This window comes from Physcomitrium patens, chromosome 12 (assembly GCF_059467195.1).
Source record: "Physcomitrium patens ecotype Gransden chromosome 12, ASM5946719v1, whole genome shotgun sequence".
Classification (NCBI taxonomy): Eukaryota; Viridiplantae; Streptophyta; class Bryopsida; order Funariales; family Funariaceae; genus Physcomitrium; species Physcomitrium patens.
The window spans coordinates 7,575,894-7,703,975 of NC_143421.1; the positions used below are offsets into that span (position 1 = coordinate 7,575,894).

The 128,082-nt window shown below is 36.4% G+C and overlaps 10 protein-coding genes and 1 pseudogene across 28 annotated transcripts in view; 4 read left to right on the plus strand and 7 right to left on the minus strand.

Annotated features, from left to right (window-relative positions):
* The window catches only part of LOC112290001 (vesicle-associated membrane protein 722), a 3,926-nt gene extending 3,807 nt beyond the window's left edge, over positions 1-119 (plus strand). For all 5 annotated transcript variants that reach the window (XM_073537682.2, XM_024535838.3, XM_024535840.3 and 2 more), the window contains exon 7: positions 1-119. This exon is cut by the window's left edge. The gene's annotated coding sequence lies outside the window, so the exon portion shown is untranslated.
* Positions 120-23,999: 23,880 nt separating this feature from the next.
* LOC112289587 (uncharacterized) lies at positions 24,000-29,450 on the plus strand. 3 transcript variants are annotated; one of them, XM_024534895.3, is made up of 8 exons: positions 24,001-26,021; positions 26,143-26,859; positions 27,094-27,246; positions 27,454-27,547; positions 27,738-27,884; positions 28,028-28,196; positions 28,331-28,400; positions 28,545-29,450. In XM_024534895.3, exons 2-8 carry the CDS (start codon positions 26,152-26,154, stop codon positions 29,091-29,093), a joined length of 1,890 nt encoding a protein of 629 aa, XP_024390663.1. In that variant the 5' UTR covers positions 24,001-26,021; positions 26,143-26,151; the 3' UTR covers positions 29,094-29,450. The 3 variants fall into 3 exon arrangements, with proteins under 3 accessions (XP_024390665.1, XP_024390663.1, XP_024390666.1); XM_024534898.3 differs by having other exon boundaries at positions 24,003-26,021; positions 28,548-29,450; XM_024534897.3 differs by having other exon boundaries at positions 24,000-26,859.
* Positions 29,451-29,688: 238 nt separating this feature from the next.
* On the minus strand, positions 29,689-31,664 carry LOC112289589 (uncharacterized). 3 transcript variants are annotated; one of them, XM_024534903.3, is made up of 4 exons: positions 31,100-31,664; positions 30,807-30,923; positions 30,378-30,486; positions 29,689-30,141 (listed from the first exon to the last, which is right to left on the minus strand). In XM_024534903.3, the coding sequence occupies exons 1-3, from the start codon at positions 31,520-31,522 to the stop codon at positions 30,478-30,480; spliced, it is 549 nt and encodes a 182-aa protein (XP_024390671.1). In that variant the 5' UTR covers positions 31,523-31,664; the 3' UTR covers positions 29,689-30,141; positions 30,378-30,477. The 3 variants fall into 3 exon arrangements, with proteins under 3 accessions (XP_024390671.1, XP_073393793.1, XP_073393794.1); XM_073537692.1 differs by having other exon boundaries at positions 30,378-30,595; XM_073537693.2 differs by having other exon boundaries at positions 30,736-30,923.
* A 1,931-nt stretch (positions 31,665-33,595) lies between these two features.
* On the minus strand, positions 33,596-38,055 carry LOC112289586 (ABC transporter G family member 10). Its single transcript, XM_024534894.3, has one exon. The coding sequence runs from the start codon at positions 35,903-35,905 to the stop codon at positions 33,851-33,853; it is 2,055 nt and encodes a 684-aa protein (XP_024390662.1). The 5' UTR covers positions 35,906-38,055; the 3' UTR covers positions 33,596-33,850.
* A 2,227-nt stretch (positions 38,056-40,282) lies between these two features.
* LOC112289588 (shaggy-related protein kinase epsilon) lies at positions 40,283-44,574 on the plus strand. Of its 6 annotated transcripts, none has more exons than XM_073537690.2 (11): positions 40,598-41,150; positions 41,289-41,409; positions 41,779-41,871; positions 42,086-42,145; positions 42,338-42,688; positions 42,841-42,897; positions 43,027-43,167; positions 43,341-43,391; positions 43,538-43,717; positions 43,918-44,020; positions 44,166-44,574. In XM_073537690.2, the coding sequence occupies exons 2-11, from the start codon at positions 41,296-41,298 to the stop codon at positions 44,246-44,248; spliced, it is 1,233 nt and encodes a 410-aa protein (XP_073393791.1). In that variant the 5' UTR covers positions 40,598-41,150; positions 41,289-41,295; the 3' UTR covers positions 44,249-44,574. The 6 variants fall into 6 exon arrangements, 5 of the variants coding, with proteins under 5 accessions (XP_024390668.1, XP_073393791.1, XP_024390669.1 ...); XM_024534901.3 differs by having other exon boundaries at positions 40,599-41,107; XM_073537691.2 differs by having other exon boundaries at positions 40,612-41,107; positions 41,793-41,871.
* Positions 44,575-57,813: 13,239 nt separating this feature from the next.
* Positions 57,814-64,955, minus strand: LOC112289584 (ABC transporter B family member 11). 4 transcript variants are annotated; one of them, XM_024534892.3, is made up of 12 exons: positions 64,744-64,955; positions 63,913-64,563; positions 63,508-63,562; positions 63,178-63,353; positions 62,689-62,910; positions 62,310-62,548; positions 61,805-62,068; positions 61,130-61,665; positions 60,354-60,993; positions 60,000-60,228; positions 59,331-59,861; positions 57,814-59,130 (listed from the first exon to the last, which is right to left on the minus strand). In XM_024534892.3, exons 2-12 carry the CDS (start codon positions 64,228-64,230, stop codon positions 58,486-58,488), a joined length of 3,855 nt encoding a protein of 1,284 aa, XP_024390660.1. In that variant the 5' UTR covers positions 64,231-64,563; positions 64,744-64,955; the 3' UTR covers positions 57,814-58,485. The 4 variants fall into 4 exon arrangements, with proteins under 4 accessions (XP_024390660.1, XP_090110881.1, XP_090110882.1 ...); XM_090254755.1 differs by having other exon boundaries at positions 63,913-64,614; positions 64,744-64,930; XM_090254756.1 differs by having other exon boundaries at positions 57,896-59,179; positions 63,913-64,614; positions 64,744-64,907.
* Positions 64,956-69,552: 4,597 nt separating this feature from the next.
* Positions 69,553-74,771, minus strand: LOC112289677 (spliceosome-associated protein 130 A). Its single transcript, XM_024535097.3, has 4 exons — positions 71,996-74,771; positions 71,048-71,604; positions 70,355-70,846; positions 69,553-70,173 (listed from the first exon to the last, which is right to left on the minus strand). Exons 1-4 carry the CDS (start codon positions 74,451-74,453, stop codon positions 70,036-70,038), a joined length of 3,645 nt encoding a protein of 1,214 aa, XP_024390865.1. The 5' UTR covers positions 74,454-74,771; the 3' UTR covers positions 69,553-70,035.
* Positions 74,772-77,615: 2,844 nt separating this feature from the next.
* Positions 77,616-81,815, minus strand: LOC112289563 (SEC1 family transport protein SLY1-like; annotated as a pseudogene). Its single transcript, XR_016505767.1, has 4 exons — positions 81,133-81,815; positions 79,634-80,204; positions 78,834-79,192; positions 77,616-78,659 (listed from the first exon to the last, which is right to left on the minus strand). The product of XR_016505767.1 is annotated as an SEC1 family transport protein SLY1-like (transcript).
* Positions 81,816-83,190: 1,375 nt separating this feature from the next.
* Positions 83,191-92,152, minus strand: LOC112289561 (uncharacterized). 2 transcript variants are annotated; one of them, XM_024534825.3, is made up of 21 exons: positions 91,245-92,152; positions 90,074-90,177; positions 89,641-89,727; positions 89,370-89,445; positions 89,031-89,105; positions 88,657-88,710; positions 88,429-88,488; positions 88,178-88,294; positions 87,847-87,941; positions 87,321-87,526; positions 86,867-86,964; positions 86,622-86,725; positions 86,296-86,461; positions 85,830-85,952; positions 85,665-85,747; positions 85,297-85,441; positions 85,105-85,134; positions 84,877-84,947; positions 84,301-84,707; positions 83,908-84,039; positions 83,191-83,693 (listed from the first exon to the last, which is right to left on the minus strand). In XM_024534825.3, the coding sequence occupies exons 1-21, from the start codon at positions 91,281-91,283 to the stop codon at positions 83,473-83,475; spliced, it is 2,493 nt and encodes an 830-aa protein (XP_024390593.1). In that variant the 5' UTR covers positions 91,284-92,152; the 3' UTR covers positions 83,191-83,472. The 2 variants fall into 2 exon arrangements, with proteins under 2 accessions (XP_024390593.1, XP_024390594.1); XM_024534826.3 differs by having other exon boundaries at positions 85,830-85,949; positions 91,245-92,122.
* A 3,153-nt stretch (positions 92,153-95,305) lies between these two features.
* On the plus strand, positions 95,306-98,179 carry LOC112289924 (protein ABCI7, chloroplastic). The gene is made up of 5 exons (XM_024535670.3): positions 95,306-95,650; positions 95,892-96,261; positions 96,344-96,897; positions 97,232-97,491; positions 97,629-98,179. Exons 1-5 carry the CDS (start codon positions 95,504-95,506, stop codon positions 97,963-97,965), a joined length of 1,668 nt encoding a protein of 555 aa, XP_024391438.1. The 5' UTR covers positions 95,306-95,503; the 3' UTR covers positions 97,966-98,179.
* Positions 98,180-106,918: 8,739 nt separating this feature from the next.
* Positions 106,919-108,254, minus strand: LOC112289370 (uncharacterized). Its single transcript, XM_024534527.3, has one exon. It carries the CDS (start codon positions 108,017-108,019, stop codon positions 107,084-107,086), a length of 936 nt encoding a protein of 311 aa, XP_024390295.1. The 5' UTR covers positions 108,020-108,254; the 3' UTR covers positions 106,919-107,083.
* Between the last annotated feature and the right edge of the window lie 19,828 nt (positions 108,255-128,082).

A 128,082-nucleotide genomic window follows, 5' to 3' on the forward strand; every position in this document is an offset into this window, starting at 1 on the left:
GTTGGGGTGATCTTACCACAAACTACTTTGCAGGTGATGCTTCTGGTGGTATCTCGCCACTCCCGTATTGTACCCAATGATTAGGAGCCTCTTTAATACCAAATTATGTTTAAAATTCAGTTAACTGTCCTGCACAGTGAGCCGCTGTACTGTGATATCTGGAAGCCACCGTTGGTACGGCTGCATCGTAACTTTTTGCTGTGTCCTCTTTGGTGATAAAGTTTTCGAACTTAAGATTTCCCTGAGAAGATTGTGTCGTTTTATCACTCTGGCAGGGTTGTTGCGGAATAGGTACCCAGCTGTTACCTGGTACTGGATGAACAGAAAATCAAAGTTGTTCCTCGCACAAAAACATTTTAATACACCGTTAACATTGTGTAACATGATTGATCCTGTGTTTGTAAAAACAATCCTTAACCCTGCACCCCTCCCAATATTTTAGGCATTTATGACCATTGGATGTCTGTCAGTGAGCTGCCCTAAAAAATTTGATGCAGCTACCAAACATTTATGTCTATAAACAACTATGTCCAATGTAACAACTATGTCCAACATCCATGGATGATGGACGGAGACGAAGTGAAAAGGTCAGAGTGCGCGACCTGGGCATCTGTTCTCCGAAATCGCTCTGGCACCTGAATGCCGATAGCACTGTACTTTTGATGGTCGTGCTGATAATCGTATATTGCAGACCCCTGGATGTCTTGCCTCTCTTCGTACACACGAGGTTTCATGAGCTAATATTGTTTATAAAATAGGAGTTGCATATTATGTTGCAATCGGCAAGTGTCTGGATGAGAGCGCAATTTCAACCATGAACCGAAGAAAGCTCACATCTGCGAGCGGCACTTCATTGACTTGGAGCTCAGTTACAGGTTGAAGTTGATGGTGCTTAGCTCATCCTTATACTGAGCTCGAATCTGCGTTTCTCAAGGAGGATATTACATTTGTGAAGATTTGTATCTAACGTGTACCGAGGTGGGAGAATGTCGCTGTGGCCTTTGAACCATTCGGTTCTGTCTCTCTCGGCCTACTATTCGTTTCTCCCCGTATCCACTGAGACTGTTAGTGCTCTCTCTTCCTTTCTACTATTCTTCTTGCATTCTAACTTGCAGCATCCTTGATTGCCAGAGCCCCGTTCTCTCACCCCGTGTAGTAGAATGTAACCTGGGTCAAGCTACCAATAAATCCACTATCTCGGCAGCATTGCTCACAGAAGACTGTCCATTTGGTTCGAACTTTTTCTTCCGAAGGGGATTCAAATTGGAGTTGTGCACATCGAAGCTTGATATTTGACTGCCAGTAAGTGTATTCACATTGCTTAAGGGTGAATCAACTTGTTATGGAATTATGGTACTCCTGCTGCAAGTACCCATATTGTGGAAGCTCTCACTCTTGCTGTATGAGCTTTTCTCTTCGGAGCTTATATTTGTGGCGGTAGTGGAAAATCGTGAATATTATGCTGCTTTTTGACGTGGTTAAACATTGATTAGAAAAAGCTTGGGAATGCCTTCTCACTCTTGCTCAATTTGGCTGAATTCCAAGGAGCGACCTCAGCTTTTCTGGAAGAAATCAAAAGAAGAGGTGTGCCATGGTTTTTAGTTTCTTTTCATGGTTTACAAGATTGATACTTTATTATTACGGAAAATCTTGAATGCTCTCATAATAAATCCCCAAGAAGCATTAAATTTTTATGCATTAGTACTACAAATCCAAGTTTAAAAAGAAAAAGAAAAATTTATCCAAAATATTAGACTATTTTACAAGCAAATAATACAAGACAGGATTATAAAATAGTATTTTAATAGAATTTTATGAAAACATATATTTTTTAAAATAAAAATAAAATTCTATTTTAAAAATAAATATTATTTTTTGGTATCTTGATTTCATATTTATTTGTACATAAAATATGCCGATATTTTAAATAAAATTATATTTTAATTATTTAATTTTTTTACTAAAAGTTCTATCTACTTTGCTAATAAAACAATAAAAAAAATACAAATAATTTTCTTTTATAGAATTTTTTGTAAATATAACATGCTATAATAAAGAGGAGATGCTTAGGAATGCATAGAAGATTAAACAGGAAGACCCAAAGACTAAATTAAAGATAGAATTGGAAGTCCAAAATCTTCTCTCTTTAAAGCTTTATTGATTGAACATTCATATAGAAACACTGTCAAGAACAACATGACCGATGTAAATCTTCAACTACGAAAAAATGACTAATTAAAATAATAAAAAATACATATTATTTATTCATATTATGGGATAGGGTCATTAAAAAAAATTTAAATTGAAAGCTCTGTAGAATAAGAAAATATAGTTTGAAAAAATCAACACAAAATACATCTATGTGCTGAATTTTTTTTTACAAATAAAGAAAATTAAAGCATTAAACAAATACTATGCTGTACTAAAAAGCAACAAGTTAAACCATATAATTTTGCAGTGTTTAGAAAAATGAAATTTTAAATTGGTTGTTGGCAAATACATATTTATTATTACTAATAACCAAAACTTTATTAGTTTCAATACTTGTGCCTTCAAAATTACCTTCAAAATTAATTTCAAAATTTTATAATTATTCGTATTAATATTTTTGGTATATTCTTTTAATTTTTTTGTAAAGATATTAATTCATAACTCATAGTAATAAATCTTGAAATTCTATTAGTTTTTTATATTTTATTTATTAATAATATTTTCTATTTTAAAAAAAACTTTTATTATTTATTCATGTTGTTAAATTATATATATATATATATATACATATAATTTTTATTTTTTTTTCATATAGGCTTATATAATATAAATAAATGATTATTTTAAAATATCTTTAATAGATAACAAAAAAATAGTTTGTGATATTTTTTTTACTAAATATATTTTAGAATTAATTTATCTATTTAGAAATTTTATAATTTGACTAATATATATATTTACATATATAAATAGATATAAATATAAAATAGATTTATTAAGTAAATTCATTAAAAATGGAATAGCAAGAAAACATAATATTTTAAAGGTCATTTCTTTATTTTCGAATATATTGCTCAAAATTTAAGTTACTAGAGGCTAAAAGTGCTTGAAACACCTTAAAAAAATTCAAAGAAAGAACTGTTTATGAGTAATAATAAGCTAGTTGAATCAAAGCAAAGAACAATAACATGGATGAAACAAACATCTAGCAAAACATGAATTTTGTGCATATTAAGAATGTTTGCAAAAAAATATTATAATTTTTTTAATTATAAAATATATTTAGCTTGCAAGAAGATAAGTAGAGATTTGAAGAGCTAGAAATTAATATATATATATATATATATATATATTATAAATATAATCTTAATAATTAAAAAAAATTACATTAGAATTAAAAAAAAGAAGAATTAAAATTAGACTTTTTAGAATTTCATTTTTTTAGCATTTAAAAATTAATCATAATTCTAAAAAAAATTACTTTCATATTAATTATATTTAATCACATATATTTTTTTATTATTATATTTTAAAAAATAAAAATAAAAAATAATATATATAATATTATAAATATATATATTTATCTAAATAAGAAGTATTGCTTAAATAAAAATTATTATATACAATACATTGAGTGCTATAAATCAATTACACAGTACAAAATTTAAACCAAATACAAATACACACCTAACACACTTTTAAGTAACTTTCCTAGTTGATTAGGAGCTCTTCCAAAAAATTGGGACCACAAAACATATATGGTTGAAGATGAATGCGACAATGATGTTATTACCAAAGTATACTTCTCCAACTATTATTGTAATAGCTAGACCACCAAAGTTTGTAATAAAGATAATAGAAGAAATCTTTAATCCTTATTAAAAGATAAGACTTGGCTAGAAGACTTCTTATAATGGAAAAAATTCAATCTCTTGAAAAGATAGTTAAAAGTAGTGATATTAAACATGCCATAATCCACCCATGTTGGCATTGATTATTTAAAAGCATGGTAGTAGCATCTTTCTTCTCACTAGATACAAAACAAAGAAAATTAATTGACACAATTATCAATTGAGGATGTACAAAGTCATCAATAAGAAGATGACAAGGAATACAATTCTTTGAATGTTCTCGACACTCTTGTCCATTCTTGCCTTCCAACAATAAAATATCATTAAGAAATTTATCCTTTACACATAGAATTGTACATCCTATCTTAACATCAAGTGTTGTAGGTACTTCATGTTGCAAATATACATAGTTTTATTTGAAGAATCTTTGTAATTGAGGTTAATAAGCTCCACTACAAATGCAATTATATTCTAAAGTGTTGCAATGTTGAGCAATAGATAAGTTCTCCATAGCCATGAATCTCGCTTTCTTAAAGAACTCTATTTGGTCATATAGACATTGAATCCAAATATTAAGATCATGTAGGTTTATAACTAAAAATGGCTTCTCACTTACTCAGCTAGGTAGAATTGGCTCCCATCCATACAACAACTAATAAAGACTATAAGATGCCAAAGATGTTTGTCTATTAAAAGGATAATCTATTGCAATCCATGGCAACATCAAGTTCCAATCACAATGGTTGCTATAAAGTAATCATTACTTCTATCAATTACGTTGTTGTATTACGTGTCGTCTTGTTTGGAAATGCACCAGGTATCTAGTTATCGAAGGTGGGATTGTGTTTTACAAGTATCTAAGAATCCTAATATGTTTCACCTTTATAAGAAAAATAAATTTTAATTTTAATTCAAATTACTAAAATCCAATACAAAGTGCTTAAAAATACTCTTAGTAATTTCAACTGTATAGAAACTCCGATTGCTTTATTACTTTCATAATTAGGTAATTTTGAATTTTCTTTACAAACCTTAATTCTAATCAATAAACTTTAGTAAGCTATAGCTTCTAATCTAACCATCTATTTGGAGCAAAATTTTGCATATAAAGGCCACTATAAGTTTTCTATATATTAAAGAAGAATTCATCCCAATCTAACTTACAAATTGTAAAAAAATACCCAAAAACCACACTAATGTTACTTGGCTACCAACTTGAAAGTTGATGCAAATGTTCCAATAGTGATTTCTCCTTCTCCAACTATTAACTTCAATTCAAAATTGGTGTGTAGCTTGATATTTAAGTCTTCTAATACCATGCCAAATTTAATCTTGATTCAATTAGTAGATCTTTAGATAACATAGAAATCCTATCCAACCTCAAACTGCCAACTTCTGATATCTTCTTCTATCAAAATCCAAATATCTCTCAACTGCATCGTTAGATTATTACAAATTTTCATATACACTTAGTACACCCAATTAAACAAATACTGTCAAATTTTGAACTATAGATGTAATACCAATTTTACAAACTAGCTAAGATTACTAGTCCTAATTGTATTGCATAAATCCCAAGTTACCAATACAAACCTTGATTTTGAACAACAATTGTAAAGTCTAACCAAATCCTACAAAAACAAGCCTTATGTTTCTAGAACAAGCTCCAAGCTAGTTCTCTAATTGTTATTGTTGATCTTCAAATGCCTCCCTATTTTATCCGAGGTTATTGTTTTAGTAGCTAGAGGTTTGATTTCAACCCTGTCTTACAAACGGTCGACCCTTGGGTATCAATATAACCTATTCTAGGAATTTTTTAGTCCAATCCTATCCTCAACTTAATCTTAGTATCAACCATTTTAATTAATTAGCTCTTCTAATCTGATTTTTATCAATTTTTGGTCTTTTTAAGGTAGTGAAAGAATCTCTATAGCTTAGAAGGTAAATTACTAATCAACTTGTAACCTACTAACTATTAAGATAAGAAAATAAACTAAGAGGCTTTTATAAAATCCATATTTAAATAACTTGAATTATTATTGAACCAAGAGAATTAAATGTTAATTAGAAATTTATTTTTGATTATATTTTCAGCATATAGTCATGTTACAATATGACAACATTTAACAATCGAAATGACCTTCTTAGCTAAACTATCTACCTCACGATGATTTCTAAATATAATACAATGATCTATCAAAGCTTTAGTATATAAAGCTTCAAAACTCCTAATAATTTTTTTTCTTTGTTTCGTTAAGACTTCAACATGTACTCCAAAATATGCCAATATTCAATCAAAAAAAGCCGTAGCTACCAATTCTAAAGAATTTTGTAGTAAAGCCACAAGTTCAATTTACTTGCTAAAATGCTCTATTATCATCAATACATATTTAGCTCCATGTGAGTTAACAATAAATAGTCTTACAAAGTCCAAAGATCAATGATAATACAAATCTATGATAGATAATAACTTCTACTAAGGTAATAAGGTGTTAAAGCTTGATTTAACTCAATGACACATTTTACACCAAGAAACATATGTAACTACTTGTTGATATATATCATTCCACCAATATTAATTATGCAAATAGGATGTATCCTGCACACTCCAAAATGTCTAAGTCTTTTATGCATTTGTCGTATTAAGGAGGCTCTTTGATTTGGCCTTAAAACTATGTGCATAGTTCATCAAGTCACATACAAAATAATAAGATGTTCTCTCAACAAAATCTTATTATTCAATCAGTAATCTTATTACTTTCTATATTAGAGATAGTTGAAGGAAATGTTCCTCATTGAAGCTTATGAAAGACTGCAAGATCTTCTCACATATTGCTAATTACTTGATTCTTATCCAATTCTTCATCTGAATTTTGGTCAAGAACCACGATTATAGAACTTGATATTAAATTCAAGTACGTGGTTGCATGCGATCTAATGAATCCCTCTTGATTACAATTTCTATACCATCAAGTTTTAATTAAGTCTTTTTTTGAAGGACATGGATTATAAGAAAGTCTATTGGTACCCAAATTGATAATGCTTGTTGAATGTATAATCTTAAAGTCATATTCTTAAAGCAACGAGTCTATCTTGTAACCTTCCTAGTAAGCTTGTTTGACTCCATAAGCCACTTCAAAGATTGGTGGTCAATTACCAATGTAAAGGATTGACTATATAAGTAAAGTTAGAAGTGAACAATGGTCCAAATTGCTGCCAAAGCTTCTTCTTCATAAAATGAGTTATTTAACTCCACATTGTTATTTCTTCTAGAAGAAAATGTACGAATATATTCTTGTCTTACATCATCTTTCTGTATTATAAATGCTTCTAATCCTACTATTGTAATTTATGTACATTTGAAAAGCTCTATTAGCATCCGGATGTGGAAGCATTAGAATTGAATCCAATTTTTGCTTCAATGCATCAAATGCATGTTGTTGCTCATAATCCCAAGCCCATGGTTGAACTTTACTCATGAGAATAGTTAAAGGATTAGCAATGACACTAAACTTTTTAACAAACCTTCAATAGTAATTTATCAACTATAGAAAAGTCCAAAATTGTGAAACATCACTTGGTATTGAGATTTTTTATAAAGCATCTATCTTTACTTGTTGTATACCAAGACCTCCTAGGATAATCATGTAATCTAAGTATGATAAACTTTCATAGAAAAATTTATACTTTCCATAATACAAATACAATCTCTATTGCTCTAATTATTCAAATATTGCTTATAAATGCCTCACATGATCTTGTATGGTACTACTAAAAATGATAACATCATTAATGTAGAATCTAAAAAATGACAAGACAAATAAAACTTGATCCATTACTTCTTAAAACTTAGCTGGTGCATTTTTAAGACCAAATGAAAGGAACTTTTAATGATAGAGTTGATTTTTGTCATCTTGATTAAATCTTCAAAATATTTTCTTTACTTGAACTTAAAAAAGTAATGGTAATTAGTAATAATTAGATCTTCAATTCAAAGTCCTAAATACTCAACATAATCTTACTACATCAAATAATTCTTTTGGCATTGGCATTGGATATTGATTAAACTTAATCTTATAATTAATTGGATGATAGTCTCTACACATCCGCTTCTTTGTCTAATTGTTAAAAATATCTTTCTTTAATGGCATGATTGTGGCAAAATAATATTTACTATTAGAAAATTTAATCAAGCCTACAACTAATAATTTTTGATAATGAGTTTAAACACCAATTTTCTTTAAGGCACTAAATTTATATAATTATTGGAAGATTGGGTGATTTTCTTTCTATTAGATGTGAATAAGTTTGCCTTTATAACCTTTAAGATATTTAAAACTAAAGGCAAAACAATTGCAATATAAGCAAATAAAAGCTTGTATCTTTCATGCTTTGGTTTGAATAAGATGTGGCCTTAACTCCAATGGCCAATTATCAAAATCTATAGTCTCTTTCTTCACCAATGGAGTATCACTATATGTTAGCATGGAATTTAATTACTAATTTGTTAAAAAAACAATTCTTATGCTTTCAACATCCTCACTTCCAATCAAATGAAGGGCTTCATTGCCACAATATTTGTATGAATTAGAATTATTAATAGAATATAGGATGTCTTTCAAAAACAAATCTTGTGAGAAAATTTCTTAAGCATTTTTTTTAAGTCTTTAGCTAAAATTATAAGGACATACTGAGCTTATAGCTCATTAGTTACATGCCTTTGTAAGCAAAAAAATGACTCAGATTCCTCAACCTTAGTAAATTCAAAATCTACTATCCCTTGATTATTATTTTTTAATCTTAAAGTATTAACTTGGTCATGAAAATACTTTTGAATGATAAGGAATATGCTAAAAATCCATATTCAAGTATTGAGGTCTATAACTTAGCCCAGGAAAAAACATCATTATTCTTTAGTGAGATCATAAGCAGTTGTGGTACCAATTAAAAGCCCATGGCATGCTCTTTTTCATTTGTATTAGTTTTTTTTTATAGGTTTATGAATTGACATCCCAAATTATGCTAAGTCCACATACTCAATATGCAAATGATATTAAAAATATTACAAATATAAGAAATATACCATGAGGTACTTCCATCTTATTAATTAAGGTAAGAGGAGGTTGATTAGCTTTATTAACAATCAAAGTTTTTTGATTATTATCCAAATGTTATCAATATGGCATCTAAGAGGTTTTTTAATTCTAGAAAGTACTTTTGTAAGTATGTGAGATAATGCCAGGTTGATTCAAATCAAACAAAGTCAATGGACATAGGAGTCTAAAGTTGCAGCATCTACAAATGTTAGAGGACCAAGAAGTTGGTTGATATATTGATAAGATTCAAACATTTGTATTTGAATGTCATCCAATGGTGGTATATTTTTAAAAATGTGTTTGGATGATGTAGTTTGATGTATAAACTACCACTATGTGAACTGCATCAAATTTGTAAATAAACTAGATTGAAGATTATTTAATCCTTAACTTGCTCTAATATATAAATGACTTTAATAAGGCCATCCAAAAATCAATAAGTCTATGTTGCTTAATCTCCTCAAATCTTTACTACTAATGAGGATGATATCATAAGAAAATCACCTAAAATAACTAAAAATAGTAAGAAGTTGTAATTATTTAGGATACATGACCAACAATCTTTGGAGATGATATTGAGCTTCTTAATTAGATGAAATTCTAATATCCATATAAATGTACTATCAAACAATAAGCCTAGTTTCTAATACTACTATTAAATCTATACTAATGCTTACAAAGAGTTTCACAAGGATAATATCTTGATTTAGTAGATGCCAATGAATAGTTTGAGTAAAAGTAGGTAAGAAAGAAGATTTTAATATCTTCAAATTATCTAATGAAGATACAATCTCTTTACATTGGCAAAAAAATTTTATACATGTTTTTCAAGGATGAGATGGTTTCTTCTGGTGTTTTACATAAACTTCTAAAGATAGTAGATTAAGTAGTCTTATAAAATGGATCATAAATACTAATATTTCTTTTAATAGAATTTCTCTATAAGGCAAGTTAAATGCAAATGTACTATAATTAAATAAGATTTTTATTGATATAATCATAGTAGTTGCTACAAATGTGACTAAAATGAATTCCATCACCAATAGACCATTCTTGTACAATCCATGCTTCTTCAATCCAATTATCTATGCCAAAATCAAATGAATAAAAGACCTATTGATCTACTAAAATATCATAATTGATGGCACTAGTTACTATACATTTTAGAGATAAGTGTAAATAAAGTAGTATAGATATAAAGCAAAATATTAATTACAAATATTGTTAAGTATATCAAATAACTTGCTCTTTTTAATTTAAGAATAATCAAGTCAAAGATTAGAAATCTATATCAAATTAGGTCAAGCTATCTTCTATACCACAAAGAAAGAATCCAAAAATATAAGTATAAAAATAAGAAAAATCCTAAAACTTTAGTAAAATGGCTAAATTAGTATAGCCAAGCAAAATCTTACAACGAATTCTTGTACTTTTAAAATCACTTACAAGACTTGACTTGATAAGAATATCAAGTAAAGGATTTTTTTCCACTTAAGTATTTAAATCTTAGTTGATATGAAAAAAATCAACAAGCAAAAAAACTATCAATGGATAAAAAACCACTAATCAAACTAAATTACATACATTTGACATGATTTGGCACCTGATGCCATATCATGTGACAGAAGAGTTAGATAGAAGTAAGTAGAAGTAAATAAATTTGTTAATATTTTATAGAAAAGCTTTTTAAAAGCTCTATATATGTGAGCTTGATTTTATACATGTTTCTAGGTGATTGATAGGTTGATAACTTGACCAACAAGCTGACCATGTATCACATATATTTGCTACATATGATATAAGTGGATCATGAGGTACACATATAATTTTTTTTTTAAAATTAATCACATATTAGAAGTCTTATAGAATGTTGCCACTTATCTTCTAATTAAATAGTATATATAAAGACAAGAATTAAGTCTTTTTCATTCTTATAAATTTTATTTTTGCTTTTAATCTAGTTTTAAGAGCTTTTAGTTTTTTAATCTTTGAAAATAGTCATTCCAATTTTTTTTGTATATATATATATATATATATATATATATATATATATATATATATATACACATATATATATAATTTTTTTTTTTTTAATCTTTCTTTGAAAAATATCATGTATTTATTTATATTATTGAAATTCTTATTATTGACAAATTAACAAGAGTACACTTACAATATTTAAGCTTTGTCTTTTCTTAATTAAGAGTAGATTATACCTTTTTTAAGATAAAATATAAACATATTAAAAGTTATAAAATTTATCTATTAATATATTAAAAATTTATAATTAATATAATTTCCAAAACTTTCTATATTCTAAAATCTTGTATACTACTTGTCTTGAGTAGTATTAGATCTCTTCTCTTCTATTATATTATCATGGCAAAGCTTGTTGAGATAAAGAGTGCAATGGTATAAATGCAATTAATGACCAAATGAAGGAATTAATGCTTGCATTGTATCAACTCAATTTATCTTTACAAAAAATAATAAAATTGGTAAAAAGTGAAGATATAGTAATAATTGGAGTTCCTTCAATATCTATACTAGATCATATTACTTTTTTTATGGTAGAATCCCATTCAAGTATTAGAAAACCAAGAGTTGTCTTATTTGAGAAGATTCATATGACAAGATCAAAAATTTGAAATTTCACCAATGAAGTACAATTAGTGATTAAACTTCAATCTCAAAGCTATTTAAGTCTAAGACTTTAGTTAAATTTATTAAAATATTATTTTTTGGTTTTATTTTATCATAGTTTTTTTTTTGAATAATATAATCCAATATTGGATAATTTGGAGGTTTTTTTAGTAGAATTTTGATCTATGTATTGATAATATGATATAATTTATGTTGCAACTATTAAGATATGTATTTTACATCAAAGCAATTGATCAATAATGCTATATGATTTACAATTCTAACAACTTGGGACTAGTATCAAACAAAATAATGCTACATTTATTAACAAATTTCTCTACAAATTTCAATATGAAGTAAGAAAATTAATGTTGAATTTACATGATTCTCACACATTGAGTCAAACAAATAACTTTCCTATGAAGTATAATAATTAACTTTTTAAATTTCAATTTGAAAAATACATATGTGGGCTTTAATATTTTTACAATTCAATGGAAATACTAATGTCTTTTCAACAAATCCTAAAACATCTAGTCATTTTAGGATTTCGATAGATTTGAAGAATGACTAGATGTGTTGGACAAGAATCTCATTTTTTTTAGATAAATATCTTATTAAAAGATACAAAATATCTTGAATCAAAAAATCTAAATTTGTATATATAAAAATCATAAATGATTGTTTATTTTCTTTTGGAGATATTATTCATGAAATCATTTTATAGATGCATCAATAAATTATTATAATAATTCAATGATATTCAATAATATTCTTCTAATCTAATTGTTTTAGGTTTATTGTGGATAGAAAAATATAATGCTAAGATAGATTAGATTTCATGTAGTCTTAATATTTCTTAGAACATAACCATGATTTTTGCTAAGTAAAAAGTCATAAGTGTAGTACAACAAGATTCTTATTTTTAGATATAAGAAATTTTATAAATATTGCAAAAAAATAGTTGTATTTTTTTTTATTATTTATACCACATCAATTTTTAATGGTAGAAAGACTTTAAATAGAATTCTAAGCTTATATTAAGATTATTAAGGTATTTATTTTTTAAAAAAATAAAAATATTCTTTTAAAATATTATTCTTATAACTACTCAATTAACTTATAAAAGAGAGCTCAACTATCATTTGAAGAATTCTATAATTTATTAAAAAATAAATTTGTTGAATCCATAAATACATTAGTGAAAACCTAGCCAAAAACTTCATATACCATTCAGTAATTTTAATAAGAGATCTTATCCTACTTGTGAAGAAAAAAAAATCATTGTAGATATGTATAGATTATTGAAGACTCAACAAAATCACCATTAAAAATAAGTATCCACTACTTTTGATATTAGAATTTTTGAATTAAATTAATTAAACTAATATATATATATATAAGAAGCATACAATTTGGTATGCATTAAAAAATAAATAAATAATGTTTATATTTCAAACTAAGTATTAATATTTTGAATATAATGTTATGCCGTTTTGACTAGTGGATGTACTAATTGCATATAAGATATTTTTAGAATATATCTTTTCAATGATGGCCTTTTGATGGATCCTAAGAAAAATTAAACTATCATGAATTAGAATGTTTTAAGAAGAATAAGAAACATCCAATGTTTTTTGATATTTGAAAATTATTATTAGATTTTTGTCAAGTTTATTTTTAAATTTGTAGCTATACTTACATATTTGACTTGTAAGAAAATTGATTAAAATAAAAAAATTAAAGTAGCATTTGTAGCTCTAAGTATTTTTTACTTTTGTATCAATCTTGTATTATCTCAAGGATTTTTTTATGGAAAAAAATACATTGAACTTTGCCTTCAATGTGATATTATTACAAATGGAAGTATATGAAAAACTTCACTAAATATCTTTTCATTTAAAAAAGTTCTCAATAACTAAGATCAACTCTAAGATTTACAACAAAAAACTTCTTATAATTAAAGATTCATTTCAAGAATAGCATCAAAATCTAGAAGGTACTTTTAGTTTAGTATTTATTTATGAAAATTACAAAAAATTTAAATATTTTATGTTAACATGTATTTTTAATCATTGGCAAGCTTAGTGGAATATGCCTTTTTCAAGATTTATATTCAATATCACATATTGGCTAAAAAAACAACAATATTTGTCGAATGCCCATTCTAGACAATTTTATCTTGTACCAAAAGAAAAAGATGCAATGTATGATTAACAAAAAAGATTCTTTTAAAATTAGAGTTTTTTCATCTTTAAGCAATGAAATCAATATTGACAATTGATTCAATCCTTTTTGATGAAGTCCAATCAAGTATATCTTCAAATCTTCTTATTTATGATATTAAAAATAATTCTTTTAAATCTCATGATACTTCCAAAATTGGATTAAAATATAATCTATTCTAATTTAATGGATGCTTATATATTCTAGAAGATGAAGCATAATTATAAGTTCTTCAAATTTGTCATGAATTTTTAGATGCAAGATAATCTGTACATAATAAGATCTTAGATTTAATCTTAAATTATTTTTGGTGATATCAAATGTGGAAAGTATTTTAAAATTTTGTAAAATCATGTAATATTTTTTTAAGATAAAAAATTCCTTATTATCAATATTACGTACTTTTTTAACTACTACCTATACCAAAACAACCATGGTATTCCATTTTTATGGATTTTATTAAAGATCTTTTAATTTCAAGTTTTTATAACTGTATATTAGTAATTGTAGATTGTTTCAATAAGATGGTATATTTTATACTATGTAAATAATCTATTATATGTATTATATATATAAAAAAAATCTTTAATAATATTTATTGCTATCATAGATTACCAAAGAATTAACTATCTATGGCTTTTCATCTTCAAATTGATGGACAAATAAATCATATTAATTAAATATTGAAGCAATTTTTGAGATGCGTCATCAATTACTATCAAGATGATTAGACAATTCTTTTGTTATTTGCAAAGTTTTTTTATAATAATTCAATACATTCATCTATTTAATAATCATCATTCTATACTAATTATGATTGTTATCCATAATTCAATACTTTTAACTTTACAAAAATTAATAATCTTAAATAAAAAGATTTATTAAATCTTTTGTAAGAATTATATGCAACAATAAAGATAAAATTAAAAGAAGTTCAATAACAATTAAAGTCAATAAAGATATCTATGGCAAAAAACAACCTCAATTCTACATTTGCAATAAGATATGATTACTTTGTTATGATATTAAGACTATTTTTCTTCGTAATAAGTTTGATTACTATTGAATTTTACTATTTCTTATTTTTAGCAAATCAATCTAATTGCATATTATTTATAACTATTAAAATTTATAAAGTTCTATCTTATATTTTATATATTTATTCTTGAGTCATATAAAATAATGGACATTCAAAAAAAGAAAAACAAAAAATAAAAAAAATAAGTGCAATCTCTTTGTATAAAGATAGATAATAATAAAAAATTAAAGTGGAAGAAGTCTTAAATTTAAAGTGGTACCAAACTAGGTTAGAATATTTTTTATATTAGTGCTAATATGATATTAGTAAACATATGTAGAAGCCAATCAAAAATCAACAATATCCATCAAAATCAAGATGAAGAGTGAAGTAATTTTTTGCTTAAAAATAAAAATAAAAATAAAAATAAATTGTAAAGATTGCATTCTATCATCTATCTTTGTTTGTGGCTTTTGTATATTTGTAGACCTAAGTAGAAGGAAAATTAACAATCAATAGATTTAGCTCAAAAGCTATTATTTGCTAAGTAATCAAAGAAGACATTGTAATTATCACATCTTTTAAGACAATGTAGTAGAAATGAAGATCTTTAAGAACAATATGTTTCTCTTTGAAAAAATATCAAGATAGAATGTATTTAACATTTCAACTTTGAAAGAGTTTCTTAATGTTTGGTGATATTATTCAAAGTAGGAACCACTTTAGGTAGTATTTCAAATATTTTATTTAAAAGAAATATTAAATGCTTCAATAATGATCAAATTATAAGATTTTTTTTTTTTCTAATATGAAACACTATTGATGGATGAAAAAACCTATCGACTACTTTTGAAGAGAGCAAAGATGAAATTTTGTAGCAAACAATTTGTTGTATCTTAAACTTTTTCAATATGTGAATTTGTACTTAGAAAAAAAAGTAATATCACAAACATATATATTTTTCTAAATTAAAAGAGCTATGTAGAAATAATTAGAAGTAATTAAATTTAATAAAAATTTCTGATTTTTTTAGAAGCTTCATAGATGCAAATTTGACTTTATGTGTGTTTGTAGGTGATTGATTAGTTTAAAACTTGGCCAAAAACTTGATTGCTTGTAGTACAAGTTAGCCATGTGAGTTACATACAAAAAACTTGTTTTATAAGTTAGACATGTGTACTACAAATTGGACACATGTTGGAGGTCCTATAAAATGCCACTACCTAGCTTCTAGTTAAATAATATATATAGAATCAAAAGTGAGGTCTTTCTCATTCTTGTCAATTCTTTTCTTGCTTCTAGTCTAGTTTCAACAACCTCTAGTTTTTTCAACTTTTGCAATAGCCATATCAATTTTTTCTTGAATATATATATATATATATATATATATATATATATAATTTTATTTTTTTATCATTTCTCTTTCAAAATCTTTTTCTTGACAGTATGATAGTATTTGCACATTTAATAAACAAAGAAATATTAAACATCATATAGATAGTTTATTACTAAAAATAAATAAATTTTATATATTTAAATATATATTTTTATGATTCTACTTTTGAAATTCAACAAAAAATTTATTGAGTTTATTATATATATATATATATATATATATATAAATTTTTATATAATAATTTACACATGTATGTGGTTGAACCTTTAATAAAATTTCTTTTGCAATTGGGTTTTAAAAGAAAATCCATAAAATATTACATTAAAAAATATAATGTCTCAATTACAAATGAAAATAATTTTAACTTTTTGATATAATTTTTTTCTTTAAATATTTAAATACTATAATGTGTTTTTTATACATCAATTATACCTTAATGATTTGTTTCAATATGTTATGTTATGTTATGTTATATAATTCAACATAACTTAAGATGATCCTAATTAATGGGTCATCATAGACAAGAACATTGTGTGATTGTCTGTCCTAAACAAGGCAAAATATGGATGGAATTATGTGGAATGTAATTATTGCTCCCAAAGATGACTTGAGGATACATCCTAGATCCTAAAACGGTATAATTTTTTTTTTAATTACTTCTATTAGCTAAGTGTATGAAGAATATATAAACCATACTAGATAGATACATGGATATATATATATATATATATATATATATAAACAAGGTGATGAAAATGCAATGCTCTCCAAAACAATTCTAAGATGCATATGATTAAAAGCTTTAGAATAAATAGTTGTATTGATAAGAGAAGAAAAGATGAAAAGATGAGATTAAAATTACCAATTTAAAAATAAAAATAAATTATATATAAAAAAAATCTTATTAGCCTTGTGTGTTTCTATAAAAAATTCATAAACTAAAATTTATTAGATATTTTCTTTCAAATTCCTTATTCTTTAATATTTTTAATTTTTGATAAAGCTATAAAAGTAATAAGTATATAAAAAATAAATAAAAATAAATAATATTCATGTATTAATATTAAACTAAATTGCACATTACTCTCATCTTTATTATTGAACATTGCAGACTTTGACAGAAAGATATCCTATATCCATCTTTTTATTGTCAAAAGAACTATAAAAAGAAAGAAAAAATTATACAAAGCTGATTAGCATTGTGAAACGAATTACTTATTAAGAAAATTTTGTATTCTTATGATAATATGGATAAGTTATGCATTTCTTCAATCTTATTTCTATAAATTCCAAACATTTACATCAGCAATTGCTTCATTTTATATGATAAATTTATTTTGATTTCGATTTTATTTTTGATTCACAAAAAGTGTTTTTTTGAATTGTTTCAAGAATTGTCTAATTCATGATAGTTTGAATATTTTCAAAATCCATGACTTCAAATATTATGTAAAACTTCATATGCACAACGTAATATAATAATTTTCATGTGTAATTTTTAGAAATTTAAAATCATACAATGAATCCTTAAAGTTTTAAAATTGTAACACACACAAGCAGCATTCCCAACATACAATATTCTGTGTTTGTTTGTTTCTGCTTCATTTTCCTTCTTTTTTTTTTTTTTTTTTTTTTTTTTTGTTAAAGATATTTCAAATTGTTAATTTGTAAAAATGTAACACATTTTCAAGCCCCGCTTTAATAGCAGAGGTAGGACAATAACAAAAGGGAGAGTTAAAGAATGGGACCCAAAATGCTCTTCCAACATTGCTTTGTATCTCATTTATATGCATTGTAAATGGGTCCCTTATAAAGCTCCACTCACTCTTTCCAAGAATATATATATATATATATATATATATATATATTTCATGTTTGTTTGTGGATTGTTTTATGTTTAGAATTCTGTGCATGGAAGCACGCCTGGTGCTCTCCATTGGGGCCCAGCTTCAAATCCTTGGTTTTATTTGTTATTACCATTATTGTTGAAAAAAAATGACTCTGGGTGCTCTCAATCTTTTGTGATTTTTCAATTGGTACCATTTGTCATACCTGAGTTGCAAAGAAAGAATATATTTAGAATAACATTTCAAACATGAAAAAATATAATAAATAATAATGAAAATGTAAAGGAACCTAATTGAAAGACATAACCATGAATATTCTATTTTCTGAGTTGAAGTTCTTTATATATTGTTTCACCTTCTTTTACATTTGAAACTCGGAACTTCTTTTGTATTTATAAGTAGGGCATAGTAGTAGCATAATAGCTCTGGCTTTCCAGTTCATTGTTGGCACTCACTTTTTTCACATCAACACCAATAATGTTCTGTGTTACTTCTTCAAAACAGAGAAGAAAGAAATGAAAAGAATAAGAAACAACAAGATGAACAAACTAACAACCGAATGATCCAACAAAAAACACCAGAAAAGAAACAAAATAAATGTTTTATTGTTTCCTTCTAAAGTTTACTAAGATTGTAAAATAAAAACTCATAAGTGGTCAAACTCATGAAGCAACCTTCTCATTTTAATCATCAAGTTCAAAAGCTTTTGGAATTTGAAGTCAACTTGAATATTGTCTAAGCATTAGAAAGACTTTGGAAACTTTTACAATTGAAGCCATAAAATGTGTTCTAATGTAGGACACAAAAGGTAGAGATACTTCTTACAAAATGTAGCAAATATGAATATGGAATCTTTGATTCAACCACACGGTTGATAGATTCTCCACATGGATGGAATTATGTCTTACTTTCAATCACAAATTGTATACAAAAAACTATATATATATATATATATATATATATATTATAATAATAATAATAATAAATATATTAAAGCTTGTTGACCATACAAGCTAGTTTCCTATTTGCAAATAAAAGCCTATGATCCAAGTAGACAAGTTGAATGTGCAAAGTAAGAAAGTACATAAATAAACCAATGGAAAAGAAAAATAAATAAATCTCAACCAATTTTGGAGATTCAATAGTTGGTTTTGCAACTCACTTGCTCTTCCAATTAGCTTGGTGAAGATTTTGTGATCTTTCTAAAAACTAGTAAAAATTGCCGAGAAGTACTATTAACCCAACACTTTGTTGTTCCCAAAAAGAGAGAAATATTGAGATTATTATCAAAAAAATTAAACAACAATAATAAAAAAGATCTTGTCCAAATAGGACCTGAGAGGTGGTGGAGGACAAGCAATGGTGTAAACCATGAATTGGGGAAAAAATTGATCAACTTCACCCAATGAACAACCTCGGCTATTGCCCAAAACATGGACATTAATAAAAAGACAAAAAAATAAAATAAAATAAAAAAATAAAAACCTAAAATTGGAGGTCTTACCACGATTCTCTCCTTTTTGTTCATTCTTGTCCATTAAAACAATGGTACAATGGAAATTGTTAGACCCTAAGTGTGGAAAAAGAAAGTATTATTTTTTGAAAATAAAAAACCTTCTAACAAATCTTCACACTCTTGCCAAATCCTAAAAAATTCAATAGTCAATTAAAGGATGAATGAACTTGGAGGTGTTTAAATTAAGTGAAGTTGTTGGGGGGTTTTTATTTATTTATTTATAAATTGCCATTTAGTTTAACTCATATTGGATGTGTTCCTCAACTAATATTTTTTTACTGATTGATTGTGCTATTTGGTTGTGAAGATTTCAATAAATAATTTATTTAGATAAATTGGTAATGTTAATTATTAAAAAATAGTCTTGGAAATTGTAGTAGGTACTTGTATTTAGAAGGTCTTTTAGTGTTTTCCATTATGTTTTCTGTTTCTTGGTGCAACATGATAGTTTTCATGTAGTTTTTTTGTTCATTAAATGGAAGCATTCATGTGCCATTTCAAAAGAGCATTTAAACAAATGCCCTTTTTTAGCTATACAATTGACTTAGGAAATGATACCTTATTCTTCATAAAGTCAATTTCAATTTAAAATATCAAATGATACAAAATTTCAATTTAAAATATCAAATGGATTTTAGTTATTTGTTTATTTATTTCTCCCTTTGCTTACTTCTTCCTCCCCTATTAGCAGTGAAAATCTCAGCCATGAAAAAATTGGCATGGGTTTTAATCTGAAGCATATAATACATGGTTTATTTTAAAATAGAAATAAAGGCAAACCTTGATTTGCAAGTGCAAGATGTGAATACTTTTTAAACTGTAGTATTAGTGTTTTACACTCAGTATTTGTAAGTAGAAAAGTACTGGGAGACTTTCAACAAGTAAATTCAAAACATGTGAAATACATTTACCATACAAAAGTATTTAATGAATTGGTGATTAATAAAATGGAATCAGAATCACAAAGAAAATTGAGTAATTCCTTTTTTAAAACCTGATAATGAAAATAAACTAAAGTTATCAATATTTGTGATTGCAAATCTGAAGATTATTATACTCAGTTTGTATGAGTTGAATACTAATTTGCTCACACATATATATATATATATATATATATATACATACATATAACTAATAAAAAGAGCAATGTTTCTAGGCTTTGATATTTTTTAACTAATTTATTTAAATTTGATACATGCAATTTGCATTCAATGTTATCTTCATATTTTGATAAATACACATAAATAATTGTTCATTTAATGAGCTCTATTCTACTAAATAAATATAATAAAATAATATAATAAAATAAAATAAATGGTTCAACTTGTGGTGCTATGTAGAGTTGCCATTTATAAAATTGGACAACAACCTTTTAAAAAAACAAAACAAAAAAAAATCCAGCATGATTTAACACATTATTCTACAAATTCAAACCCCACATCAAACAAATCAACGGATTGTATTTTCATTTTAAAAAAAATTATTAAAACCTGAGGAAACTCCCAAATGGTGACCATAAGCCTGTAGCCTCCAGCTCACCAAACAAAGTCACTTTAAATAGATTATTTAAAAGGAAAAGGCAACAACATGGCATTCAATGCTCCCTCACGCCCAAAGCCACGCATCCACGGCGTGGGCGTGGGTAACCGTAGAAGGGGCTGGCTTGTACCGCGGGCGTGTGTAACCGCAGGGTGCGTGTGCATGTAGCGCGGTAATGGGTGACCGTGGGAAGGGTGCTAAATCGGGGAGGGGGGAGAGCGGTGTCCGAAGGAACACACGTGAACCCCACCCCGGGACCCGTCGCAGGGATGTGCCGTGATGGCGGAGCCTCGTGGTTCCCACCCCCTTCCTCCGTGTTCCCCTGCATGCTCCCTTAAAAAGACTCATCCATTCAGACAACTCCATCCTCCCTTTCTTTCATCCATCCATCCGCCCCCCCCCACTTTGTGACCTAATCTCATGCTTATCTTACCCTTTTGCATGATTGGCATGGCTGTGTGCATATGTGTGTTTAATTTGCTCCACCGTGGGCACTTTTTGCTAATTCAAATTTGTGATGTTCAAAGTTCACTCCATTACCCACACAATCATAACTGATTTGATTAAGTAAATAGTCGTGAAATGACATCTGAACATGTTTGATAATACGGGCATATGTATGTATGCAGATACGTATATGTATTCATAAATATGTCAGCAAATTAATAACTAGTTCTCAATGCATCTTTAAACACCTCTCAAAGGCAGTTCATTCAATATCTTATTTGTTGTTTCAATAATTCCAACAAAAAACCGTACTTTTGGAGATAATATTAAAATCGTTTAAATTGCCCCTTTTGTCATTTCCTTGTGATTGCTATTCCACCAAATGTTACATTCTTGATAGTGGACAGCATTTACAGGTGATAATAGCAATAATAATAATAATTATTATAGGACTAATAAATGGGTTCATGAAATGTATTACATGATCTTATTTAAATAGATAGTAAATTCTATATCAATGAATGAGAATACATATTACGACTGGAATTTTTCAAAGTTGTGTGCTTGATACATTATATATAACTGGCAATAAAATGTCTGAAAATGTTTCTATTATGATGTATTGTGTAATACATATTAACTTTTAAAAATCACTTCTAGAGTTTTCAAAATACGAGCCCACATGTTATTATGTATTTAAAGAGAGCAAACAAATATAGAACATTATCTTTCTCTTTGCCTTAGCTTTTACATTTGGGGGTATACTGGAAGGAAGTTTTAGGAAGATGCTTGGTTCCCTTCAATTTTCTGGCATCCATTTTGGGTAGTAGAACATTTTTCTATTATTATTTATTTTTTATTTATTTTTATTTGTTTTTTTGGTTTTTTGGTTTTGGTTTTGGTTTTGGTTTGGTTTGGTTTTTAATTTTTTTTTTTTTTTTATGGGTTGGGCAGATTACGCAACATATTGGGTGGCAAATTCCCAACCACAACAAGGCCCCATAAATCATGCAAGTAGTACACTTCTAAATTTGGGAAACGGTGCCTCCTCAAGGACACCCTCAACATCAACATGGAGAGCCCCACATCAAGGCCATAAGGATATGCATGGATGCAATTTAATTCTCAAAAATTAAAACCATGACATCTTTTTACTTACTCAACCCACCACACTCTCAGATCATTTTTATTAATTTATTTTTCATTTTCATAACTAAATCTCCAATGAATCACTCATATAAATCTTACCATATAACTTCATTCAATACTTCTATAATAGTAATTTATAATTTTTAACATAGATTTTATGTTGCCTTTTTGAACATCCTTGAAGCATTTAGTTGAAGATGAATTATCCTTACCTTGTGAGTGGGGTTTCTTTTTTTAAAGTTTTATGGGTGATATCATGCTCTATTTATACTTGTTATATATAGATATATATTATTAGGATTAAAAACCAACATAACTCAAATTTACGATAATGAATTGGATGATTATAATTCCAAAAATTATTTATTTATTTATTTTGCCTTCAAGGTGAGAAGGAGAGGAGGAAGAGGAAGAGGAGGAGGGAGGGGGGGTCCTATAACCGTTCAGACGATGAAGAGCCGTTCAGGGTGAGGACCGGTATATCACCTTCGGCATCTTAAGGATGCTTTCCATCAAACTAGGGCTCCCATCCACTTTTTATCATCCACACGTCTTACAAGGGGGAATATTTTTTATTGGTCTGAATAGGAAAGTGCAGCGAAGCTGCCTTGTACCCAGAAGGGCAGGGCATCTGAACCAGATTTTGGGGGTGGGAGTTTTGGGTGACATTTGGGGGCGGCGTTTTAATTTTAGCCCTATTTTGGACCCTTTTGAGATTTGTTTTTTTTATTTATTATGCATTGTGAGAATTACTAAACATTACCAAACATGCCATAGAAACTTTTACTTTCTGGAGAGATAAAAGTAAATTGAAAAGTTAATATTGCTCAAGAAAAAAGACAACATAATAGACCCAGCAAGACAAGTTCCCTTTTTGATCTCACAGAATGTAAGAAACCGTGTAAAATATTTCCCCTCCTTGTTCTGTATGTTTTTTACGAAGGATAATCGACTGTATTACCGCAATGCTTTCCTCTTCCTGCCTAAATGTTTTGCTTTTTCAAGCAAACTGGAAGAGAGCAAAAACGCTTCTCGATCCCTCTGACAGACCTCTGGACATGGGCAGCAACTGAAGCTGATTAAAATGAAATAAAATAAAATAAACAGAAATTCATATTCGGGCAGCAACCACGATTCATTTATTTGTATGTTTCTGTGTTTGAAAGAAGTAGAGATGATAAAAATAGGACCTTTTGCGGGGGTACGGAGAGTTAGTGGGCTACAAGTAGCAAGGTGTGAGCTCAATCAGTGATTGCGAAGGCGTGCTCATCTTGAACCTGGTTTATTTTCTATTTATTTTTTATTTTTTATCTAGGCACGTCAAATCTCAGAGCCAGTATCAGTGGACCTCCACACTAAAGTGCAAAACACAAAAAAGAAAAATAAATAAATCATAGACAAGTCACACAAAAAGAGTAACAGAAACAGAAACAGTTAGACAGGCCTTGGAATGGTGCCATCTCCGTGTGCGTGTGTGCGTGCTTCCGTGAGTGTGGAATTAACGGTATCGTACAAGTTATTCGTCGAGCAAGGGGTCAAGTTTCGGCATTCCATGTGGGCACACATTCACCCGCTAGTACTTGCTACTTCGGTTGTCTACATACACACTCACACACAGAGGGAGGAGTACAGATGGTGTAGTGTGTTCCCGCTGTTGTGGTACAATCGGCCAATTTAAGACACGAGTTAGATTGATGTGGGGTGCCGAGTTGCCACCGCTATTAACAAGCAAGACGTGCAAAGGCATGTTGCGGATGTTCTCATGATTTATGAGTAGTAGTAGTATACCGTGGTGGTGGTGGAGTTGCGTAGGGCTGAGTCGCGAACCGCTTTGCCTTTCCACTTTGGACCCCTGTTGGACGCTAATATAACACCGTAAGTCCACCGTGAGCCGGTTCAAGGGAAGAGGAGAGGTGTCAAGGGCCACAAGGCCAATGGTCCCGGCTGCGCCGTGGAAGCCTTCTAGGAAGGGCGTGGGAGAGAGAATATGGAAGCGGAGGTGATGACATCATGAGCAAAGCATTCACTTCCGCCAGCAACGCCTTCCCAGAAAGATTCCAGTCTTCCGTGCGGACTCTAATTGTGGTAGTGAGGACGCTTCTTTCTGCGCGATCGATGCAGCCGCGAGCCCCCTTCCTTACGCGAGCCTTCGTTAACTCCTACAGTGTCGGCGCTGCTCCATCCAGAGGACTGATTTCCCAATAATAACCACCTAACATATTCCTCGTCGATGATGTCTGGCTATACTCTCGTTCCTCTCGGTTGCCTTAGAGCATCCGCAGCCAGCCACTGGAAACACCCCTGAATCACTATACCATACTATTATTGATATCAAGGTGTAACAAATATTGTGATTTAGGGGTGTTTTCCAGTGACTTGCTGTAGATGCTCTTACATCTGTTGTCTAGAGAGTGGGGGTGGGCGGGGGGTTAGTGTTTTTATGTTTTTGTGTTTTATTTTTATTTTTAAATTCTCTTTTTGGTCGTCAGTGTGTTCGCCGGCGCGGACCGGCTATTTAGCGGTCGAGCTTCACGCAATCGATCTTTCGCCTCAGTGTGCTTGTGTGCCGGACCAATCTTCCTCTTGCCAAAGCGTTCGTGAGGCCGTTTCCTCTCCCACTGCTGCTGTTGTTGATGACGTGGATTTGAGTGTAGCGTCTTGCTCAAGCGTTTGGCGGAAAATTAGATTTAGATCAGGACGTGGCGAACGGAAGAGCTTCTCAGTTGGCCACGATTCTGGGGTTTTTCCTCGGTGCAGATCAAGGAGAGTTTGAACAGTCGGGGAGAGTTGTTAGAAGCCAGTGGTGAGGTTTGGTGATTGAATTGATCAACTTGCCTGGTTGTAGTGAGTGGAGAGTAGGGGTTCTACAAGCGTTGGAGCGTACGTGATGATCAGGAAGAAGCTGAATTCCATGAATGCAGTCATTAGCGCTTCAATGAGCGGCCAATCGTCAATGGCTGGTAACGGTAGGCCGTAGTCCAGGAATTCTTCGAGTTGCATTCTGCAGGTGTCTCTACAAAGACAAGGAGGTGGTCCTGAACGTGCGAAACCGCCGTAAATTGATGAGCCATGAAGAGAGACGTAATAGAATGAGCGCGGGCTTGCAAATGGGGTGGTCTGCATGCTGGGCAATAGTTGCTCAAAGCTTACACTGTTGCCTTTGGATGATCGGCCGCTTGGCATCCGTTACTGCAGACTACCACCGCTCCAGCTACTTCCGGATACCCCAACGATGACATAGTTGCACTTCGGTTGTATAAACATCTAGAAAAGTCTCCTTGGCTGTTGCCGCAGTAGCCAGGGTGAGTAATTACTGAAAACCATCTATTCGGAAACGTATTATTGAAAGAAACTGGCAGGCTCTTTTTGGTTTTCAGTTTTTTGTCTTTTTTCTGAGTAGTGTGCAAAACTCTCATATGCAAGGTCGCTCGCATGGCTCCCATCTTGAGCACCCCCCCGTCCCATGCACCAGCATCACAAAGGGATGGAGCAGTCGCTAGCGAGGACGACATCGCATGCCCTGCGCACCCAGTGTTTTCTTCGTCGAGCAAGAAGCCCATTCCAACGCAGAGCATGGCTGAGATCATGCTCCGAGGGCGCCACCAAACCCCTCCCAGCCTCTCAGATATTCACGGACCGAGTCCGAGCTTCTACGTGGCACCGCACGGATCCCACGAGGACTACGACCTTCAGCACGTTGTGGACGTCGCAATAGCGGTGCCGGAGCACGGCAGCCGGCAGCTGGCGCAGATTCTGTATGACCGGTCTTTTGAATTGAAAGCACCGCAGTGGCCTCGCAGCAACGGACTCAACAGCCCGCAGTTTCAAGAGCCCAATCGTCCTCCGGAGTGGCTGAGACCCTCTTCGGCGACTGCAACGCGGAATCTCCCAGTGGTTGCGGGTCCTCCCAACTCGGCATCAACCCAACCTAAAGGACAAACAATCAACGCCCCCATCAAAGCCGAATCCACCCCTCTCCGGAACTTGGCATTCCCGCCGTATGCGAACCCCACCGCAGAATCAGCCTTACTGTCTCCAATTCCAACCGTGCCGGTTCCAGCGCCGGGCCTTGTCAATGTCCCAGAAACCACCGTTAACGTTCTCTCAGCGACCACTACTCTTCACCGTGAGCCATTACAGGTGAGATCGAAAGCGAGTATAGGTTCAACCCAGTCTACTTCTAGAACCCAATTCAATCTACCACTGCCAGGGTCATGATGAATAAGTCATGCAGATTCTCGCTTAATTGACTTGAAGTCAACTGTTGACTCACTGATCGTATGTTATCTGCACATTCAGAATCACATGGAAGACATCGATTTTGGTGCATTTCATCCTAAGGTCGTGTGAGTTGGATGAAACTTGTGCTTGCAGGTGTTGCTGGCGGGCTGTACGACTTCTCAGCAATCTAGTGGCAGCAACGCCTCGTCGCAGATAGCTAAGAGTCCAACTCTAACGTCTGACTGGGAGACCTCCAACTGGCCTGATATTATCGACTGCATGGACATCCAGAATCATTCGGACGTGGTAAGAACAACATCGTCTTGAATTCATCCTGGACTTGCTCTTGCCTAGATTGAATAAAAATCTTCTCTTGAGATCGATGATTATGCTTCCTCTTGCAGGCCCGCATTGCCTATCTAACCTTTCCGAGGACCCTAACACGTACTTTGAGCTCCATGTTTGGTAGTCTGGAGGGCTGAAGGTTGTGTTTTTATTTGTGATCATGTGAAGCTCCGACAGCAGAACAATATCCCTCAGATGACGGCTTCCCCGTCCCTGCTGTCCATTCATCATCTCAAGACTGATCAGCCACAGCAATCAACAGGTTGGTGTTGAACTGTTCACATCACCCTGTCGGATTCTTGACACTGTGTTATTGGCAGCCAGTTAAAAAGAAAAAGAAAAAGAAAAGAAAAAGGAGATAAAATCTATCAGAAAATGTAATTTGGAACAGACCGAATGCAAAAATGGCTTGGCACTTTGGCATAAATCCCGTTTTTGGAATTGGAAATCAGGAACAGCGTCGGAGGGGAGTCCAGGACCTTCTTTCGAAACAACGCATGTGTACTCGGCTGCGGAGGCTGCCAAGGCGCGTTTACGCTGGACTCCTGAACTTCACGAGAAGTTTGTAGCCGCTGTTACCAAGCTCGGAGGCCCAGATCGTAAGCGAACAACTAACCTTGTCTCCTAAATCCCGGATGGATCTAACTCAGCACAGCTTCGGCATCCGATGATGTTTTGTGGTTTCTCGATTGTTTGGATGTCACATACTCATGCGAAGTATAATTTGGCGTCTTGTTTGCAGGAGCGACGCCAAAATCGGTTCTCCGTCTGATGGGATGCAACGACATTACTATCTATCACGTGAAGAGCCACTTACAGAAATACCGGCTCATTCCTGAGATGTCCACTGCAGAATCGAAGTGTGAGCGGAGGCGCCATAGCCAATGTCAGGGGGGTCTCGACGCGGCCTCGTAAGCTAACTCCCCCAAAGCCTCCCTCCTGCACTTATAGCTTCCTCACGTAAGATGCCGTATGGTTTGTGCTAGTATTTTCTCATGTTTTCTCGCTATCTTGGGGTTCTGATCATGTGGTTGGTCTCCTGCAGCACTGTGAAGATGTCACAAGCCCTGCAAATGCAAATGGAAGTACAGCAGCGTCTTCACGAGCAGCTCGAGGTCTTGACTTTTGATCCAACGTTTGCATAACTTTACCCTACTCACACATGGTCAGCAATTCGTCACGAGCTCATTGTTCAGGAGCTTGAGTTTAAAACCTCTTGGATTTCATCATTCTAAGATTGTGCTGGTATTGTTTGACAGCAGACTCAACGACAGCTCCAACTGCGAATCGAGGAGCAGGGTGCGAACCTCCAAAGAATGATCGATGCTCAAGTCATAGCAGGACAGGCACTGGGGATCCCTTCGGACCAAATCGCCAACGGTGAATTTTTCGCGCGGGCCACTGGTTGTGCATTGAACCCCGAGGACTCCACAGTCTTCACAGGCGTCACTCCACCCCACATCACGTCGTGGTCCAGCGCCGCGGGTACCAGCTCGGGTCCGTCTCTGAAACGACCGCGCGTCGAAGTAACTGTACCACCCTTGGTCCTCATACCGAAAGTCTTACCAACAAACATAAATTCAAATGGGTCCGCTTCATCTCCGAACGCAGATGCATCGTCTCCAATGAGCTACACTGATACGTCGGGAACAAGCAACGGAGTCATGACCAGCCGGGGCGAGGCATCAGCGTACCTGGAAACCAATGCGGTGACAACAGCGATCCCTCGGCATGCGAGTCAGCCCCAGGGATGCTCGCCGAAGCAGCATGGTAGCGTTCCTGCAGCGACAATGCAGTCTTCAGTCTAAGAACATCAGAGTAATTCCCTTCAACCGTCCCTATAATTCAACAGTTGCAGTTGAACACGCACAAAATTGTGTTCCAGGTCCTGCAAAATCCTCTTGAACATGATGAGACCGGTTGAAGATGACAAGATCTTACACCATTGACTTCGACAAGGTTTGTACTACACCAGCATCTCTTGATCCAACAATAGTTGCTGAAGTCTTGAATGTAGGGAAGATAAGTGAATTATTCCATAGATAAGGTTACTTCAAATCTATCAAGGTTGGAACTGCAGGCAGAAGTCACCGCCACCTCTTGGGTGCTGTGGGTGTAAAACAAATTGTTTCTTGATTAATTTTTATGCGTTAGCTCTAACCGAACTCTGGCAATTTCCTTGGAGATGAGGAGTTACGGAACTCCTGACATGAGCGTTTGATATACTGTAGGACATTCTAACAAAAATTTAACAGACCTAAAGAAGACATTGAAACCAATTGTAACCCCAATCATGAATCTGAGGTGTACAATGGGTGCTTTATTGAACTCTTTTTGCAAAGCTTGATTAATCGTGCAAATGAGGACGTGGGATTAGGTAGCTGACCAAATAATACACATCCAGACCCAAAAAGTTATTTGCATTCCAAAACTCCACAACCTTTAACACAAACACCTAAAACATTGGATATTTTCCCTCATACTGTGATAATTGTCTGCAACGGTGTTCTTTCATTTCACGGAGAAGTGTATGAAAGAATGGTACATATTTTTCTTCTGTTCGATTAAGTCATTCACTGCAATTGTGGTGATCAGTGAAGGGACCTGCAAACTCCAGATCACATTCACTAGCTATACTGAGTGTCATTCCGCGGCTGGACCTCCAAGCTCCTCACTGGGCTGGAGTCATGTCCACTGTGCAGCGATTCAACTCAGTGAATCGAGAACAGTCCAAAAACAATGAACAAATATAATACTCCTTCAAGGAAAGCTAAGTTGCAGCATTAATTTGCTTCACTTTGCATTGAATGAGGCTCCGCAACCACATGCAGATGCTGCATCGGGATTGATGGTGACCTGCCAGAGCACGATGGGTTGGAAATAAGGAGCAAGCTGAAGCAATAGGTGATCACTCCATGTCAATGTCAATGTCAATGTCACCGTCAACATCTACATCAGTGCTCGTCAAAAATCAAACTCTTATCATTCACAAAGATGAGATCCAGAATTGGATACTTGGTACGATCAAATCTGCTGATTAAATACGCTGGATAGAACATCCTTGACAGTCAAAAGAAACAAAATTATCTTACTGCAAAAGACGATCGGATTAGTTCGTCGGTGAAGTCCACAGTGGCACCTTTGATAAAACCGAGCGAAATGTCGTCTACTACAAGCTTGGATCCATCCCTTTCAAAAATCCTGTGCAGCCATACCAAAGTGAGCAACTCAATCCACCATTACAATCAGTATTCATCACATTGCCTTTCATTCCAAATAGCAGCAGCCATAATTCTCCAATCCAAATCTCCTGTATCAGTAGGAATCGATCAGCTCATATGCCAGATTTCGGCATTCAAGAGATTATTTAAAATCCTAGATGCAGAGAAGGTTCAATCCTCCAACGAGAGACTAACGCAAAAGCAAGCTATTTGAAATACAATACTTTACCAGGAACTCATTGAAATGTGACTGAAACGCAGAGATGATTAGTGAGCTTATCACGTGTCATCTTTGTTCACCTTGTCGTCGAGAGCAAAATTGTAGAGAAAACCGGAGCATCCACCTCCTTCTACGCTCAACCGTAGCATTTTGTTCTCTCCCGTTGGCCCATCTTCAAGCTTAATTTCCCGTATCCTCTGTAACAAGATGAAGTCGAAAAACCTACGCGGTAACTGCAGAATCCAAAGACCTGCCAACACTCGCGACTAAACCCAACAAATCGAAAACAATGCACCAATTTCAATGAATCCCAATTTGGATTGGGACTCAATTAAATTCAAGATTAAGAAAATGAATTCAGAAAGGGTGGTACCCGGACGCAATTATCCGTCAAAGAAATCTCCTCTGCAACCTCCCGATCAAGCTTCGGATCCTCAGATGCAGTTGACGAAGGTGGTCGTAATCCTCCCTCGTTCAATGATGCCGTCCTCGCATCTCCCTCTTGCATTCCATCCCTCAAATCCTTACAAGACTCTAACTCTGACCTGTGATTTAAACCTAATTGCCTCACGTTCTGCCCACATGAAAATGCGCGTAACCATTTTTGGTGTTCGCAAGAGCAACGAGGAGAATCGCTTAATAAAGAATATATGCCGTGTGGAGAAGAAGAGAGGATTCGCAAGGGTGCCAATTGGCGACGACAGAGCGGCGAAATGAAGAACAGCTTGAACACCTGAGCGTGGCGACCCATCGCGGAGGGCATGCAACTACCATGGCCAACATACACTCGGCACATGCCGCAATGTCACTTCGCTGAATCAGCTTGCCCAAGTTTAAAATTTACTCGATATACCCGCCCCGCCCGCACCCGTACGTTTCGGCGACAGGGTATCAACTGAACTTTCGTGATCGTGAAGAAGCTTGAGGCGAATTTCGAGTGAAAGGATTTAACGGCCCCAACCCATCTTGTTGAACTCACGAGAAATCCCCTGGCGCTGCAACGATTTGGCTGTGAGACAGAGAAATTCCTTGACGCCGGTGCGTGAAGTTTCGTTTCCATGGTACAGCATCTCTGAAATTTTCCTCGGTGGAGTGATCTGTGAATGCGGTGAGAGCGAGAGTGAGATGGCGTTCGGGGTTGTGAAGCTGGTGACGCCGCTGCAGGTCGGGATTGTGGTGGCCATTGTGTTATCTCTGTCTGCTCGTCACATGGGCCAGTATAATAAGCATGTGGAGAGGTATGGACCTCTGGCGGAAATTCTCATTGAGAGAAGAATTCATAACAACTTCAAGGGTATAGATGCAGACGGGATCTCACCAAAGCTGGGTAATCACTCCGGAGATCTACAGAAGTAGAGCAGATCATCTGCAAAAGTCGTTGCTGATGCAGGATTTAGGGTTTGGAAAATTTCGGTGATGCGGTTGTAGTCCTCAGTGAAGTCAGTAGGTGACAGGAAAGATTGCACCAGCGTTATGGTCAAGAGGATGAAGGGAATGTGTACGGAGTCGTTTTGAAGCTCTAACCAATTCAGATAGCGAGTTGAATTCAGCGCCATCAGATACAATCACTTGCCGCTTCAAAACATTTTTTGGTTTTATTGAGCGGAACAGAGCATTAGTGCCACTGTTCGTGCATTGTTCTCTTTATTGATGCATCTTATGCAGCGTCCTTTAAATACAGACAGCTCTTATTGATGACTCTTATTGGCCTCTTAAGCAAGCATTGACCAGGAGCAACTAACTCGTTTGCTAGAGGCAACTCTTGGTATCACAGATGGGTGTCCTTGTGTGAAAGTCAAGTACCCTAAACACCTTCTGTGAATACCAAAATCTCGCAAGCACTCTTTTTCTTTTTGTAGTCTCTTTCGGTCACCAATTAGTCGTTAGCAGAGAAGTGGTGGGCCCTCTACCTTCATCAACTTCGCCTTCAGCCTCAACACACTTGTGGTCGCTTTCACCATCACTGTGCAGGGGTTCCGCAACCGAGTGTTAAAGGTGATTTTTATCTTGGTGATCATCAAACCTCAATCAACTAGAAACAATAGCAGCCTATGCTAGTCTCAAAGTTCGAGACAGGATTAGTGGTTTGTGCAGAACTAGAATCGTGTGGAAGACTTGGATTTCTAGTCTGAACGAGTTCTGTACGCAAATTGTGACAGTAAAAGCATCAAGCGGGGATTAGCAAAACTTGGCACAAGACTGTAGTGCGACAATTGCCTCTGGACTACACAGTACTATTTGCTGCATAGCTGCTGCCATTTATGGTTACTCACATAGTTTCTCCTTGGAAGGTTTATTCAGCAATATTCGTTGCTTGATATTGATTTTCCACTAATCTCGACCGCTTGGGATTCGTAATGAGAGAGGTTGTCTTCTGATTTGTGACAAAAGCATTGTGCTTGTGGCTAAAGACGAACCAGAGAAGAGATGAAAAAGAGAGAAAGCAGAAATGTATTCAAGGGAAGCTGGCAGTGACGGAAAGATTTGCACAGGGCTCACGATACGAACCTTGCAGATGCCAGGTTCATATTTAACAGAGACATGCCGTGCTCTGGAGTGCAAGAGTGTGCCCCCCCCCCACACACATACACCTGGTACGTACACATGCATATTACTTTGTCTTCCACCAAGGTGACAGACAGACAGACCGGTCAGATCTCTTCATCACCAGCGCTTTTTCCAGACTCAGTGCACTCTATCGATGCGCCGATCGTACAAGATGAGCTCACAGGAAACACTGAACAGACGGCTCCCAATCATTGCATATCAAATCCACTGCAGATAAGCTTCCAAAATTGGCTCCATTGGGTGATTGATGAGGTGGAGAGAAGACCCACAATGGGATGTCGTGTAGCGACCAGGAGCGAAATAACAGAAATATTGCGATTTGTCGGTTTTTATTTTTCTAAACAAGATGGACAAACTCGATCGATTTAACTAAGATAGTTACTGAACCGGTGGAAGAATACTTTCAATACTCTAACTGAACAGGTGCTTTATCCCGCCCCCGACAAATTGATTTACTTGAGTACCATTTGGTGGAGAAAATCTAAGTTTGAGAGTTTGGGACGAAAGCCGGCAATTAGTCTATTGCTAACTGCAGGGCTTCAATCCAGGTGACTGATCACTTCCGCCTCTTCACCAGCCGGTATTGTAATGCGAAGAAGCTCAACACTCGGTACCCAACTGCGAACCCCGCCATAATGCCCACGTCCGTCCACTTATTATCTTTGTTAAGAAACATACTCTCCAACACGTCCTTTCCCGTGAGTAAGCACTGCTCGCCATAAACAGGACCGAAGCACTTGTCCGCAACGTGAGAGTACTCGTTGATGAGGAGAGCATCCAGGGGGTACTTGAAAAGGGAGAGGTAGTGCATGAAGAGCCAGTACTTGGGCATGTAGTCCTTCGCTATGAAATACCCCGAAAATAAGAAGAATGCGCCCATGACGCCCGTGACGATGGTATTGCCCATGATGAAATCGGACACCATGGCGCTCAGGAAGGACACGAAGGAATTTGCTGTTACAAGAACTAGCCAGATGACGAGCAGGAAGAATATAAACGCATCCGATTGTGGGGCTAATCCGACGAGATGATATACAGGCCCTGCGTAGAGAAGAGCCACGAAGAACAAGAAGGGGAGGAAGATGAGTGTGCTGGAAAGGACGTAGGAGGAGACGCGGTAGGCGCCACGGGAAGTTTCCCGCGTGAGGATGGTGCGCTCCTCTAGGAAGATTGGGAGCACTTCGATGCTGGATGTGAGTAGGAAGGTGAGAGTAAAAGCGAGAAATCCCACCCGTTTCTGCATCCCCGGAGAGCCATAGCCCATGTGGAGGTAGATGGTACCCAAGCCACACCCTGCACCGATTGCTTGGATGGTTCGCGCCATGAGGAGCTGCCTCGTGCGGATGATGTTCTTCAGGAAGCGGTGGGAGAGGATCATGATCTCCTTCACGCTCGTATTGGCGTAATTCGGCTTGTCCTTGTCGGATGAGGAGTTGGTGAGGCTACTACTGGAGGCCGAGCTGCTGCTGCTGTTGGTATCGTAATTTGGAGTTGAGGAGAGTGAAGGGATGGGCTCGAGGTCGCAAATGATCTCCTGGAGGGAGAGAGGGGGGAGGTCGGTCTTTCTCTGCATTGAAAAGATGCTGCTATGGTCAGTAGAGTGGAGAGTGTCAATAGAATCTATCGCATACTCCAGCACATTCACTTGGGAGGGGATCTTGTGCCCGGCTGCGATCAACCGATCCGAAAGAAGTTCAAGGCTGCCATGGTGCACGACCGAGCCCTGCGCAAGAATCAACACCGCGTGAAATTGCTGCAGGATTTGGTACCCTGGTTGATGGATGCTCAGAATTATAGTGCGATTGCGTGACACCGCCATCCCTCTCAACATGATGCATACGTGCAGCGCGGCGGCGGAATCCAGCCCCGAAGTCGGCTCGTCGAGAATCAACACCGCAGGGTCATGGATCACGTCTACTCCGATCGAAACTCGCCGCCTCTCGCCTCCTGACAACCCCCGGATGCTCTCATTTCCGATTCGTGATCCTGCGACATGGCTCAATCCTAGCTCGCTCATAAGACCTTCAACCCTTGCAATTTTTTCCGTCATGGGCACGGCTGATGGTATCCGCAACCGCGCTGAGTAGAGCAGCGTCTCCCGCACCGTGAGCATGGGGAAGAGCGCGTCGTCTTGCATGACATAGCCACTAATTCGGCGAAAATGTTGCCTGTCCATGGGGTGTCCGTTCACGAGGATGCTTGTCGACGGCGAGCTCGGCGGAATCTTTCCCCCCAAAACCTCAAGAAGAGTGGATTTTCCCGCCCCACTTGGCCCTGCAACCGCCAGGAGCTCTCCAGGCTTAGCGTCGCAAGTAACGTGTTTCAGAATGTATTGAGAGTGCGAGGATTTCGCATTGAAAGGGCTGATCTCTTCGTTCATGGGACCTTTCTTTTTTTTTGTCACAATTTGGTAAGAGAGGTCGCGAAGCTCCAGAAAGTACGTTTTGGTGCGGGAGGGTGAAGGGGAGGGTAACGAAAGAATCGTCACCGGGGAGGCTTGCATGTGGGAGTTGTCTCCATCCCGAAAGGTTTTGTTCCCCGTGCATGTTGATTTATTGCAGCAACAAATCACGCTATTGTTACGGGACCTTTCTCTTCTCTCGAAATCCATGGCGCCAGGACCTGTGATGTATCCCTGTAATTTCTACAATGTGGGTACTGTAAGTGAGACACTAACCCCAAAGTCTGTACTCGACTTCAGCCAAGCTCATGGAGGTCAATCTCTTAAAATACTATGAAATTTTTTAAAATAAATAAATAAAATAAAAAATGAAGGCTGTCTTTGTGACTATTATTGATCAGTCTTGCGCTATGGCTCGTTCCAAGCCCTGTTAAACCCTGCAAAGCTCAACACTGGTCCTACTGACAGAGCAAACGACGCTGTTGAGTTCTGGCGAATGCAAATATCCCTGTTGCCCTGTAGCCTCGACGTCACCGATGGGCTGTAATCGTTTCAAGACAATGCCAACACCCTCCCGCACACACAACAGACCACTGATCACCAACATCCTGGTCCATATCAGTGACCTCACTGCGTTTCTGAGCAGAGCTTTATCAGCTCACTTGAAGACTCTAGGGTACTTCACGAATCCATCGGAATGGACTGTAGAGATATACGAACATTACCGCGAGTAAATCCACGGCGTGGGAACAATGAAACAGATAAAGTCAATATGAAGAAACACAGGGACCTCTAATGTACAGCAACTGCAGAGGCGACCTGGCTTGCCCCTCAAAGCTCCGAGGCGTCGCAGTAGAAAGAGGTGCGTACCTGTTCAATGCAATGAGCTGATAATTGCTACAAAATCACAGCTACAGGCACAATGTGCCCAGAAGCCGTCTTCACTAAAAAATTTGCTATGGCAAGCCCACATTACCATTGCCTACTACCACTCTTCAAAACCATCACTGCTCCAGCACTAAGAGAACCGTAACAACATACTCGAACATTCCCAATTTTAGTTTTGGCGACCTTCCTTAATCTACACACACACGAAGGTCACCGCAAGAGCATTCCAATGACACACGAAGCTGCTGCAACGCGGGAGAAACAACTCACTGGCGGCTTCTACTTTGTCCTACCTCTCCTCCACACACTTGTGTGTATGAAATGAGCGCGACCTACAGCTAACCTCCAGCTACGACCATACAACACCAAAGCTGCAGCAGTGACTTTGAGCTCCTGTTATCAATGACCCAAGCACACAAAGTCTAACCTCGATCAGAGACAGTCTGAGGGTAGTGCAACAATGCGATGCACATGAGTCTGAGTTCTGGGCGCTTGAGAAGAGACTTTTTATTATATATATTTCTACTCTCAAACACGCACTTAACCACCGATAATCTCCACGCTAGGGACAGACCACTCAACCCTAATGCAGACGACTTTGTGCGCTCTCCTGATCTGCAGGCAAATGCAGTTACCAAAGTAGCTGATAAATCCAGCGGGCAGGGCGGAAGAACTTAAAACCTCATTCTGTCATTAAGAGGCAAGAGTGAGGATGGTGGGGGGCGGGGTGGAGTGGGGAAGGTGGAGGGGCGAGTTCTGCTCCAGAAGCCGGTTACGATGGACACACACACACACAGCTTCACGATTCAGCAGGGGAAGGGGAAGGGGAAAGGGGGAAGGGGTTGTGCAGACTGACGGCCTGATGTTCTCATCAGAGCTCGCATTCAAGGCTAGTTCCGCTCCAATCTCGTCTGCATTGATCACTCCCTGCTCCTCTACGCGACCCAGATCTCTAGCTACTCACTTAACACCCTCAGCGACCGGATATCCTCTTTTTCTTTCAATTCTCTTCCAACTTGCCAAGCATCCAATCTCCCCGACCGCAGCTCACGGCAGCAGCCCCTTGACTCCGCTTTCCTACTCCTCCATCGACTCAATATCTTGATTAACACTACCCGACTGGTTTCACTGCTAATGTCAGCACTTCGGTGGGTGTGCATCTCGTCCAGCCGCCCACCCCTGATTCCCGAGTTGGTGGAAACTTAATGCCACGGCAGGGTCAGAAACTCCGCCTCGTTCCAACCTTGTTTCAATTCTTTCACGCCCTCATTACCTGCTGCTGCTAGCTAGCTAGCTAGTTGGCTGCAGAGGGATGGTTTGGTTAACAAAATGCTCACTCCTCCTTCCACGAAGAAACAAGTTTCTTCAGGTTTTGTTCACCGAAGTCGACGCCTGCACCAGGTCTCGAAGCTCACGCGTTGCAGATCCTCCACACCCGACGCGCCACGCAGCATGGGAGCTGTGGAATTGCGGCGACTCTCCATGATTTATGTGGAGGTGTGAGATGGAAACAAGAGCACACATAATTGGTTTAATTTAATTTATCTTAAAAGAAAGCACATGAAGGGGAGTGGAGAAAAGAGGAGTGAGTCTAATGTGCTGTCTCTGTCCCCTAATTCTTCTTCTTCTTCTTTCTTCCCTTTTTCTTTATTTCTTTTCCGAGCAACTAGTACACATATCCCGTTGTCTTTCTTTCACAAGTAGCGGCAATTGAGAGAGATGGGGCAGCACCAAGCTTCAATTGTGGACATTAAACCTGGTTGAGCAGGTTAGTGAGGGAGTTAGGGTGCAGATATAGCAGCAGCCCAACTGCCGTAGCCATCACCAGATCCCACCCACTGGCACCATCCCCTATTCAGTGAAACCACGTTCGCCCAGCATGTGGGTCCCTCTGCTTCATTTGCAGCTGAATTTGAGAACCAAAAGTCCAATCTCATCAATACTCACACACCGATGTAATCTAAACATTCTTTCTCAGAAACGAATAGAGAGATAGCATACCACCAAGGGAGAAGAAGTGCTTGCAACAGCTTCTCTGTTATAACTTCTTTCCTCCTCTCCTTTTTTTCTTCATTAAGTGTTCTATATATGTGTGTGCTAAATATATCTATATCTATATATATATATATATTCTAGCTGAAACCTGTGCAGTTGGGCATGGAAAAGTTGTTTACATGTAATAAACTGGAGGTCTTTCTGGAGGTCTTTCTGGAGGTCATTCTGCTGGTTAACAATTTTTTTGATTTTGGCCTGATTTCAGCCAATGAAAAGGCTTCTTTATGTGTTTGTCTTGTAACTAAGCTTAGATAGATAGGAGAACGAATGATTGAATGAATGAGAATGTTCTGAAGTTTTTCTATTAATGCGATGCAGATTTGCTTGCAGTAGGAATTTTCTCGTCAGGGGGGTGGGGTCACATGGTGACTGGAATTTGGAATTTTAGCATTGTGAGAGCTCTTTAAGTGAAGGTCAAAGTCAAGGCAATCAAGTCATACCTGGATGGTAATGTGTATCTTTCATTGCCTTGCTTAACTTCTGCTTGGTGCACAAACAAGCTTAACACCCTAAATTTGGGTTTAAAACTCACTTTGCATTTGATATCATTGTTAGTGTGGTACAAGGCTCCCATTTGCCAGTTAACATGGTGAGCTTGGGTGAGAAATGTTTGAGCTTTAAAAAACACTCCTTCATTATTTCATTCATGTATAAATTCTATTTCTAAAAGCACTTGTGCACAAAAATAATGTTTCATAAATGTTCTTGTTGCAAACAATGTGATCAGTTGATATTGTATTACAGTCATAACTTTAAACAAACTGGAATTCTTTTTGATGGTAGTATTTGTAAATACTACACAGATATGTGTGTATGTATATAAATAAATTTAATGTACATTATGTTTCTTGACTGAACCTTTGTGTTTTGATATAAATACTTCATTGTGTTACTGTCAACATGAATAACAAGAAATTACTACAACTACACTTCTTCTAAACCACCTTTATTTTGTTTATCACTATGTACATAAATTATATATATGGTATCAATATGGTATGTGTGTATATATACATATATACAAATATATATGTATGTGTGTATGTGTGTGTTTTGAGAGATTATAAAAAATATATAGTTTCATTACCAAAGAAAGTTACATATTTTTTTATTTTTTGTATTAAATAAGTTGTAGATGATTGCACTAAATTCTATGTAAAATAATTCTTTTTTATTTTAAATATTTTATTAGTAATGTGTATGATATTAATGTAATGACACATAAATGATTGTATTGTACTTTTTTTTTCTTAAACTCTATTCCTAAACCATTTTCTTGGAATTATTGAAGCTATAAAAATTAACTTCTACTCAACATTAATTCATATTCTTGTTTGAAAAAACTTAAAAAATCCCAAATGAATTTTAATTGATCGTTTGATATAATAAGCTTTTGATAATAATTTTTCATCAATTTATAAATGCAAGTTACAAAGTTTGAATTATTCTTATTTTCATTCATGTGTTCATTAATTCATCAATTTACATACAAATACACATATGTACATCAATCATTATAGTATTCCACGTGTTGTAAAAAAGAGAGTGCAATTCTAGCTCTTTCAGGCAATAAAATTCTTCACAGAGAGTTGCTTCATTCTTAAATGTCAAGCTTCCTGTTAGAATCAGAGTTTTAGAGATTTCATACATGGTTAAAGCTTTTGTGGATTTCTATGTTTTTTCCCTTGATAAATGTAGAGCGAGAGAGAGAGAGAGAGAGAGAGAGAGAGAGTTTAACAAGATATAATGATTTTGTGTGGGTTTTAATTCATCATGAGAAATTGTATTCTTTTTAAGAGACACTACCATAAAATTTACAATTATTCTTGAAAACAATAACAATTCACTGAAGGGATACAAGTACATACAATATTAGCAACTTCATACATGAAGTATTTATATGTTAAGACTTTAAAATATGACAATTTTTTTTAAACAATATAAATCTTTTGAAATCTCAAGTCTGTTTTGAAGAGGTGCTGATTTTTTCAAAATAATACTTTATCACGAGTACTCATTTTAATTTTTTTTGAAGAATTTACTCATAATGTGGGATGTTAAATCATGAAGCACTTTGATCTTGACATAAATTTGATGTCAAGACAAGAAATTCAACAGAAACATCCATGTCTCTATAATTCTTCTGAATCAACATTCTACTAACGAAAGTTATCTTTCTCATTAATCCGACGATGCAGAACATTTTATTTTATGTGGACATTTTGTAGGTTTCATTGAATGGCATGTGTGAAATACAACCTTACATCAAAAATGAACTTAATTACAAAATCTTGGAGTCATTTTTAAAGAACTCATTCTTGATGTAGACAATTCTGTCAGATTGTCAAAGGATTGAGACTGCGAATTCTAATCGTAACAAATTTACATGCAAAGGGTGTAATTTCATAAAATTTGAAAGCCACGTTTGTCAAAATTTTGCATCATTGAGACTGCAAATTCGCACCTTTTGTAAGATCAAATGTTCAAAAAAACAACTACGATACTACACTAGGTTTTAATTTCTATTTTTTTAGATTTTAATTCTCAGATTAGAATATATATATATATATATATATATATATATAGTTTGAAATCGGAAACAGTTTTCTATGGCATCAACCAACAATGAAACCATTGCCACTGGAAATAGCTCACAAATGAACTTAGGAACAACTTCAAACAAAGCAAGCTCTAGTAACAATGAATCCATACACAACGAAATGCACAAAACGAAAATAAAGAGTGAACTCCCACTAGACCATGAGAATAAAGTAAGTCAAATCATCCTAAACACCTATCCTTCTTCTGTTCTTTTTTCGCTTTAGGGTTTAAAAAATAAATTTCCACAATCTACATCAGTGAATTGGACAAGAGTATCACGACATATCAGAATTGCAATTTATAACTTGGTTTTCAAAGTGTAAAACAATCTAGTCGCAAAGACTAAGATCATGATAGAAAACAAAACATATTACTATTATAAATGTACATATACGCACATCGAAACTGGCTTATTTAATTACATATATATATATATATATATATATACACACACACACACACAGATAGTGAGTGAAAGAGAGCGAGAGAGCACGAATGCGGAATGAATCAGAGTGTGGAAGACTAACTCGGAGCAACAGGATTCTGAAGCCAGTGCGGCGGATGGGAATGGGCCACAGCCAGGCCACATTATCTCCACCACCATCGGAGGCAAGAATGGGCAACCCAAGCAGGTACCTCTTGCTACATGCCTTTTCTCACATGCTGCAGGTTGCAGTTTGAGTCATGCTCGCATTCTGATCACTCATTCTAGAATATAACAATCGAGGATGAGGAAGAAGAAGAAGAAGAAGAAGAAGTCGAAGAAGATGCTGATCAGGAGCTAGTCAAAATGGGTACTAACGAAGCATGTCTGGATCGATGGACTCCGGGCTTGGTTTTGTTCAGACCATCAGCTACTCGGCAGAGCGCGTCGTCGGAAGCGGCTCCTTCGGCATCGTATTTCAGGTACTACATCACTCCTGTTTGGATCTGTGCCGCATGCAACGCTGGAAACAATCTGTTTAGTCGACGAGTCATAGCAACTGAGCGAGTGAGAGAGATAGACCGAGAAGTGTGTGTGTGTGTGTGTGAGAGAGAGAGTGATTCGGAGACTGCCCTGACGGTGCTGGTGTCGAAGCTGCTGGTGCTGTGGCGTAGGCCAAGTGCATTGAGACGGGGGAGACAGTGGCGATCAAGAAGGTGCTACAAGACAAGCGGTACAAGAACCGGGAGCTGCAGATCATGCGGCTGGTGGACCACCCGAACGTGGTGGCGCTACGGCACTTCTTCTTCTCGACCAGCACCGACACGCAGGAGCTGTACTTGAACCTGGTACTAGAGTATGTGCCGGAGACGGTATACCGGGTGGCGCAGCACTACCATCGCCTCAACCAGCGCATCCCACTCCTCTTCGTCAAGCTCTACACTTACCAGATGTGCCGCTCCCTCGCCTACATCCACAACGCCGTAGGCGTCTGCCACCGAGACATCAAGCCCCAAAACCTCCTCGTGGGTGCCTCCTTCATTATCTGCCTGCTTGCCTATCTGCCAGCTACCCACATCAGTCTCATTTCACATGCTTCAAATAAAAAGAAAAGAAAAAGGAAAGATAATGCGAAGGATTGCACGGTGTGTGTTTGTTTGCTGTCCTGTTGTTGTAGGTGAATCCTCACACGCATCAATTGAAGCTCTGTGATTTTGGAAGCGCAAAGGTTTTGGTCAGTACGCTTCTACTTGTTCTCAATTAATCCATGTACTCTCTCTCTCTCGCTCTCTCTCTACTATGGGCAAGGACAACCCACCCACCTTAGAATCTTACTTAATATTCGTTATATATTTATATCCAGGTGAAAGGGGAGCCGAATATAGCGTACATCTGCTCTCGGTACTACCGAGCCCCGGAGCTGATCTTCGGGGCCACGGAGTACACAACCGCCATCGACGTCTGGTCCGTCGGATGCGTCATGGCCGAGCTCCTCCTCGGCCAGGTAAGTAGTTTAGTCTCAAGTCTCAACCCCCCCCCCTTCCCCTTCCTTTAAATCTCTCTGCAAGTATTTGTTGGGGGATCGCATGTTCCTATGCATGTGGGGGGACGTTCCCTCAGTCATCTGTTCTAATACCCCCCGCTCGTTCGTTCGTACCCTTTGTGGTGGTGGTGCAGCCCATGTTCCCAGGTGAGAGCGGAGTGGATCAATTGGTGGAGATCATCAAGGTGTGAAACATAGGCTTCCTTTTCCCTTGTTATTATTATTATTATATTTGTTTTTGAATTGTATTAGTGGGTTTAGTAGGATGTTTAGTGGGTTTATTAGTGGGTTATATGAGAGGGGTGGGGGTGTGCGGAAACCATGGAATCAGGTGCTGGGGACTCCCACGCGGGAGGAGATAAAGAGCATGAATCCGAATTATACGGAGTTCAAGTTCCCGGAGATAAAAGCGCAGTCTTGGCAGAACGTGTTCCCCAAGAGGACCACCCCCGACGTCCTCGACCTCCTCTCCCACTTCCTCCAGTTCTCCCCCGACCTCCGCTGCTCACCTGTCAGTAGTCAGTCACCCCACACACCCCCTTCCCTACCCCAAATATATATATATATATATATATATAATTAGACAAAATGACAAATTGGGTATATGTATGTACGTGTGTGTGTATATATATATATATATATATATATGTGTGTGTGTGTGTTTCATTTTAATATATTTTTGGGGTGATTTTTCCGTTGCTACTATTACAGTTGGAGGCATGTGTGCATCCATTTTTTGATGAGCTTCGGGATCCCAATTGCCGTCTTCCAAATGGGCGAGCATTGCCTCCTCTCTTCAACTTCAAACCTCAAGGTACCCAGGCTCCCTTTCTCTCTTCCCCTCTTCTCGTCCCCCCCCCCTTTTTTTTTTCTTCTTTTCTCTTTTGCTTAACTTTCTATCTTTTTTTTTCTTAGAATATTGTGTGAGTGTGTATGTTTTGTTGGATCTTTACAAGCAGAGTTGAAGAATGCAAGTCAAGAGATCTTGCAATGCTTAATACCCGAGCATGTCAGAAGGCAAAGTGCCACACTCACATCATGAATTACAACAACGGGTGAGAAAAATATTTAAAAAACAATTATAAAAGTAACAGAGAAAGACTCTTAAAGACAAATAAGAAGACTATGTCTTTATGTAAAGTAAAGGCAAGAGAGGACATTTAGATCCTGTTTTTTTTGTTTTTGTTTTTATTTTTGTTTTGTTTTTTCCTACCGTGAGACTCTCGAGGGATTTGAATCCCATGCTGAGTCTGTGGCTTTGTTCTTGAGCATGAACTGTTTTAAAAAAATTCTCCCATTTTTTGCAAATTGAGCTGTTAAAAACTCTCAGAAAACTGATTTTTCATTAAAGTTTTTGGAACAACAGAATGGTAATGTGACTACAGTTGTTTGTTCATTTCACTTCTTCTTCTTCTTTTTCTAATAAAAAACTAGTGATCTTACTCAAAAATAAAACACAATACAACAAGATAAGGTTTAAAAAATTTCCTCTTTCTTCCTCCATATTTGTGTGTGTATCTTCATGCATGTTTATGAAAATTTGTTTATTTTTATGACTTCAGTCTATTGAATATATCATCAAATCTAAGATTACGAAATTATTAATAGTGCATTGTAATAATCACAAACATTAGTTATTTACTTTTGTTTTAAGCAATTTTGTGTATGTGTATATGTATATGTATATTAATGTAATTTTTTTAAAAAATCTTAAAAAAATCATGATAGTTAAGAGCATATATATATATATATATATATATATATATGAAAATATTAAATAGATCTACATTTTTACTAAATCAACCCACCCTATAAAAAGCATGATTAGAAAAATGAATCATTTCCAAAAATCATCATAAGCATTATAGCCTTCATCTCTATCTCTATTGTTCCTAGTTCCCACCCTCAATATTCCCAATCTTCAACTTAACTCCTTTCGTTTCTAGATCTTAATTCAATCTTCTTGTTCTCCTTATTCTCAGCCTTCATCTTAACTCAATCTTCTTATTCTCCTTATTCTCAGCCTTCATCTTGATCCTTATCAATGTATAAATATTAAATATAAAATATGTGTTAGGGACATAGTCCTTAGAACCTTCTAGAGACAAGTTTCTAGAACTTTCTAGAGACAAGCTTCTAGAACCTTCTAGAAGTAAGTCTTTGGAACCTTCTAGAAACTTCTTAGTTGGTAGAAGATATTAGGGACATAGTCCTTAGAACCTTCTAGAGATAAGTTTCTAGAACCTTCTAGAAGCAAGTCTCTAGAACCTTCTAGAAGCTTCCTAGTTGGTAGAAGTTGCTTGAGAAGCTTCCTAAATAGAAGTATATATTGGGATCGAGGTTGAAGAGTTCTTCAGTCTCGACAACACATCTCTTGGAGCTCTAGCTCACCTCTCTGGTGTTATTATCATCTCATTAATTTAGTTCTTGCCAGTTCTTCTTGAACTTCTTGTTAGATCTCGAGTCTGTATTTCTGTGTCCGTGATAGTTTGTCGAGACTACACTCACCTCAGATATCAGAGCTAGTTTCTTCTTTGTTAGAGTGTGGATTACTCCTGTGCTTGGAAGTGTACTAGCACTTTAGAGGTTGCGGATTACCCTCCTTTAAACTGATACTTCTTTTGTTACAATATTGAAGTCTTATTCTTCTTGGAGAGAGTAGATTACCCCTTTTCTTGGAGAGAGTGGATTACCCCTTTTCTTGAAGCTCTTAAGGCATTTTAGAGGTTGCGGAGTACCTTCCTCTAAACCAATATTGTCTTCTTGTAGAGTCATTTCTATCCTTCTCTTAGAATGGTCGGGGGCCAAGACATTAGTATGATGGAAAGTTCAGAGTCCAAGTTAGATGCTATCATGAATGTCCTCGCTACGTTATCACAAAGAATTGCAGAGATTGAAGGAGTCATAGCAAGGCTTCATAATGATGGAGCATCTGGGATGGCACAATCTAGGTTGCACCAGCCTCAAACTTTTACACTTGGAGAAGCAACTTTGCCTCAGGTTCGACAAGCACCGCTGGTTCTACAACATAAGGAACCCCGAGTTAGCCTTCCGGACAAGTTCAATGGTACACATTCCAAGTTTCAAGGATTCGTCAACCAAATCAGGTTGATAACAGTTTTACAGCTCGAACGCTATCCAATGGAGGAGTCACGTGTTAGGCTTGTTGGAACCTTACTTACAGGACAAGCTCTATCATGGTTTGCTCCTTTGTTTGAAAAACGATCGTCCATACTAAACAACTTTGAAACCTTTTTGGAGGCATTTGCGGAAGCATTTGGTGAACACGACAAGGTTCAATGGGCTACAACAAAGATCCGGTCACTATGACAAGGGATGCACTCTACATCAGTCTATGCATCGGACTTCAGGCAATTAGCATGTGACATCAATTGGGACGAAGAAGCGTTGATGAGTCAATTCTATTGGGGTTTAAGGGACGATGTGAAGGATTTGCTGTTAACTCTTCCTACTCCGCAAACACTCAATGAAGCTATTAGCCAAGCTGTGAAGTGCGATAACCGCCTATTCCAACGTCGCCAAGACCAACGTTCAAGACAACATACGGTTCGCCACACCCCAACTATGTCGGCAAGCAGCGTGAATTCACATTCAGAGGTAGAAGACATGCAAATTGATGCGGTACGTGTCGAATTTCTTACTCTAGAAGAAAAAAAACGGCGTATGGAGGAAGGTCTATGCTTGTATTGTGGTGAAGAAGGCCACAAAGTTGGAAACTACCCCAAGAAGCAAAATCGACGTATTATCAAGACTAGGAGTGCATTTATTCAGGAAAACGAGGATGCCCAGCCACAATAGGAACCGTGTGGATGGACAGTGAAATATCACAACAACAACCAGGTTCCTTTCTTTCCGCTCAACCTGCCCTTTGTTTTACAATCCCTTTGCTTATTGGCCCTCAGAAATTGAGAACCTTAGCATTATTAGATTCAGGAGCATCTGCTTGTTTCTTAGACGAAGAATTTGCTAAGCGTCATAAGATCCCTTTAGTACAAAAATCCAAACCTGTTCACGTTGAGGTCATAGGTGGACGACCTTTATTGTCTGGTAGTGTCACCCATGAATCAAAACCTATAGAAGTGACGTTTAAGGACCATAGTAGTCATATTATTTTCAATATTATTAGAACCCCATCAAATCCTCTTATTCTTGGTCTTTCTTGGTTGGAAAAGCATAACCCATCCATAGATTGGAAGTTGCGGAAGATGACCTTTCCCACAAAACCACCCAAGAGCAAGCCTAGTAGAAAATCCCGAATAGAGAAATCCTTATTTATTGGAGCAAGAGCGTTTATAAGATTGTCCAAGGGAGGCACACCGTTTGTCATTTATGCGGCTCCAACTACCAGGGAGAAGATCTCGACAGCAAGTATACCGGAGCAATATAAGGATTTTAAAGACGTGTTTCAAAAGAAAAATGCCGACATGCTACCGGAACACAGACCATATGATTGTGCCATAGACTTACAGGAAGGAGCACAACCGCCTTTTGGCCTAATCTACAATCTATCGCAGATGGAGTTGGCGGAGTTGCGGAAGTACATCGACGAGAATCTAGCCAAGAACTTCATCTGTCATTCAAAATCGTCAGCTACAGCACCCATCTTATTTGTGAAGAAGAAAGATGGCTCGTTGCGGATGTGCGTGGACTATCGAGGCTTCAACAAGGTAACAAAGAAGAATCATTACCTGTTACCCTTGATTTTTGGTCTCTTAGAACAACTTGGACGTGCAAGGATTTTTACAAAAATTGATCTAAGAGGAGCTTACAACCTCGTACGAATCAAGGAAGGAGATGAGTGGAAGACATCATTCCGTACAAGGTATGGCCATTTTGAATATAATGTCATGCCCTTTGGTCTTACCAATGCTCCAGCGGTCTTTCAACATATGATGAATGACATTTTCCGAGAGTACTTTGACGATTTTGTTGTCATCTATTTGGATGATATTTTGATATTCTCCAAAAATGAGGAAGAGCATGAAAAACACGTTCGTTTGGTATTGGAGAAACTACGCGAGCGAGGACTATATGCCAAGTTGGAAAAGTGTTTATTTTACCAAATAGAGATGGAGTTTCTAGGATTCGTTGCAACTACGAAAGGCTTGAAGATGGACCCCAAGAAGGTGGAAGCAATCGTGTCCTGGGAGGTTCCGAAGACGGTTAGAGACGTACAATGCTTTCTTGATTTTGCCAACTTCTATCGGATCTTTATCAAGAATTACTCTCAAGTTGTTGCTCCTCTCACTCGGTTGACAAGCAAGGATAACCTGGAATGGGGACCTCTAGCAGAGAAGGCATTTCAAAACCTGAAGACCGCATTTACTACAGCTCCAATCTTGGTACATCCAGACTTTACAAAGGCCTTCTATTTAGAAACTGATGCTTCGGATTTTGCTTTGGGAGTTGTACTTTCACAAATGAAAGAAGACAAGAAGCTCCATCCGGTTGCATTCTATTCTCGAAAGTTCTCTGCTGCTGAAATCAATTATGAGATCCACGATAAGGAACTTCTTGCTATAGTGGATTCTTTCCAAGAATGGCGTCACTTTCTTGAAGGAGCTGCACATCTAGTGATCGTATACACAGATCACAAGAATTTGGAGTATTTCATGTCGGCTCGAGTTCTAAATCGACGTCAAGCTCAATGGAGTATGTTGCTATCTAGATTCAATTTTATTATCACTTATCGACCTGGAAAGCAACAAGGACTATCTGATGCCTTATCGAGGAGATAGTATCTTGTACCAAAGGCTGGAGATGCAACGTTTGATCAACAATGTAAGACATTGTTGAAGCCAGAGCAATTTCAGCTTTGCGCTACTATTATGTCAATTGATGCTGACTTCCTGAATCAGGTACATGCCGTAACCATTGAAGATTCAGTAGCCATTGATATTAAGCAGCGTGCCAATGACGACAAGTTCAAGGTGGAGGGAGATCTTTTATACTTTGAAGAGCGGTTATATATCCCAAAAGGACCAGCACGACTCCGAGTTCTTCAATCTCGCCACAATTTTCCAGCTGCGGGATATTTTGGATTCAACAAGACCTTCGAGCTTATTTCTCGAGATTTTTGGTGGCCCCAAATGTGGAAGGATGTGAAAGATTTTTTCCTCTCCTACGACATCTGTTCAAGATCCAAGAATCCTCGGCATCGCCCTTATGGACTCCTACAGCCATTGCCGATTCCACGTCGACCATGGTCTTCAATTTCCATGGACTTCATCACGGACCTGCCATCATCGAACTCATTTGACAGCATCTTTGTTGTGGTAGATCGGCTTACAAAAATGACACACTTTGTCCCTTGCAAGAAGGCATCGTCCAGTGAAGTCACAGCAAGACTCTTTCTCGATAATGTGTATCGATATCATGGACTACCAGATGATATCGTATCAGATCGAGGAACCCAGTTCGTATCGAAGTTTTGGAGATCTCTATTTGAGATACTGAAGGTGGATATCAAGCTTTCTTTGGCTTTTCATCCTCAAACTGACGGTCAAACGGAACGGGTGAACCAAGTCTTGGAACAATACTTACGATGCAGCATCAAGTATCAGCAAGACGATTGGACCACATATCTGTCGCTAGCCGAGTTTGCATATAACAACACCCTCCATGCGTCGACTCAATACACACCATTCTTTTCCAACTATGGATATCATCCAAAGCTTGATTTATTGAATCCATCAACAAATAACAATCCAGCAGCTGAAGGATTTGCAAAACAACTATCAGAGCTTCAAAATACATTGAAGCTTCAATTACAATCCGCTCAAGAATCCTACAAGGCGTCTGCAGATAGATTTCGGAATCAAGCACCTATTTTCAAAATTGGAGATAAAGCATGGCTTCTTCGACGGAATATCAAGACCAAGCGACCATGTGATAAGTTGGACTATCGAAGATTGGGACCATTTATCATCCAAAAGCAAATCAATCCAGTGGCGTACCGTCTGGAATTACCGGCTTCTATGAAGGTACATCCAGTCTTTCATGTTTCTTTGTTGGAGCCTTATTGAGAGTCATCTTTTCTTGGAAGAGTGCAATGTCCGCCACCTAGTATTGAGATCGAGAACCACGAGGAATACGAGGTTGAAAAGGTGCTAGATTCTCGGCGAAGGTGGAGCAAGTTGGAGTATCTTGTTCATTGGTGCGGCTACGACATTAATGAGAGAACGTGGGAGCCAGCTGAAAATCTCACCAATGCGCCACAAAAGGTACAGGAGTTTCATCAACAACATTCTCATAAACCTAAGCCGGTTCGACAATAGCTTCTTTCTGAAGCTTGCTCACCTAAGAATATAAGAAAGGGAGAGAGCACCACCAAAATTCGTAGTTGATGTAGTTATTTTCTCCAAGATAAAATAGAATTTTTTCAGTAGCCATAGTTTGGTCTTCTGATATGGATAGCCAAGAGATAGATACTATACCAGTCAGATTATCTCAACCAACTAGTTCACGAAGGCGACCCCGAGATGAATAACCACGACGGCGACGGAGGATACCAAGTAACCGATCACTGGTGATTGTATTTGAGTCCAAGCCTGTTTACGATGGTCAACGAGAAGGCATATTTACAGGACAATTTCACAATGAAGACACGGAAGTTCATGCTTGGTCAAAAGTTGAAGGAGTGGGCCACTACCGTTGGCTTCAAGGGCCGATGAACCACTTACCTCGCAAACAACAGTTGGAGTTCATAGCAGACGTTATGCGACAGATCTTCATTTTCTTGCGTTAGTACTGATTGACAACAACATTGCTTCTCAAAGACCTCGAAGCTAAAGTAGGGGGTGATGTTAGGGACATAGTCCTTAGAACCTTCTAGAGACAATTTTCTAGAACTTTCTAGAGACAAGCTTCTAGAACCTTCTAGAAGTAAGTCTCTGGAACCTTCTAGAAGCTTCTTAGTTGGTAGAAGATGTTAGGGACATAGTCCTTACAACCTTCTAGAGATAAGTTTCTAAAACCTTCTAGAAGCAAGTCTCTAGAACCTTCTAGAAGCTTCCTAGTTGGTAGAAGTTGCTTGAGAAGCTTCCTAAATAGAAGTATATATTGGGATCGAGGCTGAAGAGTTCTTCAGTCTCGACAACATATCTCTTGGAGCTCTAGTTCACCTCTCTAGTGTTGTTCACATCTGATTAATCTAGTTCTTGCCAGTTCTTCTTGAACTTCTTGTTAGATCTCGAGTCTGTATTTCTGTGTCCGTGACAATATGTAACCATTGTGGTGATTTTTTATTTTTTTATTTTTTTTCCTCTCAATAAATTCATACTAAAACATATAGATAGTTACGATGGATAGTTACAAGGATTATATTTCTTATATTTACAGAATACAAAGTAATTACACTATATTTTGTATATTACAAAGTTATAAATGGCGGTGCAGAATATAGTATCATCAAGGATGTAATGGCCTAGGCTTTTGACATAGTATTTCCTTTCAAATGAGACACTTCTTTTGATGTTTGTAATTTCTATAGATTCCTTAGACATAAGAAAATTTAAGTTTTAGTGAAAAGCATAACAAGTATATATTTTACCATTGAATTAAGTAAGACTTTGAAATTCCAATTGTACTATCCAAAGTTTCATGTTGAAAGCTTCTAGCCAAGAGCACAATTCTAATACCTATTAAACTGGCTCCAAAGATATGCATTTCAATTTTAAAATATAGCAACTATTTCTAAGTGCCTTTGAAAAGATAGAAGTAATTGTGAGCTTCTAATGAGTAGAAAATCCTTCCTAACACTAGATAAAAAGGCTATAAAGAAGGTGTTTATTGCTATTGGATTTGAGGTGAACATGTTGAAGAACAGCAAGTACTTGCTTAGTTACAATCACATAAAGTTTAAGCATAGTATATTGCTAATAGTAAAAAGACAACAAAGAGGTAAAGTAAGTTATTGTAGTAGTACCGAGGCTTTATTAAGATGAGGTAGAAATGGATGTAATATCAAATGGATGGAAGTTGCCTTGTTGGTACGCAAACCACCACCTATAAGTAAAGACTATTGGAAGTAAGAATTATCTTCCTCCACACTTCTATTAGAATACAATACTTACTGATGCTAAGTGTTTGTAGCTTTTAGACTTCTTTTTCTTCAATAGGTTATGGGCCCACTCACATTTGCTTGAGTGTCTTTTGAAGTCTTTGAAGTCTTTTATTTTGTAAGTGTGGAGTAGATCAAGTTGTTATTGCTGATGTTAGGCATTAAAAGTACCTAACTTTCAGATTCAGATCTAGATCTAGATCTTGGTTTGCTCTTACTTGTGTTTAAGAGCATTTTGGTGTTGATGGTTGATTTAACACATAAAGTTGCTTATTTTGCTTTATACGCCTCTTTTAGTGTATAGAGGTGACTTGTGAATATAAGAGAGATATTAGAGTGACAATTTAGATTTGGAAAGGTCACTAGACTTGTGAGAAGCCTTAGAAGTGAAGTTGAGAGTGTTTTTGAGAGTAAAAATACTAGTTTGTTCACAAAGAAGGATTCTATGATTCTAAGGCAGCTAAACCTTCTTGCTGATTTTAAGAGCATTAGGACTTCCTCTTACAATCTTAGTTGATACAACTTTGCCTTAGACATGGCTTCAAGTGAGGGTGAAGGCTTGAGAGTTATTGAGAAGTTTAGAGGTGAAAATTTCTGCCATTGGAAGGTCAAAATGGAACTTTTGTTAGCATCTTTGGGATATTGTAGATGAAAGTGAAGAGGTTCCAAGCAAAGATGCTGATATGAAAGAGAAGAAGGAGTTCAAACGTCATGAAAAGAAGGCTTTTGGGTTGATTGCAACAAATGTGGATGAAGCCAACTTCTCTCACATTATCTCTTGCAAAGAACCAACGGAAGCATGGAAGACTCTTTGCAACATCTATGAGAGCAAGAACTTATCCGACATCATTTATACAATGAGAAAGTTCTTCACTTGCAAGATGGAAAAAAGTGAAGACCTCATGGCTCATGTCAATAAAGTAAAGGCTCTTGCAAACCAACTAGCAATTGTTGACAAGCCTTTAGAAGAAAGTGATATTTCCATGACCTTGCTAATGAGCCTTCCCGAATCCTACAACTACCTTATTGTGGCATTAGAGTCCATCAAGGTAAAAGAACTTACAATGGACTATGTGATGACAAGACTTGTCCATGAAGTAACCAAGAAGAAAGAAAAGGAGCCCCAAAGTGAAGTTTCAGCATTATATTCACGTCAAGGTAAGGGCAACTATCCAAATCAACGAGGTAATGCCAAATCTTGCTTCATTTGTGGCAAAATAGGCCATTTTGCTCGAAATTGCTATAAAGGCAAAAAGATGAAGAAGGACAATACAAATAGTGTGCAAGATGAGTTTGGAGGACAAGATTATGCATTCATGACAACAAATGGAATCTCTATGGCTGCCATGTCAAGATGGATTGTAGATTCAGGTTGTTCCAAGCATATGACATCTTATAAGTATTCATTTGATACTTATGAAGCTATTCAACATCAAACGTGGTATTGGCAGATAGTGGTACATGTGAAGCCATTGGAATTGGCTCTATTATGGTGGAGGTGGTTGCGAATGGACAAACCAATCGGATCAGACTCAAAAACGTCCTTCGTGTGCCTAAGATGAAGCAAAACCTTCTTTCGGTGAGTAAACTTGTAATGAAAGGTTTTAAAGTTGACATGAATGGATGTTTTGTAAGATCATTGAGTGGAGATAAGGTCTTCAAAGGCTTGAAAGACGGAAATTTGTACTACCTCATTTGTAAGAAGGTGAATGGAGTGGAGGTAGCTGCATTTACTGAGTTTACATCAAACGAAGACAAGTTGAATATATGACATTGTCACCTTGGCCATTTGAATGTGAAGAGCATGAAAGAGCTCAAGACCATGATAAGTGGCTTAGATCTTGGAAATACAAGACAAAATGCAAAACAACTTGCATGTGAAGGATGCATATAAGGCAAACAACAAAGGGCCTCATTTCCAAGGAGTGTAACAACACGTGCTACCAAATTGCTGGAGATTGTCCATTCAGATGTATGTGGACCTATGAAAAATACAAGTATTAGAGGATCAAGGTATTTCCTCACTTTCATTGATGATTATTCAAGAAAGATTTGGATCTGTATTCTTAAAGCCAAGAATAAATGCTTTTGGAGGTTTAAAGAGTTTAAAGCACTTGTTGAGAAACAAAGTGAATGCAAGATCAAGGTGCTACGTACAGACAATGGAGGTGAGTACATGTCTAAAAAATTTGATGTTTATTTGAAGAATGAAGGAATTGCTAGACAAACCACAACTCCATATACTCCACAACAAAATGGTGTTGCTGAAAGAGTAAATCGAACCATTGTAGAAATGGCAAGGAATATGTTACATGCTCAAAACCTTGGCTATGAATTTTGGGCGGAAGCTGTGGTGAATGCAGTGTATACAAGAAATAGGTGTCCAACAAGTGGTCTTGCATCAATGACACCACAAGAAGCTTGGAGTGGGAGACAACCTTGCATTTCTCATATGAGGACCTTTGGTTGCATTGCATATGCAAAAATACCAGATTGTATGAGGTCCAAACTTGATGCAAAAGGTACAAAGAGTGTGTTTCTTGGTTATTGTGAAGGTACTAAGGCATATAGGCTAATGTGTTTGGAATCCAAGAAGATCATCAAAAGTCGTGATGTGGAGTTTTTGGAGCATAAGAGTGCTTGTGAGCACTTGGAGATGTGTCTAAGTAGGAGTAATGGTGTGTTTGTGGACACATCTTTGAATTCAGCAAAGACAGAAGAAGATGAAGACAATGAAGATGATGAAGATGAAAAGCCAAAGAAGGTTGAAAAGATGAAGGCTCTTACAATTAAAAAGACCAGCAATGAAAGAAATGAAGATGTTGAAGATTGGGATGATGACAATGATGAAGAGTACCAACCATTGGGTGAAAAACGACAAGGTTTAAGAGAGAAGAAGATTGATAAAGTACAACAAGGTGAATGTTCTTCTACAAGTGAAAGGAGATATCTCTTGAAAGAAAGAAGGCAACATCGTGAATGGTGGAAGGATCACATCTTCCCTCAAGTAAATGAAGAACATGCAAACGTTGCTCTTCTTGATGATCCATTGTCATTGTGTGATGCTATGAAGTGTGAAGATGCAATCAAGTAGGAGAAGGCTATGGAAGAAGAGTACCAATCTCTTATAAACAATGGTAAATAGGAATTGGCAGCTCTTCCACCAAATCGATCTAGTGTTGGTTGTAAATGGGTGTTTAGAACTAAAAGAGATACAATGGATGAGGTGGTGAAGCACAAGGCAAGATTAGTTGCCAAAGGATACTCACAAGTTATTGGAATTGTTTTCAATGAGACTTATGCACTCGTTGCCAAAAAAACACGACTCAAGGATCAAGTACATTGATGTTCAACATCATTTTATATGAGAGAAGATTGAAGACGGAATAATAGGTCTGAAGTATTATGCTACAAATGACATGCTTGCTGATGTACTTACAAAGGTATTGGTCAAGGATAGACATTGTGACTTGATATAAAGATTAAATTAAAAGCCTTTTGAATATTAGCAAAGTGGGAGTGTTGAAGAACAACAAGTACTTGCTTAGTTACAATCACATAAAGTTTAAACATAGTATGTTGCTAATAGTAAAAAGACAACAAAGAGGTAAAGTAAGTTATTGTAGTAGTACCGAGGCTTTAGTAAGATGAGGTAGAAATGGATGTAATATCAAATGGATGGAAGTTGCCTCGTTGGTGTACAAACCACCACCTATAAGTAAAGAGTGTTGGAAGTAAAAATTATCTTCGTCCACACTTCTATTAGAGTACAATACTTGCTGATGCTAAGTGTTTGTAGCCTTTAGACTTCTTTTTCTTCAATAGAACAAAGATATAAGTTTGTTGAAGTTGAAGCAATTCACTAAATTATGAGCTTATGGTACCTATATTTTAACACCTTATGCTTCCTAAGGAAGCCTAGTTGGATCAACGTCTCAAACTTCTTTAGAAATATTGACCATCTTGTGACCTTGTATTTTACAAATAGGTACTTTATAAGAGAAGTGAAGGAGCTTCTTTGTAAGAAGTTGTACTTGTTTATCATATGTTGATTATAGAGTTTGGTACCTTTCGAGCCTCTCAAGTTATTGCACAATAGCTAGCTCTTCTATCTCAACATCCTCACAAATCTTGAGTAAGATATAACTATGCCAAGAGATTCTTATCTTCAAAAGATAGTTTTGAAAGAATTCATTCTTGTATGTGATGCCTAAACTTCGCCCTTCCTTGGATAAATTTTCAGCAACTTATGAATTAGCCGATCAGCCATCATTTTATAGAACAAGCAATTAATTCCAAACAAGGTGTTTGACCTCTCAAGTTCAAAAAACTTCCTATGACATAGTATGCTATGTCAATTAAAATATAAAAAGGTTGTGAATAATCACAATAAGATTTTGGAAATAGAAAGAAGAATACACATTTAGTGAACTTCTCTTTGATTACAATTTCAAAGAAGAATAAATTAGTTGCTTTTGATCATGAATTTAATAAGTATTTACAGTAGTGTAAATAGATTTTAGAATCTTACCTATTTGAATTTCATTGCCTCTAACAGTTTATGAGGCTTTAGTCATGTCACCTCTACTTAAAAACTTGGTAAGAGTATGAGAATCACTGCAATAGTTACATATTTTATACATATTATTTATAGAAAGATAGAAGTTGGGATGAGAATAAGTAGTAGGAAAAACAGGAGAGTAGAGATGAGAGCTGAAAATGAGTGGAATTGGGATGAAGGTTGGGATGGTGGAAGTAGGAGTTGGGAATGAGGAGGGTGGAGATGAAGGCCATTATGCTAATGATGGTTTTTGGAAATAATCCAATTTTTTAATAATGGTTATGATAGGATAGATCAATTTAGTAAAAAAGTGGATCAATTTAACATTTTCCAATATATATATATATATATATATATATATATCAAATTATTTTGTCAATAAAATAAATTATAATCCACGATTAGAATATCAGTCATATATTTAATCATCATCATCAATAAGGTTATAAAGTGATTGTTATGTACAATTTAAAGTGTGTTATTACTTTTTATATTTAAACAAATATACATTAGTAATTTATTACACTTGAATGATTTTCAAATTTTAATTTAAAATTAAGAAAAATGAAAATAAAAGTTGCAATTAAAAAACAAAGCTATTATATTAGTGAAATTGAATGATCAAACTTAGTTTTAGATATTTGATATTAAGACTTGGCACAAATCCATTTCTAAGCTAATATTACTGTGATTCAGAATCATTAACCCAATGTTTCATATGTGCAACAAAGGTAATTGCTACAACACATCAAAAAAATTAAGCACCTCCAAAAATTAGACCAACGAACAAGTTCTTACTCAGTGGAGACGAGTTTTCATTTTTATCATTAAATGATAACTATACAAAGAGTTATCAATTATCCAAATCAGCAAAAAGATGTTCATTCTGACATATGATCATTTTGTATTCGTCTCAGAACGCATGTTTAAACATCCATCTTCCACACTTGTGTACACACCCACATGTAAATAAGTACATAAATAATTCTTGAAATGCGTGTTGAATCTAGTGCTGAATTCTAAAAATCATCGTGGCTGGCTTGACCTAATTGAACATTGCGTTTTTTTATTACTTTTGTTTTTGCTGCACACAGACTCGTGAGAATTGCCGTGTTGCAAGCCCAACAGGATCACCAACTCGCAACCGAGTACGCATGTGCTTCTTGTACTCTATCAGTTGAAAATAATTTTCTCAGCATATAGAACACTATCCACGACCACGTCTGTGTATTGAGGCCGCAGCTTTAAGTTACTTCAGGGTTCATTTATTCTTGAATTCTGTTGCCAACGACCACGTCGCGTGGGGGTACCGAAAAAAGTTTGGTGGACGAGTTCCCTAGAGTGAACTGAGCACAAGTTGCCGTTGTCAGATATCTCAGGCTGAGGAGATATGTTACGACAGCTGAACTCCAACTCATGGTTTTCAAACACACCCAGTGAAGACAGCCACCGAGATGCCTCTCACCAGTGTGAGTGTGCACATGTATAAATATTTGTGGAGCCACCAAAGAATCTGTACGAGTATTGATTGAGGTCAAGGATGTAAGGTCACGTGATCTGCTAAATACTGGTGATGAGCAGTCATGCGAATTGACGCTGGCGGTTAGTTTGGAATTATGGTGAGTACCACAGGTGTTTATTTGGAGGACATGTGAAGCCGCACAAGAGCATGATACGCCCCATCCTGTCTCGCCATCAGCTCGTCGTGTTTTCCTTGCTCAACGATGGATCCGTTTTTAACCACAGCAATTACATCAGCGTTGCGGATGGTGGAGAGACGATGAGCAACAACAATGGTAGTCCGGTTCACCATGATGCGGTCAAGAGCCTCTTGCACGACGTGTTCTGATTCAGCGTCCAGCGCACTGGTGGCCTCATCCAGCAGCAGGATTCGGGGATCCTTGACGATCGCCCTCGCAATGGCCACTCTCTGCTTTTGTCCTCCTGAAAGCTGAACCCCACGCTCTCCAACGGTCGTATTGAAACCCTCAGGTAAGCCCACGATGAATTTGTGACAGTTCGAGGCTTTAGCAGCAGACTCTATTTCTGTCTCTGTGACATCATCATCCCTTCCGTATATGATGTTTGCTTTTATAGAAGTGTTGAAGAGGACGGGTTCCTGGCTCACAAGCCCGATTTTCTGTCTTAGCCAACGAATTTGCAACTGCGTAATATCGACACCATCAAGCAGGATGGAGCCGCTATCCACGTCGTAGAAGCGCTCGAGTAGCGAAATCACTGTGCTCTTGCCCGAACCCGACTCGCCAACAAGTGCCACAGTCTTCTCAACATGAAACATTTTCAGTAAACGCTTTTAGCAGGACTTCGTTCTGGCGGAGAGATGAGAAGCAAAGACAAGCCACACGGGCGACAGTTATATGCTCATTCGAAAGATTTCCCCTCTTAGAATTCTACAATAACCATTCACATGCATCATGGAAATCATTGGAAAAAGCGGGAAGGTTTCGAAAACCAACGAACCTTGCCAGCGGGCACAGTGAGGCTCAAGTCCTTGAATATGGGTATCGTGGGTCTGGAGGGATAAGTGAAGCTGATATTTCGGAGCTCAATGTCCCCTTTTAGTGGCATTAACGTCTTCCCAGAAGTATTGTAGGGGTCAATGAGTGATTTTCGATCGAGCAGTTCAAAAATGGAATTCACAGCGAGCTTCGTTTTGCTTAGATCAGGTGTTAAACTGGCGCCCTGTGAGACACCGAAAGCACTCATCGTGATGGCAAAGAAGACCTTGAAGACATCTTCGAAACTAGCTTTATCTTGCTGCACCAGCTTCGACCCAAACCAAAATGCAAGTGCGTAGCACGCAAAGAGGACAAAGTTGGAGAAAGCCAAGCCAGTCCCACTGAGATAACCTTGACGAATGCCACTTTTCAGAGGCTTTTCGCACTTCTCTTCGTACAGAGCCACTACTCTCTCTTGTGCGCAGAAGGACGACACGGTGCGGACACTGGAGATTGCATCGTTGGCAACACGACTTGCATCCTCGTATGCTTCCTGAACATGCCACAGAAAGTGCGTCACACGAGAAACCAAATGTGGCAGGTATGGCACACGGTGTTCAATGCTTGCAGCCACAAATGCTCATATTCCAATGATGGCAATGAAAAAAGGGGTGAAAAACCTATTGTCAACCTTGGCATCGTTGCTAAAGCCTTGCATCATTTTCATTTGGAAGTACCCTTGTGAGCCCAAGAGTGGAACCAAGGCGAGGACCAGAAGTGAGAGTTGCCAGTTGGCGATGAATGCTATGGTTAGTCCGCAGATAATATTGCCGATATTCTGCATGACAATTGAGAGTGTGTCTGCAATCATGCCTTTCACAGCTGCTGCATCCGTTGATAGCCGTGCACCAATAGAGCCACTGCATTCAACGAAGTAATCTTAGTTTACAGGAATTTTTGGCTAAGAGTGTGCTGAAGATGAAATTTACAACGGTGCGACGAAGGCAAGGAAGTGAAAAAACAGAGAAAGTGCAAGTTGGTCCACCTGCCGTTGTTATCCTCATCGAACCACGCCACTTCATTTCCTAACACCTTCTCAAAAGTCAATCTACGGAGGCGACGAATAAGATTCTGGCCGATCACCCCAAATGAGTAGAATTGTATTGGGGAAACTATAAATATTCCAATTGCCAGTACCAAGTACATGAGGGACCAGAAATTCGCGTCGTGTCTCAATTTCTTCGGTTCGGTGATATAGTAAACAGCAATAATATTTGACAATAGAAGTCCAAAGATTGGAAATGAAGTTCCGTTTGCGAGGGCGGCGAGAGAACCTATCAGAAAAAGGGGAGTTTCAGGTTTACTGTATTTGGCAAGTCGAAAGATAGAAGTATCAGCGCGCTTCTGGTTTTCCTTATCTCCTGACTCAACGTCAGTTCCTTCGGATCTGCCACTCTTTCCAAGCTGGTCATGTACCCTCCGAGATGCATGTGGTGACTTTCGCTGAAGACTACGCCGGCGGCTGCCATGTGAGCCTTTGCTAAGAGACCTGCCGATGGCTGCAGTGTCTACGTCCAGATCTAAATCGTTATACATATCAGCGTCTTGCTGCTTGTTAACCTGCTGCAAACGAATCAGTTGTGTATATGCTCCGTCTGGTCTGGATAAAAGTTCATCATGTGACCCTGCACACTCCCAAAAGGATTCATATATAAATAAATTGCCGCCCCAGGTATTGGAGAAGTTATAATGCAAATGCGTGACTAGTTTCTGGGCATCGGACGATTGACGCTGTACAAACTGAAATATCAGATCCCTTACCTGTTTCTACGACCACACCACGTTGAATGACAGCTATGAGATTCGCATTACGGATTGTTGTAAGCCGATGAGCGACCACAATTGTAGTGCGATCAGCCATGACCTTCTCGAGCGCTTCTTGAACCACGCATTCGGATTCTGCGTCCAAAGCACTGGTTGCTTCGTCCAACAACAGAATTTTAGGATCCTTGAGTATTGCTCTTGCAATTGCTATACGCTGTTTTTGACCTCCTGATAGCTGTATTCCTCGCTCTCCAACTTTAGTTTCATAGCCTTTGGGCATCTTGTTGATGAAAGTGGCTGCATTCGCCAAGCTAGCTGCTGCTTGAACTTCCTCGTCTGTGGCATCATCCTTCGCGTATGCAATATTTTCCTTGATTGAGGTGCCGAACAATACCGGTTCCTGGCTCACAAGACCAACTTGCCGCCTAAGCCACCTCAGTTGAAGGGTCTTGATATCAACCCCATCTACCAGTACTTGCCCTTGATTAGGATCGTAAAACCTCTCCACAAGACTGACAACTGTGGATTTGCCACTGCAATGAAGAACGCGGAGCTTAAATTAAACCACTGGTCATGTATGTTGAGATTGAAGATGAGATGCAATTCATAATAACGGGCAACAAGAGATACAACTTGAAAGAGTGTCAACGACAAAGTGCTGAAGAAACTCACCTTCCACTTTCTCCCACTAATGCGACAGTAGTACCAGCAGCCACAGAGAGGTTGAAGTTTTTGAAAATGGGCACATCAGGACGACTAGGGTAGGTGAAATAAACATTCCGTAACTCAATGTCTCCTTTGAGGGCTTTTAACGTTTCACCGCTCAAGTCGTACGCATCAATCACGGGCTTGCGCTTAATGACTTCGAACATTTTATACGCCGCTGCTTTACCAGAGGCGAAAGCTTGAACGCATGGGGAGGCTTGACCCAAAGACCTGACCACAGCATAGGATCGAGACAGGCACCATCAGAGGCTAGAAAACAGTCCTCTGATCATCTCATTATGAATCTTCTGCGACAATGGTAAGCTACGGAATACAGAAGATTTTGCATTCGAAAACGAATTCGGTCTTTTTAGTGGAATCGTATAGGCTTAAGACGTAAGTAGCGCTAGTGCCGGGTGCAACTGACAGCAACCATTCAAATATGAGATAGCAAGGGCATCGAATCACTTACCCCCCACCAGTCAGAACTGCAAATATGACACTGAGCACATTGCCTCCAGATAATTCGTGGTTAGCTACAAGTATGGACCCATACCACATGGCCAGCGCATAGCTAGCGAACATCACAAAAAGTGCGAAGCCGATGCCGAAACCGGAAGCTAATGCCGAGTTTATTCCCAACTTAGCAGCCTTGGCGATAGCGTGATCATACTCAATCACAGATTTTATCTCACCAGTGTAAGATAACACCTTCACAAACACACCAGGAAAAATTGAATGAGTTGTCACGAGAATGGAGTTCAACTGAAGAGGTATGTACCTGAAGAGATCCTTAAAATAGAAGCCAGTATTTCAAGAATGGAGCACCAAGCATTCGCCAGGATCCTTACCGTTCGGACTGAGCTGACGACTTGCTCCACGGTGGTGCCTGCTTCAGCATAAGCTTCCTGGCCTGCGCCTGACATTTTCGACACCATCATTGCCATAAGGCCGCCTGAAAGAGCTAGAAGAGGTATGGTCGCCACCATTACTAAAGTCAGTTTCCAGCCTTGGACGAATGCAACTGCAAAGCCAGCGAGGAACATGAACAGCAGCTGTATGAAAGTCCCGACCTGCGATGAATTTCCCACTCATTATACTGTGCGTCCTGAAAAGAATCCAGGAACAGGCCTACATAGACCTCTGCACAGAAACTTCGTAAGAAGCTGCCCAACACACACACATCGAACCACATACGCAGCACTGCCTCTCCCTGTAACTTATAATTCATAAAACCAATGCAAGGAACTGTTGGTTTCGCCGTTGCATTTCCTCTTCCAGGAAGGAAACGGTGTGGCAATTTGTTTAAATGGACTGTAGGGTTTGGTGTTCATGCAAACCTTCTCGCCAATTGCATTTTGAATAAGTATGGTATCTCCGGACATCCGACTGATCACCTCGCCGGTTGAAGTTTCTTGATCAAAGAAGGCAATATCTTGCCTCAGAATAGACTTGAGATACAGACTCCTGATGCGGGCGGCTTGACGCTCTCCAGTTATCATCCAGCACGTAATTTCTGCATCCAAATCACAACTTAGAACATTGGAGTGCTGTAATCGGTTTGAATGCTCATTCGATTTTTGCAAAGGTGAGAGGATAAAACTTAAGAACTGAAGCAAAACCACGCGAAATCTAACCAGCGAAAGCCGAGCACAAGAATAGGAGCTCACCCAAGTATGATGCAACGGCAGCCCCGATACCGATGTAGACAAACTTTACGGCAACCTGCTCACGAAAAGCAAACTATGTCAGTGCTCCATTCTTGTGTTCCATGGCGGCACTGTTGAATGTCGATGAAGAAGTGCCACGTGAATGGTTGCGCGCACTTTCACTAATCTCAATAGTCGAACTTGTCTTGCTTCCATTCTCAAATCAACGTCAAAGACTTACACCCGAAAGTTCGTGACGAAGCATGGATCACGTACTCTCACTTATTGCCAAGCTCTTAGTTATCTCCCATGAAGTATATTTCACATGTGCCTTAATCTCCCTCTACGCAAATCACTCTAAAATCATCTCTCTCGACTTTTTATGGCTACTTCTACACCTTGAAAGTGGGTGAAAGAGAAGTGCACCTCAGAGACCGCACGAACCAGCTCGCTTAGATCACTTTGGTTCTGACCAAAAGCATTAACGAGATCGCCGAAGATGAGCGTCATGAGAGGCATAGATACACCATTACCGACTGCACCAATAGTGCCTACAATCATCAGTATGTAATCCCATTTATCCGCGAACGAAAAAAGCTTGAAGAATGGCACGACCTTGGTCTCCTCTTTTTGCTTCTCTGCCTTGTCTTTTTCCTTATCACTGTTCTTCACTTGCTCATCCAATGCCGGCGCCTCATCCTGGCCAGAAGGCACTGTAATATCCTGAATCGTATGGTCCGTCATGGCGGCACCTCACTTGTAACTTTGCTGACTGCCGTGAGGTGAAGCGCAAGTGCACTACTGCACAAATGTACTGATCTTCCGTCTATTCCTCACCGTGGAAATGAACCCTCCACCTAACTGCAAATTAGTATGTTTCAATTCTTGCTTCTCTAACTTCTTCAGTGCTCGCTCTTGAGAATGCACCGGAAAATGGAAAAGGAAATGTTCCACGATCTTGAACAGGAGACTGTTAATCTCCCAAAAACCACCGTGGTCGTCAAGGCCGCATGTGCAGCCTATGCCATCCGATTCATGGCTGCCGCTCCCACAGCTGCACCTCCTCTCTTCATTCAGCTGAACAATAGCCTTCACAGTTTACTCCTTTTCCCCCTCCTCCCTCCCTCCCTACACAAACCTAAAACCAACGTCTGAACGTCCCCTACAAATAATTTCAAAAATAAAAATAAAATAAAAAATCTCACACTATAAAACAAAGTAGATCATTCAGACTAAGAAAGCTGAAAGACTTTTCACCTGGAAAAAGAAGCTCCAGATCCCGGGAATCCAGCCCTTGACAAGAATGAGCAGCAAGCTTCGAGTCCTCGTAAAACCTGGACGCAATCGGAATGAAGCTTGCGAACTCAAATGTGACTTGCTTCAGCTCCGCTACCGCTTAAATGGATCGGAAACGACAACGAAAATACCGCGAGTACTGAGAAGCTGTACTTGAAATTCTCATGACTTTCCTTTCGATGCGGCTCTCTCTCGCACGATCTCTCGCTCTCTCAATAGCTTCCCGAACACTCCAACTCTACCCTGGGCAGATCCGTAAATGTTTCACCTTCTGCCCGAAGTTTCCTGCTTTGTATCACTTTTTAAAATGGCTCAGTGCCAATCATGGTAGTTTCAGCTTCCTGTGTGTGTATTTTTAAAATGGGTTTTTTATGTATGTTATTAAGTAGTAGTTGGGTCAATCTCCTGGTCTTGTCTTGAGGACCACTCCAAGTTTGTTTATTAATTCTTGCTATTTTTATGCATAAGCGTGGGAAGCAGAAAGCATTTGTCCTAGAGAATCGTGAAATGTTGCCAAATTCACTCCTAGTCAAAGTGAGGATAAATAGAACAGAAAAGGGCAGAAAGAAGGGAGATTCTTTTGGGGGAACAATTGGGGGAGGAAGCACAGCACGCAGCCTGTTGTGTTCAATTCTAAAGGCACCCCAATTAGTGCCCATTATTTGTTCCACTGGAATGAGTTTCTGGAAGGTTGTTTGATTCGTTTGGGGAACTCTTTCTATTCATCACTGAACCATGACTGTCTGCAAACAACAGTGTGTTTTAAGGGTTTCAGAAAAAAAAGAAAAAAAAAAAAAAAAAAGAAAAAGAAAACAAGTTGACCAACTGGGTGTTTGGTGAAATTACAATTATATTTTTTGACCAACTGGCAAGCTTGGGTAAATATACTTGTTTTTATGTTCTTTGCTTGTGCCACTTCTTCTGTGAGAATAATTGTGATTGCTGTTTGTGAAAAATGAAATGGGAATTCACTAATTGATGGAAAAGTATGCTAAAAGGATACTAGAAATATCTCTACAAATGGCCTCATGTCTGAATACTTTGTGTGAGATTCTAATATCAGTAAGGATCGGAAGTTGGAATGACTGTACATGTTCTATTTGCATTCAATCATCATTCCGAGTTTCATTGCTCAAGGTGTGATAACCCCTACAATTTTACTACCAATTGTTAGGCAATCCTATCTTGGTTAAGTGGTCATTATCAAGTTGTATTGTTGCACTAACTTGAATCAAAATTCATATTGATCCACAATACAAGTGACCATTATGGAATTTCAAAAACAAAATTAAATGCCTTACAATAACACTACATAGATCTTACAATATTTAAAAATAGTAATAATAGATTTTTAATATAATAGATATTTTAAACGAAATATTAAATTATAATTAATAATTATTGTATTTAGATTACTATAAACATTGTCAAGTTATCTATTCTATTTTTTTTATTGTCTTTGAAATAAAAGTATATTGAATTTAAGTTTGGTAATTAAAGCTTTTTTGAAAGCTAAAATGTATTACATAGATATATTCTTAAATAGAAATATAAGGAAACTAGAGTTTAGATGTACATTGTGTGACAAAACTAAATCAACTATTAAAAAATGGAAATTTGAGCCTCCATGTTAAAAACTTGATAAATGATTTTTTATATTTCCATTGTTTGAGAATATTATTCCAAGTTTGCTACCTAATAATCAATCAATAGTGACAAATAAACAAATTATGATTAGAAATTGATATTTCAATTCTAACACATGTCATGACTTAGTTGTGCATGCTTCTCTACATCAAAGACAATGAGGTTGAAGTAGAGGAATTCAACATTGCAAAACTCAAATTCTCATGTATATTTGGACTATATTTTAGTTCAAAGCTCTCTACATGTTCTTTGAGGATCTTATTCAATAATTATAGTGTACTTAAATGAGCTTTTTGCTAGTGCTAGAATAGACCATAATAACTCTATTGTTTTGAAGTTGCAAGTTGGTAGTTTTACAAGCAATGTAGCAAATGAATTGCAGGTAACTCATAGTTATGTCACATAAATTAAAAAGAAGAGATTGTCCAATCTTTGAGCTTGTAGTAGTAATAGACTATAAGTACTCACATATGCATATAAGAGAGTATGTGTCAAAGTTGTTACATTATGAGATATTGATGCATAGCTATTATAAGTGTTGATACAATGAAAAGGGCTTCATGCTTTATTATAAATAAAGCAAAAGAAGATAAAATTGAATGAGAAATATATTAGAAAGTGGCTTGAATTTTGTAGATACTATAAACATTGGACTATTTGTGACTAGAAGTGTATTATCTTTTCTAATAAGACAAATATAAACTAATTTTGCTTAGATCGTTGCAATTGGTGTTGGATTTATAATATACAATCTTACAATTCAAGACAGTTTCAATAGATAATAAAGTTTGGTGATTGTTCAATGATGGTATAGCATTGAGTGACATTGTCATATAATAATACAATTATATGGTGAAAAGAAGAAGAAAAGATTACATTATAGAGGAGTTTAAATAAAAATACTTTAGCAAATTATCTTAGAAATATAGATAATAGAGAAGGAGGTAATAAAAGTTAATAAATGCTAATGTTGTCTTCTTGAAAAAGAAACTTCTACTTACTTTGTAGAGACATAAGTGAACCAAATCAAAGTAAATGAGATAAATAATTGATATAAGTATTTTTAGGAGGAAATTGATAATAGATTTATTTTATTAAAATTTACCTCAAAATATAAAAAATTGATACCAGGAGAGGACCAATTATAAATCAAGGTCAAAATCAAACCCTAAGGTATAAAACTGCATCCCTATAATGATTCTAGAATTCTTTGGTTGATAAGATAGTGGGATTTGGAAGAAGACTTATGAGAGGATTTTTTGAGAGTTAATTTCATGTAATTTGAAGGTGTATTAAGATTTTAAGGACTTTCTTAGGATTTACTTAGATTTTTTTTGGAATTATTTAGAATTTGATTAAGATTTGATTATGGTTTAAGATTTGTTTGAAATTTGATTAAGATTTGATTTAGTATTTGATTAGATTTTAGAATTTATTTAGGATTTGGTCTAGGATTTGATTAGGTTTTAGAATTTGTTTAAGATTTGATTAAGATTTGGTCTTAAATTTGGTTAGGATTTTATTATAATTTGATTAAGATTTTTTTAGGATTTTTAGATTTTAAAAAGGTATTATTTAGAACTACATTAAGATTTGGTTAGAATTTATCTATGGTTTACTTAGGATTTATTTATGGATTTTATTTTTAGTATTTTTAAAGGATTATTTGTTATTTTTTATTTTTTATTTTTAGTATTTTAAAAAGATTATTTTTATTTCTTTAAGATTTTTAGTTTTGTATTTTTTCAAGATTTTTTTTATTATTTTTCTTTGAGGTTAATTTATTATTATTTTATGTTTCTTTTGTAATTTCTTTTAAATTTCTTTTGAATTGGTTAAAGTTTGATTAAGGTTGTTAAGAATTACTTAGAGTTTATTTGAAATTCTATTAAACTTGGTATGATCTTGTTGTTTTATTTTCCATTTACCTTCCATAGCTAGGTGCTTGGTGCATTCTCAAGCAAAAATTCATGTTATATGACAATGTTCTAAGGCCTTGGCACCATTTTTATAGTTGAAGGAAGAATGATTCAACATCAATATAGGAAAATATTTCAAAGAGATTTATTATAAATTGTAATGGTTTGTAATCTTTATCCTTCCCATTTGATTTTTCAGCATGATAATGATTCCAAACATGCAATAAAAAGTGTCCTCCAATGGTTGAGATCAAAAAGGTTAATGTTCTTAAGTGGCAAATGTAGTCTCCTAATCTAAATCCAATTGAGCATCTTTAGATGTCTGATGTCTGACCATGCTCCAAATAATAGGTCATTTAAAGAAATTACCACCAAAGAAAGCTTCAGCTACTAGCTGCATAGATAATAAAATATCGTCTATTACATAGCAATGCCAACACCTTTCATTGAGTTTTGAATCACTTGTATAAGGTATTATGGATTGTTGGGAAGCTTGCATGGCATTGGAATTATAAACAACAATCATTTGTGCTTGTGCATCTCCACATGGGTGTCGCCATAAGGTTGAAAATAGTGGGGTATTTGATATATTCAAAATAGAATGTTTTGTCAATCTTTCGGCAAAGTAAAGATTTTATGTCAGGTCTTATTAGTTTACTTACATACTCTTGAAGAGTCATGCAAATCCCAACCCCATCTTTTGAGAGTTGAGGACCAACAAATGTGCATGACAGCATGCATTTTTGCCACCCTTCGTGACGAATCTTCTCAGCCCGAATGAGAGTCGTCAAAGTTTACTGGGGTGCAAGTCTATCCGGCAGCTTACCGACCCACACAGTTCGCTTTGATGCCGCACCACCTCCTTGTCTCGTGCAGTCCTCCTCACCGCTGCAGAGACACCTTATCTATACTCGAACAGCGTAATGTAGGGTGAAATAGAATTAGAAATTGTGCGAAACATTTCCTCGATCTTGGAGGCCAGTGATGTTCTTGCCCATAAGAATCAGGTTCACAAATCCAATACTGAGGATGCAGAAAATTGAGAACGCGGGCCATGACATCAATCATCAAAAGCAGACATCTTCCAAGAAAACACATAAAAAATGTATCAGTATACTCAACATTACTACGTAGACTCACAGTAAACTAGCTTCATTTGCTGCATTAAACATGTTCACATAGAATTCACACGATGTGTCCACAATTGAGAAAGAGAAAAGCAAATGATTAGTAATACAGGTCTCCATTGACTTCCAATAATCACATGGAGATACAGGAAAATGCAAGCGCAACGGGCGCTGTATTGCTTGCGTTCACCTTCTGAGGTTTACTGAGTCAAGTATCCAGGATTCCTCTCTCGCTTGCTGGAAGGTCTGCCATACTCAACATTGCATGCGGTTGAAAGGTATTTCAGAAAAGCAACAACGATGATGCGGCTAAAGCTACCTTCCAATTTTTAAGTGCGTGCACATATTTCAGATGTGGTGGAGATGAGTCCCAAGTGCCACAAAAATGCCGAGAAATCACCCCGTATACCTGGGAAGGAAAGCTCTTAGTGCTTCTTCATCGTGCTTGGTCACTCTGACGTACGTATCTCTACAGGTTCAACCTGGCTACTATGAAAGAGTGGGAGGTTAAGTGCTGGGGTACAGGTCGGACTCTATCAACAATCTCATCGATTTTGGAATTAAATGATTCGATTCTTAATGTCCTCGAGCTTCTTCAAAATTTCACCTGGGGTTCGATCAAGGTCATCGGCAATTTTCTTTTGCAGCTCTGAAGTTAGCATTGGATACTGCTCACAGAGATCTCCATCGATTACATCCTGCAACATCCCGCAAAAATCATTTCTTAAGTAAGCCCACGGTCACACAATCCTTACTTTTGATCATTACTGCCCATTTTATTCATCTTATACTACAGTTGCATACAGAGATTTCGTGAAAAGATTAAAGGACTACTTTGTCCTCAAAAAACAGGAATAGGGGAAACAAGGAGCAACAAACCTTCACAGGGAAATACGCAGATCGGAATCCCATATGATCACGGCCACACAAAGGTGGGTTCTCTTGTCGCAGATGCATCTCAAGGTGGGAGAAAAAGTCTACGTCTTCACGGGATGAAAAAGGCAGAAGAGCCCCCATGCTTCCCATGATAGTGCCATAAAGAACGCTCTCTCCTCCTCCTGGAATGAGGGATGCTTTCTGCAAGCTTGTAACCACCTCTCCAACATGAAACTGAATTATCTCTTCGACCTTGTTTGGTGCACCGTTCAATCGGCCTTGTTCCCATTTAATTTTACCTCCAGTAGGGTCATCTTCTATCTCCTCTGAAACATCTTGGGGTAAGCGCATGACATAAATATTACCAAACTTGTCCGCTCCAGCCATAGTGTCAAAATCAATGTGAAGTGACGCAGTTAACCACCTCGGGCAGCTATCGTCCGCAAATGTATACAACTGGTTCTCATCCCGTCGGTACTTCACATAATGAAATGACTGCACTACGAAAAGCACGGATTAAAACAACTAGCAACCTCTTTTCCCTCACATGATAACACCAAGAACTCCAACTCCTAATAAAACATACATCCATAGTTGAATGAGTAGGACAGATGAACTCCTAAAAGAAAGGGTTCCACACTCGACAAGATTGTCTTAAAGATAAAAAAGATAAAATTCAAAAGAAAGGACATGTACCTCTTGAATATCACCAACGTATATCCTATCGCCATAGGTATGGATAGCAATAATTGTGTTCGGGAAATTTTTATTCTCACACTTACGCAGCAGTTTTCTTTTCCCAAGATCATATATTCTCAACACCTGACCTACTCCAACCAGAAGTCGACCTTGGAACTGACACAAAGCTGTAGGGACCCCATCAACAGGAGTCTTATGCACAAGTTCAAGAACCTTTCCTTCATCCGCAAACCTGTATATGTGAATAAATCCACCAGATGCTTCTTTCTTTGGCATAAACTGCAAATCCTTAGCAGTTCCAACAGCTATAAGCGTCCCCAATTCCTTGTTGTCATGGAAATTAACAGCGCAAAGGCTGAAGGCTGCTTCGTTTTCTTGCAATTCCAGGAGACAGGTGGTTGTGCTCGTCTTTGGATCCAATACTCGAATGCATGACGCCCACTTGTTCGACTCTGCTTTTGGATATCCATATTGCTCATCAGGAAGAGGTTCCTCGTCCTCTCCGTCAGCCATATCTTCGTCTTCTCCATCTGCTTTCCCATTTTCGTGACTATCTGTAAAAAGAAAGAAAGCAATCCGTTACAGAAACAGTGATTTACTCTAATGTTCCTTCAAAATATGACATGTATCCTTACGTAGGATAGCTTATTGACTAACTAAAATGATTCACATGTGTTGAACTGAATAACTTAGGTGCAAGGAACGAAAACATTGTTACAAGTATAAATAAAAACGGCAAATTATATACTGAAAGCACTCAAAATACGGCAGCAAGGTAAATGCAAGACAAGACCCGACGGAAGTTCCCAACCTAATCGCCTTGCATGCACAAGAAAAAATACAGCAATTCATTAGCAAAAAAGGAGACTGACTAATAGACACCTCTTGGCAGCTATCACTTCATTGAACCTTGAATGGAGATGCAAAGAAATATGCACCACTAACCTGCAGCCTCCACAGCTTCCTTTTTATTCGCCTCCCGATCCTCTGTATTAAAAGCACCTTGATCACTCTCGAGAATGATGAGAGAATTCTGTTTAGGATGTAAGATGAACTTGCGAGGGGTGTACCGGAGAGGCACAACAGTTTGATTAAATGTCTCGCCAAGTCTCTCGATAGTAAATACACGAAGCGCATCTCCCGCGACTGCCACGACACCTTCTGCGCATTGATCTGACGAGAACGATGCAGCATATTCCAAGGTTTCATACGACAAGGGCGTCAATAGGAAATGTCCTTGATGAATGTAACCAAGCCAAGGCCTGCTGGAAAGACATAACATCGCCCGTCGACCCCTAACTAAAGCCGAGAAGAGCTTGGGGGCTCGCAGGCCTAAGAATCGGGTTCGTGTATCTGATAACTGTCCAGTTACCATATCTACCTCAGTCCTGAGCAATACTCCATTCTGTAATCCAGCATTGAGAAAGACGCTCGCTGGATGATCTGCGCCATCTTCACCTCCAGTCGAAGCCTGCACCTCAAGGAGAAGGAGCGACTCCGGTGGAGATGAGACTGCTTGCACACTCAAAATCTGCATACAATCATCTGGGTCCAACGAGAGGATTCGAATTGTGCTGTCATACGAACCCACAGCTAAGAACCGTGATCTTTGACGGCCTTCAGGCACTGGTGCAATGTCAAGACAAGCAACATCTCCTGTCATGTCCCGCTTCTCAATTTCCATCAGTTGGCCCGACATGTCCATCTCAAAGTATATAAGCTCTCCCCCACTAAGGGCAATGACCACCTGCATTCGATTGTATCCGACTTTCACAATGGTCTTCTTTCCGGGTGTCTTCCACTCGTTGATACGCCCATCGGCCCTGATATGACGAATACCACTTGGATGTACCTGCATGAGAGAATCGTCACCCAGAAGAGAAATTGCTAGAGAAGGAGTCGTGTCTAAAAAACCACTGTCACTTACTTCCTCTACGGTCTCTCCAATAGAGAGCACCAGTGTAGCGTTCACAAATGACACCACGATGTAAGCATCGAACTCATCATTTGCGTGCTTTTTGACGGTCCATACTGCACTTGGCACTCCAGGAAGCGGAGATACAGCCATTTCTGTGACTGCGAGACCAGGACGCAGGATGCGAAGGGAAGACCTCGGACCCCTTCCACATAGGGAGAAAATTTGTGGAGTTTCCTCTTCAAAAAGATTTGCAACTTTCATGTCCATTATGGGCATCAAACTCTCAATGTCATCAATTTGAACCAAATTCTTAAGTTTCCTGGGCTGGAAGAAAACAGGCTGGTAACCCTCTTCAGTTTCCACAAGAGTGGACGATGATGACTCCACCTCTGGATCTTCACCTATACTTTGGAACTGATACAAAGAATGATTTCCAAACTCCGAAGCGGCAAAAAGAAAACCCGCTTTCAGCACGCACATTGCAGATGTCACAGGGATGGTATCGAAGTACTTAATTTTCAGCTCTGTCACTTGATCATCCTTATCGTAATCCAAGGTGACTTTAAATATGTCACCGTATTCGGTTTGCAATAAAAAGAAGAACAGAGCTTTCTGCTTATGCGTAGCGGCGGACACAATCAATACTCCTCTGTTCGGGGGCAGGTCTTGCCTTCGTGGAATAACGGCACGGACATCAGGCTGGTTTTGATTCTTGTAGATAACAAAATTTTCCGCACAAACGAGCACCCCGCTAGGTCCATCCCCCCCACCAGGCACTGTGACCAACATGTTAGCTCCGTTATCAATGGGTTCGGTCCATTTCCGAACGACATGGTTAAGCCCTAAATCGAGCTCATAAAACGTCAAATGCTTTTGGGCTTCATTTGCAGCCTGCCCTGTGGAGTCCTGATCCGCCTCAGAATAATCCAGCTCAATAGCTGCGAAAATAGGGTTATCAAAACCACAATCTACACCCGTGATAGAATAAACTATGGTATGCGATTTATGAGCCTCCAAGGGAGAGGAGATCGTTAGTCGTGCAGCATTGTCACGATTGAGCACATAAACCAGCTTCTGCTTCTCGCAAGCACCGATCATAACAGCACGCCCCTTCGGATCTACCGCTAAATATTGCCCAGGTACAATCCTCCGACACCCTGACTTCCCAAATGTCTCCTGATGAACCTTTTCAAACAGGTTCTTCTCCTTGTTATACTCGAGGATCACTATCCGGCCAGAGTCCGAGCCTACAACAATATAATCCTTCTGCGACCCCGTGAGGCGAAATTGTGCCAAAGACCGAATTGCTCCAAATACTTCCACCGAAAGCAGCGTCTGAAGCTTCCCATTATCGTCGGGTCGCAGCAAGTCCAGCACCTTGCCCCTGGCTACCACAATTTCTTGCGTCTTGCCGCCCGTGAAGTTTCCATACGTAGCACAAACTATTCCCGTTGCCGGCTGCAAAGTCAAACTATACAAAAACATCGTTCAGCTCTTCCAATAAACCCCTACTGAACTTCCTTAGTCCTCGTCTTCCTCCTCCTCCTTCTCTTCTTCTCCTTCTTCTTCGTAATCTCGGAGCTGCAAATATTCGCAACAAGGAGAAAAGAAAACTCACGGTGCTAAAACCCCAAACCAGCTCAATGATAAAACCCTACCAATGCGAGTGTCTATTGAGCAATGGACCTGGATGTAGCGCAACTGATCCTCAGCCTACACCGCAGGAAAATCTGCGAGGTGCGAAACTGATGGACCCAGTGCCGATGCACCAGTGCAGTCTCTGCGTACCCTAGAAACACACAGCATTGCCCATTCGACGCCCACGACGAGGCTGGGTCACTCAAAGCGCGCGCAAGGAAGAGACACACTGCACGCGGGAGTTGGCGGCTGTTAGCGGCTGTTTAGGTCTAATACTTTTTGAAACAGAACCCAAAAAAAATAAAACACGCAGACCGACAATCAATCAGCATTTCTCGAAAATTTATTAGCAGCCACTAGAATACCTACACATGTAAAACTGGTGAATGTTGTAATGTAATTTTAAAATGGTGAATGTTCATGTTGAGTTTTTTTTTCAGTTAGTTAACTGAGCAGAGGTTAGTTGGAGTATTCAACTCCGATCTCTGATTGAGAAGGCAAAAACACTGACATTGCAATTTTGGTCACATGAAGAATTCACTTCCTGTTTTTTGCAGGAGGTTATACTCTTTGATTATAGGTCATGCACACCTTACGTGTGACACCGTGTGAACATTTTGGGTGGTGCATTTCCTTGTCGGAGTTGGTTGTGAAGAGTGCGGTGTAAAGACGGACAAAGCTTAGAATTGCAACTGTTCAAATGATGCGGAAGAGGAGGCTTCGTAGGCACCAGGAGACGCCTTCTGTGGAACCCAACTTTGCAAGATCAATTCTGCAAACCCCTCTGTTTACCAGGTTTAGACACACACACATACTCCATACAATTTCATGCACCATTTCGCACGATGCCTGCGAGTTCCACACCTCTATCGCTCTCTCTCTCTCTCTCTCTCTCTCTCTCAAGCCAACAAGGCCAGTCAAGACGCTGAATCCCCGTGAGATTGGAACCGTCTAGTCGTTGCAGCAGCCTCCCAAGAACGCTTCGCCTCGTTATCGTCTCGACCACACCGCATTTGCAGGTTCATACACGAAGGGACACACCGGGTCAACTACAGTCCTGAGAGCTCAAGAATCTGGACGCTCGCTGAATTGTAGAAAGGAATAGCTTCTCCTATCTCATACCATCTACAGATATTCAAATCGGATAGTATTCGACCTTGGTGCGGCACTGTTGGTGATTAGAACATCGCATTGGAATGGTCCATGATGAATATGAGCTTGGGTTGACGGTGGCAGAGCCCAGCAGATCGAGAAGAATCCAAAGCAGTGAAAATGTTAACCATATTTCCATGCTAAGATAAGAATACGAGTGGGCCATTAGGCGCACTGAGTAGGAACAAGAGCTGAAATGACAAGGAAGAGATGGGGATTCTCATGGTGCGGAGTCAGACGGAGCCGAAGTGCAGGAGCGTCACCGGCAACGTTACAACGCCGCGCAAGGTTGCCATCATGCAAAAGATGTAAAGCACATTCTGCGCCGTCCACGCCCAGATGATCCAGGTCTAGGTCACGTTCGCGCTCAAGGGCCTCAAGACACCACCAGTTCCGGAAGTTAAAGCTATTGTTCTTCGGCAAATCAACATCCGTAGGCGGCGGCAAACGCACCTGCAATTGAAGAGCTCTGCCGATAGTGTTAAACCCTGATAACAAACCTCGAAAGGTAAAAGCCTTTCACGCGTGCCAGAGCCAACGACGAGGGTGCCACGACCATCAGTGCCACAAAGAACAAGCGTAAAGACTGCGAACCTTGAAAAACCCCAAATTGAAACCATGCTTAGTATCAATGCAACATCATGATATAGTACAGAACAGTGCCGTCATGGCCAAATCATTTAACCTGTGCAAACATACGACAGAGGATTGAAACTGCAATAGCTGGTCTGCAGTCAACTGATATTGATCACACTTCGTGAATGCAGATTCTGCACCATCTCCGAAAGATATCCTCTGTACGAGCTTTGCCACGGGAAATGCTCCAACTTATTAGCAACCAAAGAGCCTGCTCCTTAGCAATAGTGCTCAGAACAGAATAGTTGGCGCTCAGTGAAGTTCAGTTAAAGGCAAATTATGTTCTAGGTATCAACATGGTCAACAATGACGTCTAGGATGCAAATTATTTTTTAATTAATGAAACATACGAGAATGACTAGTGCTGGTGCTGTTAAAGGTTTAGCTATGGCAGGAATTAACTATTTCTAAAAAAAGTAATTTTTTATTATATACAAATCATAATATCTTGATTGAGTCTTCTAACATATCAAGCTCTTCATAAGCTTTGATCAGAAACCATCTTATTTTCTGCATTGAGTACGTGCAATTGTATATCTGTCTTAGTCTATTGATGTTGAGTTCCTCTTTATTGTAGTAAGTATTTTCCAGCTTTCCATGATTTCGTACTTTTACTAGTTGATACTCCTCAAAGTGTTCACTGATTTCAGAAGGGGTGTGGATAACAAAGATACTGAAAACCTAGAAAATGACAATGAACTTACCCGTATCTCAAGGTTACTGGCATTTTCAAAAGAATAAGGAAGAATCAGCGGTAAATTGAGCTGGCGTTTCAAAAACACATAGCGGAGTGTGTATCTAAACTTTACTTACAGACAAATGGTTGAATTTTGATGATCTATAAATATCTGCAATTGCAACATCAACTCTGAAGGGTCAACCACAAACTTGAATCTGAAGCCAGCTTCTGTTCCAACTCCTCGGTATGAACAAAAAGCATAACTGCGTTGCTTATGCAGTAACATGCTATAATATTATTGAAAATTACAACCATGATTTCACAAGCAGGTAAAGAGGCTCTGCATTAACCAGAACAAGAACAATTGAGTAAAAAGAAGTGAAGAGAACTGAGAAAGCAAGTTATTAAAACAAGGCAACCCGCTGTCACATACAGTAAAGCTGCTACGAATTTCGCAGAGTTCTCATTATGTACCCTAAGTGATTACATTATCTCCTAAACTTCTAATTTAATAAATAAACAAAAAATGTAAAACTACCTTCCATTATGGACTTACAAAGTATTGTTACCGTTGCAGTGAACTAACGACCTAATTCTAACTACAAGCATACCCCAATCAGCGAAAAGGGATAAAAACAAAAATGAAGGGGTGAATTAATGACAAAAAATCTTCACATTCTAGGAAGATGAGGCAACTGTAGATCCTACAACCCCCATCTTTCTATCCAACGTAGCAAGCTGTTCAATGAAATCATTTCCTGACAGTATCTCGGTACTTTCATAGATAATGTTCTTCGTCGGTTGCTATTGCTGGGAGAATTGCAAACTTCCATACTCGAGGTAATTTCCTCCCCCTATTATAAAAAGTATTGCCTCTTTGAATGGTCCCTGGGAAACACTATCAGCACCAGCCGATCCTTTTGGAGCTCGCGGATCAAATATAAGGTAGGAATCAGTTCCAGGAGATGATTTAGCCTCCATCAGAGCTTCCACGACGCGAATAAGGGCTGCTTGCCTACCCCCTGAGAGCAAGTTCTTGACACCTGCAGTAATTGAACTCAATGCCTGTTCATAAAACTGACCTCCCCATACACCAAGATTACTTCTGTTTGCGGCTTGAGCAGAAGACAACGAGGCGCTTGGGGACTTGATTCTCTTGACATAAAGGAATGCTGAGGGATCCACCTCACATTCTCTAAGGGTTGCTTCAACAGCTCCAACCTCTGCTGGAGAAGAGGTTTCTACTGCAAGCAGATGTACAACAGCTAGCCGCAACTTATCTTCTTTAGTGCCTTTACCTTGAAGATGTGCCATAAAGCCTTTATCAACACTGCCTTTTGAGAGCATCTCCTCTTCGATTGACGAGAAGCTTTCTAGAGAACGATTCATAATTTCCTTTAAAAGAGCAGTGGCAATAAGTGTGTGCTTGTCAACTATCCGCTTCCTTTCAGTAAGCTCTGGCAATGAGTTCACTGCATTCGCGAACTGCTTCGCACTACCCAACAATTCAGCATCATCAATAACATCAGCACTGCTCCGTGGTTCCTTTTTTACCTCCTGGATATCTTGCCTCCACCTAAACATTTCAAGAATCATCGTGGAGTACATCCATAATCACATGTTTTCCTTCACAGCCAAGGATCTGACGGAACTAACAAAAAGTTTATATTAATCCTGGCGAGATTACCAAACACGATACATTCCCCAAACACGATGAGCATCATGCGTTCATTAGTTGGTCAAAAACTGACCTTTTCATAGATTATCAACTTCCTAAGCTGCTTTGGGGTACAGAGCGTTTGCATTTGCAACCCAATACGAGTCGATATCATCAAGTTCATAAGTATTTACACCGCTCTTTCCCTTCGAGCCTAAACCGGCCCCTTCAACTTGAACGCGATTCAGTTTCATATTTAAGACATCATGCACAAGTGGACGATAGCTCCAGGAGTGCCGTACAGCCACTGATAATTCAAAATTATGATCGAATAAACAGAGGACAGGTCGTTGGAAAGAAAAGCCCATATGCCCAGCCTCTGTGAAGAGGTTATTTCGAGAAACAAGATGGTCTCGTATACGTCCATCAAGAATACCAGCTACCATCTCTGCGGGTCCACCCCTGTCAGCTAAAGTAACATATGTTATGAAAATGTAACCAGCACCTTAGTGTACCAAAATCCATTATAACAATAACTAGCCGCGTTATAGTTCGAAACCACACTAGCTGTTCCTGCTTATGAGGAGATCTTAATAGAAGTGCCACGTTCTACCCTTTGTATGTTGTGTCCTACATTGATGAGGTTCAAGTGCCCAATTCCCTCAATCATCTCACATTTTCTCCTAAAGATTCCATTCCAGTCAGTACCAAGCATCGTTTTCACCAACGTCTAGTAATCACAAGTTTCAGCAATTCTACATCATTCAACCTGTACACTACACAAAACTCAGGCATCAAAGCACAAATAACAATCCATAGAAATGAGATGCATGTTCCAATCGATCGACTCTTTAGAAGCAGAGATGCGGGAGAAATTTCTTACAGGTAAAAAAAATCATCTACCTTGCACATCGAATTACAGGAACAACCCCCAAAGTTGCAAGGACAGAGAACAGTCCATTAGTAATGCCTTCAATCACGGCTTGCACGTCTTGTTCTTGGGCAGCAGGATCGTTAAGATGCACATATGAAAGAGGCTGAGCAAGACAGAACATTCCATTTTCAAGCGTCACAAACTCAAGATACTGGTCATAAACCTTAGCGATCCTCTGGAAACAATCTGTTTTGAGCGTATCCTTAGCAAGCTCCTCCAAGAGCGACCAGGAAAGGGATGACGAAAAATTGAGGTGGAAGGCTTCGTACATCCCTCGAGATGCATCAAGCATTATTCTTTGAATATTTGCCTGCAGTGGTTGAACAAAGTAAATAGCTGGCATGTCAGGAACATTTTGCCGCTCCTTGGCTAGCCCCAAGTACAGAGTGATGCCATGTTTTCTCAGGGCGTTGACGCGAATTAGTGGGGATAGAATGTCGCGACAGAAATGGTCATAAATCAGAACCTTGTAAACCTCTTCGTCTGCTGTGCCCCCACTTAAGATTGGGTAATTAAGGTTCAACATCCGCACCACCGCATCTGCAAACACGGTGACGGGACTCAACTTCAGCCCTTGCATCCAGTTACAAATGATCATTTGTAAGACAAAATTTATAAAAATAAAACAATTCAGAGTTGCATGCATCACTCAAGTTGCCCACCACACCGAGTTAATCGATCTTATACCATGAAATCCCTGGCCTATAGCCCCTATCAAGCCTGCTAGAGCAGAGGTGGCCTTGTCCCGCAAGATCAAACCCCCAAATATAACCTTACCGGGACGAATCCGCAATTGTCAATTTGTGGGGCTTACAACCTCAACAGAATATATGGGGCTTGAGCTCTTGCGCCAGACAACCATTTATCCCTTGAACAGTTCTCCGAGAAGCCGGGAAACAAAGAGGAAGTGGAAATCCCATCAGGAAAAAAGCTTATTCTATGAATCAAAAGACTAATTCCTACGTGATCATCGATCTGTCATTCCGAAACCATAGTTTTATCCCGAGGAGCTCAAAATTATGCCCAGTTGACTGTCACTGTGATACTAACGCAAGCACGTGATATGAACCTCACATACTTGCACAGAATGATAGTCATGCATCACATTTCATAGACTTGCATTCAGTAAGAATTCAAATTATGCAATATACCCTAAAACCACCAAAAACTGTTCTAGTATTTCTGATGTTGCCACAGAAATCCAACATGAGTCTCCCTAGCAGTATCCATCCATACATCTTTAAGATTTACGCCCTGTAACACAGACTCAAATCTTCAACTCTAAATTTCTTTTCCATGGAACTTCACGAGAACATGCAGCTAACCAAATTAAACATACGACCAATATAGCATTCAGAGAATCATCCAAGTGAACTCACACATCGAGAGAGAACATTATCATTAAATCCGAACACAATTTCATTGGCCAGATACCACTCATCTTTGGGCATTCAATAAGTAGCATTACCAAGCTGTTTCTGCCGAAAAGAGAGGGCCATCGTCGGAGGAGAGCCGACTTCCGCAGCCGATCGATTGATTTTCTAAAAGACGCACTCTGAAACTGAAATGCCCATCCCGACACTCTATGCAACTGCGCCACAATCTGATGCACACTCCTCGGCACAGCCGGCTCTCCACGCCTTCTCTCCCCTCCACCCACAGCTCCTCTATGTTGTGCGCTTCCTAGATGGCTACTTCTAACGACAATTCGGTTCTAGGAAATGGTCTATGCGAGCCAACACAGAGATGGATTTCATGTGCAAATGTGGCACACCAGTGACGAAAAATCACGTAGCACTCCCAAAACCATCCCGGCTCAGACAGGGCAACAAGCTCACGCCATTCTCGAACCCTTCATCCAGTGTTACCTCGGCGCAGGGATCCTGTAACTCCTCAAGCTTCGCCGTTGTGGGGTTGACCTTGTCGTGGCTACAAATCACGTCGCACCCACATCGAGATAGATTCACCCGCTCGAGACCCATCCTAAGCTCTGCATCTCCGAGTAACGCCGGCGCCGGGTTGTCGGTCTAGCCATGGTTCTAACAGCTCTACGCAAAGATTACACGCATCTTTGCATGGAATCTCAGAACCAAAAGCCAGAGCGCTGTATTGTAAGTAGGGGTTGTTCTCGTCACACTGAAGAATGGCGTAATGTGAATGTGTGTCTGTGTGTCAAGGAGCGTGGGCGTCTTGCCCTCTTGCATTGTTACGCTGTGATAAGCTTTCACTGACATGGTTTGCAACTCAGGGTAGAATGGATCGCAGTAGAGTGTTTTTTAAGGAAGTCTAGCCCATTGCGCACCAAAGTAGCAGACAAATGTTTGTTTGCGTACTCATCAGAAATGAATATTGTGAATTAGAGAAAGCACGCAGGGTGAGTGAGGTGCAGATGAAGGTTGAAGAGCACAATTACAGATGTCTACCGCGATGCTATTTGTTGAGACAAATATCCATGGGATTCTCCTCTGCAAATTCTCCACACCCTTGCAAACTCACGCTCAACTTTTCCTTAACTCCGCCTTCTTTCGATTGAACCTTCATCTGCGAGCAGATGGCAATCTGAGATGCTTGAGGTTTGATGCTCCGAGAACGCCGACAATCAAAACAAACATTTATTTTTTATTCTTATTGGGTTAGAATCATCAAATATAGAGCCTCAAGTGTTGATATAATTATACAGTAATATCATCATGAATTGCATGCATACAAATAATGGTATTATTCTGTAGAAAAAATAAATAAAACTACACCATAGATTTGTTATGTAGTGTTTAAATTGTTCTTAAACAATATTTCAAATAGAAAGGAAGACTTGAAAAATTATGTGCCACCGTAAGATGTGCAAAGATAAAAATAAAAATAAAATAAACATTCAACAATAAATACATAAATAAATGAATGGGTTTGAATATGATACAAAATATGGGCATAAGAAGCAGAACATGTGCTTCATTGCATGTCGTCAGGTAGATGTCGCCAGAAGGTTAGATGGAAAACCGATTCTATGTGGTAATATCTTGTAGAATCCAGGTAGTGAATGGTAAATCATTAGTCACACTCATTAAACAAAACCACACAAATACCAAACTCTCACGTTTTGATGGATTAAACCGAATGCACAATGATTTGAACATTGTAGAAACTCAAAAACATCCCATTTCTGCAGTGCGTGTCTATATTAGCCACGTCTACCTCTTTGTTTGAAACGATCAAGACCACGCCGTCATTGGTTGCCAAAGCGAAAGTCTTCAATCTCTGAAACTGTACACGTAGATGATTGAAATCGAAGGTTCACCGGCCACCCCAAGCTGCTCTCCGGGGCTGCGGTTATGTTCCTTGCGAACCCGGTCTCCAGCATTACATTCACTGATGTTTTCATGTGCACCAACGTGATCTCAGACACTAGCTTACGCAGCAATCCCAATTCTTGCCGACTGCAACGCAGATGAGAGCAAAGATAGGCAAAGAGGGCGAAGGTGTAGAACATGGTTTTAGGTCCTAAGAACTGGAAAGCGAACAAATGAAATGACAACGCAATTTGGAGTAATTAACTCATAGACTGTCTTTAAGATAAGTACAAGCTTGCAGAAGTGGGTGGACTGTTGGAACATCCGCTTACAATGTGAATTTACTCAATTAACCAACAAGATGCTGGCAAATCGATGTTAATATGAAGCTGTAATGAGACACTAGACAGAAAATTGAGCTAAAGATCTCTGGCTCAACGGGAAGCTCTCTAAAACAATCAAGCGGGTAAGTAGTACCCATCAGAGATATACAAACCAGACTAAAACAGGATCACTGGACCTCACAACTTTTCCACGACATCGGACGGTATGTATTCACTGCGCCAATAATTCAAGTCGTTGAAATCAGAATCACCGCCAGCAGATTCTTTTGTATCAGACTCTCGTTTACTCTCATGATTACCCTTAAACAAAGGTCCAGCCTCACCTACAACTCCCTCCTTCAGCATTTTTTCCATGCTTTCAACTGTGCCGTCAGGATCAACACCGACGACTTCTGCACCTGAAAAAACAATACAGGTTAGCACCATCCGATTGAATCATGCCAGGACTATATTAACTGAAACCTCTATTCTGTCCATCCAATCCCAATGCGTTGATAAATGGGGCACTTCCATTCACTCTGAGAGTCTAGAATTGAAAAAAAAAATTAATTAAATTAAATTAAATACTGGCTTTCATGGTTGGAAAGAATACAGAGGATGTTGAAGTTTTACCCGTTATTGGATTGATCGAGTGGCCCATCGGAACCAAATCAGCACCAGCAAATACAAGTTCGGAAAAAGGTGACTCGGGCTTCATATCAACGTCGGTTGAATCAAGACCATGTCTAGCTGTTTCCACGTGCTCTGAAAAATGAACATTGAATGGGTTCTTATCATCAAACACAAGTCCGCCTGATGGACTAGCCACACATACTATCCTCACAAAGCCAAAACATCCATTTCATGATCATGAACAGGAAAGTCGGAAAGCCAGAGCACCACAAAATTATCACTCCGTAAACTTCAACATTCATGACAAAAGAGGTCACAGGTACAGGGACTCATCAGCAAGATAGCCCAAATCCAGTTTCTATAAGCTAAAAAAGGGTGATGGAAGCATAGTACCTGCACTGGGTTCTTCTCGTCGCTGGGACAATGATGGATCGTCCGATAGATCTACCTTTTCAAGCTTTGAACTAAATTCTGAGTCATTTAAAGAATGGTATGTTAGACTATCTTTGCTTTCGTGCTTTATTCCATTAAAAAGATCGGACTCAAATTTCGAAGTCATTTTTGCCGAACTAGCAGTGTCTACAAGATCTTCATCTTCTCCCAAAACCACTTCATCATCACTGCTGCTGTCCCCACTGCTGTTAGGAGGGGAGACTAAATTTGCGGTTAGTCCTTCGTTCCGAGAAGGTGGAGAAGACGTAACAAGAAATGTTGGAATTGATTCTTCTGTTGACCTAGTAAAATCATCTTGAAAAGCAAACCAGTTGGAATTTGGACGGAACATGCTGTCTGCCCTACCACTGCACAAATCATATCCGGCAAGTTCTGATTAGGGCAAGAACTCATGTGAACCATTCGTTACTGATTTCCAAATACTATAATGATAACCAACTATAGGATAAACAGAGCAACAACCAGAAAATAGAATAAGGGACATCATACAAAATAAGTTAATAAGATTGCAAACACCTGTCCTGATCTTCGCCAAGGTGCAAAGATGAAATAACAACTTCAGCAGACTCATCATCAAAAAACATGTCCTGCGCATAACAACAAACTTCAGTTGCCTTGAAGTGCACTCGATTTTGAATACCCATAATCTAAACGTAGACAACACAAAAATCCAATGAACATTCATAACATCAAGGCGGTACCAAACCTAAACAGCTAAAACAGGAGTAGAGTAAGGAAACAGACCTCCTCATCTCTCTCCATGGCCCCATGACCCTGTGCATTACAAGTTAAAAGGTGAAAGCAGTGATTAAATTGGAAATTCAGCACGTGGGATCACAAAAAGCTCCAAACACGAACAAAAAACAGGGCGACCAACATGTACCGCCAAACATAATAGGTATTCGTGACTAAAACTATCTCGGATACAGGACAAACCTCTTCAGCATCGTCATTGTCAAACATGCCGTACCGATAAACCTCGCGATTGATGTTAGTAGCCATGGTTGGTATGTCGTAATCCCTATCACGGAAGTCATCGTCGTCACTGTCCACAGGACGATCCTGAACAGCAGTAGGCCGTCTGAACAGACATGAGACCACCACATGAGTATTATCAAGAGTAAATTATCCTCATTGTTTGAGACAAGGTTTCATCAGAAGACTGAGGGTACTACGGTACCTACTTTCAAAAAGATAGATACACTAAAAGCTGACGACTTGATACTATTATGGTAAAATGTACAACAAGAAAAGTTACATAGTGCAGAGGAATAGTATTTTTCATTCTAAATTATAAGACATACCCACAAGACCAGTGAAACACGTTTTCAATTACGTTTCGTGGCTGCAAAACTTTTGACACCCACTCACTCCACTTTGAATTATCCTGCGAGGTAAAAGCAGAAATTAGCACTGAGTGACAAAAAATATGCTTATCAAAATGGCATTAAAAATCAAATGCTAAATACCTGTAGATGACCCTGAATCTTAGGATTCAGCAAAGAGGCTTGAATGATCTTGTTAGCGAGACGAGTAAGATGACCCATGTTCCCAATTCTTGTGCTTGATTTACTGACAGTCGGCTTTGACTGCTGATCAATTAAACAGTACAAACATAAATCAACCCGGTAAACAGTAATAGAAAACTCAAAAGACATACAAATTGAAACTTCATTCAGATCAGGTGGTCTTTGAAGGACTAACGCCACGAATATAGGTTGTGGACACAACCAATTATGGAATAAGAACATCGAACACCCATGATCATGATCCAACAACCAATCACACATCATATGGGAAGTGCCCTGGCAAATGTTGGCACCCCTGTATTATCGAACAAGCAATGAGTATCATTGAATGGACAAGCGAATTTAAAACAAAGAACCACTCGTTTAAGAAAACACATTCAAAGAATCAGCCAAGTTAATTTCTTACTTCTGCTTGACTGTCTGGGGCATACGGATTCTCATCAACGGCGAGTAATTTATCCAAAAATTTACAGTCTTGAAATAAGTGATCGATCAGTTTTTGATTATTGCTCTCCAAGCACGAAGTCACAATACTCTCCACATGATGATGCAGCATATTATTGAAGGGATAACTGCGTCAGCAAAAAATCCAACACACAAGCGACTCCTGGTCAAGCTACAAAAATTAAAATAAACAACACATACTGGCTAACATGGTAAGTCATCTGCTTACGTGCACAACACGCAATTTAGATAATACACTGTAGAAGGGGTCTGGACACCAAAACATACTCAAAGAAAAGCTTCAACACAAGTTGAATTGCTCCAGAGTTGACCAACTCGTGTCTAGCACCATCACTGTTGGCTCTCAACAGAACCGCGATGAACTCCACAATCTGCCCAGGAATCCACATCAGAGAATTATAGCAATGATGAATGAACTACTGAATGCATCAAGCTATCACTGACAGACAAGCTGTCCAGTAAACAGCATAAACCTCATGGTTCATTACCAATGACAAGTTCATAAGCCTAACCTTTAGCCTGTGAACACCCAACGGTGGCTGAAGTCGTCCATAAGTCGTAGGTAACATCTTCTCATCCTTCGAGACGTCCAATACTGCTAGCAAGTCCCCTGCACACAAGAAGGGCGCAGCTTTGTGAGAAAATAAATGCCTGCCATTAAGTGAAATTCAGGTATGATCCAACAGCAATAAGCGAAATCCTCAAATAGTGGCAAGTCAGCTCTGTTAGTGTCCAGCTAATGGTAACTCATCTCTGCTAACAACCTGTCACGAGAAAGAAACCATCTGAACGCAGCATCCTGGCTCTCACCACTTCTACGAAACTTATAAGTCGAATCTAACAGCTAAACCGATCAGACGAATAAGTCGTTCTGCTCTGTCGACCAGCTACATGAAAGAACTTCGAGTTCTCCGACCGCTATCACAGCCAATAATGCATCTTATGGTGCACGTCGCGTCAGCTCACCTAATCTTTGAAGCATGCCTTCAACGGTCTCCGGGTTTGCGGTAATTACAGGTTCAATAAAGTGCTGACCGCGAGCGGCTCCTGCAGCCGCTATTGAAGCAGCTCGCTTTGGATCCAAGAGAGATATACAAACAGAAAGCGAATGCAAAAGAGTAGACTTGGACTCCGGATCCTCCAATACATGATGAAAGAGACGCCCTACAAACCTGCCAAAACAAGTCAGGAAAATGAGGTGAATTCGTGTATACGCTTGAGCTAGAACAAACCAACTTCGAATCTTAAAACATCCTCTATATTGCACGTAAATTATTATGTTCCCATTAAACATCTATTCTGCAAGTAAATACGTATTTAAAGTATGTGATGCGAGAGCTACCGCATCGTCCCGATTGGAGACAGTCTAAGAAAAGCATCAATAGACATTTTCAAAGAATGACCTATTTCATATCGTAAAACTTTGAAGCCGTGATTATTCTGTATTAGATTAACTACTACAGAACAGATGAATCAAGTACAAAACACTTACTTTGGGCTAGAAAGTTTTGAAGCAAGTGCAGATGGAGTAATACGCGTCACAGCTGACAAAGTCTCTGCGGCATTTGCATGAACTTCTGAAGAGTTCTGACATCACAACGCATAACAACTATCAGTTACGGAGGAAAGAAGGGTTACCAGAGACGACAGTGAGACAGATACTTTAGACGACAAACATACAATAAACTTCACACCATCAACATAAAATGAAGGAGAATAAGAACACCTAAACAGGCTCACAGATATTCCAAAAACCTCGAAACAACTCTATCAAACGCTTCTACCCCAGAACCAAGATACGATGAATTGCAGGATTATATTACCGGTGGACTAAGCTTGTCTACAAGCATCTCCAATAGATCCGTGTCTGCCAACCATTGTAGTGAATCTACATGAAAGACATACATATGTTCGTCTGCGCCGACAAGCCGAATCAGCACCTACAAAGGCAAACAAACTCACAAAGTTTACAATGCGTAGTAAAAATGCTATGAAACAGGAGGTTTGTAACAGAAAAACAGAGTCCAAGAACGATCAGGAAATCCACTGTCAAGTAAAGATATAAGGAACTTACCTCCATAACGGAAGTAATACCAATTAAATCAACCAACTTCTTCAACATCTCTTGGTGAGTCTGAGCAATTCAGACAAAAATGATACATTAATAACTAAAAATATTAATTCATTATACGCAATTATCATTATGAATGATGCACATCCAAAAAACTGCTCCACCTGTCGCCATATAGAGAGAAAAGAAGCAAATAAAATATTGAGAGCAATAAGGAGCTAGCAGCCTTACTTGCAAATAACGCATCACTGGAACGGTCTTTCTAAGCAACAAGGAAATAACAACCTGCATCAACAATATGCAACACAAATACAAAACTTATTGCAACACTACAATTAAGCAGAGACTTTGGCATGTACGACATGTAAAAAGATAATCTGAACTTCCACATACAAGCGTACAATGACATTTACTTACAATTCATTACAACAGTCAGAAAGACAACAAAAACTGTAACTTGCAAATTTCAAAACTTTCTCAATATCTAGAGACAATTTTAAGACTAAATCTCTGTAGAGCCCACAAAACTTACGTATAATTGTTCACCATGAACGAAAACAAACAAATAACTTGTAATGGAATAGAGCCTAAGAACGACGATTTACCTTACTAAAGTAACCTGCCAGCAACGTCCCATGTGGCCTATCGGCCTCCAAGAAAGAAAAGAGAAAATTCAAGATCTGCAAAAGAGATGGTGTGAGAAAACCAAAATACCAGATAACAGAGTCGTTCAACAAACCTTTAAACTTCCCTCTCGTAAAATTATGAATGCTGCATGAATTTGGATTATCAGATGAAGGTACAGCCTCAAACATCGTAACGTTTAATTTCTTAAACAAACGCAAAAAAACTGCCGCAAACTGTAAGATTGCCATACTTGAGCAATAAGCGTTCCCTTAACTATAAACAGTAACAACGCTCAAAACAAGACATTTGGGGAGTACCTCCTCATCCTCAACTAAAGTCTTGAATATGACATCTATTTCACATGTGAAAATTTCGCATGCAATAAATGGAAACCTGCATAAACGGTGATGAGATTTGGCTTCATTGATTTAACCACCACGAAAACTCACACAATAAATGACTGTATAGGACTAAAAGTTTAGGTCAATGATCAATCAAAGTGCGGGCAAAGGACTAACCCGACACCACGTTCTATATTAGATGTCGCACAAATGATTGAGGTCAACTATGAAGTGAGAAATAACAAACTTGTATGAACGCTTGCTATCGGCGTCCTCTGGTGGCTCCTCAACCACATAACGAAGCAGCGCTTCCACTTGAGCCTTCCCACGCAAGCTGTGAAAGAGTAGAATCCATAACATGATTGGAAATAAGGTCTCGGAAACATGAGTCTCGTCAGAAACAGAGAAACTCACATTACAAACTACCCAATACCACATTTCAAATATCACAAAATACGTTTCCTGAACATTCCATTAACTCGTATAAAAATCCCTCCAGTATCATGCAGAAAAGTTCGACAATGAGTTCAATAATAATTAGAAATTCCTTTCAAATTTCCACGCTGCTGTACGATAACTTACACAGACAGCTGATAGAAAGCCCAACTAAATTACTACAGATACATTGTACAAAGCTGGTAAGAATGAGCTGAAGCAGAACCACTAACGAAGATCCCTACAAGTTGATTAGCCGGCTATTAAGAGCTTTGCACTCTTGAATGATTTCATCTTCATCCAGGAGCTCTTCCAAAGTGTAGACATCCTTATCCAGCACCGAGTCAACCTGTATACGTGACCACGGCCACAATTCATTAACAGCAACAATCAACTGTGCAAAAACATGCACGCAACGACAAAGAACAAACCAAGTGCCCCTATTGCATTTCTAATAGCAAAAGTGAAAAATAAGCAAAAGCCTTCACAAATCACTTCTTGTTCGATCTACCGACATTAGATTTGAAATCTTCGAAACTGACGATGCAAGCAGTAGGCATGCATCATTTAAGTAGCACAAATTCATTCTTTAACAAAGCCGCTCATGTATCTAGCTTGATTGTATTTTGAGCTTGGAATGATAATCAAATATTATTTTTAAAACCAAAAAACCGTCGTCAACCTCAAACTGGTGTTCTCATCTGATAAGAGTACTGAAATTCCAATACACTGTCTCTAAGTGCCCTTTAAAACGTATTTTAGATAATACTTGATAATTCATGCACGACTTGCGGACCACCATGTATCCGTTACTAGGTAAGCTACTTCAATGAGTAACTTCAGAACCCGCGCTCAATGAAGTATCCGTCACAAATAAAATCGAAAAACGCGCGACAATAATGAAACAGCATCCTGACATGGTGTGAGATAGGATTGCAACAAGTAACAAATAAAGACGGCTCATCAGCCGACGTTAAAAATAGGCGCATTGCCACTTAAGATTACGAAGATTATTTTATTCCTCAGAAGCACGGCCCATCTCATCCAGCGACACTACTCCGTATTGCTGCTAAAATAAAATTACAACCATACGATTGTTGCTAAGAGAAAAAAATTACAAGTATATCACAAGCAACGGCTTCTACTTGATTAAAAAAATAAAATAAAAAAAAGTGAGGTCAGTAAGGCAATCTTGGATATTAACCTTTTCGAGAAATTTATTAGGATGGAAAATCTTAAGTCGGTAAGCAATGGAAAAGAGGGCAATAACGGTACGACTGAGAAATTGACAGCCCTAAAAACCCTTTCCTCATGCACGGGAACCAAACCTGACTTCTACGAGTTTCATGGTCTGAAGCAACTGCATTCCCGTAATGTTTCCAACCAGGAATGGAGACATTACACGAACGAACTCACCGGAGAAGTGGTCGATAAGCCAGGCACTCGCCAAAACATTTTTTTTTCCCCCAAAAAAGCTTCAATCTCTGTTGATTATCGATCCCCTGAATCTTCGTAGCTCTTCACACCTTTGTCGTTTGCGGCGATAGAAACACTAACCTCCAGCGCTTGTCTCTTAACGCTTCTGAATTTCCCGGCCCAGATTTTTTGCTGCTGGAAATACCTCAACTCCACCTCACTGTCCGGGAATGCACACTCCTCAACCAAGTCTTGCTAATCCGCTTCCCAACACCTTACTCCCTTGATCCTCTCCGCTCAGGAAAAGCACAAAGCCCGCTCAACTGAGCTGCCTGCACTGTGACCTCGCTCATAAGATCTTAGCACCAACCTCCGTCGGATAACACTTTACACACGCCTCTTTGCAGACTCGGCTGCATCCACACCTTCATTCCCTTCTCACACAACAGCAACCACCCTTTCCGCGAAGGACTCCTCCTCCTCCTCTCTACACCACTTCACTGCAACCAAAATAAAATGTATACTCTCGCTGTCTCGCTCTCTCTCTCCCTCCACAACAGCAGTAACTACCTCAGACTCACTGCCGCCCAGAATTCAAGCCACTCACCCCCTTTCCAGGACCAAGATGCGTCGGACGCCAACCGAACCCTAGTGACCCGCTCCGACTTCCAAACTGGTCGGTTCGAAAAACAAAAAAATAAATACTAACAAATCACAGCCAAAAATTACACTAGTACTAGGAGCTCACGGAGCATCAAAAACGATACCCTCTGCAGTCTGCCGACAACCGCGGAGGATGCCAGCCAGGGTAATCGCAGAGACAAAATCCAGGGCGAGGAGGGCATGAATGGGCTCTGCAGCTGAATGCTCGCTCGCTCATGCACCAAAGCCACACAGAGAGGCTCCAAACGTGTTTGCCTCGCAGGGCCACAGGCCTCCGAGGTCGGAAAATGTCCTCGTTCTCACAGGGAGAAGGGGCTCCCCACCTCAATGAGCCACCTCGGATTCTTCTTTGGGGGTGGGAATGCGAATGTGGATAGTTCTTTCGTTCACACAGGCTTTGGCTTCGTGACTTTGTCTTCCACGTCAGCGTGAAGAGGGTGGCCATGCCGTTTCTTATAAATAACTATTTTTTGGAGGGCGGGAGTCCTAGTTAGCACCGAGAGTGCCCAGTCATCCCTTGTCGGGGAAGACGCAGATGTTCCGTTGTTGGGAGTCGAACCCTCGCCGAAATTAAAAGCTAAAAGTAGCCCGAAGGCTTTTTCCTATAGCGTTTACCCTCCAGATTTAGGAAGTTTGACCCCTATCGTTGATTTTGCCAGATTCCAAGTACCCTAGAAAATGTCTCCATGTGACCATGCATGCCTTAGTGAAGGGTCGAAGTTGATTCATTCATTTTCATTCATTTTCATTCTATAGCATCGTACAAAGGAGATTAGATCAATGTGTTTGCACCAAATATTTATATATATGCGTGTGTGTTAATGAACTGTTGCATTGATTCATAAGGATATTCCTTTTTTAGTTAGTTATTTTCTCATGTTTGTAAAGTATTCAAAGCAAAATTAATTCTTATCATACACACATGTTGTCTTTTGTAGAGACCTACTTATTTATATTTTTTGGGTGACTCTGCAAAAGAAAACATAGGTAGGACTCTACAAAAGTACAAAGAAATAAATAAGTATTTATTTATCAACAAGAGCATTTTTTGTTCCAACAGAATTCAACGTATTCCTTTTTTGTGGAGTAAACATAACATGATTTTTCTACTACGGAAATTTTTGGATATAACAAGAAGCTGTGTATTATTTTTTATTTTAATTTCGATTTTAAAACTTTGGTAGACCATCCAGAATTTACTGGTTTAAAATTTGGAGAAGAAAAAAAAATACATAGTACTCTAGTTTAACAGATATGTTGCATCAAAGAATTTTAAAACTTGCTTTTGTAAACATATGTAACTATTAAGAGAATTCAGACTTGGCCTTTTTGGGTGATATTTCACTTGTGATGAGATTTTGAAGATTCACTTGATACTTCACCAAATCATATACTTCGCAAGGTGGGTGATTTTGAAATCCAAATATCAATAGATGGGTGGAGGAAATATCAAAAATCATGTCGCTTTCCTTAACTCTCTTCATTCTTTGACTCCATACCATACCGCTCTTTGACACTTCCAAATCACCAAAATATCTAGTGATACTTCAGAAACTTGTAGATTGTTTTAAAGTTTGAATAGTGATATTTCGGATTTGATATTTCGGATTTGATATTTCAAGTGATCTTGGATATATCAAGTGTTGAATCTAGTTATTTGGTTTTGCAAAAGTGCCAAGTTTGAATTCTCTTATTGTTTGTTGTAGAACAAACAAGGTGTTTCATTTCAACAAATGATGTTGTAAATCTTCAATAGTTGTTAATAAAACACAGTCACTTGCATTTATAAAAAAACAGTTTGAAATTAATTATTCATTAGCTGAAATGCAAGGTATTTACAAAAGATGGAAATAAATTACAATCATACTTTAAAAACATGTAGTCATTGTTGTATTATACAACACATTGTGTCTTGTAAAGTAAGTTTTAAAATTATTTTTAAAGAAAATCTAAAGTTAGTAGGATATTTAAAATATGAGATATTTGTTAAAAGTAAATTTATAACACATATGAATATAACCATGTCTTTCCTAAAACATAAATACTTAAAGTTAAATTTTAAAACCATGTACATGAATTGATTTTGAAGTTTGAGTTTTTATTTATAATAGAAGTTATCAATTTCATTACATTATTTTAACGTGATGATAGTTCTTACAATGTGGTCTTACTAAAATTTTCAGAATAATTATATTTTAATTATATATATATATATATAGTTTTTAAAAAATAATACATGATATTTGCAATGATTTTTTGTTTTAATTCTAATATTATATTATATATATATATATATATGAAAGTGTTGAATAGATCCAAGTTTTTATTAAATTGATCCACTCATTCTAACCATCATGAAAAATAATAATGATTTTTAGATTCATTTCCTCATTATTGTCTCCACAACCAATAAAAACCAACCACATTCATCATGGTTATCATATTCTTCAACAAAGGTGGATCTATATATTGAAAGCATGGATCTATTTAATATTCTCCTAAATATATATATATATATATATACATACATATATATATATATATATATATATACATACATATATATAATCTTTAATTCATAATTTTATTATTATTATTATAAAGAGATACTATGCTTTTATCCCCAATAAAGAATTTTAAAGATAGAAATAAATAGTTATTGCAATGATGAAAAAAGTTCACAAAATTTGGACAATGCAATGACATAAATTAATTTAATCTACAGGAAATTGTTAGTTGATCTTGAAGTTATGAATACAAAATTGTACTTGTTTTCTACTGTCGGAAACAAGCCATTTCATTTCACTTAAGCTCAAACATAGAAAAGTAATATATTCCTACAAATGCATCTGTGTGTTAGGAACATATTAGCCAAGAATATATATATATATATATATATAATGTTTCAGTGACAGCCATTCACGTCTCTAGACTTTAGTGAAATTCTCAGTTGAGTGCCGCATACATAAACCTGAATTTCAAACTCTCCTAATTAAAGCACAGATCTCTTTTGTGTTTGAAATTTGATACACACTCTTCTAGTTAGTAAAAGATATAGATTTAATTCAACCCACATTCTATCCATCATTGTGCACGGCACTCCATGCTCCCGACATTCTGAAAAAGAGACCCACCAATCAGAAAAAATAAAATAAAAAACCCAAACAATGAAGTTTACCCACGCTTGGGACTCCCAATTATGCTTCAAATTAACCAATAAAACCACGAATGGCTCAAGCGCAAGGCAACGAATGACCGACGAAATACTAGATCGCATCCGTAAATTTCGTTCATCCATATTCGCGTTCGAATGTTCCCTCCCGCCGTGATTCCCGAGGTTCCCGAAGGTTCCCGATGAAGGGATGATGCGGGCGGGGCACCTCGATACGTTTGCGACGAGACGACGGATAAGGAAAATTCGACGGGCTCCGCAGGATTTGCGAGTGAGGGAGGGAGGAAGAAAGGGGATTGATTGATTGTTGCGCGGGGTGCGTGAATGGCAGTGCGAAGGTGGTAAACGAAGGATTTGAGCTAAGTGGTGGGGCTTGTTGCGCGACGACGAGCTGTGGAAGCATTTTATTGTTGCGCGAGGAGCAATGGCGATGGCAGCGGCAACAGGGAGCGCTGGTGTGACCGGCGCGCTGGCCTCCTCCAGGCAGGGCGCTGCGGTTTCGCGAATTTCTTCTCACAAATGCTTCGTCCCTGTCAATTTCGCCGCCCAGCGCTTCCGAGCGACTGGGAAGGTGCGTCGTGTTATAATGCTCTTACACTCTTGCTTGTGAGAATGAGGGTTTTACTATTGCTGTTTGAATTTTGCAAGGCTTTGAGAATTTTGGTAAAGTGGGTGCAAGCTTTGGCATGTCCTCTTACGTTGGAGCTTTAGTGGAACAGGGTATAGGTAATTTTGTAATTAGGCTTGAATTTGCACTGGGTTTTTTCATGCCTGGTTTGTTGGAGAGGTGGTTGAATGGGTGGTATGGTCAGCTGGGGGTTGGCACCAGAGCTACTATTGCTGAAGCGGTGAAGTCAGAAGCATCCGGTGCTGTTTCTGGATCGCTCAGAGATCAGGCCGAGGCATCGTTCTCATTGTCTAAGGACCCTGGTGGTCCTGATTTCTTCCTGCTGGACCTCGCAGAGAAACTGGAAAACTCTGTACCTAGTGAGGAACAGGGGGATTCTCTAGGCGCCCGTGCTTTGGCAGAGCTTAGGTATAAGTCAGCTGAACAGGCATTAAACTTGCGATGGCCCACCAATAAAGACGAGGCTTACAGGTTCACTGATGTGAGGTTTTTGAAAAATCTTGACATCGCCCCAACACCTGCTCAACCAGCGAGCGTACCGAACTTTGAATCAGGTAATCAATGTGGATGTTCGACGTTATGTTTCGCAGACTTAACGACTTGTGAGGCAACTAATATCAATTGTAATCTTGGCAGAACTTGGTCTCGGAGAAACGGAGGCCTTCCGTCTCGTGTTTGTTGACGGCGTGATATCAGAATCCTTATCCAAGGTGGAGGGCTTATCAGGCGGGGCATATGTTGGAAGCGTTTGTAAGATTACTGCTGACAGTGCAGGAAGCGCCTTGTCACAAGCATTAGAATATCTCGGGAAACCTGCAGCTGGAACCCAAGACGATCTCTTCACCTTTTTGAATGGATTAGGGGTGCAGGATGCTGGCCTCGTTTTTGCGCCTAAGGGTGTCCAATTATCAAAACCAATTCATGTTGTATACTACTCTACAGGAAGGGGAGGGTCCAAGGACGGCGAGGAAGTGACTTCCATATCTTTGGCAACTCCTCGTTTGCTAGTTGTGGCAGAGAGTGGTGCTAGAGTGGAGATTATTGAGCAATTTGTTGGAGCACCTGATCAAGTCTATTGGACAAACCAAGTTTGTGAAATATATGTTGCAAATGGAGCAGAAGTTTCTCATAGTTGCTCTCAGGAGCAAGAGCGAAGCGCTGTACACATCAAACAGACCCATGTTTCCCAGGTTAGTTGTAGTGTCCACGAAATGGTATTTGAGATGTTTTTTTCGTAATTGGATTGGAAGTTGGGTGAATGAACGACGACGGAAAGGAACTTCGCTGGTTGATTGGCGAGTAAGTAGGCAATTCATTTTCTTGTTATTCGTACTACTTTTGTTTGAAGACAGACGATTGGAGTGTCCTTTGTGATGTTCAACGTTTTTTTCTTTTTCCTTTTCTTTTTCTTTTTTCTCTTTTTCTTTTTCTTCCTTTGTAGTTCATCTGCAGCGAGCTATGAGGAAACTATCATCAGTTTGTTCTTTGGTCTGAAATTAATTGGTTTGGGGATACGTGTACCAGGGAGAAAAAAGCACGTACAAATTGGTAGAGGCCGAAGTTGGCGGGCGTTTGAGTAGGCACAATCTTCAAGTTATCCAGTTAGGCTCTGACACACAGACTGAATTCTCTACTTTCTCATTATCGAGTAAGCGGCAGGTGCAAGACCTGCACAGCAGGCTGGTCCTCGATCATCCGAGAGGAATCAGTCGCCAGATTCATAAATGTATCGTGACTCACAGGTTAGGTCAGGCGGTGTTCGATGGCAACGTCAAGGTGAACAGGTAAAAGCTGCAACCATCCTTGTTTTGATAACTGCATTATCAAGTTCCATTATTTGATAAACGCGAGTTTCTGAGTTATATTAAGAATGCCTTTTTGACGCCAAGTATCCTTTTGTTACTGCTGCTTTCTGTTGCAGGTTTGCACAGCAGACAGATGCGGGGCAATTGAGTCGAAGTTTGTTACTAGCACAAGGAGCAACTGTGAATGTGAAGCCCAACCTACAGATTATTGCCGATGATGTAAAATGTACACACGGAGCTGCAATCTCAGATTTGGAAGAGGAACAACTGTTTTATTTTCAGGCACGAGGGATCGATCCCCTGACTGCACGAAGTGCTCTAGTTTTCTCATTTGGGGCAGAGGTACTACAATCTTTTGGCAATGACTATTTAAAGAAGAGACTGGAAAGACTTGTGAAATCATCTTTGGCGACTGACGGGGTCGTCAACCCTAATGTACCTGTAGGACAATAAGCAGTGGCCAATTTTGTAGCATTTTATTCCTGAACTAGCGTTGTACAACACCCTCATGGTTTCTTTCGAGCTTTGTAGTAGCACTCTCACTCATTATTTCTTTGAAGTTGTAGACTTGGGACATTGGCGTGTCCTAAGGGGTCATGGTTATCACAAGAGTGTAGTCCTTTTATTTATCTATCCGGGAATTTGAACGTGTACTTGGAATGGCTCAGTTTTAACGTGTTAGTGTATGCATTTCAATCTGTATTTTCAAGGAACCTCAGCTGCCATTATCACTAACTTCATAACTAACTTCATAATGCATTATGCTCAGTTCGTGAAGTCTGTCTAACCACATCTGGTTATACCAACTGGAAATTGGTCGGAGAACTTTGAGGGCCTAAGAAGGGGAGAGGGTAATTGGCCAAAACAAAATTCCTAACAACTACTCTTTATCGTTGATGCTGTTGGGGTTTGAATCTTTGAAATGCTTTTCCAACCAACCATATTAGCTTCTCTAGTTGGTGTTGGTCCAAGAAAATGTTGCAGTATATATATAAAAGTTATATTTGTCAAACTTGTTTGTTTCTTCAAGATAGCATATGGGCAACAAACTAGGTAGAATCCCAATAGATGGTTGTGAATAAATTCTTGTTATGCATAATTCATCTATGGTACAAATTTGGAGGATGTCTTTAAAGCCTTTGTCCTCCTTTGTTGTCTTCACCATTGGAATAATTTAGAAAATTTTGTCATGGTTGTTTTGTTGCTTTACTAAGAAGCAATATTGATAATAATTTAGTTACTTTGATTTCTATATAAAAATCAGTCTTTCTTTCTTCTTTTTTTTTTTTTTTTTTTTTTTTTTATTATTTTTTATAAATAAGAGTAGAACAAGAAATCTCTTACAATTCTTTAAAAAAATCATTTTTTTTAATTACGTCTTAAGGGTATGTTTTGGTCACAAAGAGTAGGAAGCTTTTCTACAAATTGTTTAGTTGATTCTTTTCTTTCACAATATTTTAATTTCTTGATTAAAATCTTTGATCTTAAATCATAATCTTTAATTTTGTAAATTTTAATTTTTCAATCTAAATTTCTAATCTTGAAATGTAGATCTTAATTTCTATACCTACTTGTAATAGAAATGCAAATGAGTCCTTCAACCTAGAGGATATGTCATACAAAAATATATTATAGAAAAAATACATTGTGCCAACAAGTAAGAATGAGAGTTAGGTTGTCAAATTAATAGTAACAATATTATTCATGACTAATGATAATTACTTTTATATTAAATATGTTGTAATAACATTTATTCAGTAGAAATCAACACCTATCTAGGAAATAATAGGACTACATCTTTTATTGTCAAAATATATAAAGTAATTTTCAATAACTTGCATAATCACTAATTTCATTCTAAGATCTCAGTAAAAAAACACTATTACACTAATCTAACATTTCTAACTACATAAAATAAGTTGTGATTATATGAACATACTATGTCACTAGTAACAATAGTTATAGCTTCAACTACACTATGGCATGTGATTGTACTAAATTGCAACAAATATTACTATAAATCCATGATTAAATAAAAACAAAACTTTATCACTACAAATAACATATAGTCAATAAATAATTAGAAGAAAATAAAGAAAATAAATATTCATAATCCATAAATAATAAGTAGGTTATAAATATCCCTTTTACTTTTTCTAATTATTAATATCAAAGCTCCTTTCACACTAGCAAAATTCTAAAACATCATTTTTTATAAGATATTTTGACAATATGAGTAAAAACTCTTTCATTGTCTTTTAAACACCTAATACATTTAATATACTTGTAACAAGATCAAAGATTAATTGAAATAACTTCCAATAGTGAGATCAAATACTCCATTTGCAATCTTATTAAACAATCATCATACAAATCATGGTAGCAATGCATTACATGTGTCTACATAATATGCATTTTATTCTAATTGAAATTTGAGAATCTTCGTATCAATCTTGCCATAAATGTTTTACAAGTGATATGGTGCACTTCTATATACTTATGTTAACTCAATATATAACTTAAAAGTCATATTCTATCAACATTAAAATCTATTTTGTAAGCTTTTATCTTAGCTTGTTTGACTTCATCAATTATCTCAATGGTTGATAATTTGTTATTAGAATAAACACTCTTTTATAAAAATAACAAAAAAAATTATAAATTTTTTATATGACTATTGAAATATAATTCACTCTCATAAAAATTGTATTGAATTTTAATAATGTTGTTAGATCAACCATCATAAGCTATAATAAACTATTTTCCTTCATTATTTATTTAAATTAATAGTCTATTAATATTTAAAATATTCCAATCAATATGAAGTTGATAAGAACTTCTAATAAAGAAGCTTTTAAAAATTAGTGTTTATATTAAAATTTTATTTAATTTTATAAAAAATGAGTTGTATTCTTCTCTTTACATCTAAGATTGGTCATTATTTTTTTACATAGTTAAAGTTTTTGTAATTGCACTAAATTACTTAATAAATATTCTATAATATAATCTAGTCCTAAAAATGCCCTCAATTAATTCACATCATATACTCTTGGCATTGAAACTATAAGTACCACTATTACAAGCCATTATATCTATTTTTGTAAGAATTATCATATAATCAAGATGCCTTATCTTGTCAAATCAAAACTTACAATTGTTAGGATAAAAATAAAGCTATGAAGTTCCAAACTTACAAATGTTTCTTGCATAAGCTTTTGATATTTCTTAAGATTCTAATTAAAAATAAATATATTATTAATATAACATCCAAAAAGTCCAACATTAACTACACCTTATTTATTACACATTAAAACCATGCTAGTACTTTCTTCAAACCAATTAGTAAAGGATTCCATTAGTAAAGCCAATCTTTGCCATTTTCATCTAATCTCTAAATCATTTTTATTTATTTATTTATTTATTACTAATTCTTTTGTCAAGTTAATATTAATTCAATTAAAGATCTAAAGCACCAAATAACTCTAGCATCATTGCCAATCTCATAAACTTCTTTTTATCCAGATATAACATAATGGTCTTACTTTGTATATTTATTTATTTTATAATAGTTTCTACATATTTGTTTCATTGTCTAATTTCTATATGTATTATTTTTTGATAGTGTTATCATAGTTAATGAATATTTAGATTAAATAGTAACAATTTTTTGAAATTAGTATTAATGAATTCTTTTGTATACACTTAAATAATCTTTCATGCCAACTTAGTGTACTATTATGGCTTATGATTTACGATTTAGGACTTAGAGTTTAGAATTTAGAATTTAAAATAGTTTTGCTATGATATATATTAAAATCACTAATTTTTGTGTAGAAGTTTAAATGTTTAAAGGCAACCTATTAACACTTCAAGATGCTTATTCTCTATCTTTTCTATTAAAAGTCATATACATATTCTTTTAATTTAATTTCCAACTCTTTTTATTTTTTATTTTTACCATGTATTAATTTAGAAGGACATGAAATTAATAATTAATAATATATGGAGCTTGATGCTACTTGTTTTAAGATGTTGTTGATTGATTTTTCAAATTTATTTAATATAATGGCTTAGTTATATGATTTTAGTATTGATTACATATCATTTAATGCATAATAGTTAAGTTTTTTTTCTAGGAATAATCATGATGAAAAAAAATGTTTAAAAATTAAAGTTGTGAAGATGTTGCAAATTAATTATAGTTTAATATTGATAGTTGATTCTAATAGTTTGGTATTATATAGAAACCGAGTCAATATTCTTATTTTTTCTATATCATAAGTATTTGATTATTTAAGTGAAAAATTATGTCAAGTTTAATTTTTTGGTATAAAATAGGAGATTTCTATTATAGTGCCTAAAATGGATTTCTTCATAAAACATTATTATGCAAAAATGGACCCTTCTATTCATTTAGATATATATATTTTGACTATAAAAATAGATTTTTTTAAAAAATAAATTTTACTTTTTTAAAAAAATTAATAACATTCAATTAGAAAGTCAAAGATTTGTAGCAAGACAAGTATATGAGAGATGCAATATGCAAAGATGTACTCATTTTCTTTTAAGCCAAAGATAAAAAAAAAAAAATGTAAAATCAAAGTCAAAATCTATCAAAAGTTGTGCCATACAATATTTTTTGTCATGTAAAAACAAAATGTAGATGATATATCCATGATAACTTGCAAAATGAGCAATAAATTAAATTAAATGCAACACATGTTAATAATATGAGAAAGAATATTAGAAGATATGTATAGGAAATATTTTTTAGGTATTAGATTGGAATATAGATAACATTCATTATATTATGTATGTCAAAAAATGAATAATGATAAAAAAGGACTAAAAATCTCAAAAAAGATTTTGTAACCATAAGTTTTATAAATCTTAAAATCCTAAAAATTCCAATCTTGGTATTATAGTACAAATAAGATTTACATAAAAAGTAATTATATTTAGAAAAATGATAAAGTAATTCAAATTTTTACTAAATCAACCTACATGTTTAAACCATCATTGTACCCTTTCAATCCCATTTCTATTCCCAGCCATTCTTCTATTCCAACCATTGCCCCCATTCTTAATGTTTCTATCATCCCTCTTCTATCTTTAGTAATGGTTGAGAATGGAGAATGGCTAAGAATAGAGATGGAGTTGAAAAGATACAATGATGGTTGAGATAGAGTGAATCACTTTAGTAAAAATTTGGGTCGCTTTATCATTATTTATTACCACAAAATAAATAAATTCAGTTCTAAAGTTTTATTCACTCATATTTTTGAATATTTATATTTTTAGAGATTTTTCATTGCACCGTTAAACTTATAAGTATCAAAAATAAAAGAAGAGAGGTAAGCCAAATTTCAAGTTTAAATAAAAGAATAAAAAATTAACCTAAACATCTAGGATACCTTTATAATCTTAAATTCTAAATCCTAAACTTAGTCATATAAGTATACCATGTGGCTATTGAAACTTGTTACATAAGTCTTTTACTTTTGAAAAGTTATATTAAAAGTATCTTACAATGTGATGTTTGAAGTACATATTTTGTAATCCTCAAGAAGCTTTTACAATAATTTATTGGTAACTAATATACATATTTGGAAGCAAAATAATGCCACTCTTAAATTTTGGATGTGTGCTTTAATATAGATAAAAAACGTATTTTGTAAATTTTTTTAAAAAAAATATAATAAGTCAAAAAATCTGTCCAAAATCTTTGTTTATATTTCTACACCTCATATACTTTAATGGAATAAATTACAATAGCCAAAATCTAAAATTATTTTGTAAAAAAATATACAACATTAAATTACATAAAATCTATCTATATACAAATTTTATCTATTAATTATGCTTAAGATACTATATATCACAATATAAGATGTTTTCAATAAGTGCAATCAATTCATTATTTAACATAGTTCTCTAATGTCTAAAGTTAAAAATGATAATCTTATTCAATCTTAATTTTAGAGACAATATATTGTATATTTTTGTATCAATGGTTGATCAATTATTCTAGTTCTTAGGACTTCTGAGTGGCTTAGGCTACCTAATCATGATAAGATATTATCCAAAATTAAACCAATTTTAATATTTGACACATCTAATGCCTCTCCTACAACTTGAGCAATTTTTTATTTTTATTTTTTATTGAGATGAATATATTGCAATGTATACAAGAAAATGCCTAAATGTACCTAATATGGTAATTAAGAATTAACTAAAAAAAAATTATATTCTAATGGTTGATATCAAAGTATTTTTTTATAATGTGACTAATTTCACCTTAGAATTTGCAAAAGTTCTAAGCATTATAATGTACACATTACCTATTTTATCAAAATCAAGATCAATAGATATTGATATAATCACTATAGGAAGAAAAATAAAAAACTTCAATAAAAAAAACATGTCTCATATCTTATATTTTTTGTTAGGAGGAGGATGTATAGGTACACTCTTCAATGCATTATTTTTCTTAGCATATTTTCTTATTGAACGTAAAGCATCTTTTCTAATCTATTAATTCTACATAATAAATTAAATTTTAGAGTTTAGAATTTATTAATAAAATCTATGTATATATTTTTGTGTCAATGGTGTCAAGCTTATCCATCAAAATATTGGATAATAATCTTGCAATCCAATTATAATTAAATTTAATAAAAAATATATATCTAAGACCTTATAAATACAAACTATACTCTCTAATTTATATGCTTGTCATAAATTAGTGACTAGCATAATTTCTACAATATAACTTGTTGATTGTGTATTAGTCATATTAGTATGACTAAACTATCTTATTATGCCTATAATATATATAGTGATTTCTTCCTTTAAAATCAAGGAACTACAATTTAATAAGGTGGTAGATTCTATCTTTGTAGTTGATTGAGGCAATGTAGTTAGAAATCTTGTTGATATCATTTATGTCTTTTTAATTGAAATTTTTGAAAGTTAGTATTAAATTTTAATTTAACTTATCTGAGACTCTCTAAAATTAATCAATCTTGAAGTAATTGTTTAGAGAGTTTTTTTATCTACTAATTTACACTGCTACATTTTAGACTAGCTGCAACTTCTAATGCAATTAAAGAACTTTTACAATCAACCACCATCTCAATCATGTCTTTTAAAGGATTTTATCTTATAATTTGATATATATATAATATAAATCAAAGAAATAAATTAGATTATCTCATGGACTTTTTAGATAAATTAATCAATTTTATAACTTGAATTTAAAAGTATTATATTTAAATTTTCATTTAACTTGAATAAATATCTATTATTCAATAAAATATTTTACTTGAATAATATAAATTTTTAATAATTTGAAATTAGTCAAGTTGGTGTATTTTTTGCCATTTCCTATTTTAGTAGGCTATTCTATTATTATTATTATTATTATTATTATTTTAGATTTTGTACATATTAGTATTTTGGATTCAAATTAAGGTTGTTTATTTGATTTTCTTTTTTAATTTCTTAATATCTAAGTAATTCTTATTGAGATAGTGCATGATAATTTTATCATAGGTTTATCTTGTATATAAGCTATATCAACCAAAATAATTCTAAAGTAACCAATATATATATATATATATATATATATATATTTATGTCTAAGTATTTTATTTGTATTTTATGCTTATAGAATTTTTAAAATAACATATTTGTACTTAAAATTCTACAAAATGACTTTGTCTTAAACATAAATACCAATTTTTTTTGTATTTTAAATTGATATTAGAAATTAATTTCTAATACATTCTTTTGATATAATATCTTCTTGATGCAGTAATATTTATTTAAAGTACAACTTCAATTCTAAAGTATACTTTTAAAAACTCGTTATTTTTACTACTATTTTACATATTTGTTTAAATTTAATTTTTTAAGATTAAAATGATATTATAATTATAATTATAATTTTTTGCTTAAAAATAAATTACATCTTATTTTGTTTGTCTTGATATTTTTTATATATATATATATATATATATATATATATATATATTAAAACATGAATCAGAAAACAAATCTATAAGTTTTGAAGATTTTATATTAAAAAGCTTAATCACACTATTGAGATATATGCTTTAACTTGTAGCAAGTATATATGCTTCTTTATTTTTGCAAATTTTAACAAAGACAATATTACAACGTTTAGAGATTATTTGAAATAACTTCAATTTAAATTATCTTTAACAAGTATTTTTTTATTTTATTTCTCTTCTGCATAAGTAAATGCAATAAGTACAATAAATAAATAAATAAATAAATAAATAAATACAATAAATATAGAATAATTAATTTTTGTACATGCAAACAAGTAATAACATGGCTACATGTAAAACCTTTATTTTTTTATGTAATATTGTAACACATTGGTATCATGTTTAAAAAAATCAATTAATATCATGTATATACTTATTTATTTATTAGAAACAATTGTGTTGCTAAGATTTATGTCTTTACGTTTTGAATTTTTTTGCACGAATTTTAGGATTTTATTGCAGCAATATCTTTTTTCTAATTTTCTATCTAAGAATACATTTTTCTGTCTATTTTGTATACTTCTTATTTCAAAAATCTTCTAATTATAATTATATTTTGAAGTGCATTAATTCTGACAATAAAAAAAAATCATATTGTAAGAGTTATGGACTTTGAATTTAAAAGTTTATTTGGCTACACATTATCTGTTTTGCTTTAAAATTTCACTTAAACTATTTATTTGGTACAAAACTTTGATTTGAAATCTACATTGGTCCGACTTTATAAAAATAGGGTAAATTCTTGTGTGCTGTTTTGTATAAGTGATTTTTATTCTTCTTCCATGACCTTCCACTTCCATGTACCTTTGAATCTATAATCACTAGTCATAATTTAAAAAGGCAAAAAAGAAAAAGCACAACATATTTACATGTACTTCCTTAATGTTATAAAAAATGGATCTTCTACAACTTTTTTAAGTTGCTAGCATCCTCTAATGAAATATCTCCCTGATTTCAAAATCCGATTTTGTTTTATTTTGTTTTCCATATTATCGTTGACTTAATTCTCCTTTATTATTGCTAGCTAGTACGTGAATTTTTCGTAGAATATTTGAAGAAAAAATTCTCTCTCATGTCAATGAGATAAACAAGAAATTATAGTAGAACAAGGAGGCAGGTCCTAGCTCTGTAAGACCTTCATCAATTTTTATCAAGCAGCCTATTCGTTTAGAGTTTCTATATAGACGATGAGGAGTTCAGGGATGAGTGTAGAAAACAAGCTATTGTGGCTCTTGAAAAATCAGTAACGACAGTCCCAGCAATGGTGCGCTCAAATTGAGCTCAGGCACAGTCTCGGCGCTTTCTGAAAGACTCATAGAGATCTGAAATGCTTTGACAGTTTCCATGGAAAAAAATCAAGTCCACAGAGATTGCTTACCACATGTTGAGTGCCCATGATAGCAAATGCGTATCATCAGTCACATGACACATGAATTGTTGGCCTTTATATGGACGTGCCTACTTGACCGACCAAGCACAAAATTGCAAGAAAATCAACACCGAACCTTCGACCCTGGATATGAGAACAAGTGCACGGAGTTTCTGAAGGCCTTCTCTGCTAACTCCATTTCAGGAATTTCAAGCAACGATGCAACATGAGTAAGAAGAGGTCGAACATTTGCAGGCTGGTTGAGTGCTCCCTTCCCAACTTCGGACGAAGCTTCAATATCTGCACCGCCCTCGCCCTTGCCTTCACAACACTTGGACTGTGAAGCAGGAGCATCTGGATCCCCCGCAACCCAGACAAGGGAGTTCGATTCCAACTGAGGCAGCGCATCAGGACAATCCGTCTCCAGTAGCAGCTTGTCTAAGGGAACTGCACGCCATGTCTGTTTCGCTTTCTGACGCTTAAGAGACGTGGAGAAGCCAGAAAATGAAAAGTAGGCGCCAAACTTCGCCAGCTGCTTTACTTGCTCCTGATTACCCATGAAGGAATGCATAATGAGGCCCTCTGGAAAACTTCCCATCTCTTCTAGCACTTGAAGAAGAGGAGTGAAGGCGCGGACGCAGTGCACGGCGACTGGTCTCTTGAGCTCTCTTGCGAGGTGCAGCTGTTGCTTAAGAACCTCCACTTGCAAATTTTGATCCACCTGCTTGCCCCTATTGCTCTGGCAAAGTCCCACTTCGCCCACAGCCGCTGTAGGCTCGTTCTCGAGTATGGATTTCAGCTTCGACAGCCAATCTGTAGACCTCTCATTCACGTACCACGGATGCAACCCGTAGCAAGGTACGACACACGGATATTCCTCCCCCATCTGCTTCACAGTTTGCCAATCTTCTTCCGACGTTCCATTTACGGCCATCCATTTCACGCCTTTCTCTGCGGCAGTTCTGATAATCTCCGGCGCCTTTTGCAAGATGCGGGGATCCTGCAAATGGCAATGCACATCGAACAGAGCAATTCGTCCCGCCATGTCCGTGGAGCTCATAGCTTACTCCATTCCTCCGCCTCCTTCACAAATCCCTCACTTAAATTATCCAACCTTGGTCAATCCAGTCAACAAGCTCACACAAACATGCACGGACGTTTCCCCACGGCGCCAATTGACATCGATCGACGGAGCAAACCCTAATGCAGCGGAATCCACCGAGCCGCGTTCATACCCGAGGAATCACGCAAATCTGCGAGCATCGACTAAAACACGAGCAGACGCACGATAGAAGCGACAAAGTTTTCTAACTATTGTTTCAACTTTTTTGGGTAGATTTCAACCTTTTCTTTTTACTTCATTGTCTGATAATAATAAACGAAAACAATAATTTAAGTTTACTTGGGGAGGTGGATGAAGCCACTTTTTATTTGTTTTGTTTTTGTTGTAAATCTTAGCTTCTCATTCACATTGTCAGATCTTGCAATAGGACTTATTAGAAATTAGATGAATGAGTGTTAAATTCTTAAGTGGATATATCTTTATGTACTTTCATAAAGCTTGAATATATATATATATATATATATATATAAATTTATATTGTTATATGTTATCAAAGATACAATATTGAAATATTTGCTAATATTATTATCAATTCTGTGCAATTATTGCTTATTACAACCTTATAAATGCCCTACATGCAAATTGTATTTCTATATATATATATATATATATATATATAGGTATTTATCTAACATGTTCCAAAAATTCACAAAAAATCGATTATCTTATTTTTAGTTAGTCAATTTTTTTACTAAATTATATATTTTAAATATAAAATTACTTCATCTTATAACTTAATTCCATTCTATCACCATTGTTTTATTTATTATGTATAGTGATCATATAATATTTTCTAGTTATTTCATACTTTTAAACATCTATCAACAAAAATACATATAGACAAAATCTAATTATATCTAATTATGTATGTGCTTGTTTATATGTTTGTTGATACACACATATATAACATAAGTCATGACTTTTGTATTTTGATTTGTGAATGGTATTTATATTAATATGTATAATTTTTATTTCTAATTTTTAAAAGTGTAAATGATAAAGATAACATAATTTTGTTTGATTTAAATTATAGTTGTTAATACTATTTTTTTAGCATATATATACTTTAATTCTTTTATTAACTTTTTAAAATTTTAATATCGTAAAATTATGTCATAATAATTAAAATTATCTTTTTATATATAATATTACTTCTTGTAAGTTATCTCCCAATATGTTATAATCTCCGATAAGTTTAAAAAAACTGAGGAATCAACTTGGTTATACTATAGTAAAGTTATAATTCTCGGAATTTATTAGTTATGGCTAAGGAGGGAAAAAATAGAAGGCTATAACTTTGTGGAGGGAATAAATAGTAGAGAATCTAACTTAGCCAAGAATCCAACATGCTCTGCTAGAGGGCTCTTATATGCAGCTTCTATTAAATGATGAAAAGAACTTGTAGGTAGCATATTTATCCACATTCCCAATATCTAACATAGATATAACCACAAAAAGGCTTTGCAACTTCTCCATATGCGCGAACAACTCTAGCATATAATCTTCCTCAAGGGTGTTGTCAACATCTTCGCCTCCCTTTATTTGTTGATGACAAACAAGTTCTTTGATGTGTGTACTATTTTCTTTGATTAGATTGAGTAGATTTTTGATTGACATTAGATTTTGTAATAGAAGACCCAAAATTATGCCCACTAGCCCTCTTTGACTGTTTCTTCATGATCAATTTGTACAACTTTGAGTGCTAGCTCAAACAATCTAGTATGCCAAAAACAAATTTGTATTATTATTAAAGATATTTGTGTCCAAACCGCAAGTGCTTACTACATTGCCGTCAATTGGTCGACCTTGTATAAGTTGATCTCATTTTGCTTATCTTGGTCAAGTACATTCTACAAATGGAAGCATTGGTAGTACTACTTGAATGCCATAATGATTCTAACATCCATTAGCTAAATCTTGAAAGTTGTATTTGGAAGAAGTGCACATATATCCACATTGGGAGAAATCTTGTTATTTATAATGTGCAATGGTGTATTGTCTATGAGGAATGTGAAGTAAAATAAACCCCCATTAGTTGGAAGTCTATGCTAATTCACAACTATTAACTAGCTTCCAATTTAATTACTCAAGTTGTCTTCTATTTTATCTTAAATTCTTAATTCTCTTAGCTAGAGAATTAAAACCACTTCCATACACCACAAGGCACTCAATTGACTCAACTAAGATACACCCTTAAAGAACAACTTTTTACATGATTTAATTTAAGTCTATTTATTTTTAATTTTTAATTTTTATCTAGTATTAAATATCATCCAAATTTCAAAATTTATCCAAGAAAAATTCCATCCATGAACGAATTTTCATCCACAAATAACTTCTTATCTACTAATGAGAATTCATTCAATTCCAATCAACATTTATCCATTACTCATCATCCTAATTCATCCGGTTCCTAACCTTAATTTCTTCTGCCTTAACTTCATCTGTCAAGATTTCATTCACCTTGTTGTTAGCACTGCAGGACGGCCAATGCCTAAGGCTTCAATCTTCAGGTGTGGCTCCCTTGTTGCAATGGAACTCCTAGGTTGTCAAACTCCAGATCAGCCACCTCCTTGGCAGTCGTGTTTGCAATGAGTTGGGTCTCTTGTATCTTCAATAGGTCTAACAACTACTTGTGTGACCTTGTAATTTTGATCAAGTCTGAATGCTAGTACGTGATTGACCCTAAATGGCCGTCAGTCCATGGCTACAACACCATCTAATTGTAGTTCTCAGGAGCAATGCTAGAACATCCCTACAAATAATGCCTTTATTGCCACTAGCAGATTGCGTAAAAATCAATTGCCGCACTACACCGCGATCCTCTCAAAAGCACCGCTCGAAATGCCACAATCAAGAAGGTACATGGAAGGATTGATGCTGGGTGTTAATACTGAATTGGTCGCAGCCAGTGCTGGAACCGCTGCAATGCAACTTCGACCATTTGCCACTCTATATCCTCATTGGAGAGAGCGCTTGAGGTAGATTAGTGTCCCAACAATCACCACAATGCCACTGGACCTTCCAAGACTAATTTCGCTGATGCACAATTTAATTGGGAACATGTAGTATCACGATAGCCTCATCGCTCCCGATCTAGACAACCACAATTTGAGCACTTGCGCCACTTTGAAGATGGATCGCATATGATTTGGATCATGGGAAGTAACAAAAGGAAGAAGAAATAAAAAATCAATGAAACACGAGAGTCGGATCCCTTGGCAAGAATTTGCTTATTAGCCGCTCCCAAAGTCGTTGCCGTCGATGTCCAACCACACAGGAAATTCACAGACAAGCACCGGATCAAGAACAAGGGAAGAAGAAGAGTACCCAACTCAAAGTTAAGTGTCACTGCCGCCAACATCAACTTTAGACAACCGTTGACGTCGTAAAACTTAGCACCACATGGTGATGACTGAATCCAACGAAATCCAAAACAAGAGCGTCTTAGTGATACAATAGCATTTGGCATCAATCCGCCGACCACGACGAGCACAATAACAACCTGTTGTAGGTCAATTCGTGCTGCCGTTGCCTTTGGAACGAAGAAGCTCAATTGCAGCAAGCTTCTGACAACAACCAAAGGCTTTGCTCCTACACTGCTCGAGATTCGCACCTTGAGGAACACCAGCCAAAGGAAGGGTGGCCGTCGCTGCTTTCTTCTTACACGCGAACAACTCAAACACCTTGAACTTTGTTGTCGTAGCCACTACACCTCTAGATTCTGCCGCACCTCCTTTTTGCACTTGGACGAGGGTGAAAAGAAGTAGATTTTGCAACCAGTTTGCTCACGTTAGCACCAGCTGCCAACATTAAAACCCAATCGCTGCAAAACTCCAATCAGAATGACTCGCCGCTTCAGCACCAATGCACACCCCTGTAGTAGATTGTGAGCCCCAAATTCAACACTCATTAAATTGACGCCACACAACATGTAGTAGATTGTGAGCCCCAAATTCACCACACAACAGATTTAGGAGGTGGAATGGAGGGACTCCCAATTGTGAAATTGTTGAGTTAACTTAAATGTGGATGTTTGTAGTTCAGTTCAAATTAATGCCTTCCAAGCAATGGTTATCAAAATTAAATTGAAATGTTAAATGAAATTTACTATGCAAATATAGTAAAAATAATTAACTAAGTTGTTACTATTAATTGATTGTAAGAATAAAAACTTAAGTTTGAATTAAAAGTTAAGTTAAAAGTTAAGTTAAAAAGTTAAAATTAAAATTAAAAATTAAAATTAAAAATTAAAATTAAAAAAGTTAAGTTAAAAGTTAAAATTAAAAGGTCAAGTTAAAAAGTTAAAAATTAAAAATTAAGTTTAAGAGTTAAAATTAAAAGTTAAATTAAAAAGTTAAAGTTAAAAGTGAAAGTGATAATATTAAAGGTTAAAAGTTAAACTTTAAATTTATTAGTCAAAAGGTGAAATGTGGAGATTACAAGTCATTGTGAAGATAATAGTAAAAATAAAGTAAGAGAGGTGAAAGTGAAGGTACCTTGACAACTCACAAGGATTGAAGGCAGCATCCCCCTTCTACTCCAAAATTTGCCAAAATTTGTAATCAGCTTTGATTTGAATGATTTTTAGCTTGTTACAAGGCTAACTTAAAGACGCTTGTGATCCAACAATTTTTGTTACAATCTAATGATCCAGTCGTAAAAATTTCTCCTTTGAAGTTGAATGATCTAAACTGCTGCGGTGACCAACCTTCTTCACTTAAAAATTCAGATTGTCTTCAAATCCAATAAAACTTGTGTCTTTCAGAGCTTAGCTTATAAAGCTTGATGCTCCCAAAATTTCAAATAAAGCCAATCATCAAGCACTGAGAAATGCCTTTCCAAACTCGATTGATTCAAACTGCAAAGGTAGTTGACTGCCTTAAACTCAAAAATTCACAAAAAATTCCTTCTTATTTCAAATCAAGCAACAACAAAAGCTACAACCATTCGGAATTTCACATCAAAACAAAAGAAAATGAATGATTAATTGAGGAAAATCCAAGGCCCTTGAAACCCTTGGGATATTTGGAAGGCTGAGGAGCTATCTACCTCAATGAAGCATATTTTAAAACTTAATGACCATCCTTCACAATTCAAAATTCATACACATACAATCATAAGGTTTACAATGAGATTTAAAATCTAAATAAAATTAAGATTAGGGTTTTGGCCACATTTTGGTATGGCTTTACTTTTTATTCAAAAGAAGAGAGAAAGAGGGCTTGTAAAACCAAGCCTCTCTTATACAATTGAGTGGAGGCTTGTAGAAGGGTGGCTACATCTCCATCCTTGATTTTTAAGATTCCTAATCTAGATCTATGGCCTTCATTCATCTAAGAGCCAATCTCGTTATCAAGGTTGATGGCTCTTGTAAGTGGTCAAGAAATCATTTTTTGATAATTCTAACTTCACCATTGTGTTCAAAACATCTTTTTAATCTAAGATTGACTACTCACATGCCTCAATCCATGCCCAACTATAATTTTCATAGAAATTTTTAATTATAAGGATCTTGACAATTTTTTGTAAAATTCTTCAAAATGAGAATTTCATTACTTCACTTGTATTTTGAAGGAAAGGATGATGATCTTATTTTCTTCACTCCATAGAGTAAATCTTGTGCCACCATTGCATTAAAAAGACTCCCATTAATTAGAAGAACCACCATGCTACTTGAATTTGTCAAATTTGGTGGAAAATTCAAAATTATCATTGCTAAATTCTCTGAATCTTTTAAAAAATTATAATTCCAACTCCTAAATCATGTGAATGATTATAGGTGCATTCATAGGCTTTTAATCAACCCTCATGGTAATGACTAACAACCTTTAAATTATTAAATTAAGTAAGTTGGTATTCTAATTTTTTAATTCTTATTATTTTAGTCCTAATTAATCTAATTCAAAGAATTACCCTGTAATTTATGCCATCGATGGTTGTAATCCTAAAAATTCAATAAAACCAAATTCTACTTAAATAAATCCTAATTTAATATACCCAATTATCTTAAAATAGGAAAATAACAAAAATTTAGATTCTAGAGTATAATTAAGAGCTCATAGAGATCATACTCCAAGTACAATGAAGAACCAATGACCACCACCTTTACTACACTGCAACACTGAATCAAGAGCAATGTAACTACTACTTAATATAAACGACACCGCCACCAAAATAACTTCAAAGAATGTGAACACTAGTCGACTAGATTGATAATTCTTTCTCATCAAACTAACTTTTTTTTACAACGCAATTGCTCCAACTGAACAAGAGTGAAAGAACAACAACAAAAATCAAAAACTAGGAGGATTGTGGACACCTACTACAACCATACAACTAGGAGGAGAAGAATGTCGACCAAAAATGTGAATATGATTGCACGTTGTTGTGATGTAATACGACTATGTAGTGAAATTATAATCAAAATTGAATTTCTAATTAATATCTAATTATCTTAGTTTAATTATAATTTGAGGTATCTAAACATGGATTTTATAAAAGCCTCTTAGGTTATTTTCTTATCTTAATAATTAGTAGGTTGAAGGTTAGTTAGTAATTTTACCTTCTAGATGTAGAGACTCTTCTATTACCTTAGAAAGACCATAAATTGATGAAATCAGGTTAGAAGAGATAAATAATTAGCATAGTTGGTACTAGGTTTAAGTTGAGAGTAGGGTTGGGCTAAAAAATCCTTAGGATAGGATAGAATGATACCCGAGGGTCGACCGTTTGTGAGACAGGGTCAAAATCAGACCTCTTGCAACTAAAATGATGGCCTAGGGCAAAATAGGGTTTCATTCGAAGATTGGAGGTTAGGATCTGAGAGCTAGCTTAAAGTTCATTCCAAAGACATAAGAATTGTTTTGAGAGGGTTTTGGAAGACTTAGCAATTGTTGTTCAAAGTCAAGGTTTGTATCAGTGATTTGGATTTATATAATATAATTAGGCTAGCAATTTTGGCTAATTTGTGCAATTGGCATGACATCTATAGTTGAAAATTTGATATTATTTGGATTACTAGGTGTGCTAAGTGTATGAAAAATTTTGTGACAGTCTAACAACGTGATTTAGAGATATCTAGTTTTTAGCATAAGAGAATTTCAGAAGGTGGCAGTTTGAGGTTGGGTAGGGTTTCTATGATACTTGAAGATCCATCAATCGGATTAAGGTGAAAATTGGCATGGTGTTGGATGACTTAAAGATCAAGCTACATACCAATTTTGAAACAAAGTTAACGGTTAAGGGAGGAGAAATCATTGCTGGGATTTTTGCTTCTTTTTTCAAGTTGGTGGTTGAGTGAAATTGGTGCAATTTTTGGAGGTTTTCTCACAATTTGTAAGTTGGATTGGACTAAAAATTCTTGAGCATTTAGAAGACTTGGATTGACAATTTTATGAAAAATTCCACATCAAGTAGAAGGTTGGATTGGATGTTAGAGCTTGTTAAAGCTCTCTGATTAGGATTGGGGTTTATAAGAAAAATCTAAATTGCTTAAATATGAAAGTAACAAGGTAATTGGGATTTATGTATGGTTAAGACTAATAAGAAGAGTGTTTTAAGTATTTTTGAATTGAAATTCAGATTATATTCTTCTTGCATGGATAAAACCTATTAGGGTTTCTTGACTACTTGTGAAACATAATCTCACCTTCCATAGCTAAGTGCCTGGTGCATTCCTGAGCAAAACAACACGTAATACGACAATGTTGACATTTTGACTATAATTCTCAATGAATTATAAGAGATTTGCTAATAAAAAATATACAATGATAATCAAGGAAGTGAAACTAGGCAGTAGCAAAAGAATGCTATCACATGTATGTTAACAACCAAAAATCGTTGAGCATGTATAAAAAAACCAAAATGTTGCTTAACTATAGCCAAAATGACTTGCTACTTAAAAAAGAACCTAGTGCTGAAAGTCTTAGTTGACGATACAAGAAAAATTGAGTAAAAAGAAAAAAAAAATATCTCGATTAGTTGAGTAACAACAACACAATACACAAAAAACCAAAAGTTGGGCTCTATAGTATTAAGAGTCGGGACTGAGCTTAGAACAAAAAAACAAGAAGATTGGATATGAAGCAATCCAAACTCCTATTGATAGGAAGGCTGCCGAAATTTGGAGGCAGCCTCTTCCTCCTATGTTTATTTCATCCTTCATTTTCTTTTTGTCTCCCCTTCTCTTTCTTCTTTTCTTCCTTTTCTGTTTTTTTTTTTGTTTATTTTTTTTTGTTTTTATTTATTTATTTATTCTTTCCTATTCTTCTTTTTTGTATTTTTTTTGTATTTTTTTTGTATTTTTGTGTGTATGTGTGTGTGTGTGTGTGTGTGTTTTTTTTTTTTTTTTTTTTTTTTTTTTTTTCTATTTTTTTTGCTGGGTGTTTTGAATGAAGAGTTCCACCTCTCTTTTTAATCTATTTAAAATATTTTAATAACAATAAAAACCACTCTTTTCACATCATTTATATTAGTTGAATGGAAGAAAGATTATTTATTTTGAAATTCTTTCTCAAGGAGATTTTGCAAAAGACTTATTCTTGCTACTACATCCTATTAATTGCAATATATCTCAAAATTCTCATATCAATTTTCTAAACTAATGACTTTAAGGAACATAAGTACATTTTTGTTGTTTAAACTTACAAATGAGTCAATTTTGTGATTCATAAAGAGTAAGATCTGTCGATGTGCCTTCTTCATCTCTTTATTAAGATTTTTGAGTCATTTCTAGAAAAAAACCCTGATCATCCACACTTTCTTCTTGGACCAATAATAAAAATCTAATTTTTGGCATGTGCAATGATTAAAGCAATAGAACTTGTGGACATGGCAAATAATAAATAATCGTAATTTTTGGATTCCATTAACATTGGCTATAAATGCAATTTTGATCCATGTAATTTCTTTCTTATAGTTGGAAATTTATTGTTGAACAATAGTTCAATTTAGTACCATACTATAAAATAATTTCATTTCATTTATATTGTACACATCACATAAATCATAACTCTCAATGTAGGCACATGGAACAAGCATCACTGCATTAATATGAGCTTGATCAAATGAACCTGCCTTTCTATACATTTTGATCATTATTAACTTATAATAAGTTTTTTTTTTTCACATTAATAATTTGAAAAATCCATTTTACCTTTAAAAATTATAAGGATTTTTAGAAAGCATCAATCATATTCTTTAATGATCTCCCATGACAATACATTTGAATATTGCTATTGTAAAATCTATAGAACAAGTAATTCATCAAGATTGGATGAAATATGACTAAACTATCTCAAAAATCCAAGATCCTTTCAACCCACAATAACATAAGGCTTCTTCACCAAATAGGACAAAACAGATGAGAACAAAACTGAATGGAACTAAATAAAATAAGACATGAAAGATAAAATTGAGCAAACAAAAATAAAACAAAACAAATTTGAACAAAAAGATGTAGAACCAAACTTTACTAAAAGAAAGGGTCCAAAGCCATACTTGACTAGATACCCCAAAAAGCCTTGGCCAGTCCTATTTATACCTTATCCTAATACCCTAGACTTTTTAGAATGTTCTTAGGTTGTGGACTCACCTAAATAACTACACTAAGTATTTTTTAGAAGGCTCTATGGTAGGATCCACTTAAATAACCATCCAAAGCTTTCTTCTAGAAGGTTCTATGATAGGCCCTATATAATTAACTGTCCTTAATTCTTTCTAGAATGTTCTACAATGGATCCTACTTGGTCTACTAATCTAAATCTAATTCTAGAAACTTCTATGATTTTAACTATATATATAATTATCTTATCTATACCTTGTTACAGTTAATTCTCCTCCGCTAATGTGAAACATCTTTGTTTTGCTCCCGATAATATCTCCAAATTATCTCTTAGCAATGAACGATGTTTTGTGTAGGTTCACTCATTACATCATGAATAGGATAATCTTTCCAAAGAATTTTGTACTTAAATTCTGGACGTCTACTGCCATGATGAAGGTAGCAATGCTCTAAAATATTGTCTACTTAATATTCTTATTGGTCATCAACTACAACTAGTGGAACTGGTGGTTGGTGTTGATCTGAAAAGTACTTTGGCTCAGTATAAAATTCTTTCAATTGCGAAAGATGGAAGACTAGATGGACCTAAATATAAGGCAAAAGCTCAAGGTGGTATACGACATCAAAAATCATTGTAGAAATGTTGAAAGGTCCAAGCCATCGAGATGCTAGTTTATGGATTTAGATTGATGTAGTAAGTAGCAAGTTGGCATTGGAAAATAATACTTGATCACTCTGTGAGAAGGTCTTATATTTCTGATAGTTATTTGCATATTGCTTTTGTCAATTCTATACAATATAGAGGCGGTGTCATGTTTCTTCTAAGGCTGTTGTAAGTTGTTGTATAAATTCCTACGTTATTGAGTTGTTGGTATTGATGGGATGAAAGAGAGTTACTGGTATAATCAAATATTAATTAATATTAAGGAAAAATGGTAAATGACCAGTACTTGCTTGAATACTATTATTATAAGCAAACTCCAAAAGTGTTAAGTATTCATCCCAATTATTATTATGAACTGCTATAAATGTTCGTAGCACATCTTTTATGGTCCGATTTGTATGATCTATTTGCTTATCTATTTGAGAATGGAAGAATGTAGATATGACAAGTCGTGTACCTAGTAGCTTGAATAAAGCTTGTCAAAAGCTTTTCATGAAGCGTGGATCTCTATGTGAAACGATGATACAAGGTAATCCATGGTGACAAAAGATGGTATCAAAGAAGACTTGTATAAGTATTGAAGCATCAATATTTGATTGCATCATAGCCAAGTAAAGTTGCTTCGAGAGTCGATCCAGAAAGACAACAACTACGGTATGATTATGAGGCGTCTATGGCAAACATGTAATGAGATCCATAATCACTTACTCTTAATATGCTGTGGAAAGCAAAATTGGCTGCAATAGTCTAGGTGATATTGTGTAGTGTGCTTTATTATGTTGACATGACTCACAAGAGCGTACAAAGATTCAAACATCATGATCCAAACCTGTCCAAAATCTTGTCCTTGAAATTTGTTCTAATATCTTTTCTTATCCCAAATGTCAAGATATTGGGATGTCATGTCCCTCTTGAAGTATATGCATTCGAAGTTTAGCATTGTTGGGTACCAAAATTTGTTTCTTGAAATAGAACAATCCATCAATAAGAATATAATCTTGATATTAAATATTATCCACTTTCAATTGATCGCTAACTATTTTGAAATAAGCATCTCATTGCTTAGCTTCCTTTGATTTTGTCTCTTTGCTTCAATCTGAAATGATACCAATAATGGTAGCAATTTTTGCATTATCTTCTAATTCATCCTTCAAGTTTGGTCTTTGTAATAAACTGTCTAGCATAATATGTTATTACCTTTACTTGTACTTAAGTTGAATATCAAAAAACCATAATTATTCTATTCAACCATGATTTCGTGATTTCATATTTTCTAGATACAAATCATGTAGTAAGGATCGATGGCTAATCCAAACAACTAGTGGCTTCTCTAATAAATAATATTGCCACACCTTTGTGGCGTGTATAATCACTAATTACTCCTAATTATGTATAGAGTAATTGCGCTTTGCCCTTCTAAGCTTACGTGATTCATACGCCTTAGGTTGAAGGTCCCAACCAAAGTCTTGTTGAAGGACTCCTCCAAAAGCAAAGTCGAAAGCATCAATGTTAAGCTTATGAGAGAGATTAAGATCATATGGTTGTAATATTGAAATAGTAATGAGTGCCTTCTTCAACTTATCAAAGGCATTTTGCTATTCTAATTTCCATTCAGATGAGGCACCTTTTTCCAATAGATTTATCAATGAGACAGCAATGTGAGCAAATTGCCAAATAAAATGGCAATAGTATCTAGTAAGGCCTAAAAATGAGCAAACTTCAGAAGCATCCTTAAAGATTGGCCAATCCTCTATTGCTTTTACCTTATCTTGTTCCATATGCATGCCTTTGGACGACACCATATGGCCCAAAAATGTGACTTCCAACTTCTAAAGTTTATATTTTGATTGCTTACAATAAAAGCAACTATCTTATAATTGGCGTAGTATCTCTTCCAAGTATTGCTCATGTTCTTCACAGGTTTTATTATATACAAAAATATCATCAATGAAAATGACTACATACTTATCCAAAAGACCTCAAAATAATTTGTTCATATGATCCATGAAAGAAGTTGAAGCATTGGTGAGGCCAAAGGATAAAATCAGCTATTAAAAATGTCTATAGCATATACAAAATGTTGACTTTTTCACATCTTCTCTTACAATAGGTATTTGCTAATAGCTACTTTGAAGATCTAATTTACTAAAGATGGTCATATCTCAAAGTTGGTAAAGAAGATCATCCACAAGTATAAGTAGATATGTATTTTTAACAGTCTACTAATTGAGACTTTGATAGTCGATGCAAAGATAAAGTCCACCATCTTTCTTAGGTGTAAAGAATATATGTACTCCCTATAGTGATATATTTTTTTGAATGAATCCTTTCTCCAAGAGTTCGTTTAATGTCTTCAACAGCTCCTCAAGTTCTTTTGGTGTTAGGTGATAAATTTGTCAACTTATTGGTTTGGCTCCAAGAAATAATTCTATTTGAAAAGAGGCACCCCAATCAGGAAGTATGCTACAAGATAGGTCCGTTGAAAAAACATCATGGTATTTTGATATGAATTGCTTTGCTCGTTCTATATCTTTAGTTGTCTTTCTTACCACTGACATAAGATTTGGAACCACCATATATACTAGTTGTTCATGTTGTAGTTACTTCTTCATAAAGGTCATCCCTACAAGTAAGTCTTTGATCGCACATTATCTTTTTTCTTCTTTTGATGTGGAGGTGCAAAGAGTCACCTTGCATCTTCCATCTTCAACTATGGCATATTAAGGATAATATCATACTTTAGCTTTACTACCTTAAATCTCTCTCTTAAGACGTAGGTGTCCATCAATCTCAAGGTTTCTTCTTTATACGTCTCATTCAATACATTTTCTTAGTCATTTACAAGGTATATACTTCCTCCCTTGATTTTCTTGGTTTTAATTCCAAGTTGATCAATAATTTCAATTGAGATGCAGTTATCTATAGAGCCACAATTTATAAATATTTAACATGGTTGTTTTTTAAATAGTCTCGTTAGATGCATCAATCAATTTTTTTTATAGTTGTTTGAGGATATATCATTTTTCTTTGAGAGATAATAGCTATCCCTAATATTGACCTCCGATGCCTTTATTAGAGAGTCCTATTTTCTTACTTTGATTCATTATCAACTTGGTAAATTTTAAGACTGTGAAGTCGCCTTGTCTTGTTGGTATTTGTACTTTGATGTTTTAAATAACCTTCGATTTAATGGCATGATTCCCAATAAAAGAAACATAATCCTTTATGTACCAATATTTGTCATCTTTGTGGTATCAATGATTCTTATAAGGCATCAAACTTCATTGACGTTGATTGTTGTGCCGTAATATTAGATAGTGGCAGAGGACTTTGTGCTATAAGTCATGTTCTACGATTTTTGAAATCTATAGCATTGACCTTCTCTATAATCCGAATTGCCTCTTTGAATGTTTGTAGATCCCTTAACTCCACCTCTCGCTGGACTCTAGGTTTCAAACCTTGTAGGAATCTTAATCCAAATCTTAATCCAAACCCTAATCCAAACCCTAATCCAAATCTTGTAGGAATCTTAATCCAAATCTTAATCCAAACCCTAATCCAAATCCTAATCCAAATCTTGTAGGAATCCTAATCCAAATCCTAATCCAAACCCTAATCCAATCCTAAATTCTAATCCAAATCCTAAACCCTAAACCAAACCTTAAATCAAACCCTAACCAAACCCTAGTCCAAACTCTAATCCAAACCCTAAATCAAACCCTAACCAAACCTTAAATCCTAATCCAAACCCTAATCCAAATCCTAATCCAACCTTAAACTCTAATCCAAACCCTAAATACTAAACCAAACCTTAAATCAAATCCAAACCAAATCCTAAACCCTAATCCAAACCCTAATCCAAATCCTAGAAAACCCTAATCCAAATCCTAAACCGAACCCTAGCCAAACCCTAATCCAAATCCTAGTAATTCCTATGACAGATTTAAACCTCAATATCTAATGAATAAACCGTTGATCTCAATTCAAAATTTGCACACTTCTTAAAAATCAAGTTCAAAACAAGCAAAAAAAATTTGAAAAGGATCGGAGTTACCAAATTGACGAAAACTTCAAAAATGTGTTCGGGTGTTAGCTGGCCTCCTTCTCCAATCTTGTTGCCAACCTTCCAGAGCCAATTTCTCTTCTTTGCGCCGTTCGATTGGTTTCAAATTTCTCATGGACATAGGAAAAAAATTCTAATATCCTCTCACATAAGTTTTACTCCAATCCAACTAGTAGATTGTATGAAATCTTAAAAACCCTCACAAGACCTAAAATTCTACTTTCTGAGACTTTGACTCACTTAAACCTCAATATCTCTTAGTTCAACCGTTAGATCAAGCTCAAATTCAAAACATGTATTTAACACAACTGTAACCATGAACCCAAAAAAATTCACCCGTAGATCTACAACAAAACTCTTGAAATCACTCAAAACATAAACCCTATTTTATTTCATAAAACCCAAGTCATCCGAAAAAAACTCAACTTTGCAAAGCTCATACAAATTCATATCAACTCCAAATCACCCAAAATCAACGCCCATAGAAACCCTATCCAACCTTCTCTCCAACCCCACTCTCCAATCTGCCAAAGAGTCCCGGAGTCGTCGTCGAGACTCGGTTTTGTGCCTCAGGGTCTGATTTCGACCCTGGTTCATAACCGGCCCTCTCCGGGTATCAATATCTAGTTTTTCTAAGTAACCTTTTTTTTGAATTTACTCTTAACTTTCTTCTAAAGATTCCTATATCATTTATTTTCCCAATCTACTTTGATTTGCCTTACTTATGGTACTACAAAGTAAGTAGAAGTCACCTTTCTAAAAGGTAGCATTGATACCTTTTAATTTTTCTATCCTTTTGGCTATTAACTATATTTCTAAGATAATTTTTTCTAATACTTTGAACTAAGATCTCTTAAATTATAATAATCTCCACACTCTTTCACCTATTAATCGTGTTACATCATGACAACGCCTATCTGCAAAAGTATAGCTCCTATAACAAAATGTAAAGTATCAGTTTCTATGAGTGTAAATTTCCACCTTTCAACCCAAATTACAAGATGGCCTCAATTAAGAAATGCTTATAATGGGTGGTGTGAAGTGGAAGTAACAAACAATAAGAACTAAAGAAGAATAACACAAAACAAGTGAAACAAGTACAATCAAGCAATTGTACACTACAAAACGAGTCACAGTCTGTTCACTCGATTTTCATTTAGTAAAAAATAAAAAATAAAAGTAAAAATTATATTTTTAGAAAAATAATTTTTTATCTTTTCAATGATGTAAAAAACATATAAATCCGAGTTACTATGAATAAGTTATGAAGGATTGAAAATAACAAGTAACAAATGGAAAGTTAAGTAAAAAATATTTTACCTCAAGGATAACTTGTTAATAGATCAAGGGTTCGAACCTCACCAAGGCTCACATGTACTGTATATGAATTGCCTAAAGAAGCCTTGAGGCCTTAGTCTTATCTTTCTACCTACATCCAAGGTGCTACAACCCATATGGGACTTGTGCACCTCCCTTCTTACAAGGACTATACTAGTTGCTGGTCCTTCTATTTTTTACTAGTAGAATTAATATTTTTACATTTTTGACTTCACCATGGTGTTCAAAAATACCCAATTAGCCTAGAAACATTTTGTGGCCTTCAAACCTTGCTCCATGTCTTCATAAATCTACTATAAATTCTACTTTCTATATAAATAACTAAAAAGACATGAGATTCTTTCTCATGCTTCTTTTAACTACTAATTAATATTTATAGTTTTTGTATAAGTAATACATATAGATATAAGATCAATATAAATATTGATTTTAGTAACTAATCCTTAGTCTTCAATAATAAGTAAAAATACTAAACCAACTAAAATAATTGCTTCTAAGACTTACTAAGACTCCATTTCTTCTCCACTAATACTATTCTTCTTTCTTTAACATCTTCTAAGCACATCTTTACCTAATAATTGTAATTTTGGCACTCTACATACATTCTTTTGTCCTAAAACAACTAGTGAGTCAATTTGATGACTCACAGTTTTCAAATAGAAGGCCTTTGCAAAGTCCGGATGTACCAAGATTGGAGCCATAGTAAATGCTATCTTAAGATCTTGAAATGCTTTTTTCGCTAGAGGTCTCTATTTGAGCTTATTTTTATATGTCAACTGAGTGAGCGGAGCAGCAACTTGAGAATAATTCTTGATGAAGATCCGATAGAAGTTAATAAAGCCAAGAAAGCATTATCCATCTCTAATCATCTTTGGAACTTCCCATGATACGATTGCTTCTACCTTCTTAGGGTCCATCTTCAAGCCTTTCGTAGTTGCAATAAATCTCAAAAATTCCATCTCAGTTTGGTTAAACAAGCACTTTTCTAACTTGGCGTAACGTCCTCACTCGCAAAATTTTTTAAGGACTAGACGAACGTATTTCTCATGCTTTTCTACATTCTTAGAAAATATCAAAATATCATCTAGATAGATGACAACAAAATCATCAAGGTGCTCCCAAAAGATGTCATTTATCATGTATTGAAAGACTATCAGAGCATTGATAAGACCGAAAGGCATGACATTATATTCAAAATGGCTATACCTTGTACGAAAAGTTGTCTTCCATTTGTCTCCTTCCTTGATTTACACGAGGTTGTAAGCTCTCCTTAGATCAATCTTTGTAAAGATCCTTACACATCCAAGTTCCTCTAAAAGATCTAATATCAAGGGTAATGGATAATGATTCTTCTTTGTCACCTTTTTGAGACCTTGATAATCCATGTACATCCACAACAAACCATCTTTCTTCTTCACAAATAAGATTGGTGCCCCAATTGGCGACTTCGAATGATGAAGTTCTTGGCTAGATTCTTGTTAATGTACTTTCGTAACTTTGCTAACTCCGTATGCAACAAATTGTAGATTAGGCCTAAAGGTGGTTGTGCTTCTTCTTGCAAGTCTATAGCACAATCGTATGGTCGATGCTCTGGTAGCATGTTGGCATTCTTTTTTTGAAATACATCTTCAAAATCCTTATATTACTTTGATATATTTGCTATTGAAATCTTCTCTCTGCTAGTTGGAGTTGCATAAATGACAAACAATGTGCCTTTCTTGGACGATGTTACAAATGCTCTTGCTCCAATAAATATTCTATAAGAAATGTCATCCTATGTAACCTCCAATCTATGGATGGTTTATGCATTTCTAACCAAGAAAGACCAAGAATAATAAGGTTTGATAGGGTTCTAATAATATTGAAAATAATATAATTACTATGGTCTTTAAATGTCACCACTATAGGTTTTGATTCATGGATGACACTACCAAATAATAAAGGTTGTCCATCTGTTACTTCTATGTGAACGGATTTAGATTTTTGTACTAGAGGAATCTCATGACGCTTAGTAAATTCTTCATCTAAAAAGCAAGCAGATGCTCTTGAATCTAATAATGCTAAGGTTTTTAGTTTTTGAGGGCCAAAAGATAGAGGAATGGTAAAGCAATGGACAGGCTGAGTAGAAAGAGAGGAACCTGATTGTTGTTGTGGTATTGAATTGTCCAACCGCACAATCCCTATTGTGGCTGGGCATCCTTGTTTTCTTGAACAAACATGCCTTTGGTCCTGACAATGCATTGATTTTGCTTCTTGGGGCAGTTTCCAGCTCTGTAGCCTTCTTCACCACAACACAAGCATAATCCTTCTTCTATATGTAATTTTTTTTTTTTTTTTTTTTTTTTTTTTTTTTTTTTTTTTTTTTTTTTTTTCCCTAGAGTTAGGGATTTGATACGTACCACATCAATTTGCATGTCTTCCACCTTTGAATGTAAATTGAGGCTACTTGCTGACATAGTTGGAGCGTGGTGAGCTGTATGTTGTCTTAAGCGTTGATCTTGGCGACGTTGGAACATGCGATTATCGCACTTCACAGCTTGGCTAATGGCTTCATTGAGCATTTATAGATTGGGAAGAGATAATAACAAATCCTTCACATTGTCCCTCAAGCTCCAATAAAATTGACTCATCAATGCTTCCTCATCCCTATTGATGTCGTATGCCAATTGTCTGAAATGTGATGCGTAGACTAACACAAAACGTGCCCCTTCTCGTAGCGACCACATCTTTGTTGTAGCCCATTGTGCCTTGTCATGTTTGCCAAATGCTTCTGCAAACGCCTCCCAAAAAATTTCAAAGTTGTTCAAAATTTACGATCTTTTCTCAAACAAAGGAGCAAACCACGTTAGAGCTTGTTCTATGAGCAAAGTTCCAACTAGTCTAACATGTGATTCCTCCATCGGATAGCGTTCGAGCTGTAAAGCAATTATCAATCTAATTTGATTGAAAAAACCTCGAAACTTGGAACGCGTACTATTGAACTTGTTTGGAAGGCTAATTCGAGGCTCCTTTTATTGTAAGACCAACGGTCCTTGTTGAACTTGATGCAAAGCTGCTTCTCTTGGTGCTAAGGCTTGAGGTTGGTGAATCTTTGATTGTGCCATCCTAGATGCTCCATCATTATGAAGTCTTGTAATGATTCCTTCAATCTCTACAGTTCTTTGTGATAACATAGCAAGAGCATTCATAATGGCATCCAACTTAGACTCCGAACTTTCAGTCATACTAATATCTTAACATCTGACCATTCTAAAAGAAGGAAAGAAATGACTCTACAAAAAGGTAGTATTGGTTTAAAAGAGGGTACTCTGCAACCTCTAAAATGCCTTAAAACCTTCAAGAAGAGGGATAATCCACTCTCTCCAAGAAAGATAAGACTCTAATATTATAATAAAAGAAATATCAATTTAGTGGAGGATAATCCGCAATCTCTAAAATACCAGCACCTTCAAGGAGAGGAATAATCCACACTCTAACAAGAAGGAACTAGCTTTGATATGAAAGATCAATGTAGTCTCGATAAACTACCATGAATTTAGAATATTAACTGGAAATCTAAACAAGAAGCTCAAGAAGAGTCGACAAGAATTAGATTAATCAGATGAGTACAAGAACAACACTAAAGAGGTAAGTTAGAGCTCTAAGAGGTGTATTGTTGAGACTGACGATCTTCTTAGTCTCGGCTCCTATATATACTACAAGCTAAGAAGCTTCTCAAGTAGCTTCTACAAACTAGGAAGTTTCTCAAGCAGTTTCTATAAACTACAAAGCTTCTCTAAAATTTTCTAGAATCTTCTACAACTTCCTAGTGTATATCCTTGACAGGAGCTTAAGTGCAATAAAAAATTAATATAGATACTTATCTCAAGAGACAACCTTAATTCAATATGAGTAATAAGGTATGGTTACTTTGTTGCAATATCAAGATTACTTGTCTTTGTGACAAGTTGGACTATCATAGGCTTTGATCTTGTCTTATTAGTGAATAAGACAGTGAATATCTTAAGAAGAAGCCAAATGCCACCTCTTTCTATAGAAATAGATAATAATCAAGAGTTTGAAGTAGAAGAAGTCTTAGATTGAAGGCGATGCCGAAATAGGTTGAAATATCTTGTTCATTGATATGGATTTGATATTAGTAAATATACATGAGAGCTAACAAAGAATCTTATAAATGTAACAAAGAGAATTGAAGCTTTTAATCAATGACATCCATCAAATCAACATAAAAAATAGCAAATCTTTTTTATAAAAGAAACAAGATTAAAAAAAGATAACACTCTACCTTCTATTTATTTTTGTAGCTTTTATATATTTGTAATGCTAAAAAGATGGAGAACCAACAACTAGTAGATTCAATTCAATAGCTT

Excerpts from the sequence above, each read along its gene's own strand:
- LOC112289924 (XM_024535670.3), top strand. The coding sequence starts at position 95,504 with ATGGCGATGGCAGCGGCAACAGGGAGCGCTGGTGTGACCGGCGCGCTG. Across the intron at positions 95,651-95,891 it reads GCTTCCGAGCGACTGGGAAG|CTGGGGGTTGGCACCAGAGC; the intron begins GTGCGTCGTGTT and ends TGGTATGGTCAG. Across the intron at positions 96,262-96,343 it reads CGTACCGAACTTTGAATCAG|AACTTGGTCTCGGAGAAACG; the intron begins GTAATCAATGTG and ends TAATCTTGGCAG.
- LOC112289677 (XM_024535097.3), bottom strand. The coding sequence starts at position 74,453 with ATGTTTTTGTATAGTTTGACTTTGCAGCCGGCAACGGGAATAGTTTGT. Across the intron at positions 71,605-71,995 it reads GGAAGCTGTGGAGGCTGCAG|ATAGTCACGAAAATGGGAAA; the intron begins GTTAGTGGTGCA and ends TTCTTTTTACAG. Across the intron at positions 70,847-71,047 it reads ACGTTGGTGATATTCAAGAG|TCATTTCATTATGTGAAGTA; the intron begins GTACATGTCCTT and ends TTCGTAGTGCAG.
- LOC112289588 (XM_024534900.3), top strand. The coding sequence starts at position 41,248 with ATGGCATCAACCAACAATGAAACCATTGCCACTGGAAATAGCTCACAA. Across the intron at positions 41,872-42,085 it reads AGAATGGGCAACCCAAGCAG|ACCATCAGCTACTCGGCAGA; the intron begins GTACCTCTTGCT and ends GGTTTTGTTCAG. Across the intron at positions 42,689-42,840 it reads TCAAGCCCCAAAACCTCCTC|GTGAATCCTCACACGCATCA; the intron begins GTGGGTGCCTCC and ends CTGTTGTTGTAG.
- LOC112289589 (XM_073537692.1), bottom strand. The coding sequence starts at position 31,522 with ATGTGCCGAGTGTATGTTGGCCATGGTAGTTGCATGCCCTCCGCGATG. Across the intron at positions 30,924-31,099 it reads TGACGGATAATTGCGTCCGG|AGGATACGGGAAATTAAGCT; the intron begins GTACCACCCTTT and ends ATCTTGTTACAG. Across the intron at positions 30,596-30,806 it reads ATTTTGCTCTCGACGACAAG|GAGATTTGGATTGGAGAATT; the intron begins GTGAACAAAGAT and ends CTACTGATACAG.
- LOC112289370 (XM_024534527.3), bottom strand. The coding sequence starts at position 108,019 with ATGAGCTCCACGGACATGGCGGGACGAATTGCTCTGTTCGATGTGCAT.
- LOC112289584 (XM_024534892.3), bottom strand. The coding sequence starts at position 64,230 with ATGACGGACCATACGATTCAGGATATTACAGTGCCTTCTGGCCAGGAT. Across the intron at positions 59,862-59,999 it reads GCTTTAGCAACGATGCCAAG|GAAGCATACGAGGATGCAAG; the intron begins GTTGACAATAGG and ends TGGCATGTTCAG. Across the intron at positions 59,131-59,330 it reads TCACTGTGCCCGCTGGCAAG|ACTGTGGCACTTGTTGGCGA; the intron begins GTTCGTTGGTTT and ends CATGTTGAGAAG.
- LOC112289587 (XM_024534897.3), top strand. The coding sequence starts at position 26,152 with ATGGCTCCCATCTTGAGCACCCCCCCGTCCCATGCACCAGCATCACAA. Across the intron at positions 27,885-28,027 it reads CAAGCTCGGAGGCCCAGATC|GAGCGACGCCAAAATCGGTT; the intron begins GTAAGCGAACAA and ends TCTTGTTTGCAG. Across the intron at positions 28,197-28,330 it reads GGGGGTCTCGACGCGGCCTC|CACTGTGAAGATGTCACAAG; the intron begins GTAAGCTAACTC and ends GGTCTCCTGCAG.
- LOC112289561 (XM_024534825.3), bottom strand. The coding sequence starts at position 91,283 with ATGTTTTGGCGAGTGCCTGGCTTATCGACCACTTCTCCG. Across the intron at positions 90,178-91,244 it reads GCTTATCGACCACTTCTCCG|GTTGACTCGGTGCTGGATAA; the intron begins GTGAGTTCGTTC and ends TCACGTATACAG. Across the intron at positions 89,106-89,369 it reads CTTTAGTTGAGGATGAGGAG|ATCTTGAATTTTCTCTTTTC; the intron begins GTACTCCCCAAA and ends TCTCTTTTGCAG.
- LOC112289586 (XM_024534894.3), bottom strand. The coding sequence starts at position 35,905 with ATGGATTTCGAGAGAAGAGAAAGGTCCCGTAACAATAGCGTGATTTGT.